Below are 104,705 nucleotides of genomic sequence, written 5' to 3'. Positions count from 1 at the left end.
TTGGGATGAAGGCGTATTTGAACCGGTTGCTTTAAATCCATGGAACCTTGAACCTCTTGACTTGATGGCAACAACTGGAATTGAGAATGTAGTGGGTGAGCCTGGTGTCTCTGCTTTCTGGAATACTTGCTCATTAAACAGGTCTGTCACATTAGACTGTAGAGACGTTTCGCTGCTCCATTTCACCATTTATCTAAACCAGGTCAGTAGAAAACAAGTAAAGACATACTCAATACAAGATTTACAAAAGATTAGCATAATGGTAGGAATCATACTAAAAAAAAGAAAAAAAACTCTTACTTTTATTTTAACATTTAGTTGTAAAAAAAAGACTCATCACACAAGTCAACAAAATCATCTTCTATTAGACCATGACTGGTTTCATTCTTGGTAATCACTGGGTCCAGGGCCATCTTAACAGCATTATAGACCCCCAGGCAAGCACTGCACTGGGACCCCTACCTACACAACGACTCAGCAAGTCACACCATACATAGATTAGCATGGGACCCCTATACACGTGGGGGTATAGGGGCCCAGCGTGCCCATGTGTTAAAATGGCTCTGACTGGGTCATCAGCAAATTTTAAAATGAACTTGTTTTCAGATTTGCTTTGACAACCATTCCCTAACTAGGTATTCAGTGTGGCATAGTGGTTAAGGCTTTGGACTGCAAACCCTGAGGTTGTCGGTTCAAGTCCTGCGCCTCACACTGTGTGACCATGAGTATGTCACTTCACCTGGGGAAAAAAACATAACTGATTCTTTCCAATATTGTAAGTCACCTTGGATAAAGGCATCAGCCAAATAATAATAATTGCTAATAATAAAAATGTATTCTGGTTTTCCTCACAGTTCTAAGCGTTACATTAATTGTCAAGTCCTAACTGTTACACAGTACATGATTCTGGGCAGGCAAGTGTGCCTTGGGGTGAAATGACGTCCTGTCCAAGGGTGGTTGCTTCCTTGATCCCACTGTTGCTGAACTGAACAAAGAAGGCACAGGAATGGATACGGCTATTTCGGAAATACAGTATTAGCATTATACAAATTATATTCAGAACTCAATAAGCCCATTGAGGTAATTTTCATGAGGATGCAAAACGAGAGTATTGAATTCTGTGAATAATCTCAGGGAAAAATATCCCATTCATTTTAACATCCAATAGACAGAATGTAACTTGAAGTCTGGTTAAAAAAAAACAGATGTTTAATAGCTTAACCTGACATTTTGTCACAGTTGAAAATATTTAAGTTGTACAAAACCCCGACCGAGGATCAAATATCAGAAATCATCTAAATCCACTTGATGCATTCATTCCTCAATCGTGACTGATTTATTTTAGCAGATCCTCCAGCCCGCTCTTCTCCAACGCGTGCTTGTTACAGTTCCTCGTGGCACACAGGGAGAAGGAATGGGGGATGGTGTCTCGTGTTCGAAAGTCCTCTGCTTTTTTGTCTTGAAGTCATGTCGTTTGCGATTCGAATCTCATTGGCCGCTAAATGCGATGTAAAAGGGGCATTCTGATACAGTTCCCATTAAAGCCTGCCCTCAGACGCATTCCGGGGCCCGATTGGTCTTTTACACACGTCTTCAACTGCTACAGAAAATTACTCACTTCCGGTGACAGTAACGCCACGCCCAATTTCTTTCACCGGCTTTTTTTTAATCTATGATCAGCTGGCTCACGAGGGATGAGCGCCAAAAAAAGAAGAATCCGACTTCGAGGAAATTAGGAAATTATTTCTTAAGAAAATCTACATAGATAAAAATTGGAACAGACAATATCGTTCGTAGCAGACGATTAGGGCGAAGAGAAAAGCCAGAGCGACCAGAGGCGGGAGTGAGGAAGGCAGCTGGCGAGCCAGGCATCGCAGCGCGTACTGGAGCATCAGCATTGACTCGCGCTCTCCGCTGTCAGCGCGCAATCGGACTGTTTCCACGTCGATTTATTTATATCGTTTTTTATATTTTAACAAGATTGCTTCCTTATTATTTATTTATTTTTGACTTTTACCTTGTGAGGGATTATATTGAATTGACTTCAATGATGCAACACCACAGGCAGTTCATCTCACCTTTACTCAGCGGGGTTTTCTGCCAATGCGATTCTGCCGGAGCGATCCCAAGCGCGGACCCTGGTGGTGGCGGTGGCAGCGGCGGCGGCGGAGGAGGAGGAGGTGTTGGTGGAAACGGCCGATCGACGAGTTCTTCCAACTCTTCTCCACCCGCTACCCCACAGGAGACCTCCTATCTGTCGGAGCCTTGTGGCGGCGTAGTGTGCGGAGGACCCGACCAAGAGCATCGTCTCAAAGTCCTCTTCCAAGTGCTGGATGTGAATAAAGACGGGGGCATTTGCGTGAACGACCTGACCATTGGACTCAAGAAGCTTGGGGTTCATCGTACCGAGCACGAGTTAAGGGTAAGTGTTCAAAACGAGATTCTTGCCTGCTCCACTCGCCCACCTTGTTACTAAACGGTTGGTGGGCAATTTAGTGACACTTTGCTTTAGCCGGTGTGAACTAATGTACCCCCTTGGGCAGCACTAGAAATTGTAGAAGGTATGTGAGAGTGCTCTGTAGGGTATCAAAAACTGGAGTATGTGAAGGTGCCCACTTGTTCAGCACAAGTATCCATAACGAGCTGAGTTGTGTGATGTCTCTTCTCTCACGTGAGAGAGAGAGACCAGTAATTGAAAAAAAAAAATCTGAGGTGACATATCGGAATTGTACCAGATGGGATAAGAATAGAGGACAGTAACTGATAGGTGGGGATACATGACACTTTGGGGGAAGGGATACTCACTTAGGCAACTGAAGCAGCTCGACTGTGATGGAGCGCATTTTGGGGCAAAAATAGAAACTGCAGTGAGAACAATAGAGAATCTGCCTGATGGGCATTATTGAGAGTGCATGAATGTGAACCGTAACAGCATACAGTATACACTAGAGCAGGGGTTCCCAAGCTTTTACACCCCATTTACCCCAGGACAATTTGTTGAAAGAAAATCTACTCCCACCCTGTTGTGTTCAGTAATTTGTGTTTATTCTTCTACCATAATAAAGCGATCTGGAAAGGGGACATTTTAAGATCCTGTTTTTAACATTTTTATCTTAAGTTATAATAATAATAGCACATAATAATGCTATTTGACTTATTTTAAAAAAGCTAATGATGAGAACGAAGCACACTGAGTTGATGAGAACACATCAATCAGTGAGACGCTTGTTTATGCTTTTCACCTACAATTTTGGGTATTCTTGGTGCAGTTGTTGAAAGAGCAGGTCTCATGTCATCTTTGGGAACTAATCAAGACCTTCACGACCTCATCTTTTTTTTAAGAGAATTTACCCGGGGCTGAGAATCCCTGCACTAGAGTTTGAAACACCTTGTGAAACTGTTACTTTATTTGCAGCAATAAAAACAACCCAATATGTGAATTTTTCCAATTGGACAGTGCTAGAAATTGGAGTAAATATAAGGACACATTAAAGTCAATATATGATCACTGGGATGTCACTAGAAAGTCCAAAATGCCTGTTTGGGTAACAAAGTGCAGTAGGTATGACAGGGCGTCCACTTGGACATCAGAAGAAGACTGCATTGAGTGTTTAAGGATGTTCACTTGGCAAGACTAGAGATAGGATTGAGTGTGGGTGGGTGCCTTCTCGGGTAACGCTGCCAGCTAGAAAGAGAACATAACACTCTGCAGTTATCAGAGGCATAGCGCCAGGGGTTAGGAATAGTGCATAACAGCTATCGCTACATCCTGCTGACATGCAAGATGTACTGTTGAGAAAGTAGTCATACATTATGATGTTATTTAGTGTTATAGGGATGTCAGCACACTGGAAAGATCCAGACGATGAATGGAAAACACATTATAGGACACAGTTTCAGTCCATCTTAACCTGGTATACTGCTCATCACAGGAAGTATGATCTTGAAACCATTCACAGATCAATTTATACTACGGCAGATGAGAAATCAGCATGAACCTTTTATAAGTTTCACACATTTCATCTTGAACCACTAACCATGTCTCAAACCTAATGTGTGCACATCTCAATCTCCATTGAACTATCTGTTATAAAATGCTGTTAAATACATCATTATTTAAATTCATGGAGTGACAGGAGGCCGGAACCTATCCAAACAGACCCAGCAACCAACCTTTGGCACTAGTCTATAGGACGCACTCACTCACACATCACCAGTGGATGGTTAATGTTATGAATCGGTTTGATACAGTATACATTATGTCTGAGGATGTGGCAGGAAGTCATAGTTCTAGAAGGAAACCAATGTGAAAACAGAATGGGAAAATTCTTTAGAAACAGTAATTCTGTACAGCACCTTTCACAGCAACATCTCTCACATTATCTTTGCTTGGTAATTAACAAAACAACAATAAATGAAAAGAAGCGCTCTTGAAAATGAAAGTAGGAGCTAATAGAAATTGTCACCTGAGCAGTAGATGAAAATATTGGAGAATAGTAATGAAGGAGAATCACTTAAGGCAAAGTGTGTGAAAGAAAAGCAGCAAATTAAAAAAAAAAACAATAGCAAATCTGTAAAGAGGCACTCTTGAATTGGAAGCTTTGGGGGTCAGGGGTCACTGTTCAGTCTGTCCCTAGCTAAGGATCTGGTTTAAAAACACATGATTGTGTGCTCTTTTCACCCCATGTGACACAACTGAAAGCCATTTCACCTGTTGTGTTCCCTGCTGATTCATCATTTGCATGGTTTGAGTAAACACTGAGATGGAGACGTATAAGACTTGTAGTAGAAACAGATGTACAGCATTGTATATGATATTGTGTTGTGCTTAACACCTTGTATTAGCGCTATATATATATATATATATATATATATATATATATATATATATATATATATGTGTGTATGTATGTGCAGTATGTATGTGTATATAATAAAATGTATGTATGTATATATATGTATGTATGTATATATATGTGTATGTATATATATATGTATGTATATATGTATATGTATATGTATATGTGTGTGTATACATATAGTGTTGAATTTGCCAACATAGAAAATCTAGGGCTAGGTCTACAGCTATAACTCTTTGGATGACAGTGGCAAAATAAACCTTAAGGGAATTAAGTATTTATGCATTATGCCTTACAGTTAAAAGTGTTGGTTTACAATTATGCATAGTAAGCAGGATCATCCAACTCCAGCTGTGAGCTAAAGCAGAGCCTAGAGGTCACACTCTCAGGATAGAGAATGGGACCACACAGTAAGTGTGGGTGGTGAAGAGGGGAAAATCATGGAACAAAAGATTGATTTGGTAGTGTTGATATGCTGCTAATGCCAGGGTCAGTCTGTTGGGTGTGTAAACTATTTCCTATATTCTAATGAAACCATCTGTATTTAGAAATATATATACTATTATATGTCATAGCCTAACTGGAAAATCTGTCTCTTTGCATATGGTTCAGATATTTTACAGTGAGCTTGAGCGACTTGAAAGGAAACTAAAGAGCTTAAGATCTGTAAAAAATATCTGCTTCCTTTCCTATGTATTGTCTCTTACAATTCAAGACCTTGAAGCACTGCAATGAGTAATAAAACAATGGATGTTCAGTTTTTCAAGAGCAGAATGACTGGTTTGTGACTGGTAGAAATTGTGTTTAAAAGGGAACATTTTTAGAACCCTACAATTATAACCTAAGAAGTACAGTCAGGACAAGGTCTGTAGGTCATCTATAGTAATGACAGTAAAGCCTGCTCATAAATGTCAGTCGATCCATCTGTTATTGAACCTATACAATTCAGATCAGGCTTGTGGTGGGTCATAGCCAATCAAGGCTGCTTGGGCACAAGTAGGCAGCTGAAATCTGGTGAGCGTCGAGTGATCAAGTGACGCTCGCAAGGAGGGGGTATGCAAAGACGTAACTGATCTTTTAGAAGATGTCTTCCAAGAAGAACCCTGTTATCTTGTGCAAACACAGAATCATGTGCAAAGCTGCATGGATGGGAAACAGATATTAAGTAATAATGAGTAAACTGTTTGAAGAAGTGCATCGGTGCTATGTTTTAGTGTGGGTTTTAAGTGCAATAAGGTGCAAATAACAATAAGTTATTGACCTTGTCTTAGTTAATTAATTTCATGAATGACAATATAACACCGTAAACAATGCCATAAAACAAAACTGGAATTAGTGAGTTTTTTTTTTTTTTAAAGAAATGGGTAAAAAATGTTATCTACAGTTAGTGCCAATATACCATGACAAGAACAGGATTAAATTAAGCACCCAGTGTAATAGACAAACAGTCCCACAGGCTTCTTTAGGTAGTGTGCTGGTCTTTGGTTGAGCACAAGTGGTCTCTGGAGAGGAAAATGTAGCTAAAGGTAGAGCACAGGCCTCTTGGGGTTGGGGGTGGGGGTCTTGTAACACTTAATTATTAAGCTGGAGTAACACAATGCTGCTAGCTGGTTTGATGTCCTCTGTGGTTTTTTTTTTTTTCTGGTCGATTTGCTTCTGACAAGATGCACAGTTGAATCAGTGAACAGATGTGAGCTACATCCACAGCCAACCCGTGTTTAATTCACAGCTGAAGCATTTTTCCTATAAGTTATATATGCAATTTCCCTGTGTTAGATTGGCTGGGACATTGCCAGTTTCAGAATCTGTTTATAGTGAATACTGTATATAGTGATGGATGCTGCACATGGGCGGGTGTCCCAGCCAGGATGAAGTATGGCTCTTTAACTGGATGGGAGGCCAGCCCTACGATGGCACAAAAAAAACAGAATGAAGATCGTCCTGTCTCACCCAGAAGACAGGCAGAACATGCCAAAGTGACAGTGGGTACACTGGCATCCCAGCCAGGCTGGAAATACCCAGCTGGGAGACCAGTATAATGGAAGGACAGGGTAAGACAATTTGTAGGACTACAGGCTCCCCCAAGACAATAGGGGGCAGCTTCTTTGGGTGATGTTTCTTGAGTGGGTAATCACAAGGCACTGTGCATATTGTAGTTCTGTAGAGCAGCCTTGTCAGGGTCCATGGGGGCCACCAGGGGGTGCTGCAGGGATTCCTCATCCCTACTTTATCGGACTTCCGTTTGACCTGGAGGTACTCTCATCGGGCTATACTCTCAGACTGGAAGTACTCCCAGGTCCCAGATAAAAGAAGTTGCTTGGCCTCATCCATGTGAGTCAGAGTCAGGTGGAAGTGGACAAAGCTCACCTGGAAGGTGTAGAGGAAGAAAGCAAGTGAAGACAAGTGTGTTTATTGCACTACTGGAATCTTTTTGGAAGGTAGCTGTAAAAATAAACTGTGTTTTTAAACGAGACTTGTGTCTGGGGTTTGAGGCTCTCTGGCACGTAGACAGTACATCTACTTAGGGTCAATTTAGAGTTGCCAGACAACCTAACAAATACTGTTTGTTTTTGGGGATGTGCCAGGGAAACCAGAAAATCTCAGGTTGACACCAGAAGAGCATGCAAACTTCACACAGAGAGCAACCAGGCATATGGTTTAAACCCATGAAGCTGAATCCACGAGGCAGCAGTACTAATCACTGTGTCATAGTGCTGCCCCTACATATATTCATATCATTTATTTTTATACTAGTTTGTGAGAGTATAATGTAGTTACTGTATGTACATTAAAAAGCCAATGGAGGTACTGTATGTATACCCAGTGCAGGAGTCCGCTTGTTCTGCTGGGCCACAGTGGCTATAGATTTTTATGCCAGGCAGTTTCTTAACTATGGAGCATATCATTTAGTCAGATGGATTGATTCTGCTTTTTCTGTGCAAGCTCATAATTTTTGACAAGTCTTACAGTATTTAAGTAAAATTAACAAAATGTCCACTGGACCAGAATGTTATATCTCTGAGTCCTGAAATGTATTTTGCCAGTTTCTTTATAAACACTTCGAGTGCGTTTCTTCATGAGAAATTTTACCCTCCAATTTGATGGGTGTTAGCTATCTTTATTTGCATCTTGTCTTTAAATCACGTTTGTTAAGAACAAAATAAGGATAAAGAAATAGTCTAACAGATGAGAAACAGAAAATGAAGACGATTTAGTAGTAGTAAGTCTGAACCTGTTCTACTCTTGCCTGACCATCCTGCTTGGCATTGTGCCCGAACCTCAACCTTCTGAGAATCCCTCGGGTGGAGCTGAAAAAAGTTGGTAGAGACTGAGTGGCCTGCCATGTCCAACTCAGCGGGTTGCCACAGCAACTCTCACCAGGAACAGTGGAGTGAAAATGAATGAATGAATGAAAGTACTGTCCTCAGCATAAGAAAGACGTTTTCAGTAAATATGGCTGCTGACCTTAATATGGGATTCTTATGGCCCAGTCTTCACTGCTGTGAATCCATTTTGCCTCACCACAATGTTCTTTATCATCCCACACGAATCCTGTCTTACCTCCACCTTTAATTGTGGGTTCGTTGAAGCTGGTCCTAAAACCTTCTACTCAATATATGAAATGCATATGAAGGTCATAAATTAATATGAAAACAAATCATCTATCTATCTATCTATCTATCTATCTATCTATCTATCTATCTTATAGTGCCTTTCATATCTATCTATCTATCTATCTATCTATCTATCTATCTATCTATCTTATAGTGCCTTTCATATCTATCTATCTATCTATCTATCTATCTATCTATCTATCTATCTATCTATCTATCTATCTATCTATCTATCTATCTATCTATCTATCTATCTATCTATCTATCATATGCTGTGCCAGTAAAGCATCACAGGTATATTGTGGTTAATAATTGATCACTGCTGTACATACTCTGTCCCCTGCGGCTCTGCCAATGTAGTGGTGAAAGAGGACAAACTTTAAAAATCAATAAACGAACAGGTACCTCTAGCTAAGCAGAGGCAAGATACACTCAAAAACATGGCGATTGGTAGACTGATTCGAACTGAGGCTGGCACGTGAGTGAAGAGGGCCCCGTCTCCCTCCTCTCGGCCCACAGCTGCTCTCTCGAATTTCCGCAAATAAATCGGTACTGTAAGCAAACTATGATACTTAGCACGATGAGAAACGTTGCAAAATCAAATGGAATGTTCAAGCAAATTATAGAAAAAAACCCAATCTAAAATCTCTTAAGTAGTTCTCTCGTTCACTAACTAAGCAGAGGCAAGGTACGAGGCAAGGTGCCCGGCTCCCCACTCCTGACGTCACGCTTCCCCCTCCCCTCGGCCTGCAGCCTCTGTCTCAGATTAGCACGATTAAATCACTCCTGCATGTGAATGTGATACTTAGCGCTCTAACAGTAGTCGCAAAATCAACCGTAATGTTCAAGCAAATTATAGAAAAAAATAATTCTCTAATTCTCTAATTGCTGTAATTCTGTTAAGTAGTTCTCTCGTGAAAAGCAGACAGACAGATAGACGTTGGATTTTATATACATAGAGATATTAATCCAAAATGAATGATTTCACTTTGAAAAATCTTTCAGAAAAAATAACCTGAACTGAAACTTATGAAAATTTGCATGTAATTAACTTTCACAAATTTCGTTATATGTTTATACATTCAGAATGTCACTCAAGTTCCTTTTTTAACATGTTTTCGTAAAGAATACCAAAGAGTATTGAATATTCGCAATACCCTTGGTATAAAAGAATCTAATTGGGGGATGTGGTTACAATTCTAGTCCATTTAAAAGGGAAAGTGTGTTTTGAATTTTGATTTGAATACCACCATAGATGGAGATTTATGGGTAAAACTAGGGAGAAAGTTCTAGACAGCAGGAGCCACAATACTCACAGAGCCATGACCAGGCTTTGCATAATAAGCCTTTGGAAATGTTCAGTGGCTGAGACAATAATAATAATAATAAAAATAAGAGACTATAATATTAATGTGATATGATATTATAAGGCATAGTGGTTTGAATGGTGCTGTGTTCATTCATAGGAAAAATATTAATGATTCTTTCCATTTCTATAGCGCTCTTCTCACTGCTCAAAGCACTTTTCAAAGTGAGTGGGGAGCCATTTCAACCTCCACTAATGTGTACCACCCACCTGGATGATGTGATGGCAGCCATTTTTGCACCAGTATGCTCAGCACACATTACCTGTTAGGTGCTGAAGGGATGATAAGACAGTTTTCCAGTTAATGACAAGGGATGATTATGGGACCAGAATGACTAGGCCATGGTCGGTAATTTGGCCAGGAGATTAAGCGTGGTGTGTGTCAGAGCTCTGGGACTGTGTTTTGAATTTGTAATCTTTTCATAACTAAGGTAAGATGATCATTGACAGTTACTTTCAAGTATCCAGTGAAGAGTTTGGAAACTCGTGACAAAAGGAGGGGACAAGGGTTCTGTAATTAGTGAAAAGACACCTTATTAGAACTTACAGAATGATGAACATGGATAATGGGTAAAATTGTGCAGAAGCTAAAATCTGGTAAGGAAACAAACTTTGTATCTTTTTTGTAAACGTTACCTTAAAGACCTAATGTGGATTTTTTTCTGGTAAATTGCATCCACTAAAGGGATTAGTTGTCATGAACTAACAGTTGTGGTCTGTTAATTGCCACAGTCCTTGATCCTCTTGTTTGTTTATGTGTCTAAAGGCCATCCTTCCCTTAATCTTAAAAAAGAAGAATGACAGGAACTAGCAGGCGTGTTCCAGATTTTAGGAAGTTGTGACTCATGAGGGATCCTCTTAATGCTTTTCCCTATAGATTTTTGTTTCAGTGTATGAAATAATTTCATTAATTTGGCTCAATTTCATACTACATATAGTGGATCAAGTAGTGCAGGATATATCAAGATCCATCCATCCATCCATCCATCCTTTCATAAAATACATTCAATCAATTTGTTTTATTAAAAATCTTAGTGTTCATTTGTCATTCAGTTATTATGTGAGCGAAATTACAGTAAAAAGGCAGTAGTGGTGAATTTTACCTTGGACTTCCTCCAAACTAAGCTGCCAATTAATTTATCCAAAGTTCTTTTTCTTTGACAAGACACATATTGTACACTGCTTAATATCTTTTATAAACACTTTAGACTTCTCTTCACTGTCACTCTCATTTGAGTTTTTTATTAGTTAATTTCTCTGCATCATTATGCATAATTAAAGTGACACAGATGATAGCGTTAATATCTTGCAGTTCCAGAAACTTGTGTTCAGTTCACAATCTGAACAGGTCTGTATGGAATTTGCACATTCTACCCATGTCTGCATAGCTTTTCTTTGGGTACTACTCATTTCTTTTCCCATGCCATGTGTTTTAGGTTATTTGGCGACTCCTTATTGGTGTCACGTAGATGTGTATGCCCCTTGTGATGGCCTGATCATACAAGTCAAGTTGGGGAGCATGCCTGGTACAGCGCATTTCCACACGCACCACACGATGAAACAGCTCAGGATCCCAGTTGGCAACCCCCAGGCAGATACGCGGTCCAGTCCCACCCTCCGGAAATGACCATCTATCTGCTGCAGCCAGGTGTTACATGGGCTACCCATTGGCCTGGTCCAGCCACTCGGGTCCCCAACAATGAATGTCTTGTGAGCTGGATCACCCTCAGGGAAACGCGCCACATGGCAGTGCACAATGCAGGTAATGTGCCTCGTTCGGGTCTCCATGAGCAACCACTCATTCAGCACAAAATCAAGCCAACGGTACCCAAGGATTTTCCGGAGAGACACAGTACCAAACGAGTCTTGTCTTCGTCTCAGGTCACTGGATAGCGTCCATGTCTCACAACCATATAGCAAGACAGGAAGCACCAGGACTCTAAAGAAGAAGTCTGTCTGCAGAGACAGAGTCGACCTTATCGAGAGGTTTACTTACCTTGGCAGTGACATTCATGTCTCTGGTGACTCTTTCTATAAAGTCAGTAGACGGATTGGGAGAGCATGGGGGGTCATGAGGTCAATGGAAAGGGTTGTGTGGTGCTCCCGATATCTATGCAAAAGGACAAAGGTCCCGATTATACACAGCTTAATATTTTTGTTAGTAAAGCCACACTTGTATCCATTTTTTCTTGATTTGTTTTTCTTCGTTTTCGTCACATTAAAAGTGTGGGTTGGGATGGACTGCCACAGTGCAGCTCCAGAGACAAGGGTTCAGGTCCTGGCCTGGTCAGAGTCAGTATGGAGTTTGCATGTTCTACATGTCTGGGTTACTGTCTTAGTCTTAGACACCATAAACACATCTGTTGGGTCAAGTGCCAACTCTGTGTCACACCAGTATGAGTAAGCATTACCTACAATAGACTGGCACCCCATTAGGGACTGAGTTCTGCCTGGTCCCATCTCTTTGAGACTTGGTATTGGAAAAAGTGGGTAAAGGAAATAGATGTGTTTGGTTAATGTCATAGTGTACACAATAACCAGGCTTTTTACATACAAACAAAGGTGCATTTCAAATAATAGAAATAACACAGATGGGCTGGCATCTTGTCTAGGGATTGTTTCTGTCTTGTGCATGGTGATTGCTAGGATAGGCTCCTGCTGTCCCTTGACCATGCCCTGGATAAAATGGATGGATGGATGGATGGAGTGAAAGTCAGTACTGCATAATATTTGAGAAAAAACATGAACAAAAACTGCATATGAAAATGTCACACAGTAGTGATGCTACAATTCTGTATTAATGCATGTTGAAAAAAAAAGCAGATGTCATGTTTGGAAGTGTTTTGTTTTCCTGGATTTCAGTGTGGGATTTTGTGAATTGTACTTATTATTATTAATAAAAGCCAAAAGACACACACAGGCTTTAATTATTGCCGTTTTTATCTGATTATGGAGTTGGTTCAGAATTGGTTTTGTGTGTGCAGTGAGAGTGCAGTGATGTGACCAATCAGATGTGAGATGTATGTTTTTATTGTTGTGTTATGAATTTGAACGAGGGAGCATGAAATGATGCCAAGAATAACCATTGTTTTTTAATAATAATAATAATAATACATTTTATTTATACAACACACTTTTCTAAGCACTCAAGGAATAAATAAAAAAAAAATCATAAACAAAACTTAAAATATCAGAAAATATAAAAAATAAAACCAAACAAAGTCACTGTAATCACAGAGAAAAAGCCATTTTAAACAGATGGGTTTTAAGTTAACATTTGAAGGTTGAAAATGATTCGATATTTCTAAACTCAGTAGGTAGTGAGTTCCAGAGCTTGGGAGTAGAATGGCTGAATGCTCTGCTCCCCATGGTGGTTAGATGAGTGAGAGGGACAGTCAGATGAATGGAGGAAGAGGATCTAAGGTTACGAGAGGGAATGGCAACATGAAGAAGGTCAGACAGATATGGAGGTGCGAGGTGATGAATGGCCTTAAATGTTAATAGCAGAATTTTAAAATCAAATCGAAACTTAATCGGGAGCCAATGAAGCTGCTGCAAGACTGGTGAATAGATGGGGTTCGAGTAATGATGTGAGCAGCAGAATTCTGGACTAGCTGAAGCTTATGAAGAGATTTATTACAGAGTCCACAGAGGAGTGAATTGCAATAGTCCAGATGAGAAGTAACAAGACTGTGAACAAGAATGGCAGTGGTATGGGGAGCGAGGGAGGGGTGGATGCGATTAATATTACGTAGGTGGAAGTAAGCAGAACGGGTGAGGCTATTAATGTGAGATTGGAAAGATAAGAGTGCTGTCAAGGATGACACCCAGACTCTTAAACTGAGGTGAAGGGGAAACAAAAGAGTTATCAATCACAAGTGAAAGATTATTGACTTTGGATAATGCTGATCTTGTACCAATGAGGAGAACCTCAGTTTTGTCACTGTTTAATTCAATACAGTATCTTACACAGTCCCAATAAATGAAGGGAGACTTCACATTCATTCTTTGATTTTGATGAGCTTATCTGCAGATGTATGTCCAAGGATCCATTCATTTTCTAACTGGCTTATACACTTTACAGTCACGGGGGAAATATGGTCATTATGCACATTATGCATATAAGACTCTAGGATGTGGGGGTGAAATTGCACACTGGTAGTGCTAACAACAGTTATGGCAAGTAAAAATTAACGCAAGTTTCAAATGAAGTGTCTATTTGGACTGTCTATACTGTTGATTAAATTAGGAGCTCCATTTGTTAATACCAAAATAAAATTTTGCTAAAAAAAAATCCTAATTCCTTATGTAGACGTAAAAAAATTTCTTCTGCTTATGCTTTTGTTTCTTTTTTCAGCGTGCATCCTGCCTTGAGAGTCCTACATTAACTTTTTCTTAGCCTCTAACACTAAGTAAGATGGCACAATATCACTGCTTATAAAAGCTTGTGCAGCCTCTTTACTGGCACTGTAATGGCAGCTCAGTTTTCCGCAAGCACAGCAGTCAACTCATCATATATTTAACAGCTGGGGTAGCAAAACTAAACTTAAAATGTTAGTGTTGTAAACCATCTTTTTTTAACCAGAAAAGTCTTTTTAAAGTTATTTCTTATTTGTGCTAAAATATTTTGATTAAAATGGATAAAAGGAAGACTGTGATCTGTATATTGTCTGCTTGTCCATGTCAGGGTTCCACCAGAGGATATCCATCCAAATTACAGAGCCTTTCATCTCAGACCTGCTGTGTATTGTCTTAAAGATATTTTTTCTTTTTGTCAAGGAGCTAAACTAGATAGACACCACACTGCTACCTAATCTTCTTGTCGAATTCTTTAAAGTTTTAACATAATTCTTCTTGTACACTTCTTTCTATTAATTACATGAGTAATTAAGTCATACACTTTTTACATTGAATATGTTGTCTGATAAATATTTTGCCTAACTTGTACAGAACTAGTTAGAGTATCCATCTAAACGGTGTTTCTTATTTTTTTTTTCTTGTGACTCAATCTTGCCCATCTTAGCGTCTTTGAGACTGTCCAGTAGAACAGTCAGATTGTTCTGATATTCACAGCAAGGGTAGAGTGTCGCCCTTTGAGAAATTGCTGCAATTATAGTGGAGCAATGTCAACTAGTTAAACTGCCCATAGCGATCCATTGCGACACACTTTGCAAATCGTTCATTAACATTTCACGATGTTCACATGACCCAAAAGGCAGTAGCAACCCTGTCATGCTAAGCCAATGAAATGTTCATTCTCCCCCTTGCATTTGGTTTTCCCAACATAGACACATGAACATTTCAGCAGCTTTTAGTTTGAGTTTGCAAAAGTTATATGAGAGGGACAAGCTGAAAAGCACTTCCACCTTAAAAATCTACTCCTACGTAGTACAGATAAGGCTGTGCAGTGTTTTGCATGCCTGTCATCTCTCAGTCTGTGTGTAGTTTGCATGTTCTCCTAGTGCCTTTTTCTCCCAGCAGTCTTTCTACACCCAGAATAACTTCAAGTTACACAAATTAGTGATTATGAAAGAGTAGGTGAACGCTCTCAATAGTGGACAAGCCCCTGGCCTAGTGATGGTTCCTGCCATAAGCATTAGTGCTCTGTTACCATAAATTGAATTAAGTGTGTTTGAATTTTGGGTCGGGGTGTTACATAACATCACATGACATGACATGGCATACTCAAAATTACTGGAGTCTATCACAGCAGCACTGGGCGCAAGGTGAGAGCCATCCCTGGACAGAACAGTAGACCATCACAGGACACCAGTTCATCACAGGGCCCACTCATTCACATATCCATATTTACTGATTCCGGGCCATTTTGGAATCAATAATGAACCTAACATACATGTCCTTGTTATTGTTGGAATACCAGAAAAAAACCTTTTTTTTACCAGAAAAACTGCAGACACAGGGAGAACGTGCAGACTCCAACACACACAACTACTAGGCTCAGGATTTGAACCTAGGATGATGAATCAGTGAGGCCAAAGCAATAACAGCTTTGCAGTTATGCTACTATAAAATAACATGACCAACAACAACATTCATTTATTTCTGGTATAGCCCAAAATCACACAAGGAATGCCTCAATGGACTTTAACAGATCCTGATTTTTGACAGCCCCCCCAGCCCTCAAGAAGACAAGAAAGAAAAAAGGAAGAAATCCTAGGAAGGACAATTTAGTGGGTGACCCCATTGAATGAGCAGTGATGGTCTCAATTAATTGAGCATGCTGGATGTTTGATAACTCTTCTTGTAAAATCGTTTTGCTGTATTTTATATACTGTAGAAGCTTTGGTGACTTATTGAGTTTAACTTGCATTAGTAATGACAAATATGTTCTGAGATTGTTTTAGCTAAAGGAGACAGATGTTTTGAGGTATGGTAGTTTATTTTCACTAATTACGGCAATGTTATGAATGTCAATTAACGGGTGAAAGAAATAATTACATTGTACTCTGTACATTTGACGGTTTTGACTCTATAAACACATAATTTAATCTAATCTAAGGATAAGAAGGCTTGGAAGATGAATAGACAGATGCATGGATATAATATATACAGCGAGGCACTGTGGTGCAATGTTGGGCAATGACTCACAGCTCCTGGAGGCAGACTTCAAATTCCAGCACAGTCACTCTCATTTGTGCAGTTTTCACAATCTTCCTGTGTCTGATTGGATGGCTTCTCTGTGTACTCCAGTTCCCTCCTATATTTAAAATATAAGTGTTTAGGTTAAAAGACGATGCCAAAGTGAGATTAAGTGCGTGTGCCCTATGATGGACTGTTCCCAGTCGGTTGGTTTCTGTCTTGCGTTCACTGATAAGCTAGAGCTGTTGGATCTCTGTGATCCTAAAATTTGATAAAGTGGGTTCAGTAATTGGATGAATGGATGTGTTATACTTAGATGGAATTTTTGGTGGTTCATGGGGAAGGATCATGAAACCCACCTCATTTTTACATAGGCCTAGCATCTGTAAAAAATGGTTGATGGTTGTGAGGCACAACAGCAGCATCTTCTAATCCTCTTGCCCATACATATTTGTAAGTATTTATGAAAATAGCGTATCATTTTGTGATATTATAACCAGCAATCTATCCTTGCATCCAAAAAGAAGATCCAATTTTCCAAAGAGTCGTTGAAAAGCTTTATCTCAAGATAGCTGCTGGAAAGAAAGCTGTCAGTGACCCACTTCTTCCCATCTAAGTGTCTTTGCCACCCACAGGAGCGACTGTCATCAATAGTCCCTCTTGGTGAATCAAGTGCGATTGTGATAGTGGGAGGCAGCGTTGTGCATGAACTACTGTAGTTGAAAAGAGCACCTTCATTGAACAAGCTCATTTTTCTAAGCATGGTGAACTTCATGTAACGTATTTGCTAGTGAAGAACTTGAACTTGAGCTAGTTCAGCTTTAGGTGATATTCTAGATCTGGTTAAGATACGGATTAAACTTTTCAAGGTTTTCAAAAGCTTGGCACTTGGTATTTTGGCATAGCTACATCTACAGCTGGTAAAACATTACAGGCATTTAACTTTTAAAGAAATTCTTTCTCTCCAGTTTTGCATGCTATTGAATTAATTTGCAATCCAGAAAGACATGGGAAGCCATTCATTTGCATGCCCTAATGTGTGAAACCTGATAAAGGCCACTGTGGCCATTCTGTAATTGTGATTATTAGGAAGTTAGTGTTTTTTTTTATGTCTGGGTAGAAAATATGTACCCCACAAAGTTGCCAGGTCAGTCTCTGTTGCTGAATCAATATATGACCTTAAACCAATGATAAAAAACAACTCCACTCTTATCTCAAAGACCTGCATGTCTGGTACACTGAGAGGACAGTGCAATGGACTTATTGTAGGTCCTGCCTTACATACAGTGCTGCTGGCAAAGTCTTCAGTTTCTTCTGACTAGGTAATGGATTAAAACTGATGGAAACTGTCTATGCATCAGTGGTGAGGCCAGAAATTGCAAAGTGGGTGGCCAAGCAATAAGTCATTTCCTTCAACCTTGAAGCTTAGCACAGTTCGATTCAGTGACCACTGAACTAAGGACCAGGTCATGCAACCTTTCTGCTACTATGTTACATATTGATCAAAGTAAGGTCGCAGGCCCCCTTGAAGTTTTAGTATGCGTGGGGTTTGTCAACTCTTTAAGATTATGGGGCTTTGTTTCAGAGAATTGGTGGGGTGGCCTGCTTCTGAATGGCTTTGCCCCTGCTATGGGTGGCATGCAAGTCCATGGCAGGGCATACTCACTTACACCAAGCTAACTGTCCTCACCTGCATGCTTTCATGATGTAAGAGTAAACACAAGCAACTTTAGATTTGTCACTAATGTACAGACTCCATGCAGACAAAGCACTGACCTAGTTTTAAGTGCAGGTCCTCAGGACTGTGAGGTAGCAGCATTAACCACCGGGCCATTACCCAAAACTCATTTTTGTCTTTAATTGATCTCATATTTCCTTAAATGTGTGATAAATTTGATATGCATTGACCAAGCATCTAACATATTAAAACTGCAGCCATTAAAATGGTGACAGTTGTTAAAGTGTCTACAATATAATTAGTCATGTAATTTTCTAACTTGCTTAATCCAGACCGGGGTGTGCAGGGGTTGGGATTTGGGCTCTGGAGTCTATCCCAGCAAGCACAGTGTGCAAGGTAGGATCAAACCATGCACAGGGTGCAAGTCCATTGCAGAACGAACACTTACACACACACCAAACACACACTAGTGTCAGTTAAACGTTGACAATTCACCAAACCTGCATGTCTTTGGACTGCAAGAGGAAACTGGAGCACCCTGAGAGAAATCCATGCAGACATGGGGAGAACATGCAGCCTGCACACATGGAGGACCTGGAACACAAACCCAGGTCTCCCCACTGTGAGGAAGCAGCGCTACCACTGTTTCACTGTGCCTCACTACAACGTAATTAGTGACTTTTATACTTCAATTGTTGTATTGCACCAGTACCCCCTCATCAGAGATAATGTAAAGTGTCAGCTGAGGACTTACTACACTTTAGCAGGCGTGACTCTATGTAATTTGGTAGGAGAAGGTTAATAATTGTTTTTACTTGGGCACTTGAAAACCTACACAACATTTATACACATACACACTGCAAGGTAGCTTTGAATTCACATGTTAGGAAAAGACTTCAAGGTAGCTGTGGCATAGTAGTTAGTGCAATGGACTCTAAGTAACAAAGTTGCTAGATCAGTTCCAGCACTGAATTCTTATTGTACGATTCGGGGCAAATCAATTAAACAACCCCTTGCACTACCTGAATTTTTACTTTCTCCACATGCATGTGTGTTTTTTTTTGTTTTGTTTTTGGATGCTCTGGTTTTCTTCCACATCCCCAAAAGTCCATTTTTGGTCATTTCAAATTGGTCCTTCAAAGTGTCAGTGCTGGACTGGTGCCCCGTAAAAGACTGAACCTCAGAGAGCCTGAGCTGGATTAAATGAATCTGAGAATGTTACGCTATGGTATATCAGCTGTACTGTAACCTAATCTTGTATGTCACCTTGAGTAAATTCAGCAGCCAAAGTACAGGGTGAGTCAAAATTATGTTAACATTTGAACGGTGGAAACAATTTATTCACAAAACATAGTTCATATGTGCAAGATGATTTACAGGAATGTCTCAACCTGTTCGCCATCATGTTCAACACATGTAACATATGTGGCACGTAAATTGTCCACAAAAATTGTATGTAAGTATATACAGTACGTAGCAGTACCATTAGTGTTAACATAATTTTGACTCGCCCTGTATTTCTCTCTATTATAAAAAAAAAATCTTGGAAGGCTTGGAAAGGGGACGATACGTGATTTTTTTGGAGACACTTTAACGTCCCACGAGACAAGGCAGTGAGACAAACTGTACAGGCTTTTAAATAATTGACACACAGCGCAACAAGCAGAACACGCAGCTCGACAGCAGCAGCAGCAAGCCAGCAGCTGATCCGACAGCATCTCCTTAGCGTGCGTTCAGACCCCCCTTCACAACACGAGCGGCAGAGATGCGAGGTGGCTGGCGTGTAGCGCATCCTTTGGAAGGGGGTGGGCAAGCAAAGCGAGCTGGGGGCAAAGTATAATTAAAAAAAAAATAAAAACCTGATGAGCTCAAATTCTTCAGTCTTAACATGACATGTTAACTCCAAGTCATCCAACATATCAGAGTACTTAAAACAAGCAGAGATTTGAAGTTCCTCACTCTGTTGCTTTCAGCTCTTTTAACGACACTATTAGGCCACCTGTTCTGCATCTCTGTGAATTAAACAAAATAATTTTTCCACCTTGGCTAGAGTTAATGCCAGAGATTATCTCAGCATCAACGAATAAAGAACACAGACCAGGCCACACACACCCATTTTCACTCATTCTAGCCTCATTTACCCTAACATGGATGTCTTTGTGTATGTTGGAAGAAATCCACAAAAGCATGTGAAGCAGTAGTGCTAACCACAGTGTCTTTATTACAATACAATACAATACAATACAGTTTATTTTTGTATAGCCCAAAATCACACAGGAAGTGCCGCAATGGGCTTTAACAGGCCCTGCCTTTTGACAGCCCCCCAGCCTTGACTCTCTGAGAAGACAAGGAAAAACTCCCAATAAAAACCTTGTAGGAAAAATGGAAGAAACCTCGGGAAAGGCAGTTCAAAGAGAGACCCCTTTCCAGGTAGGTTGGGCGTGCAGTGGGTGTCAAAAGTAGGGGTCAATACAATACAATATACAGAACAGAACAATTCCTTAATACAGCATAATAATAAATTTTAGAAGTACGGTGTAACAGTAGATGATATGACATAATTAGGTTTGGATATTTTTAGAGTCCTGGAAACCTCATCCATCTAGCTGCCTCCCCATTTGGCCATGCCACGGCTGAAACGTTGCTCTGATGAAAGGACCCCTCTTTCCCATGATTCCTGTGATCCTCCATCAGGGATGACTTTATTCCACCCTCTAGGATAAAAAATGTCTTTGTACAAAAGGTACAGTTTCCCATCTTCTGTGTGGAAAAGAACTCCTTGTTACTGAGATCCCGATTTAAAAGTAGCAGCCTACATTCATGTTCTTATTTGCATCCTGTTTTTGTTTTCCAATTCTACTTTGTCTAATTTACTGTCAGAATTAGTCAGAGGGCAGAAGACATCCTTAAAAAGAATGCAGTCCATTGCACAACACATTAATGCACACGCCTAGAGTACCTGGATGAGGATCTGCTCAGACAGGGAGAGAACATGGCACTGGAGCAGTTTAGAGCTGCCAATTAATGTAAGGTGCATATATTTAGGGTAGAAATAGGACATGTGAGATACAGTATATGGTATATATGAGTATATAGAATAATACTTTTCAGAATTTGGCTGACCAAATTTTTGGACTTAAAAAAAGCGTGTATATATTATACATATATACTGTACATATATATTATATATGTTTGTATTATATGTATATATATAATATATATGTGTGTGTGCGTATGTATATCTACTATATGTCATGATCTTTACTAATTGATTTTTACTATTTGTATATTTTTATATTATATTTGTATTTACTGTATTGTATAGTGTGCTGACCTCATTATGAGGGTAAACATAATAAGGCTATATTGAAATGAAAAACAGGAAAACTCCCAAAGTGACTTGGGGCGAACGTGCAAGCATTGAATGGAATGGGATTTGAACTGCGTCCCCTGGAGCTGTGAGCCTGCTGCACTAACCACTTTGCTGGCCTTTTGCCCGGTTTGGATACTGAATGTCTAAACTCTCAGAATTGTGGCTAATAGCTAAAATAGCAGAATTCATAAAATTCAGAATCACCTAGACGTTTTTTATGATATTTGGGGAAATCAACATGAACTCAAGAACATACAGACTTGGCAAGGACAAAAAGCAGGCTGCAAGTTAAACCTGCAACATTAACCAATGCATTACTTTTCCTCTTAATCTCTGTTTTCTTAAGATCTAAATATTTCATTCATCTCTCATTTACTTATTTTGCCGACACCTTTATCCAAGGTAACTTGCAACATTTATGATACAATTGGTTCCATTTCTTTTGGTTTTCCAATTGGAAGAAAGGCAGGTCAGGTGACTTTTTCAGGGTCACACAGTGTCAGTACTGGGATTTGAACCCACGACGTCAGGGTTTGAAGTCTAAAGCCTTAGCCATTACACCACACTGCCTGCCACTTGTCATCTGTTGTCCACAATGTCTGATAAATCTTCAATTTTTTAGCATCCTGATTACCTTTCTTGTAATATGGAGACCTGAACTACATCACAGTATCCCTGGTGTAACTTACATGTGCATTAGAGAGCTTAGGCCTAACAGCTCAATATTTTTACTCCACACAGGATGCTGGATAAGTGTTATTTTTTTAAATTGTTTCCTCATGTTGACAGATTGTGGACTCCCAAATGTTTCATCATAGATTGTATTTTGAAGCTCAGTCTTTATCTAATACTTTTTCTTCCTAAAGGAGGCCCACTAGTTTAAGACATTTAATTAAAATGACACAGCTATGGTCCAGGATCAGCGCTTGACGATGTCTGATCTAACCTGTATTGCTACCATGCTATGCTCAAGGCCTGGAGCACACAAACAGTCCTTTCCTTTTGAGCTAAGTGGCGTTCAGTGTGGCTTAAAAGTTGACTCGTTACTGGACAACTAAATCCACAATCCCAGGTTCCCATGCTCCAGGTTTTCTTTATAAACATCAACATTTATTTTTGACACCGCACTTTAGCAAAGGTTCTCCAATTCTGGCTCAGCAGGAGACGTCTTTACAGCTGTGGGAAGTTTACAGCCGACGTGGCAAAAATCATGTTCTGTCAGGATCTGCCGTCTAGACAGAAATGTGAGTGAGGCAAGTGAATCTTTCACTAAGCAGAGGGGCAGAAGAAGGGACAGGCTGGGAAGGAAAGTTATGTCTCAGGTTTACAAGTAGCTCCTGAGTGTAAGGTTACTGCTGGAGCCCGGGAAAAGCAGGGTCGGGGGCTTTATTTATTTATTTATTTTAAATGCACGACATATCTTTGTCCTGATTCATTAAGTACAAATTGTTTCATTCTGTATTGTATGCTTATAACTAATGAAACAATGACTTAATTTACTCATTACTTGATATAATATTCTAACTCATTGATTCAGTTTAGGAGCTCATGGGGGCTTCATGCCCAACCCAGGAACGCTGGCTGCAAGGTGGCAATCCAATCTGGAAAGGACGTCAGTGCAAAATAATTCTCAAATTAACCTGAAACAATACTAGAAAAATCTAGTTTTCAGAAGGGAAAAGAGCAAAGGACACATTTGCTTAAAAATACAAGACAGAAGAAAGAAAAAGGAAACTTTCTTACTTTCATCTTTTTGTTCTTGACAGTGGTGCTGCTCAGTTTAGAAGTTCAGATTTTCTTATGTCATAGCTGAATAAGTGAGTGAGAAAATGGAAGCACGGGGGCGTTTATTTTGCAGGATGCCACAATAACAATAAAACTATTATTGCTCGTCTTCCTGAAGGCAGAGTAGTATAGTGGCTATTGTACTGGGCTATTAAAAACCTAAGGTTGCCAGTTCAATCCCCACCTCTGACTTATTTGGTAACACTGAGCAAAATCGCTTAGCCTGTCTATGTTTTGGTTGTAGAATAAGCAATTGTGGTGCATCTTGGTTGCTATAAAAGGTGCTATATAATAGAATGACCATATAGTTGTTAAAAAAATAAATCTGATGTGCCTAGCATGGCTTTTCCTATATATATATATATATATATATATATATATATATATATATATATATATATATATATATATATCTTTATATATATATATATATATATATATATATATCTTTATATATATATATATATATATATATCTTTATATATATATATATATATATCTTTATATATATATATCTCTATATATATATATCTCTATATATATATATATATATATATCTATATATATATATATAGATATATTGTTTAGAAGTAAAATATCATTAAAAAATGTAAAATGTGCTGCAGCTGAGGCACAAATGTGTGCAATTATGCAAAATCATCATCCTCTCTGTTGAACTCTGCTAGACATAGATATTAAGAATTGTGCCAAGTTTCTTTTGGACTGAGTGGTTACGTTTTTTCAGTTATAGTGTTCAAGGACTTGCATGCTGACTTATACATACTGCCCCAAAAGTGGTTAAACCTTGTTCAGATTTGCCTAAAATGTGTAAATCTGCTGAAAATGGAAAAGCTAAAATGTTGATCTTATCAGAATATGCTTCCATATGTAGGGAAAATTAAAAAGTTAAGTAATGGTGTTTAAGTCATAACAGCCATGTCTGGTTCATACTGGTGATACCTTTGAATAGCACATTCAACATCTCTCATTTATAAAAAAAAAAAAAATCTTGGAAGGCTTGGAAGGAGACAATACGAGATACTTTAACGTCCCGGAAGACAAGGCAGTGAGGCAAAACGACAGCTGCTGCACAGGCTTTTAAATGATCGACGTGCAGCGTGACAAGCAGAACACGGAGCTCGGCAGCAGCAGTAGCAGCACAGTAGCTGATCCAACCGCATCTCCTTAGCGTGCGTTTGGCACCCCCTTCACAACATGAGCGGCAGAGACGCAAAGTGGCTGACGTGCAACGCGCTCCGTGGGGGGAGAGGGTGGGCGAGCGAAGTGCCCCCTAGTTTGTAATAATATGAGGAGGAGATTAATGGTGTCCTTTTCATTGAGTAGTTTGCTCAACTACATTCGGCACATGCTGCACTAATTTAGATTGTGGTCTTCCAGGGCAGTGACAGGCTCAACAGAAAGTGAATTTTGGTATGCCAACCCCGCTGTCCTCTTTTATTTAAAGGTTCAAACAAAAACAAATGCTGGATGGTTTGAAATTGAAACAGAACTACTACTACTTTGTCTATCTTCAGGTGATTGAGGAGCTCCTTTGCTCTGGTCGCTTGGTTAAGAGTGACGCCTGCTTCCAGCAGTTGCGCTTTTATGGTCCAGGCACCAGAAGGGGTGGAGTAAGTTGTCCTCACTGGGCAGTTTTTATGAACTGTGGAGGAAGAAAAAGATTAGACAGTTAGCGGCAGTGCCCCCTTTCAGTCTGGTGTGGTACCGCATACCTGGGAGGAACTTGGAGGGTATCCCTCTGATGGGCATATGTGGCACTATCTATGCAGATTTGATTTTCTTTGGTCGCACTGACATTGCTTGTCATTAGGAGAAGTCCCAAGGCCTGGTTTGCTTTCACAGTTGCATTTTTCTCTGCAATCATTAACACTACATCAGAGAGGAAAGGTGGGCTAAATTTAGTCCAACTTATGCGATTTATTCTTGGCTGTGGACTGATGTCCGCACCGGTAACCTGTAGTGGTTCAAGCATATGCCCATATTGTTGTCCGGCATTAGACAGGAGTCTCTAAGGCTACGGATCTGCACTAGCAATCGGAAGATTGCTGGTTTGAATCCGGTAAACGTCAGAAGTGACTCTTCTCTTGTTGGGCTGTGGAGCTAGGCCATTAGCCTTCAATTGCTTCGTCCTGGGTATGACGTTAATCTGCATCTGCCCCTGCAAGCAGGTCCTCTAATTTACAGGAAAAACTTGGGGATTAGTGGCAGGATTGACACTCCAGCCACCGTAAAAAAAAAACCTCACACTCTTCCAGTGCTGTACACGGGTCTCAATTCAGGTGGTTCCTTGTGTGGTCACACATGCTCATGCTCATGCTCCCAACTTTAAAGGGATTCTAAAAATCAATGACTACAAACACCCAATGGCCTGTGAGAATGAGAATGTTTGAATTTAGAGCACTTTGCCTGTCTCACTGTGCATTCAGGATCTGCCATATTGTTTACAGTTCTTGAGTGTTACATGAAAATGTACTTCTCTGGGTGGAGTGGCTTTGATGAAACAAACTCGTGTTATCACTTGATGACCAATTCACTTGCATGAATGTCACCAGTTATCATGGAATTTTACGTGCCTCTTTTCTTATAAAATCAAATATATTCCTGGATAGTGTGGTAGGCTAGTAGTCCTGAAAATTCATAGATTGTGCTTCCCAAGATATTCAGTCTGCTTTCGTCTTTGTGTAACATCAACCTGGTAATTTTTCACAACATTCCTGGGAAAGCTTGTAAGTGCGAAAGGAAGCCGTCTTAATTTTTTTCTTCCCCTAATGTCACCATAGTGAAGCACCATGTAGTTTTGTAAACCGTAAACTATTTTAGCTGATACCCAAATAAATATGTCACATTTTTCAAGCTGTCTACCGCCAAGCAGTTCTCCTTCCCAGTATGTAAGGAGTGTGAATGGAGCAGAGGAGAGCCAAGCCATCTTTCAGCCTTTCTATTGTTCACATTTTATCTTATCTGTTCTTTAAGATTAGATTTAGGAGATTTTGAATGGCTTACCAAATGCTAAATATTCTGTAAAGGACTTAGCATTTCAGCTTTTTTCATTTTTGTTCTTTGAAGTGCTTTATTTAAATGTTTGGAAGCAGTTATAGACTCTTCTAAGAGACATAAACACCAGTGATGACTGGATGAGGCATCATAACACCCACAAAAGACTTAGTAGCAAAACCCACATGCCAGCTCACTGCCCTGTAAACGTCAGAGGACTCAAACTGGTCACCACAGAATTAAGTACTGACATTGACTAAAAGTGTGTGTGTGTGAGAGAGAGTGGGTGCTGTGAAGGACGTGCACCCTATCCAGGGTTTATTCATGCTTTGAGCCCGATGCTGCCAGATTAGCCTCCAACTTCCTGCGACACTGAATTGGATTCAGCTACTTTGTGAATATTCTTGTAGCTGCATAAAGTGAAAAACATTCCAGAACAATTGCTCCACAGTGTGAAGCAGCGTTAATTCTATTTCTCCTTAATAGAAAAACTCTGTTTGTGAAACAAGGGCATCTGGCAAATAGTTTATCAATTGGAAGAGTGCACCGAAGCACTGCTATTTTTATACCTTCATGGGGGTGATATGGCTCTCCCACATAAAGCCCCCTTCAGTTGGCTTCGGGTACTTTGACAGGATGATGGATGGTTGTGATTTTGTCACTTGGTGCCTCCTCCTCCTCCTCTTGCACAGATGTGACAAAAGAGGAAGACTTGCTGCAATGTAGCTGTTACAGAAACACTTTCTGGAGACCACACTGCATCATAGCCTGCTAACCAGATTGCCTAAATGAGACCAAGGAGGCAACAAAGTTAAGGAACTGAAAGAAAAACAAATGGGGGTGTTGGTTTCTGGTAACACTGGTGAAAAAAATCACCATGCAAAAAAAGTTCATGAAAGCATGTACCGGAGACGTGTGTCCCCACAGCAATCCCACAACAGCCAATTTATTTTAATACATTCTTGTTTATAATGGATCTGGAGAATGGCGACCTGTTGTATGATGGTTGGAGAAGTAAGAATACAATAAAGTATTTCAGTGTACTGTGCACAGGCAAAAATACTACTACTATCATCAGTGCTTCATTTTATGAGGTACAGGGTGTGATTCTGAGTGCTGCAGGTAGCAGTGGGTTGCTGAGGAAGAAGATTCAGGATTAATTTAGAGCCTTTTTAGCTGCTGTATCATTCAGAGTTATTGGTTTTAAGCTACAGCTCCCTATTTTAGGCAGGATGTGCCAACATAAAATGTCAGTAGTGGAACAGACTGCAGTCGCACCCAAAGCTCTACCTTGATTGGCGTAAACCGGCTTGCTGTTGCGAGACAGCGGGGAGTAACGTCATCTACTTTGTAAAGACTCGTAAATGAAGATTTTAAAGTCATGAAAATGACATCAATATGGCAGTTAGTATCCATTGTCATTATGAGAAAGAAAACCAGCCGCTGTTTGTGTGCTGCTTAGGATGTTTACAAATCAAGTACCTTAGGTCTTAGTTGACATTCATGACGCATCACTTTGAAAGGGTAAACTAATGCTCACAACAAACTCAAAAGTGACAAGTGAATTTAAAAAGTGTTTATTTTACTTGCCAGAGTGTGTTTGATAATATGACACAGTATTTGGCTAGTGCTTTATTGAATTTACACAGCAGCGGATTGCCAACCAGAGCCATGCATTTCTGCAGGAGTCATTATTGGACCTGACTTCATATTTTGAAGTACAGGACGTGGTGTTAGTGCTGTTTGCAGGAGCTGCAAGAAGACTTTAGCACAAGGGCAGGGTGGGAATTAAAAAAAAAAAGAGGCTCGAGCCGCCTTTTAGCATGCATTGCCAGTAGAAAGATAAGCTGCACAAATTTGAAACTTCATGGGTATTTAAGTCACTGGAGGCTACACACCCAAAGATTAGAAAAATAGTGGGGGGATCTCATAAACGTATGTTTCAAAAATTTAACAATAACCACAGGAGAGTTCATGTAGCTTTGGAGGGAAAGGGGAATTATGCATCAGTGTGCCTGGAGTGGCTTCAGGCTGTTGCTTGGATGAAATCTACAGGTATGGTGTCTGGGGCACAGTCCTCCAGAATGCAAATAATAATTTAAAACATCAGTTTTGTTAATATTCACTAGAGTCTACTCACATCCTCTAGTGCAGGGGTGGGCAAAGTCATACCTGGAGGGCCGCAGTGGCTGCGGGTTTTTGTTCCAACCCAGTTGCTTAATAAGAAAACAATCCTTGCCAATAATTGCATTTCATGGCTTGTTATTGCTTTAACTCTGCTATGTCAAGTCATTTTCATATCCTAGATTTTTTTCCATTCTAAGGATATCATCCAAATACTTTGAAGTGTAAAACGGAGTATTTAAGTATTTAATTAAACCAAATCGTGCATGATAAATAGACACAGGTGTAAAGAGGGGACAAGCAAAATGAATAACTGCTGGTTTCTTTTGTCATTTGCATCTTATTGCTAATAAGGAGCAATTAAAAAATGAGAATGCAGCTGTTTATAAGACTTAAATAAGCAATAAGGGTTCAAAATCTTAATGAGGGAGATAACTAAAATGAAGCAGAAGTGTTACTAGAGCAATAAGTGCTTCTTATTAAGCAATTGGGTTGGAACGAAAACCTGCAGCCACTGCAGCCCTCCAGGAATGACTTTGCCCACCCCTGCTCTAGTGTGTTTTTCCTGAATTATGTCAAAGTAAACCACAGTAGGGTTTCCTCCGGGTTCTCCGGTTTCCGCTCACAGTCCAAAGACTTGCAGGTTTAGATGCATTGGCGATCCTAAATTGTCACTAGTGTGTGCTTGGTGTGTCTGTGTGTGTGTGCCCTGCGGTGGACTGGCACCCTGCCCGGGATTTGTTCCTACCTTGCGCCCTGTGCTGGCTGGGATTGGCTCCAGCAGGCCCCCGTGACCCTGTAGTTAGTATATAGCGGGTTGGATAATGACTGACTGACTAAACCACAGTAGAAAAATGTACTACTGTATATAATCAGTTTGAATAGGTTAGAAAAGCACTACACGAATGTTGTTATTATTATTATTATTAAAATAGCATCTATTATTCACACAGCCACTAAGATATTAACAATGGACAAAACATGCAATTGAGCTTTATATATTCAGCGAGGAGAGAAGAATAGCAAACTAAGGAGAGAAAAGAACTGCTTATCAAGTCAAGCAAAATGCTGTTTAAATTATACTTTTGCTCAATAAATGTAGACTTGCATTTAGATTATTATAGCACTCTTCAGCCAATTTATAAAGGCTGCTAATACAGGAGATGAGGCCTCTCTTTTTTTATCGCACCAGGGACATTCTACACACATGACATGTAAAATATGACATCATGTGACAAATGAATTAACACCAGGACCATGAATGAACATCAACTTTAAAAATACCAAACTTCTCCTTTAATTTTGGCCAGGTGTACAATAAATATTCTGACCAGTGGGTGTCACTCTTCACCGTAGTATTATTATTATCTTGTCGAAGTCCAGTTTTAAAAATTATAGGAAGACAATGTAAATACAAAGCTCCATACACCCTGCATCCATCTGCTGAACCAGTTTCATACATTTTAGAGCTGAAGGGAGCTGGGACATACCCAAGCGGTATTGCTGCAGGACAGGAACCAAACATGAATGGGCAACCCAGTCTGTAAAATGGCAACATCCATCCATGGCGTAACATGCTTAATTCAATTCAGGGGTGCGCCGCCATACAAGACAACTCATTTATAAAATTTTAAAAAATTCTGCAAACTCCCCATGCTAAATTTATTTAGTATTGCTCATTTGATAATATACAGTACTTGCAGGTTATGATAGTAGAATTAAAATGCTAACAAACGTTCCCGCTTCCAGTGCATGGAATGAGTTGTTTTTGCACTTTAAGTGTGTCAGTTTGCCTTGAACCTTGGCTGCTCCAGCACTGGATGTGAGCTTGGTCTGTTAAGTCCAGTATAGTGGAAAGGCATAGATGCACGTTTACATTTCCTTGTATATGTTTGTTTTGGGGCGGCACGGTGGCGCAGTGGGTAAAGCTGCTGCCTCGCAGTTAGGAGACCTGGGTTCACTTCCCGGGTTCTTCCTGTGTGGAGTTTGCATGTTCTCCCAGTGTCTGCTTGGGTTTCCTCCCACAGTCCAAAGACATGCAGGTTAGGTGCATTGGCGATTATAAACTGTCCCGTGTGTGTGTGCATGCCCTATGGTGGGCTGACGCCCTGCCCGGGGTTTGTTTCTTGCCTTGCGCCCTGTGTTGGCTGGGATTGGCTCCAGCAGACCCCTGTGACCCTGTAGTTAGGATATAGCGGGTTGCAGAATGGATGGATGTTTGTTTTGAACCTTCTTGAAGTGCTAATATGCCTTTTCTGGAGTCCAGTTCCTTGCTCTGTGTTAGTAAGATGTCCCGCACTGGCCTTAAGGCCCCAAGTGGTCACATTGTTTCTGTAGTGCATGAAATGGCCCTGCCTCTTCTTGGAGCCAAACTGTGTACCAGAAGATTTTGGGATCAGCACTATGGCTCCCAGTTGTTTGTTTGACATTGCCTGTTTTATTCTTACCAAAATAACCTTGTCTTAAATAAGCGTTGTGCATTTGTGTGTGTGTGGATGTGTACCCATGTGTATAAAGCAGGTATAAGCAGGTTGTACTTTATATACAGTATTACCTAATATTTTCAAACCTCCTTATTCCAGATCAGGGTTGTCATGCAGTTGGAGCCTGTGATGAGCATAAGATGGCAGCAAAACCTTAAACAAGGTGCCATGTACATTTTTGGGGTGTGGGATAAGGTTATTAGTATGATAACTCACATATTGTATAAGAACTTTGTTAGAAACGGAAAGGAATAAAACAGGCTACAGCAGTCTTAAAGTAAGACATAAAACATCTAATAAAACTTGTCACAATTAGGGATGTTAAAGATATAACAGTCTAAAGAAAATAACCTTATTGGTTATTCACTTAATTTGACCTTGTTCGATCTGATCAAGCACCCCTGAATTTTGGTGGACTTGTCTAACTGTATGTGATATAAACTTACATGCAGAATGTCACATATAGTAATGCTGAAACAGAACTGAGCGTTTGTAAATTAGGTGTCCACTGCAGACTCAAAAACCTACTGTGAAAGGATAACCATCCACTTTGCACGTACAATAGGCAAGCACCTGTACTACCAATCAGTCTGCACTAGTGATCCAAATTTATTGGTATTTTTACTGTTTGATAAATGTTGTGTTTTTATCTGACTTATTTATTATAAAACTAGCCATGCTGCCTATCGAAGACGGTGTAATAGAGTCATCGAAAAATATTTGTTTCCTCAGTATTTCCTCAGCATTCATGGGTGTGTGAACGTTTCTTCACTGGCGCTCCCTCTTGTCCAGCGCGTTCCCGTAAAGCCTGCTTCTCAGACTCTGTCATTATTTTCTGGGAGGCTTTCTCACATCCTGTCCGCTTTTGTACTTGCCGTCTTTGAAGGTGATTCCCTCTGTGTACCCCCCGTGACATTTCTCCTTGTGTGTCTCACACTTGCAGTTCCTCTTTGTCATGTCACTAAAGCCAAACTGACCAATCAGATTGCTCAGAGGGACTGTTCACTCAAACTTTAGTGTTTTATTATATAGTAGATTGTCATTACGCTGTTTGGTAATTTGTGTTTTCTATGTCATTGTACTGTGCCATATATTTTTATCTCAACTTTCTGAGCCCATGGAATTAACAACCAGATCTAACTGTAGTGTCTAATGTTAATAAATATGATTCAGTTGGATAAGGCCTGTCCTGTGACCCCCACTGGGATTAACTAGCCACTCTCAATTCTACTAGAAGTAGAAGTTCTAGCTCAAATCCACAGGTCTAACGGACATTTCCTGCCTTTGATAGACACAGTAATTATCTTTGTATGGATGTGTGACCCGTTGTGCCATGCAGCTGCTGTGACTGAACTCATTCAGGTGATTCCCATGTTTTTTGATTGTTTGTATTACTTTGTCATAGTTTGAACACCTTACAGACACCACGGTTGCATTTTCAAGGAACAAGTCTGTCTCAGTTTTAACCCACTTACTTGCCCACCCATGGCACGTTCAAATTTTGGCAAGACTGACGGAGAAAGCTTCTGCATACGTGTGAAACCAAACGTAGCATTCTGGCAGAGCTGGTGAATATGCATATGCACTAGCAGCTATTGAGAATAAAACCCAACTTCAATACACTCATCGGCTGTCGCAGACTGATGTGAGTTGCTACAGCAACCTTCCCAGACTAATGGCATGACTGCAGTCGAGCATTGACTATTATCGTCAGCAGATTTCATTTTCTGAGATTGAAGGAAGGGAGGAGGAGCAGAAGGAGGAAAAGACCCCTTCTCTGTTTCGTCTTTGGCCAAATCCAGCCAATCTAAGGCCTTCTTTCTTTTTTCATTTAACTGCTGGGGAATTGCAGGGCTTTGGCAGTACCTCTGCTCATGTGAGGCCTTGCCATTGGTCACAGCACAGCTGCAGTGAGGACGCAGCTTTGATGCGCACCTTTTCCGTCTGTTACTGTGGTGCATTCCGCCTCCTGGCTGAGTTGGGCTCGTCTACGACTGACATTGTCAGCTGCACAGGGCATCGTGGTTGCAGGTAAAGTGAAGAAGAGATAAAGTGTAGCAACTTTGGGAATGGTGACCACCCTGGGTCTTGTGATGTGTTTAGTCGTTTAAAAAAAAAATATATATATATATATATATATATATATATATATGCAACACTTCAGTGAACAACTCCCGTCAGCCAGAGTGCTGAAGCATTTGCCTGGCAGATACATCGGCAGAAGGTTATCTTTATTGGATTTCTCCCACACACTATTTAAAAGGCAAGATTGTTCTTTAATTTCATTTCTGCTAAGAGGCCAAATGGAATTGTCTGAAAGCATGTTAAAGCAGACCGGCTGTATAGCAGTGTTGCTAGGCAGGCCAGTGAATGAAAGTCATGTCTAGAGAAGGGTCCTGATAGAGCGAGAGGCTTGTTGGCAGGTCCCTTGTAGTTTGGGAGTCAGAGTGGAGCCTCGGTTGCTCCCTACCCCCACGATACACCCCCTATTGTGTGTTTGTTTCAGTTCAGACAGATTGTGTAGCTGACTGGCGGAGAGATGCTGCTCTCCAAACTGTGGGACTTTGCAGCACGGACATTGGCCAGGAGCGCGGTATGTGAACCCTCAGGTCAGGTGAAACGGGAGGATCAGGATACAGGAAGGAGAGCAACTCCCCAAGAGAACAGAGACATTGTGAAAGACAAGAAGAATCAGCCTCTTATACTCATCATGGTGGCCCCTGAGAATCTTAAACAGGTATGACTGCCCAATATTACTGACTTTTTTTTTGTAGACATTTTTCAATAAATCAGAAAAGTGGGAAGTGTACAGCATGGGGGTATTCTGGATAGCAGCACTTTTGATGTCCAGCTTGGAAAAAAAAATAGAAGGCGAGTGAAATGTTTTTTTTTAACTCTTTTATTTAAGTGGGTTATCAATACATTTGACTTCAGATCGACCTCATATATATGTAAAAAATTTTAATCTAGCACCATTGAGTTGTGTTTGCATAGTGCCTCACAATTCTGTAGTCTGAGAAGAGCACACATTGCTCTTCTGTTCGAATGGGATTTTCCCCTCACATCCCAAAGATATGCAGTTTAGGAGGATAATTGACTCTAAATTCAATTTGATTTGGTTTATCTGTCATTAAATCTTATAGTACAATGCAAAATATGTATTGCTCACTGGTGCAGAATTATTAAGGGACAATTGAGTAGAAGACTGAGCAACACTAAAGACACAAGCTACTAAAATGGCCCAGTGTGCGTCAGTGTGCCCTGTGATGGACTGGTGCCACATTCAGAGTTGGGTCCTGCCTTGTGCTCCGTGCTACCTGAATCTGGTTAAGTACGGTTAGTAAGTGGTTAGAAAAATCATTATTTAATATAAAAACTTTCATAGTTTTTGGTAAAGGAAAATGCAGTATTTCAAATAAGGAAAATATGCACTCTAACCTGTTAATCTAAATACCAAAAAAAAAAATATTCCCGGTCAGTTCTGCACAACACCAGAGCAGCGTTCAGCTAATGGTGGACATAATACAGGGCAAGGTTGTGATTAAAAGAAGTCAAATCAAGCGTTATAATTTAATTATTGAAACGTAAACTTTAGGGTGCCTGGTGGTCTTTAGCATAAAGTTCAAATCCACGTTAATTTCCAGATGTGCAGAATTCTGCGAAATCCTTTCTTAAATATCTAGTAATATTTCCTGATCATACGAGGCTGATTTCTTGGTGCTACAAAATCAACATATTAGCACACCTCTCTAGACACAGTGGTGTTTCCATTTGCTAATGTGTCCTGGGCTATCAATCCTAACTGGAGCCTAGTCAGTCTGTCATTCCAAGATTTTAGTTCTTTTAAAAGAGCTAACTGAGAAATTACCCTTCAGCCTGAAACCACTTAAAAGTCCATTTTAAAAACTATGAAGCCATTTCTGGGCAGTTGCTTTTTTCCTTCCTTTCTCTTAATTTTTTTCATAATTACTCCAACTCTGCTACCCCTTGTACTTTATGATGACTTCTTTTGACAATGTAATTCCCAGAATTTAGCCAGTTTGATTTCAGACAGAGGTTCAGTGAATTACTAGCTGTGGTGTATGGATAACTAAACACTCATTGTGATTATGTACTTTTGTCTTAATAAGTTAGAAGTGTCTGAAACATTTGGTAATGGACATCCATCCATCCATTATCCAACCCACCATATCCTAACAACAGGGTCACGGGGGGTCTGCTGGAGCCAATCCCAGTCAACACAGGGTGCAAGACAGGAAACAAACCCTGGGCATTGTGTATGCACACTCACACACACACGCACACACACACTAGGGACAATTTAGGATCACCAGTGCACCTAACCTGCATATCTTTGTACTATGGGAGGAAACCGGAGTACCCTGAGGAAATCCACGCAGACACGGGGAGAACACGCAAACTCCGCAAATCCGGGTCTTCTAACTGTGAGGCAGCAGCGCTACCACTGCGCCACCGTGCCACCCCGGTAATGGACATATTATCTCATATTATAAAAAAAAATCTTGGAAGGAGACAAGACGTGATTGTCTCAGAGACACTTTCACGTCCTGTGAGACAAGTCTTTGTGCCGAGTGGAAGCCCCGCGAGACAAGAGCTTATGCAAAGAAGAGAGTTGTAGAGAGAAAGAAATGATATTCACTCACAGGCAGTTATACTTTGCGTTGTCACAATGTAATTCCAAACATGGAATCAAAATTCAATGTGATATTGATGAAAAGGTAAAAGGGAAAAGAGATTGAATATATGGACATAGGTGATATGAGAGACGGGCGGCACGGTGGCGCAGTGGTAGCGCTGCTGCCTCGCAGTTAGGAGACCCGGGTTCGCTTCCCGGGTCCTCCCTGCGTGGAGTTTGCATGTTCTCCCGTGTCTGCGTGGGTTTCCTCCGGGCGCTCCGGTTTCCTCCCACGATCCAAAGACGTGCAGGTTGGGTGGATTGGCGATTCTAAATTGGCCCTAGTGTGTGCTTGGTGTGTGGGTGTGTTTGTGTGTGTCCTGCGGTGGGTTGGCACCCTGCCCAGGATTGGTTCCTGCCTTGTGCCCTGTGTTGGCTGGGATTGGCTCCAGCAGACCCCCGTGACCCTGTATTCGGATTCAGCGGGTTAGAAAATGGATGGATGGATATGACAGAAGTGCACTGTGTGAAATGCAGATCATGTGGCACAGCAGCAGCAAGCCAGCAGCTGATTGAGCAAAGAGGAGGTAAAAAAAAAAAACTGTATGTGTCTCCCATTGTATCATCGTTTAAGAGGGGGTGTTGGAGGAGTCCTTGGGGTGATCTTCACAACGCCTGCAGCAGAGACATGAAGTGGTTGGCACGTGGCACAGGTTACTACTTTGGGATTGCCCTGTACTTTAACGCAGAGTCCAGAGCTCAGGACTGCAGATCATTATGGGGAGTGATAGGAGAATTTATATTTTTACAGAAACTGTGGTGCAGTGGTTAGCGCAGCTCCCTCAGGGATCCAGCTTTCTGGGTTTGAATCCTGTGCCTTATGGGATGACCTCTGGGTTGTCCTTCATTGCCCAAAGACATACATGTTAGATTGATTGATGATGGTAAACTGGCCCTGTATGTGTAACTGGACCCAGTGAACTGGCTCCTCATCGAGGGCTGATTCCTTCATTGTAACCAAAGCAGTGAGATAGAATATAGCCATCCAGATTAAATAGGTTTGTTAGTGTGAATGTTTGCAATATTTTTTAAAGTATGTCAAATGGAAGATGGATGTGTTTACGGAACTCTGGGTATTTAGACAGATAGAACTTTATTTAATTTGTCATATCTAAAAAATGTTTTTTAGACTTCTCAAACACGAGTCACTTTTAAGCTATCTGAAATACATTATAAGGTATCTGCATTACTTTTGGAGACCTCTTCAGACAGCAACCAGGTCATTTTGAGATCTCATAAAATAACTACACTCTTAAAAAGATCAGCTCTTTAATGGGATTTTACAGTTCTTACTGGGTTATTTGGTTCTTCATAGAACCACTGCTTGACAAAGAACCATTTCATTCTAGGAAGGATTCTTTGTGCATGAAGTTGGTTCTTTGTGGTTTGAAAAACTTCCTAATATGTATGAAAAAACTGAAATCTTTAATCTATGGCAGGTTTGAAGGTTTTATATGACCCTCTAAGAATATGCCTCCCCGGACCACCACCACAAAACTGGCCAGATTGGATGATGTTGCATTCACCATGGTGTCTCCAGACCCTTGCCCCTGCACGGTGATAGGCTTTGAGCATAGGTCCCACTAAAGGATGTTGGGCCCTCATGCTTTTCTCATTGAGTCCATTTCTGACAGTTTGGTCAGAAACATGCACACCAGTAGCCAGCTGTAGGTCATTTTGTGGGGCTCTGGCAGTGCTCCTCCTTTTCCTCCTCACACAAAGGAGCAGATACCAGTCCTGCCGCTGGGTTGATGCCCTTCTACAGACCTGTCCAGCTCTCCTTGTGTAACAGCCCATCTCCTGGTATCCCCTCCATGCTCCTGAGACTGTGCTCGGAGACACAGCCATCCTTCTTGTGATGGCACATATGGATGTGCCATCCTAGAGGAGCTGGACTATCTGTGCAACCTGAATGGCTGCAGGTACCACCACATGCTACCAGTAGTGACAAAGACACTAGCAAAACAGAAAAGGAAGGATCAGGAGAGAGCAACTGTCTGTGGCCACCAATCCCTTTTTGGGCGGTTGACTTGCTGCTTCCTCTTCAGTGCACCTGTTGTCACTTTCATTTGCACCAAAGCAGGTGAAGATGATTCACAATCGCTTGTGCATCCTAACTGGACAGATTGATATCCCTGAAACTTCACTGACTTAGTGCTAGACTGGAATGATTAAGAGTTCCCTTCATTTCTTTGAGCAATATATATCTGTAAATATTAATTTGGTTTGCCATACAGATCTGTCCACAAGTTTGTTAATTAGCTTTGCTGAATGTTGTAAGCTCTGGGAGATAAAATAATTTAAAGTCATCTCTGTTTCTTCTGATCCCAAAATCCCCATCACAGAACGTTGTACTTGTATGAACTTTGCAAGCACTTGCCAGGAACAGTTACTGTATACTGTCATACAGTATGTGACCTTCACCTGTCAATAATACCCTGTTACGTACTCTCATAGTCTTATTTTCATTGAAATGCCAGTGTGATGAACACTTAAGCTGCTGGGTCAGACAGCAGAGGTCTATGAGGATTTAGAGACTTATGCAGATGAGGTTCTCATATTCTGCTAAGCCCAGGAAGGCTGAAAGACCGACTCCTATGCATCTTTCACCTTCTTGGTTTGCCCGAGGTTGAACAACAAATGCTGTTGTCTTTTAATTCTACTGCCTGTCTAATGTAAATCTTGTGCACTCCAACTGTGTTCTCATGAGTTTGCTGTGTTTTACAGTGCTTGAGCCTGTTCAAGTACATTAAAAGTTGTTAAATAAAAAGGCTTCTTCCATTATTCAGAGCCAGGGTGCACCGGATGGCACCATTCAGCTCTGAGTGCACCAACCTTGTGTTTGTTGTACCCACCTAACAGTTTCACGTGCCACCACACTGTAGTCAACTCTTGCTAGCCATCAGTTTTAACATAAGCCCCAAAGCACATTCACTATCTGGGACACAACAATATGCAACAGGAGACTGGCACATCAGGCTAATGAATTCAGCCCAACAAATGACCTGTGCTGATCTTATCTCTTTAAATGAAACGTTGGCCAGTCTCTTGTCATCTTCTTAGTCAACTTCCTCCATTTAAGAATCTAAAATTAAAGAATCCTGCTCCAGGAAATGTTATAGCCATTTGTCATGAACTGAAACTTGGAACTCCGTGCCATTATTGTATTGTTGCTTTTAATTTAGTTATTTAAATGCAGTCACGCCAGCCAGACAGAAAGGCCTCTTTTTGCCTCAAGGACATTGTTCTATAATGGCAGAATGTCTGTAATCTCAAATGAACCCAGGGTAGCATTTTGTTACCCCATCATGCTCTTCATCCAAACTGATCCTAAATTTGTGCCAATGAAACACTCTAAACTATGCTCCCTCTGCCCTTGGAACCTGATCTGAAAGTTCAACTAGGCTTCTTGTTTTTGCCAGCATGGAATTAAAAACATTGCTGGTTAATAAATTCAAAGGGGAAAAAAGGAAAGAAACACCTCTGAGGCTGTCAATATATTTTTTCCTTTCCGAGTCTGACCTTTAGACACGTCTCTGCGTCTCTGACTTCCATGCTAACAAAACAAGTTAAAATAGTTCAGGGAGACGCACAGGGGATCTTGACCTTTTGCTGCATGTTGTGACCAGGACAATAATAACCCCCTGTTTATGTCAGACTGCTTGTTTTTGTGGTTGGATGCCTGCACGAATTCACTGTAGTGTCACGTACTGTACGTCGGAGCCCTTGTCTGTTTAGCTTCTCACATCGAACTTCAGAGAGAGCTTGCATGGGATGTATCAAATGTAATAAATGCCAAAGGTTGTCCTGACCAGTAGTGTGCGCTGTTTTTGTCTTGCGTAATGTTGAAAGTCTCTTTACATGTATTTATTTGGTACTACTTTATAGAGCACCTTTCACAGTATATACCATCATTAAGTATTGCACAGACATGGTACGGTTTAGTAGATAAACTCATATTGCCTAAACGAGACGGTGGGGGGAAACTGGATCTTATATTACATTTATTTATTTGAAGGGTTTTGTCCAATTGCAGCTTTACAACTGTTTCCAAACTGTCTGGTGAGGTTGCTTGCTAAGGGTCACACAGGGAATCATCTTAATAATAATACATTTTATTTATATAGTGCTTTTCTTGGAGACATTGAAACTACAGCCTGTGATTTAACACCTAAGAGCACACATTTTCTGCAGCCCTTTTATCGTTACAAAGCCAAGGTGTACCACACTTCCCTTAAATCAAGTTTGCCCTGCCTACTGGGAGCTCCAGTCTAGTTAAGTGCTACAACTCATTTAATTTTCCAGATTGTAAGAGCGTGTACCTGTAAAGATGGTGTTCAGGACCTAATGTATGAAATGTATTTTGTGGATTGATATATTGGCCACCAAGGGACGCTCATCTCCCCAAACACCCAAAGCAAACAGGCTGAGACACAAGTGAAAAGGCAAAAGAGTTTTTATTCGTGGGAAAGACTTCTCTGTAAACGTTTCCCATGCCACAAGCACAAGTACAGCAATAAGCAGCACAAAGCAAAGCTTTTCTTCATCTGTATCTTATACTCTCTTCATCTCTCAGTCACTTCCTCCTCACAAGCTTTGTTCACCTTCCTCCCGACACGGGAAGCTCCTCTTATCTACCACCCGGTACCGATTTATTTGCACGAATCCAAGAGTAATGCAGCAGACTGAGGGAAGGGGGACGGGACCCTCCTCACTCACACGGCAGTCTCAGGGCGTATCTTATATCCACTTAGCAAGCGAACAAGAGAACTACTTAAAGGATTTAGATCGGGTTTTTTTTCTAGAATTTGCTCGAACATTCCGGTTGATTTTGCGACTTCTCTCATCCTGCTAAGAATCATAGTTTGCTTGCAGAAGCAATATATTCGTGCTAATCCGAGACAGAGGCTGTGGAACGAGGGGAGGTGGAAGTGTGATGTCAGGAGTTGGAAGCCGGGCCGGGCTCTCCTCACTGCCCTGTTTCACTACTACACACACACACACATACATATATATATATATGTATATATATATATGTATGTATATGTATATATATATGTATATATATATATATATATGTATATGTATATATATATGTATATGTATATATATATATGTGTATATGTGTATATATATATATATGTGTGTGTGTGTATATATATATATATATGTGTGTATATATGTATAATGCCATTGTGTCATTGTTGTACATATCTCCCTGTGCAATGTTTGACTGATTCACATCACCTTGCAGTGTTCACATTGTATAAATATGAAACAGTTTGTTATACTGTACTTATAAAGTATTCTGGGATGGTGTTCATTATGAAAGCTGCTGTTTACATCATTTTACAGTTCATTTGCTAGCCCCAACTTCCTGTGGAGCCCTGGATGAGCCATAAGTCACTTAACTTTGCAGTACTCACACTGTACAAAAAATGACATTGAACTCTCCTTGTAAATTGATTGGTAATTGTGTTCTGTATGAAAAGGCACCAAACAAAATTATAAGGCTTAGCAGCATGTATTGAGTACTTCAGTGGGTTACTTCACCTGCCAGATCTCCCACTGTATAAATGTGAACTGAACTGTATTTTGTGGATTGTGTTCCTTTCAGAAAGGCACTATATATAACTGCAAGTTTAAATCATGGCATCAGCTCTCTCTGAGAATATGAGAGAGGCATTTAACCTGCCAGTGCCCACACTGCACAAATATGGAAATAGTTATATTAAGTTTGACTTGTTAAGTGTTTGATGTGGTGTCCGCTCTTCAAAAACATTTTACAAAATCAGAAGCTTCAATCTCAAGCACAGACTCCCTACGTGACTTAAATCACCTGAAACTTAACCTTCATATTATAAAAAAATATAAATATAAACAAAAATATTGCATTGTACTTATAAAATGCTTTGGGATAAACTTCACTCTCTGAAGGTACTATGTACGGTATATTGATGTGGATTGGTCTTCTTTTATGTCATGTCTCTTAAATAACACAGAATATCAGATGATTGTGTCCTTGTGGGACTTTTGGTTGATACCTGTCAAGCTTGACTGATTTTGTGTATGGTGGCCTGATGCTTTCTGTCATCAAACATCATTTTCTCTGCCTTCCTGGTGCATAAGCTCTTCAACGGCCTCCCATTTGGAGTACTGTAACTGTTTCTGCAATGTTCTCGCCATAACTAGCCTTGACAAATGACAACAGTGACAAAACACTCCTTGGTCTACGATCACATAAAACCTTAACTGACTTCACTGTGTTGGCATTCAGCCATATAACTACATAGCTGAGAAATCAAGGCCTACCACAGCAGTAGTGAGTACCTCCGGTCCTAGAGGAGCACACTTGGAAAGGTTAAAAGGATCTCTTTCAGTATCGGATGATAGAAGCTGCAAACAGACTGAACACATCCCAATGGTTTTAACTCTAGAAGCCCACCCCTTGTCAGTAGGAACCGTGTGATCACCAAACTTCATTGACTTACACTTCCTGACTCCTCTAAAATGTGGAGCATTTGTTTATTTGGACTGGAGCATCACTATCTTGTGTGACACATTATTTTCCTTGACACATTGATTCCTTTTATTTAATTTTTGTGTAACCTCTCCACTTCACCTCAGAGACATAAATACTCTTCAGTGTTTCTCTCTGAGTATTTTGGGTGTTTCTCTGGGTACTCAGGGCATTTTAGCTATAGATTCAGCAGGCTCAGAACAAGGTTTTATATCATAAGATTTTGCGATATGGCTAGTTAACTTTCAGGTGTTGTACTGTATATGGTTATATAAACTGCCCCTGTGCGAGTGAGCTGTGTGATTAGCCAGTTCCCTTTTCTGGGTTGGCTTCTGCCTTGCCCGATGCTCCTGAGCTAACTTTAACGATGGATGGATGGATGGAATTCACTGTCATGTGCATTGTGTTTTGATGGTGGTGGACTCCATTTGGTACATCAGCTGCTGCTGACCTCAAAATGATCGCATCAGTATAGAAATAGCTGCAGGTAGGAAATCCGATAGGAATTGTGCTTTGTTGTCAAGCTTAGTCTTGGAGCCCATGAGCCTATTACGTGTGGTATCCTAGCTTATCAGATGCTCTGCAAACACCACGCTGCTCTTTGGGATGGCCACATCTTGTGACCTGCTATAAATAGTGAGTTCAGTGAAATTGGAGTAGCAGACTGTAAGTGACAGGTCCTGAGACTTGAATGTGAGCACTCTGGCATATGTAACATGACTTCATTAGAGGAACGGGATTTGCTTGTGTGTGTTCCCCTGCTGAGTTTATTTGTGAGCCGGCAGCATATGTGATTGTTAAGACAAAATCACTGTGCCAGTCCTGTAGGCATGGTAGATTGGGCAGCATAGGCCACTGTAACTGGTTGGTCCAATACATTTCAGGGAGATGTGTGATGAGATGGACAATCCTCTGGTGACACCAAACTTTGGGTGATTAAGCAAATCTACTACATTATGCTTAGTTCATATATAACAGTGATGTTAACATATTTATTGTATTTTAAATGCAGTCCATCCTTGCTAGAGTCATCCTCAATAGGATCTGTGATCACTTGCTCACCTAGCAGCAACCGGAGCAGTCTGGTTTTACGCCTAAGAAATCTACCATCAACTGCATCCTGGCACTGAGGGTTCTCATCCAGCGCAAACACAAAAATCGGCAGAAATTCTTTGTAGCCTTTGTTGATTTTCCTAAAGTGTTCGACTCAGTTGATTGAGCTGTCCTGTAAGACATCCTGAGAGTTTGTGGGATCCCCCCGAAATTGCTGGATGTCATGGCTGCCATGTACACTGGTACTGTGAGTGCCGTGCAGAATTCAGGCAGAACCTTTCCATTTTTTCCCAGTTGAGTCTGGGGTTCATCAGGGGTGTGTTCTTCTCCTACTCTGTTCAATGCTTGCATGGACTGGGTGTTGGGCAGGGTCATGGAGTCCAGCGGGCATCTGTTGATGAAGAGAGATTCACTGATCTTGACTTTGCTGACAAAGCTGTGATCTTTAATGAAAGCTCTAATCGGGACTGTCAAGGGACTGAGAGAGGAGTCTGAGTGTCTGGGCTTGCGAGTGTCCTAGATAAAAACCAAGAGCCAGGCCTTTAATGACCTCAGACACGGCCATTAGCAGTGTGTCTGTCTGCAGAGAGAGTGTCGACCTCCTCAAGAGGTTTACTTACCTTGGCAGTGACATTCATGTCTCTGGTGACTCTTCCTATGAAGTCAGTAGACGGATTGAGAGATGGAGGGTCATGAGGTCGCTAGAAAGGGGTGTGCGGCGCTCCCAATATCTGCAAGAGGACAAAGGTTGAAGTCTCTAGTGTCCTGCTGCTTCCTGTCTTGCTATATGGTTGTGAGACAAGGACGCTATCCAGTGACCTGAGATGAAGACTAGACTCCTTTGGTGTCTCTTCAGCGAATCCTTGGGTACCATTGGTTTGACTTTGTGTCGAATGAGCGGTTGCTCATGGAGTCCCGAATGAGGCACATTACCTGCATTGTGAGGGAGCGTCAGTTACGGCACTATGGCCATATGGTGCGTTTCCTTGAGGGTGATCCGGCTCTCAGGATCCTCATTGTTGAGTACCTGAGTGGCTGGACCAGGCCAGGGGGACACCCCCGTAGCACCTGGCTGTGGCAGATAGAGGGTCATTTCCACAGGGTAGGACTGGAGCGCGTGTCTGCCTGGGGGGGGTCCCCGATCCAGGATCCCGAGCTCTTTCATTGTGTGGTGAGTGTGGCAATGTGCTGTACCAGTGCTTGGCCTGACCTCAAATAGCATGCATATTATTTGCCAGACCTTAAGGGAGTCAGTCATCTTGCATTAAAGTCAGTAATTTGTGAAACTAATGCTAGCATTCACTGTAGGTTATGTGGGAGGTTGAGCACCAAAATGAAGTTGCTGCTAATAATCCATAGTTTTGACACTAGCTTAATAAGCTTATTTACCATAGACACAAACATATTGGACAAGCAATAGCTTTGAACAGTTTAACTAGTTTAGAATATAGTGACGGTCAGAGCCACAAATGAAAAACAATGTGTCAAATGACTCATCATAAGATCCAACGACAAAAGACAGCCCTCTCAGATTATATGAGTAATAATCATAATCATAGTAAGGCATTGAAGCTTAGCCCTATTGAATATTGTGTGATTTCTGGTTACTGTCAAGTGACGGTTAGATCAGGCTTTTTTGAGTTCATATTCCAACGTGCAGCAGATAGTGTGCTGACTTATGTTTTATTCTTTTGTTGGCTAAATTGTATTGTGGTTAATCTCTTATAAATCAAATGTAAAGGCAGTCTAGTCTGTTTGTAAAAAAAACATTTTCTTACACAACAGGTTCTCATGTCTGCTGCGTTAGGCATGCTCAGTCAGCTATGTACAGTTATTGTGTTATCATGTCCACTCTGCTATCTAATTGCATTTTTTAGCACCATGCTTTTATCAGATTATTTTGGACAGAAAAGGCCCACAGAAAAAATACACAACTAATCAGAATATTGATATGGCATGCAGTCTCACTGATAGTTTATGGCCGTGTGACGATGCAGGTTCGCTCCATGCTCCCATCTTGCTTCTGGGAGCCCTTGAACCCAACACCGTCGGTAATGTCACTGATGAGCTAGGCAGTGAGGCACAGCGAAGCAAGGGGATGGTGCAAAAAGTGCAAAGTGCTTTTATTTAAAATCAACAAAATCAAAACAAGGTGTTCAAAATAAATAGTGAAGTGCTTCAAAATCGTTAAATAAATAATCCATAAAATAGGTGAAAGGGTGGAGGTTAAAATCCATTAGAAAAAAAAAAAAACCTTTAAAAAAAATAATGAGGTTAAAACAATGGCTGGAAGTAGTTTCTTAAAATCCAAAGCACGGTGCCTTCTTCTTTCTACCTGGCAGCTCCCCTGCTTCTCCCATCGGGCTTTGCAACAGGGGAGTCGCCCTACCTGCAGGTGCAGCTGCCTTCCACACTGGTCTGGTAGCCCTCCAATCTCCAGCTACGTTGGGCTCCATCCGGACCGAGACTTGGGTTCCTTCCCCAGCGGCCAGGGCGCTCACGCTGGGGCTAAACCAGCCCAAAGCCTCCCCGACTGCCGCTGCCTTTCGACGGCCAGTCGTCCTCAATACCAGTCACTACAGCTCAATGATCACTCAGCTGGAACGACTGCTTTCTTCAGCCCCACCGAGTGTCGGCCAAACACTCCTCTGCAGGGGCTCACCTTCCAGCTGCCTGCCTTTGCTCCATCGAGCCTGCTCTCTCTCGCTCGCTCGTTCTCCTGCACCGGCTTTCCTCTACCTGCTTCCAGCCTCCCTCTCCTGCAACCTCCATTCGTTTCTTTTTCTTTCCTCTTTTTTTCTCTCCTAGCCACCTCGCGCTTCTATTTATTATGGGGACATGGATCAGATGTATCAATTTGCAGCTCCCGGGAACAATTACGGATGCAGACAACTCCTCACCTGTGCACTTAAGTGAGAACTGCCCGCATCATGAATTCCCTGGGAACCGCTTGGCAACAGACACCACAACCCCTCACTAAGTTGCGAGTGCGGCGATTATTTATGTCAAAAAGTGGCCTTCTTGACATGAGCTGTGGACCCGCTACATCACAGGCCGCTCTGCTCTTTACTGCAGGTGATGGGGGTGCATTCTGTTACATCCATGAATGAGGAGGCAGCAGGAAGATCTCTTACATCCCACTCTTTAAAACTCATTGGTGTTAAGACACTGTTCCAGATAAGCAGTGTTGTGTGTTCTGCCAACGCACCATCTATTCAGATCTGCTGTCAATGGCAGAGCTCATTTTATAACAGGTTTTACATATAGAGAAATAACATGTATGAATTATAAATTAATGAGTATGCTTGTATAAAGCACAGAAATAAAAGAGTAGGGCCTCGTTCCATACTGGTGCATACAGTGTTATATTTTCATGAAGGGTCCCACTAAATCCTTCTGTTAGACATCACTGTATAGTTTGTATTCTACTTTATTCCACTCCTCTGGTATGTTATTACACAAGTATTAGTTAAGTGACTACCAATCCAAGCTGCCCACTAGTGTTCAGGACTGACTCAGTGCACAGTATGTGTGGTATTACATTTTGAGCAGCTAGGCTGCTTTACACGGTTGATATAAAATATTTAAGAAGCAATGCATTAAACGCGCTCATTCTCTATTGCTTCAGAAGTTTTTTGCTCTGCTTTAATCCTTCTTGTTCTGCCATTTCAAACTGTAACATATTAAAAATGGAAGACCATTAATCTTTAAAATTTCCAATAAAAATGTGCAGCAAGCTGCTTACTGTAGTGGTACTTTTGTGTTTACTTAAAAAATTTGCCTTTCATTTATGTTTGGAAGCCTAATGATAGATTACAACTCCACAGCTCACCTATACTGTAGATGCTGCTGTATAAATGGCTATAGTGCAGAAATGAAGCCACATGCTTGTCTATAAATAAGTGAGGAGCCAGTGAAGCACTGCCAACAAGTCAGGAACCAACTCTAGGTTAAGTTGCACTCAATCACAGCAAACACACGGACCATTACTCATTCACATGGAGCGCTCCTTACATTTTATCTGAAGCTCATCACATGTCTGCATTGATAATGCAAAAGGAAAGACAGACTTTTTGCTGTGTATATCACTAGAAAGCAAAGGATATGGTTAGTTCTGCTTGCCCAGCCTTGTCCAGTTCTCCTCATGTAATCAGAGCAATTTACTGCATTTATGGCTATAAGGGCACCTCTTGAGAATGAGGCTGATTTTTGTTACTCGTAAGCAGTTACATTCCATTAACGCACAACTCATCTGTGTTACCAACATGAGATTAACAGATTTAATGGCACAGTGGCCTGGGTCAACCTGTGACTCATTTATTTTGTGACAAATTAGTTTTGTCATACATGACGGTACTGTACATGGTGGTTGACCTGTTGATAAGGTAACTGACTGAACCGTCAGTGTTTCATATGGCCTGTACACTTCATTGTTACAGTAATTGTGTCATTACATGAGCCAGGTAATAGCGGTTACACACTCAAGACGCTGGAGCCTCGTGTCTTTCCCTGACCTCCAGGACACAGAGAAGAGGTGCTATAATGCCACGCATACTGTTGCACAATCATTGCAGAGTGCAGCCAGACACCCATGAATTCAGGTTGCTTGGTCTTGATGCGTGAGGTGGGAGGCTGCTCTTCCAGCCAGTGAAATTCTGCAGAATCATGATTGCATATCTGCAGTGGGTTGGCGCCCTGCCTGGGGTTTGTTTCCTGCCTTGCACTCTGTGTTGGCTGGGATTGGCTCCAGCAGACCCCTGTGACTCTGTAGTTAGGATATAGCGGGTTGGATAATGGATGGATGGATGATTGCATATTTCTGAGGTTAATTAGCAAAGTCCATGTATGTTTGTTACAGGGGGGCAACCAGGAAGAGTCTGAGGTGTGTTCATGTACGCACATTTAAAAGATGATTGTGATTTATATAGGTGAATTGCATAGAAATGTGTGTATTCCAGACTTTATAAATCCATTTTTTTTTTTGCGGACAGATTTTCCTGTTTTGGCATTAGCATATTTTTAAGCTGTAATCCATGCAATGTTTTATAATTAAGACCCCTAGTGCTGTGAGGTGGCAGCACTAACAACTGTGCCTCAGAGGCTGATGCTTTGTTCTTTTATTTATTTTTTTTTCTTGTTGGCATATTTGTTATGTTCCAAGCTAGTTAGTTAACAGATTATCCCATAATTATTGTCTTTTTTTTTTCTTACCAACTTTCTTACTAAGAAGATTGTAACTTATCTATCTATCTATCTATCTATCTATCTATCTATCTATCTATCTTCACCACATTAATCTTTAACTAAAGTGTATTAAGCTGAGTTTATTAGTCAAAATATTGCTCATGTTTAGTAATGGATGGTATCAAAATATTAGATAAAAGAATGCTGGTGGAGATTTGTGGTCTAGGAGATAAAGACTTTTGGAGGAGGTATTCAGTTGTATTTAAGTACTGTTGGCCTACATACTGTATAGCTCAGTGGTTAAGTCATACCTGTTATTATTACCATCACCTCCATCATCAACTCTCTCTGTAACTAATGGAGCAATTACGTGCACATATGTTTATCCATCTATTCATTTTGTTAACCTGCTTTACCCAAGTTAAAAGCTGGAGTTGCTTTACATGTGTAATTTGCATATTCTCCCCACACCAACGTGCATGTTTCTTCTGGCGCTCCAGTTTTTTTTTCATATCTCTATTATGTGTGTTAGGTTGATTGGTGTCTGTAGTGGACTGTTTCTCAATCCATGTTTGAATTATACCTTGCTCACAATGCTGCCATGATGGACTTTGAGCCCCTGACCTTGAACTGGATTAATGCAATTATGCTCCACTAGACTTACTTTCACCTGGATAAAGCAGGCAGCACCGTGAGGATTATGTTTTTTTTCCCCAGTGCTTTCAATACCATCCAGCCATCCCTGTTAAGGGTAAACTCAGAGATATGCAGGCCGACAAGCCTATATTGTCCTTATAATGGATTATCTGCTTAGAGACTGCAGTTTGTGAGACTGAAGGACTATGTCTCTGATACGGATGTGAGCAACACTACAGCACCACAATAAACAGTCCTGTCTCCTTTTCTCTTCACTCTTCACACCTTGTGATATAAATATAACAGCAGGTTATGTCAATTGCATTAATCTTCTGATGATTCTGCGCTTATGGAATGTATTGATAAGGGTAATGAGACAGAAAAGAGGAGTCAGGTAGAGAACTTTGATTTTTAGTGCAGAAAGAATTGTCTGCAACTTAAAACCAAGGAACTGGTCATTGACTTTGCTGCACCAGAGAGCCCCTATGTCCAGTCACTATTTAGGTAGTGGATACATCAATCACAGGCTAGACTCCTCTTGTAACACAGAGAAACTCTACAAGAAAGGGCAGAGCAGACTCTTATGTTATAGAAGAATGTGTTACTTTAATGTGATGTATATTTGAGAGGGGTTTGTTGTTTGTCATCATATATTTATTAATGGACTATCTATCTATCGGGTGAATGGGTAGATGTTCGTTTAGTCTCTGAAGTCTGAAACACTGTGAAACTTTCCTCACAGAGCATGCCCCACAGTTTTAGAATTACTCTAGGACGTTCTCCTGTTGCTGTTACAGTATTGTAATATGGATTCCAAAACTGCATACCCAGTTTTCAATGATGTCTAATTTATTTTTCACATAGGGTACTAAATAACTATGCCTTCTTGTAACCATTTTAAAGTAGTGTGTACAATGCCTATGGTAAGTGCATTCGGATTTCCAACTCTCCCTCCAACATTCTCACTGAATACTGTTTTTATTCTTAATTATAACTGGTGTAGTGATAAAACTGCATAACCTTGACCTTCTCCGGAGCTGGCATTACTTTGTTGTAACGTGAAGACCATATCTTCAAATGGGTATTCCTGATGTGGCATCACGGGTGCAGGGCACATATTTGGCCGAGAAATAAAAACCGCTACAGTACATGACTCTAAAGCGGAATCTCCATTAGGGGGCCCAGTGTCATTTCTCCGACGTGACGCAAACACTGCTTTGCCATGTATGGAATGCACTTCGTCTGTACGTTTGACGTCAGTGCTGACGCGGTGGGTGCGTTAGACAGCATCCAATGAGGAGGCGGTTTGGGGAGGTGCGCAGGAGGGAGGCGGCCCTTGAAGTCTAAAAGAAGGCATGTGTCACAAGACCGGCCGGCTTTTTTTTTCAGCTGAGCGCGGCGGGCGCGAGAGCTGTAGTATATTCTGTATAGTAATTATTTATTTATTTATTATTTATTTATTGTTTGCGAAAAACTTAAAACAATGCTCTGCCTGTGCCTTTACGTGCCAGTTCCTAACTCTGCTCAGATGGAGTTCGAGTATTTCGAATCTAAAGGTCTGCCATCCGAGCTTAAGTCGCTTTTCCGGCTGAGTTTGTTCATCCCATCTCAGGAATTTACAACGTATCGAAACTGGCGTCAGGTAAGGCGGCGTATCTACGACCTCGGGTCAGGCTTGGCTTTTTACTAATTGTCTAATGTTACTTTTCACTTGTACGCAGTAGACCCTTTCCCGTCAATTATAGAACACAGAAATGTGGCGCAGTAAACTGGAAGTTGTGTCACTTCAGTATTTCCTTGTTAACGTCCTTCCGCCGCTTTTCCCACGCTGTGTGTGCTTAATTGTTTTAGTACATCGGCTAAAAGACTTTTGAATGTGATGCATTGACGTGGATAAGATAAACATTTAATATAAATTTAAGGTGACGTTTTACATATTGGAGTATAACAGTACTATACAATGAAGCATATACGGCTGGAAATTGCGCTTTATGAAAGCGACTTGGGAGTCTTTTTATTGTGATCACCCAGTGGCAGATACAGAGTCGGTTAAAAAAAAGCTAGAAGTATGCAGGTTTATATAGTAAAAGTTGTGGACCCGACAGGCCGCTTTTAACATGTATAACGCTTTTGCGAGGGGTCCTCTAAAATGCTTTGAAATGTGCCTTTGTTACACAAGGCATGAGCTACTAGATAGCTTTCAGAATCGCCGCGTACTAAAAAGAAAGAGGTACTTTTTTAAATATTAGAAGTGTAAGGAAATGTATACAATTCTTAGAGCAGGTTTTCTTGCTGATAGGAGAGCTCAAGGCCATCGGCAGATAGGTAGGTACCTGGTAAGATCTCACCTTGACTGGTGTATCCCAGCTAATGTAAACGACAGCGGTGAATAAAAAGGTAAATAGGATGATAGACAATACTTTATTTGCTCCAAGAAGAAATTAGAATTTGTTGACTTGATGTATCTCCATTATTGAGTAAAATACAGTTTTATAAATATTATGTTTAAGCTACATAAAACATTTGGATGACCACATCTGGATTACTGGATGCAATTTACAAGATGCTTTTAACTTTGCTATTAGACTTATTCCATGTGAGCTGTGGGGAAAGTTGCAGGGTTTCTGGTTGCTAATAAAGGCTTTACCAAGGACATTAACTGTAAATTGCCCCAAAATTATGGAAGATTCATTTAAACAAAGAGTGCCATATACATTAAAAAGTCAATCCATATAATATATGCATTATTAAAAAAATGAATGTAAAGATTAGCAAGGTTCATGGTATGCTGTGCCTTATTCAGTCATTCATTAAGGGTCGTTGGGAAGCTGGAGCCTATCTCAGCAAGCATAGGATGCAAGGCAGGTACAATCCCCGGACAGGAAACCAGTCCATCACAGGATAAACAATCTTACACACACACTAGAGACAATTTAGCATCCACCTCGCCTGCATGTCTTTGGACAACATGCATGGGGGACCCCTAGGACATGAAGTGTAGCCTCCTTTTTGGGCCACTGTGCGTCCATAGTACGCTTTAAAGTCTTATATTGAAAATAAAACAGAAAGGCCTTCCACATTTTTATTGAGTTTATATCTAATTACAGGTTAATTTTGTTCCAAAACATCCATTAGTGGACTGTTCTTATATTAAAATACTTTACACAGTACAAACACTTTCTATTATATATGCTGAAATTTATATAGTGAAGGTTAACATTTCACCATTGTAGGAAGCATGCTTTTTTGTCTGTTTTCAAATGTAATTTCTTTAAGCTTTGTAAAGATGCTGTTAACTCTTAAGTTAAAGTGAAATCATTTACTTCAAATATTCAAATGCAAGCCTTGTGTGTGTGTATATAATATATATATATATATATATATATATATATATATATATATATATATACACACACACACACACACAAAGGTGGGATACAAGCAGTGTTGGAGTATTAGCTGGAAAGGCTTCTAGTATGACTGCATACCAGAATTTCCTTAGGAAATGACTGAATGGAAATCCGCTCAATTCATTGTAGGTTCATAGGAGGTCTGGAGCCTATGCCAGAAGCACTGGGTACAAAGCGAGATGCTATAGTAAAATATGCACAGTGTATGGATATGTAATGTCATTTTGTAACAAAATTTTAATTGGTGAATATCCATTTCTGAACACATTTTGTGCTAGGTTAAATTAGAGAACTGATAAAACAGTTGGTTCTTGCATCTAATATATATCGTGTTGCACTGTGAACTCTGCTGCTCAGAAGTTCTTTCACTGCTATGGAGCAGATATTTAGTTTTTATGTGTGGTCAATAATTTTATACGTTGGAATCAGGGTTAAATTAATAGGAAAAAGATTGTACAGGGTTTTTAAGTTGAGTCTTTATTTAGAACAGTTGACTTTTGCTGCCCTCAAGCGTTGTTAGTAAGGAGGATTCAAGTATTTGCCAGATCATACTGATTATGTAAGTGTAACTAAAATCTAGTTTATTCCCGTCTTCCCTTTGTGGTTTATAGCTTTGTGCATCCCGGTGTCTAGTAGTCTTTCAGGTTTGTGGCCTTAGAGCAAATTTGTAAGGTGTTATTACATTTATCATTTAGTTCTATCTGCAAATTTTGAATGACTCTGCATTAATGGAACACTAGCAGCTTATTTCTTTGTATACTGCTCTGTTACTTTTTTTTGTAAAGAGTTCATATAATTTTGGTGTATTTTCATTTTTATGTAACAAGACTTAGAATATAGAGTTCATGATTCAATCCATATCCTTGTGATGTTAAATTTGTGTGAGTCAAAGGCAACTGCATTAAGTTTGAGTGGATGCACACTCATCTACAAAATGTGTATAGCCATTTTTTGCAGGAGAATCTGAACCAGTTTCAAAATAAATACATACATACTGCAGCTAACCAACCAGGATCTGTTGTGTATAATTTTACTCACAGTGGTGACACCTGTTATTTGCAGAAAGTAAGCAGATTGTAAACGAGTTACTGTTTCATAAGTGGCAGTAATTAAATTAACATTTTCGAATCTGCTTAATCAATTTACTAGGATGAAAAAAAGGAGCCAGCTCTGAATATGATGCCTGTTCATTGCTGGGTCTGGTCATGCACACACTGACACTCCCATGGGGTACATTTAGAGTCATATGGTAACCTAACATGGATGACTTTGGGGATGTGGGATGAAAATAGGAATGTCTGGGCAGACGTAGAGATCACCTGCTAACTCCATAAATGACAACTGAGTGCAGTACTGGGACCCGGGATGCTATCTGCCTCAAAGCCAGTTTTGAAGGTCCTTATTTTAGATGAAAGAATAAATTATTTGTAAAGTAATTCACTATACAGGTAGTAGCATTGTTTAATAATAATAAAATAAACAACAATAATGTGGGTCTTGAATACTGCAGATGTCTATAGTGTTTGTTTGGAAATGTATACTTTCTCATGTACAGTATTGGACTATACTTGCAAAATGGGGTAGACCCTGAGAATTTATATAACTCCTTATTTTTCCTACCTTTGCTTTCAGAAAATTGTTAAGGCTGGTGACAAAGATCTTGATGGCCAACTTGATTTTGAAGAGTTTGTTCATTATCTCAGAGATCATGAGAAGAAATTGCGACTTGTCTTCAAGAGCCTGGACAAGAAAAATGATGGTAGTGTATTTTAGAGTCCTTTCAAATTTGAATGTGTTAGTTCTGTAAAGTGTTTCTTATCATCACATAAAATCCTAATGATATTAATCATTCAATTATAGGTCATATTGACTCACAAGAGATTATGCAGTCACTCCGGGATCTTGGGGTACATATTTCTGAGCAGCAGGCAGAAAAAATCCTGAAAAGGTAAGTTGATTGTTCCTTAGTTCTACATTTGCATGTGTGATGGCTGTTTGCAGTGTTGCAGATTAGATGTGTGTGTCTATATGTAGTGTTGATAGCCCTTTTCACACATACCAACTATTCTAGCAATTTACGGGTACATTAACAGACTGAGTACAAATCTCTTGGTCAGTATTTCTGAAAAGTTAACTAAAAAACTTGGCGAGTCTGTCTATGTGTGAACAAAGCCATAAAACTGAGTCAGTTGTGGAAAATGTCCTGGCAGCCACTTAATACACACTGATGTTGCAGAGCGTGAACAATAGTCAGGTGGTGTTATGATAATGGAAAACTATCTACTAGCTCTTTTCACTGAAGTTTGTTTTGTAATGTTTGCTTTTTTTAATGTCTGAGGAGATTTTGAAATAAGGAAGCGGTTTTCCACGCAAGTTAAGAAGGAAGTAGTTGTCTGGTTACAAGAAGACACAGCCGTATAAGTCTTTTTTTTTTTTTATAAAAACAGTAGAGGGGGCAGTGCACCCTCAGCAATGCAACTATAGGTGTTCCAGTAGTGTGGTGTCACTCTTGCGGCTTCATATTTAACTCTGTTTTTCTGTTTACACATCCTTAATATTTGGAGTCGTAAAGGTGCATTAAAAAGATAAGTACAGTGTACAAAATAATAGGACAATTGCAGCTCTTGAACACTGCATAATTCAACTATACATATGTGATGCTGGTAATCATGGACTTTCTGGCACCTTTTAGGATCCTTGCCTGTTGCATAGAGCTGTTATGTGTGAAAACAACAGATCTAGGAATTAATTAATAAACCATGTTTTCAAAATTGAAGATAACTAAAACCAGCATTGATGCAGTTCTGTTATATGTAAGAGTGTTTGCTGTTAAGTGCCTGTCTGGCATGGTTATCCTTGAAATTCCTTGGCTTCTAAGTAGTAAACTGCTGTCGTACAGCAAGGTATTTGTCTCACTTAAATATTTCAGAATTGGTTTTATTGCAATGTCAACAGGTTTTATACCAACAAACCTCCATGAAAACAATTTGGATATGCAGAATAATAAAAAAAAAATTACATGGTGTATGTGAGACTTGATTATTTCCTTCCTGAGGGTACTCTGTATTCACCAGCTGCCCCTCATCAAATTGTTATTTTTCTGTGTTGTGTGATACTGTGATTGTTTTAAATTGCATTGGCAATTTATTATTTAACATTGATTAGTATTGGTACTTGTTGCAGGATAGGTGGAAGGGGTTTTTCTCTGTCTCTTTCCCTGTCATGCTTGTGTGTTGGCGACAACCCAGCTAGTGGCGCAGTGCTGTGAAATCCAGATTATACTGGCTCTTGCCAGTGCAATGAATACATTTTGAGACTGTGTTCTGTGGACTTTCTAAATTGTTAGTCAGCATTTTAAACAGAGGACTTAGTTAAAATTAATTGAACATTAAAAAAAAAAAAAAAAAAAAGTTTTAAACTCCCAGGTATTTTGCACATCTCTTCACTCTAATGTGATTCTATTTTATATTTAGATGTCCTTTAAACATTACCTCATTGTTTCTAAGCTTTTTTCCGTATTTTATTGGAATTTAATTCAGTGAACCAATTATGAAATATTTGCTTTTCACTAAAGCCAAATTAATATAAATATTCATGTTAATATTGATTAGGTCCAGGTTTAAAAAAAAAGATCCTATGAGAACATTAGCAGTTTAATGTTCATTTCTTAAGTGATTGAATATCCTATTAAGCAGCAAACACCTGAAAATATTTAAGTCCGCGTTGCTTGTGTTTTAGGAGCTTTAATGTAGCTTTTTTTTTTTTTTTACAAATCTAGATGATTAAAATGTTGAGGTGTTAATCTTGTCTGCTTGTTGCTGTCTTGCTCTTTCATACTCTTTTTCTTTTTTCTCTTTTATTTTATTTTTTCTTTTGTCTGTCCCAGAATTAGGAAGGGTCAGTTCTGGGACCCTGTTGCTTAGTAAGTAACATACTTCACTTGCAGTACTTCTCATCACTGGGATAATCTACCCATTCATCCCAGGTATTGCTGGTCATAGAAATATCAAGCCTTTTAAACACATGTTCATTAGGCTTCTATTTTTTTAGCCTGTGCTGCCATTCTAAATCATTCATTAAACAAATTGCTTTATTTTTACTATGCTTCCACTGCAGTTTTCTTCTTATAACTGAGCTAACTTGGCTAAATTGTTTTGAGGTTTCAGACATACCCTAGAATGAGATTCTTTCATCACATACTCTGACAGAGGTAGGTGTCAGATAGTATAAAATCAAATGAAACCTCTTATGTACTGGAGCATTGAAATGAGTAAATGCATTACATAACAAAGAGTATAATTGAAGAACTGTAATAAAAATGTCTCTAAACATACTCAAAATTAAATGGATGGACACTTAAAGTGGTGTCAGATCAACACCTTCAAATTCAAACAGAACTACATTTTTACTTTGGCCAAGCTGCTCAGCTGTGTATTCTTGGGGAGGAAAATAGCAGTGGAATGATAACATAGCGGCATTAAGCATGTAACACCATGTGAATAACATAATGTGAGAATGGCCTAACAATGCATTCTTCTTTCACAGCATGGACAAAAATGGGACAATGACCATTGACTGGAATGAATGGAGAGACTACCATTTACTACACCCGGCAGACAACATTCCTGAAATTATCCTCTACTGGAAGCACTCCACGGTAAGACCGTAGCCTTCAGCCTAAATCGTATTGCTCTTTCTTCCACATAATTATCACCTATTTTATTAGAAGATATTTTGATGGTCCCGACAAGGGTCCGAGTAGCTAAATGTCATATTTGCTTTCAAACTGTTGGTGTGCTCTACATAGCTTTGTTCAGCTGTTTATATTTAACATGAAATCACACAGCAAGCTCATTAAGTTCCATTTGCGCCTGAGTGTTTAAAATGATTGATCGTTTCAGTATGCTTATTGTAAGAACTTTTTACTCCAAGTCAAAGCATAATTGTTTACCCATATTTTGAGACCTACTTGGGGTGACACAGTGACGCATAATCCGGGACTAAACCAGCAATTGTCTGGTTTAGATTCCAGTGTCTTTAGCCACTACATCATACTTGGTGTCTATCTCGTATGATGCATCACTTGCTTGTACTAAAATATATGGTTTGTACAGTAGTATGCTCTTAGATTAAGCTTGTCTTAGAAATGCAAGGTATATAAAGTTCCTTAAAGCTTTAAAGTTCCAGGTTGTATGCACACATGATAAAGTAATCTCCCTTTGGTACATTGTGAACTGAGGCCTGAAATGTGTTTCAGAGTGCAGTTTGGTGATTTATGTGTGTGTTTGAAGAGAGTTTCTGCCAGAAGATCTTTTGAATAGATCATGTACCCAAAGAGCTTAATGTCATGGTACATTGAAGTAATTCTGCCTCATTCTAAATAAAGGCCACCACTGGCTTAGTGCATGTTAAATTTAGAAGAGGACATTTTACAGGTTCATTGGAATTGCTCCATGATGATTATTGCGAAACACATGATACATGAATTACGAAAAAAAATATTCCTTATTGTACCCTACCACGTATAGGAAGATAAGAAAGTGCACAAGTTTGTACTTTTTGTCTCTTCCTGGCAGGTGCAACAGAGCGGCGATCCTGCTGATCTGTATACCTTATCTGGCTTCGGCTGGTTTTATGTGGTGTGTTGTAACTGCAAGTGTTACATCAGTGGCCTGTAGTCCTTAAAGTTTAACTCAATGGAACACAACCTGTTGTCTCTTAAGTCTTAGAATGTCCTTCTAAAAGGATTAATTGAAAGGCGCTGAACCATCCTCTTTTAATTATTTATTTTTGCACACGTTTTAAACTTGGTTAATTCTATTAGTTTTAGCTTCATTTGCTATTGTTGCACTAATAATTTTTTGCTCTAATAGAACCTTGTATTTGGTGTCCTGGTCCTATTTTTCTGGGTAGGGTGGCATGGAAATATGGTTCACTATACTGGAATTTCTAAATGCTGGTATCACGGCTTAGTTCTCATTTAGGAATCTTGCTGTATACAATTTGTTGGATCTTGCTAGTCTTTATTTTAGTGGATGTACAGTTGGCAGTAGATGCCAAGTCAAGGGTTCATAAGGCCAATGATACCGGTCTTTTTTTCTATTTGCCTTAGATGCAGTAAAAAATTGTAAAAGATGACTTCATTTCTTCTGTGCAGTGTCCTTATTTTGAAGTATTTAAAGTAAAAATTAAATGAACACTTTGAACGAGCAAGGGAATTCATTATGAAATGTCCTACAGAAGTAAAATCTGGCAAACACCCAAGACACGGGTCAGTTGCTTTACGTAGTTGGATTAGGTACAGAGTTTTTTTTTTTTTGCAAATGTGTAAAGGTCTTAAAGGAACTAGGTAAAAGGTTACTGGAACTGTTGTTTTAAGTGTGCCAAGCTGTCGATCAGCTAGAGGAAAAATACTTCGTGGTGCTAGAATTTTTTTTTTTTTTTTAATTCTCTCCTCCCTAATGTATTTTGAACAAGTTTGATATATAATTGACACATCAGTAGGGTGGCTTAATGAGCAAAATAATGACTGTTTTAAAATGTGAATTCATTTTTGTTACTGATTCTTGCTTTCTTGGGACATCTTAATTGAATAACAAGTATTGCAATTAACTTAATATTGCCTCACCTTAAAAGATAATGTGTTTAACGGCCATTATTTGGGATTTTTCTCATTGTCTTGTTACTCCTTACATTTTTTTTTTCTTACACTTTCTGCAGTCTTAGGAGTGAGACCCATTCTCGCATTATCCTCTCCACTTGTCCTCTGCATTACATGACTATTTCCAGTCATCCTCACCATGACCATCCTTTCTTTTACTCTTTGCGTGTATTCCTTACTGAAATTGCACATACCCAATTTGTTTATTCTTATCTCAGACATTTAATTTGCACCATGTAGCCATCCTCAATTAAAATTGAAGTGTCATGTTTTTTAACAAAGCTGTTGAACAATCATAGGTTAATAGGTTCATTAATGTTACATTACACTGTACATGTATTTGTCATGTGCAGAGTATTCCATGATTTATAGTTTTAGAAGTATGTCTCTTTGACATTGACTCCACCATCTACTATGGTAGCAGTCTGTCTTTGTGTGTATTGTTTACTTGAATACAGCATATGAAATTTCTCTAGACATTTTGGTGGAGTGAATTTCAGTTTCTGAAGCAGGTGAGCAGACCTCAGACAAGTACAAGTGAACTAGATCGTGGTATTTTCAAAATTAGCACAAAATGAAATGCTGTTTTCCAGCTAAATGTGAAAAGGGGACACATCCTCCTCCTCCTTGCTCACTTTTGAGAAATGGTGATTATAGACTTAGAAATTGTCCTGATATAATCATTTATTAATAAATGGCATTACAATATTAGATTTTCCTAAACATGAAATACTAGGTTGTTGTACCGTGTTAGCCATTATGAATGTAGAGAAAAGCCAAGCAAAATGTAGCCAATAAAAGGTGTCATTTTGCTTGGCTTTTCCCTAAACATGAAAGAAAGATGACTTTAGACTCCTTGAAATCCTGGCTATCTAATCTACTATTGTAGTTACTCTGTATTATCATTCTTTGTGCAGTTTTTGTGCCGACTCCAAGGTAAGATTGAGCAGGAGTGTAAGAAATTCTCATCAAAGTTAAAAACGTATGATGTCAGCTTTATTTAATTTCTATTCTGTTGTTCTTTTTAGATATTTGATGTGGGTGAAAGCTTGACAGTTCCAGATGAGTTCACTGCTGAGGAGAAACAAACTGGAATGTGGTGGCGGCACCTGGTGGCTGGAGGAGTAGCAGGAGCAGTATCCCGGTCGTGCACTGCCCCACTTGACCGCTTGAAGGTGTTAATGCAGGTGAGAAGTGGGGTGGTGGACATCCTACTACACGCTCTATAGAGAGTGCCCTCACAGTACCATGAAGCCAAGGGGGTTGGAAGAAGTCCCATTTCCTCTCTAGGCCTTTCAGATCGGGGAGTCAGTGCTGCATGTGATATGATGTTACAGAGGCTTTTTCTGTATGTTTCGTTGGTTATTCGGTTATCTTCTGGTTCACTTGAATGCCAATATAATCTTACAACACAACTTTTTTGTTTATACCTTTCTTAAATTAGAACTTTGATCAGCAAGTGGAGATTAAGAGAAGACATGATCAGAGTGTTAAAATTATGAAAAAAATAGGGTCCAAGCTATTACTTTAAAATAAATTCTGTAATCAGCAGAAACTTGTTAGTTGCATAATATCTGCAAATGTTGCATGTTTTAATGCAAAGAACTATAGAGACATGGAATAAATTAGTAAATAGTTTGGTGGAGAATAGGATTTTATGGACCTTCACATATCGAAGTAATGTTATTTTGGACAATCTATGATGGACGGGCTTGTTAAGGCTAATGGTCTCTTCTTGTCAAAATTGACTAACACTCGCTTTTAAATAATAATGGCAAATGTCCAGTCCTGCTGTATTACTTGCTCCTGAGCAGAGGGTTGACGGTGCATTTTATTGACCTTCTGCAAGTCATTTTGCTTGATTAGCTGTATCTACTATTACAAATGAGATTTCTCAACAACAGTAAATATGTCAATAGATATCCTTGCCAAGATTCTGAGGTTCATGTGCCCTGTTTGCCAAGCATAGCAGCACAAGTAGCCAATTGACCAATTACAAGGTGAGGGAGGTGACACACCTCTTCAGTGCCCTTTGCTTGTTAATCTGGTAGGCCTAACTGGCAAAGGGGTGTGAGGAATGTTTGTTAACTTGGTAGCAGGCCAGTAGCTTGCTCCAGCTTTTTTTTGTGAGGTCAATGTAATACACTTTTCAAACCCAATTTAAGAGCTGGGATGGGATCTGAACATCACCTGTCGGCACTGGCACAAAAAAAAGGAAAGGGGACAACAAAACCAATCACACCACTTCATTGTTAAAGTATAAATGAAAGTTTTCTGTTTAGGACAGCATGCTCCATATATTAAAGCCTAGCCATTTTTAAGACATTGCTTTGTACAGAGGCTAAATATTTATGCCTGTGACTTTCACTCACTTCTCCATTTCTTGTGTTTTTCCTTCTATAATTAATTCTAAACAAAGTCTTATGTTTATTTTGTTTAGGTTCACGGCTCCAGAAGCAACAAGATGTGTGTTATGGGTGGATTTGCTCAGATGATTCGTGAAGGTGGCATAAGATCTCTCTGGAGAGGGAATGGGATTAATGTTATCAAAATTGCCCCTGAATCTGCCATAAAGTTCATGGCCTACGAGCAGGTACTTAAATTTATCCTTGACTAAAGACGATAATGAAGATTTGATATAATTTTTTTTTTTTTTAATATGGAGAATATAGCAAACTTTGTTGCTTAAGCAGAAAAGCTGTTTGTAAAAGGAGGAACGGGGGCAGTTCAGTGTTAGCAAAGAATCCTGGGGACTGTAAACCATGTTGAGGTTTCAATTTTTGCCACTGACACAACTGTGATCCTGAGCAAGTCATCTAACCTTCCACTGCTCACACTGTAGAAATAAGGAAATAGTTTCCCACTCTGATTTTATTTTTTGAAGTCTCAGTTATAGAAAGTGTGACTCACTGGCTAAATGTGTTGACTCAGGGGGTCCAGTTAAAAGTAGAATTTGGATCAAATGAAAACCTGCAGATACAGCAGTCTTTTGGGAGTAAATTGGGCAACACTGGTGTAAGACATTAAATTTTAAGACACAGGGTTAGTGGTTCTTCAATGGCTTCTTGTATAACCCTGACCCTTCCCCAACTCATTTAACATGGCAATGCTCATATTATTGCAATGCGCTTGTGATCTGTAAGTTGCTTTGGCTAAAATTTAGAAGTACTGTGCATTAAAATATAATGCAAATTAAAAAGTATCAAGCTATAGAAATGTTTTATTTATTCTGTTGCTCTTTTTGTTTTGTGTCTAGATCAAACGTTTAATATGCAGCAATCAAGAGACTCTGGGAATACTGGAAAGATTCATAGCTGGTTCCTTGGCAGGAGCAATTGCACAGAGCAGCATTTACCCAATGGAGGTAAGATTCAATAATTGTGTGTGTGTGTGTGTGTATATGTATGTATGTATTGTAGGTGGGGAAATGCATTTATGAGAAGTGGCCATTCAGTATTGTAATTATCTGTTCGGGTGCATAAGAATTTTTTTGAAGCATAAGACACATTGATGAATTGTAACCTGTTTTTCAGGTGGCCATCTTTGCCTTGTTGCACAAATTAGAAGTAGAACTTCAAAAACATGTGCTTGTTTTCTGCTTTGCATCTGTGGCTGCTTCTCACAATCCTGCACTAGATTAAGTAGGACAGACTGTTATGTAGCATTTGTCTCAATTTGGTGTGAGACAGTAGAAGGGAATGCTTCTGTGCCTTAAAGTCTTTTTAACTAGTATGATTTTTGGAGAGTAAGTGGGCAGTCTCTTGCTCTTAACAAGAAAATGTTTTCCCAGTTCGCTGTGGATTCCCCATTCTTACCTGTGACTTTTAAAAATGGTTAATTCAGAGAGGCAACGATGTGCTTGCAATTTGTTCATTTTTATACTTGCAGTATTTTGCCGTGTTTTACAGATTGTTTTGTAAGATGACATTGTGTTTGCCTGTGAAAAGATTTTGTTGCTTAAAAAAACCAAACCAAACCACTGATGCTGATACATGATTATTTTTGTGCAGGTGCTGAAGACTAGGCTTGCACTGCGAAGGACTGGTCAGTATTCTGGAATTGCAAATTGTGCAAAGCACATTTTCCAGAAAGAAGGCCTTAAGGCTTTTTACAAGGGCTACATTCCAAACATGCTTGGGATCATCCCCTATGCTGGTATTGACCTAGCTGTGTATGAGGTAAGTTGATGTGATTGTGCATGTTAGTGTATACCATACAGTGTAAACACCACTGCAGCCAGTTAAGGATTTACTTTCTGTTATCTACATTATTTGAAACTAATTTTTGGTTTGATATATATTTTTGGCAGACTTTGAAAAACTCTTGGCTACAACGTTATGCCACAGATAGTGCTGATCCTGGAGTTTTTGTCCTCCTTGCCTGTGGCACCATCTCAAGCTCTTGTGGACAGCTTGCCAGCTACCCCTTAGCATTGGTCAGAACACGAATGCAAGCACAAGGTAGGTGGTTCTCAGCTTATACCACTGTTTGAACGTATTGTTGCCTGCTTTTCGCACAACTGCATTTACATTTATGAATTGAGGAAAATAAACTGAAGTTGTCTGTTTTGTTTTGTTTAGCCTCTATAGAAGGAGCCCCTCAGATGTCAATGTCTAGACTTTTTGGACATATTTTAAGGACTGAAGGAGCTTACGGGCTATATCGAGGCCTGGCACCTAACTTTATGAAGGTCATACCAGCTGTCAGCATCAGTTACGTCGTGTATGAGAATCTGAAAATGACCCTAGGAGTCCACTCTCATTGAAAAGAAGAAAGTGGCAGTCAAGGAACTTTACATTAGGACACAATGAATCTTGGGTAACAAGGCCTGGGATTTTGCAGTTGCCTCATTCTGTGAATGGTTGAAACACTAGAAAAGAAGTGAATTAAACTGTCTGAACAAGTATCACTGTGAGACTGAGAGGACAGTGGGGGCTCTGAGTGCCTGCCTGCAACACCAGAAAGGAGTGTATTTGCAGTTAATACACACTTGCTCAGTAATTGCACATGCCGAGACCAGAGATTGATTGTTTGGAGGAGAGGGACCAGTTTCTGTTTTCAGTGGTCACTTCTGTGTCCAGTGCTTTGTGTTTAGCTGCTTTTCAACACCATTGGGCTTCAAGATGCAGAAAAGAGGCACCTTGTCCTAAGGATTAAAAAGAAGCTAACAACCCCCACTTCACTCTTTAAGCAATTATTGCACCTATGGTGGGATGCTGACAGCTGAAACTCCACCTGCACGGTTTAAAAGAGAACCAAATCACACTTGAAAGGGCTTGGTCTTAAGTTAACAATATGTGTTTTGTTGTTTATCATTGCACACTAAAATCCTGTGATCCTAACAAGTTTGAAGTTCTGCCTTTGGCGGGATTGGTTTATTTTATTGTCTATTTATTGTTTACACTGTCTTTTTTTTTTATTTATTTGATTAGAATTAAACTAATCCTTTTTTTTTTTTTTTTGGCAAAAGAACCAAACCTCTGAAGACCAGATAGAAAATCTGACACCCACATTAGCTGTGTGGTGCCTCATTTTATGTTTTTTAGCCGTTTCCTTTTTTTTATCCTTGCAGGTGGGAAATTACTAGTGTCTTAATGTCTGATCCATGCAAAATAGGGATGTTGAAATGTATAATTTATTTTTATATATGCACATATATATATATCTTGCATCGCTAACCAGATTTATTTATTTATAGTATCCAGTTAAGAAAAACTAAAAGTATGTCAGTTGGTCCTGTATGATTGCATACTTGCATGTTGAAATGTATGTTTAATTATCGTCCCTCCCAAATGACTTTTTTTCTGTTTAACATTTCAGATGATGATGATAGTTAGGAACTTCTCCCTGCCCTCTCCCTTTAGTGGGTGTATGTCTCTCTTTTGTTTTTTTTTTTATGTTGTCTTGTTTTGCAAATGCAGTGGTTATAAAATGTGAAGTCTGGTTCCTAGGAGTTTGCACTGTGAATATGACACTTACAGCACAGTCACTTTTACTTATCAAATAGTAGGTTTTGTATCTCTCTTTTTCCCCCCTCTAGTTTTGTTACATAAAACGTCCAGAGTCACAGGCCATCTGTATTTAAAAGTAAATATTGTTGGGGAGGGGATTTTGAATTCCGCATGAGTGTTTTTAAAAAAAAAAAAAAAATGTATTTTTTAGGTTTGAAATGATTAAATAATTGAATTTTTTTTATATATCTATAGATGTTAATGTAAAAAAATTGCATTCAAAAGAGAAATACTGCTTTAATATTAAATATAACCATACTGCCTATTCTTTTAGTCATTATTACATCTTGTCCAGTCCTCACTCTGCCATGCATTTTGATTTTGATTGACACTTATCATTAATACAGTCATGATTTATTACCACATGTAACCTACTGACGGACTTCACAACCTTTATAGGAGAACGTGAGAGGATCTTTCCTCTTCATATTAGAGGAGTGCAGTTATTTGATAAAAGTCAAAACAATGATATCCAGTTATTTCTTTTTTTTTTTTTTGCTCATTTTTAGCCCTGATGGTTTTTTATTTTTAAATTAATCTAACCAGTGACATTTTCAATGCCAATGACCTGATGCTTTAGAATCACATCTGAACTTTTTCCTCCTGAGATAGCTATAGATATAGCTAGATCGATCGATAGATATATATTTAATCTGAGTAAAAGTACAAGCCACTAACAATGACTAAGATATACATTAATACAAATGCATCAAAGCATTTGAAACTGATAAAACCCACATTACTATTGTCCATGTGCACTTACATATTTAGTATTAATAAGATGCTCCTGCATTGAATGTTGAAATGAGTGTGTTGTGCCTAAATTGACCTTAATACAGGAATGCTGCTAATAATCTAAGCCTAGAGAAAACATGTATGTACTGTACTCTGTATGATAGACCTGAATATTCCCACTTTATTTTCAGCATTGAAAATCTTAGCGTTGGTGTTTTGCTGCATTTTTTTGTCCATTTAAGAATGTGAATAAGTGTTAATTATAATGAACGGACCATGATAGTGTCAAATGTATTAAAAGGAAAATTTCTGTGTTGTGTTTTGCCTGTTAGGTTAACCCTATGCATATTTACAAAGATTATTCCAATCAAATTTATTTACTAATATACTGCTGCAAAACAAAAAAGAAAGCAACCATAGTTTTTGTATTTGTAAGGAGGAGTAACATCTTGCTTAGTAGGCAGTGTATATGTTTGCTTGAAGCTTATGGGGGGGTGGGAGGGGGTTGGGCAGCACTGCCATTTTTTTTTTAAATTGATTTGCAAAGTACAAAGGGAGCAACGATCAATGCAACATGTTGTTGTCGAGAATACAGTTGATTTAAGATGGAATATCATGTCGATGAATGTACCTGATGACTTGATTGTTGACATTGGAAACCTGCTCAATAAAAGACTTCTTGTGGATCAATAAAGTCTGTATCTTGAGTTTCAGTCCTTTTTAAGAATCCTTGTATGTCTTCATAGATTACTGCAAAATATGTGGGTGTCTATGTTTGGATAAACTTTATTAATCGCAAGGAGAAATTCAGAATTTTGTTTTACGACCTGTTTAAAGGCCCTTCCTTTCAGGTTCTTTATTGCAACAGATGAGCATGATCACGTATTAATGAGGGCGTCAAACTCGTGGATACAGAAGTGTAAGCTGTGTATTCTTTGAATTACTTGGGCATTATATAATCCATTCCAAGTCTTCCTTTCGTTTTTAAGAATGTGCCTTTTTCATTACAGACAAATTTCATAAAATGAATTGGAAACACTAGGATGCTTTACAGGGAGCTTTATGTTATGAGTAAATTGCATTCAAGCAGTTTATCCATTCATCCACCCATCTGCTACTGTTCAAGGTCATTGAGGCTGGAGCGTGGTTTCGAACCAAATGAGGGTGAACAAGGCACCTACATGCACTTGGACGGAATCCATTTAAACTTAATTAACCTAACAATCTTCCCTTTCTGAGGAGGAAATAAAATCCATGCATACTGTCCCCATGCCAGGATGTAAACCAAGGACTCTATTGTAGGGCTAACCACTGCACCTCACTGCTGCCCCCCAGCAGCTCATGCAAGTGAAATTCAAACTATAGCATACCAATACATGGAATCTTGAAACAGAAAATACAGCCTTATGAAAAGGATAGGAATAATCTGTCCAATCAAATGCAACGAGTGCAAATCAGTACTGTAGTTTAGAAGACATTCTGCCTTGCACACAATTCATTGCAGTAGGGGAGGTTGCTTTTTTGAGTAATTTGTATATAATTAAACCAGGCAGAGATAATGACGAGGACCACCCTTGCATTCTGCCTTGTTGGCAGTTTGAAAAAGCAACAGAATTTAATGTGTCAACTACCTGAATATGCTACCATTTACCTTCCTCTGCATCATACAAAGTGCCTTCTCTAAATCTCGAAACTACAGCCCAAGTGCCACCATATCAGTGCAGTTGGAGGTCTGACAGGCTTATGGACCCACTTTACTTTACACAGTTACTGTAACTAACAGTTTTTCTTGTGGCACATTACTTATCACACAACTAAAAGGTATATTTCCCACTCACGGGTTTTCAATGATGTCATTCAAATGCCTAGTCATACAAGGGCCCTTATTATAGTAAATCTTGGCTGCTAGCCATATAATTCTGATCAAGTTAGTTCTCAAGAATCTTGAGCTATATTTGTTTCATCTGAAAGCTTTTTCAGTCAGACGTGTTTAACTTGCAAATCTGCCGTTCTCATACTTTACCTGAGCAACCAACAGAGTTCAAGGTTACAAAGGGAAGAAAACACCAATTCTGTCGCCGTGCACATACAAGAGTCAACTGAAAAATCCTTGACCTGATGGCATGTGTTTTAGAAAGTGGAACCACAAGTGCTAGGAGGCAACTCCTTTTTAAACATTACTTGTACATTTGACATTTACAGTTTGTTTCTGTTTACTTAAAATTATTATTGGCAAGCATAGACTGACTGACTTTATTTTGAATGTCAGATTGTGGCTTGTATCCCACTACTGGCGTGGTGATCCTAACCAAGCACTCTGTCCTTTTTTAAATAGTAAGAATACATTCATGATATGACCAAAAGTATGTGGATACCCCTCACGATTACTGAGTTCAGGAGTTTCAGTCTCAACCATTGTCCGTAGCTGCATCAAATTAAGCACATAGCCATGTGATCTCTACTGACAAACATGGAACAGTAGAATGGTTCATACTGAAGAGCTCAGTTACCATATATACTCGCGTATACATCGGGTCTTGAAACCCGAAAAATCAATCATAAAATCAGACCCCAACTTATATGCCCATTCAAAAATACAACACAAATAGTTTTTTTTTTTTTTTTCTTCTTGCTTCCTCCAATCTCGCACCAGTTTCTCAGACACATCAAATTTTGTTGCAGCAGCGCAGTTACCAATTTTTCACCACTTCAAAGACCTTTTAAGTTGAAACCAGCTTCATATTTTCTTCTGATCAAGCTCTCCATCGTAGATAAGGGATGCTCTTACCATAAAGGTGTATGAGGGTGTGAGATATAAAAAACAGAAATCAGTGCAAACGTCGCTTCAGAATAGTTTGGGTATTACCGTGTGGTCACGTAGGCACAATACATAGAAAAAAAAAGGCCATGTGCTCCATGGTTACTATCGCAGGTGGACGTGAGCATATCATAATGTCTTGGACCAATAGCGTGAATTTTCCACATTCGACTTATACGACAAACATTATAAAATACCGGAAATTATATAGTGAAATCAAGGCCCGTCTTATACGCCAGAGAACTTAAACACGAGTATATACAGTACTTTAAATGTGACACTTCAAGGATTTTACCTTTGCCACAAGTCGGCATGTGACATTTCTGCTTTGCTAGATCTCACCTGCTCAACTGAAAGTGCTGTTGCAGTGAAGTGGAAGTGTCAAGGAGAAACAATTGCCCAGCCTTGAAGTGGTAGACCACACAGACTTGCAGTGTAGGGGCTGTTGAGTACTGAAATGTGTAACAGTGGCACCTCTCCTCTGTGGCACCACTCACAACAGATTTCCAAAATGCCTCTGGAAGCAACATCAGCACAAGAACGGTGCACCGGGACCTTCGTGAAGTGGGTTTCCAATAACTGGCAGCTGCAAATAAACCTAAGACAACTATGTGAGATGCCAGGCATCAGCTGGAGTGATATATAGCTCACCATTGGACTCTGGAACAGTGAAAATGTGTTCTCTGGAATGATGAATCACACTTCACTATCTAGCAGTCTGATTGGCCACTCTGGGTGTGGCAGATGCCAGGGGAGCATTATCTGCTGGACTGTATAGTGTTAACTGTAAAGTCTGGTGAAGGAGAGATAATGGCAGAGCTTGTACTGGGACCCTTAGTTCCAGTGAAGGTTACTGTTAATGCTAAAGCAGACAAAAGACATTTTAGACAACTGTGCACTTCGAACTTTGTGCCAAAGGTTTGGGGAAGGCCCTTTTCTGTTCCAGCATGACTGTGCCCCTGTGCACAAAGACAGGTTCATAAAGAAATGGAGGAACTCAAGTGGCCAGCACAGAGCCCTGATCTAACCTAACTGAACACCTCTGGAATGAACTGGAATGCTGATTGCGAGTCGGGTCTTCTCATCCAACACCAGTACCTGACCTCACAACTGGGCACAAAGTCTCACAGACACACTCTGGGATCTTATGTACTAGGTTGTTGTACCGTGTTAGCCATTATGAATGTAGAGAAAAGCCAAGCAAAATGACACCTTTTATTGGCTAACTAAAAAGATTACAATATGCAAGCTTTCGAGGCAACTCAGGCCCCTTCTTCAGGCAAGATGTAAACATGTAAACATATCCATTCATCATTTGAAGTACCTTCTTCCGTTGATACAGGTCATGATTAACCATATCTTGCATCAGCAGAGTCAGGTGCCAAGCAGGAAAAACCCTGGTTGAGATGCCAGTCTGCCAAAGAGTGCACTCACACATCCATGCATCCCATCTATACCTCCTATTCATACTCAGACATCATTAGGATGTACTGCACTATTACTAGTTGCATGTCTTTAGGCCGGTGGAGAATGGCAAAGTTCCCAATGGACACCCAGGGGTAATATGTAAAAAATATGGATTTCATACAGATGACACCCTAGTTTGAAATCAAATGGGCCCTCGTCACTTGGTTAAAATCAGTAAATACATTTATTTTAATAAAGTTTAAATTGATTATCATATGTACAGCAGCTAAATGAAATGTTTTCCTACATGCTGCCTCCCATACAAAAGACAAACAATAAAAATGAAACAGTAATGAAACATCAACATCATTACAACATTTAATAGACGTACAATTATAAATGAATGCTTATTATGATTCCATGGTCACCATGACGCAAGAAGGATTCTCACAAGTAACAAACAATGCTCTGGAAAAAATATGTAACGATGCTGGCTTTTTTGGGCTGTACTGACATCTTGTGGACAAAGCTAAATATGAAAATCGTTACAGAATGAACATTACTTTGTCTATGTATATCTAATTTATAAAGCTCAATGTGAGTGTGTGTTTTTTATATAATTCCACATCATTGGTACAATCTCAACAACATTTTGCACACTTTGTCAGAAAGAGACAGTAGACTACTTTGAAACCCAAAAATGTGACCTCAGGAGTACCTTTTTTTGGGTGTTTTTACTTTAGTAACCTTTTCTGGATTTTGACCCCTTAAATTAATTCAACTGTTAAAGAGGTGAAGATGTCTTCATACCAAGAATTCTACTCATTCTCACAGACTTGCCTTTTAATTTTAAACAACTCTCTCTCACAGACATTCCTACAATAGTTATATAAATCATGAGTGAGTGACATCTATGACAAAATAATAATACAAATAAATAATACAAAAATTATTAAGTAAATAATAATGCATGCTCATGACTTTAAACCTACTTTTGCCCACCCCAGTATGTGTGTGTGTATATATACAGATGCCGGTCATAAAATTAGAATATTATGACAAAGTTGATTTATTTCAGTAATTCCATTCAAAAAGTGAAACTTGTATATTAGATTCATTCATTACACGCAGACTGATGTATTTCAAATGTTTATTTATTTTAATTTTGATGATTATAACTGACAACTAATGAAAGTCCCAAATTCAGTATCTCAGAAAATTAGAATATCAATTAAGACCAATGCAAAAAAAGGATTTTTAGAATTGTTGGCCAACTGAAAGGTATGAACATAAATTCAGTATCTCGGAATATTGAAGACACCTGGTGCCACACTCTAATCAGCTAATGAACTCAAACGCCTTTAAATGGTCTCTCAGTCGAGTTCTGTAGGCTACACAATCATGAGGAAGACTGCTGACTTGACAGTTGTCCAAAAGACAACCATTGACACCTTGCACAAGGAGGGCAAGACACAAAAGGTCATTGCTAAAGAGGCTGGCTGTTCACAGAGCTCTGTGTCCAAGCACATTAATAGAGAGGCGAAGGGAAGGACAAGATGTGGTAGAAAAAAGTGTACAAGCAATAGGGATAACCGCTTGCACCCTGGAGAGGGTTGTGAAACAAAACTGTGGGGGAGATTCACAAAGAGTGGACTGCAGCTGGAGTCAGTGCTTCAAGAACCACCACACACAGACGTATGCAAGACATGGGTTTCAGCTGTCACACTCCTTGTGTCAAACCACTCTTGAACAAGAGACAGCGTCAGAAGTGTTTTGCCTGGGCTAAAGACAAAACTGCTGCTGAGTGGTCCAAAGTTATGTTCTCTGATGAAAGTAAATTTTGCATTTCCTTTGGAAATCAAGGTCCCAGAGTCTGGAGGAACAGAGGAGAGGCACAGAATCCAAGTTGCTTGAGGTCCAGTGTAAAGTTTCCACAGTCAGTGATGGTTTGGGGGTGCCATGACATCTGCTGGTGTTGGTCCATTGTGTTTTCTGAGGTCCAAGGTCAACTCAGCCGTATACCAGTAAGTTTTAGAGGACTTCATGCTTCCTGCTGCCAACGAACTTTATGGAGATGCAGATTTCATTTTCCAACAGGACCTGGCACCTGCACACAGTGCCAAAGCTACCAGTACCTGGTTTAAGGACCATGGTATCCCTGTTCTTGATTGGTCAGCAAACTCGTTGACCTTAACACCATAGAAAATCTATGGGGTATCGTGAAGAGGAAGATGCAATACACCAGACCCAACAAATCAGAAGAGCTGAAGGCCACTATCAGAGCAACATGGGCTCTCATAACACCTGAGCAGTGCCACAGACTGATCGACTCCATGCCACGCCGCATTGCTGCAGTAATCCAGGCCAAAGGAGCCCCAACTAAATATTGAGTGCTGTACATGCTCATACTTTTCATGTTCATACCTTTCAGTTGGCCAACAATTCTAAAAATCCTTTTTTTGCATTGGTCTTAATTGATATTCTAATTTTCTGAGATACTGAATTTGGGACTTTCATTAGTTGTCAGTTATAATCATCAAAATTAAAAGAAATAAACATTTGAAATACATCAGTCTGTGTGTAATGAATGAATCGAATATACAAGTTTAACTTTTTTGAATGGAATTACTGAAATAAATCAACTTTGTCATAATATTCTAATTTTATGACCGGCACCTGTATATATTTATATATATATATCTCGCAACTGAAAGAGGGCACCATGGAGGACGTTAGACGACTTGCTGACCAACCACAAGCGTTACCTGGTAGGTAACCACCCATACAATCGGATTGTGATTCAGACTATGAATGCCTTGAATATATATATATATACAGTATATGTATACAGTATATATGTATTTATAGCTGGAAATCCACAAAGGGAGAAAATGAGTCATGTACCTTAAAATAGTTTTCCTAAGCTTTTAACAACCTACCAGGTGTCATCATCAGAGGAAAAATTATTAGATATAAAGTAATCAAAGACAAAATATAGCAAATTCAGAGGGTGTTGTTTGGAGGGTCATAAATACCAAAAGAGCCAGAGAGCTGGCTGAATTGTGGCTGTCAAATAAAAATGACATTAAGACACTTGGACATGAACCCAGTATATGCAGGCTAAAAAAGAAGAACATCCAAACAATAAAAAAGACTTTATGACCAACACTTTCCAAACCCCCATTGGTACATGGTAACTTAGGAATTATAAAACTATTTTAAAATATGTGGCTCATTTTCTCCCTTTGTGGATTTCTAGCTACAAATATCCAAACTGTATCCTAGATCTTCACTTCTATATATACAGTACACAGTATATATAATGTAGGTATGTACTATATGACCAAATAATGAGAATTATGTTGGCATAGTTTCTAGTGAAAATCTTATTAAAACACATTGTAATAACACAGGAAAATCTGTAATGATGTTTTAACTGTGTTTTCTTCAGAAGACATTTTTAAAACATTTGTTAGGCTACACATTGTATATCTTTACATACTGTATTTATACAGACATACAAATACTGTATATATACATGCCTGCAGTAGACCTTGCCCTGGACTATTTTTTGCCTTTTTCCTGTGTCCATTCCTGCCCACATTGCCTTTAACTGGATTTAAGTTTCTTTTAATGATTTGTACTTGTGTATATTGTCAGTTCAATCCCACATTTTCTCATCTCAATATCTTTTGTCAGTTTTTGGTTGTCTGACAGCTGTCAATAAATATAAAAAGGAATGAGTCCGTATAGCAGTAACTTATGTTTACCCATGTTTCAGAAAAATAAATAAGTAATATGAGCTGCCAGTGGTTTGTTTGGGTAGTTCACAGGACAGACTAAAATACAGTCGCGCTAGTCATCTGAATGCAAACATCCTCCGGAAATCAAATGAGTTGACACTGAAGGATACCCATAAAATCCCTAACAGACACAACATTACTTGTCTATTCAATCCAGCAGGGTTTTTTTTTTTGCAAAATTGCCCCAATCACACTAGTACACACAGCCATGTCTACTGTGCCATGACATATGAACTGGGAAGCAACCAATATAAAAGCAGAAAACAGGCAAATAAAAGTATATTTTTTCTCAATAAAAGACCTTGGGATGGTGTATGTCTATGTGTTAATGACACTGTAGGTGTATGAAGGGTCCTCTGTTTACTGTGGTGATGTACTATAAATCACATGGCTGTTTCTTCAATCTACTTGCTACTTATATGACCCAGGGTGACTTACATAAGCTACTAGTGTTTTAATGTTTTTCAAATACAGACAAAATTGTAAGAAGTCATTTTGGTTGAGTATATCATCTAAACAAACAATTAAATAGTTGGCCTAAAGTGTGAGACACAAGAATGAAGAAAACTGAACTATGGAATATGAGTCACAGAAGCCAAATACAGTTGTCACAGAAAAACTATTTCTTTTTATTTGAATGAAATGGCACAGCATTATTTATCTTTTCACTGTATAGATCATTTTTGTGATTTAGTGTTTTGTTTACTGTGCCCCATCCAGTGTCAGTTCCATTTTGCAGTCAGTACAACCAGCATAGACACTGGTTTCCTACAGTACTGAATTGAACATGTAGGTTAGGAAATAAATGAGTAGATTGATGCTGCAGTATACATTCTGTATATTAACATATATGTTACCTAACACATTGCCACACAGTGTTTTACAAATCAAACAAGTACATTTCAAAGTAACTTGATAAAATACACAATCTTTCAATATGTAATAAACTATAAGGAAGCTCACTTTTGTTTTAAATTGATGTCTGTCTGTTTGCTAAGGTCCTGATAAGAAATGAGAAGCAGGAAGAATAATGGGACATGACCCAGATAACACCTGGTGATGCTGTATGCTGGTGATGCTGAGTATATCCTCTTGAAATGTTTTAACTGTATAAATAAAACTGATGTACAACCATCTCATATTTTTTTATATTCATAGATTTAAATTGAACACTTCTAGCTTTTGACCTGAAGATATATTTTACTAACAATGCACATGGTGCAGACCTTAATCAGAATCTGCAAGATAATCTCCTAGTAACGCTGTTGGCACCCAAGAGAAATGTCTTCGTTACAATTAGGAGAACAAGCTTACTTGGTTGTTATGTGATTTCGGATTTTGCTATTTTTCCGTCTTTTTTTAATAAGGGATTTTGCACGCTTCAGATTTTTGCCACTAATGAATCTTAATAATGCATGAAAGCAAGTATGAAAGCAGCTGATGATTTTGTGTTTGTCGCGTGCTTCTCTTCCACGTGTGGCTATCTTCCTTAATTCACTCTAGTTATCCATGTATTATCATCAATGTGCTACTTGCCTTTCTCAGACAATGATGGGCTAGTCCCTTGGAACCCTACTCTCAAATACTTACTACTCAGATACTGTGACTTTGGCAGACTGGGATTTGGAAAGGAAGCCACAAAACTGAGTGTTTCTTCTTTGAAACTTAACGTGCCTAAAATTAAATTACAGAAATAGGTATATCTGTATATTCTACTTCACATGAAAGTGACTTTTCCAATGATGTTCACTGGACAAGTAGTAAAAAATATTCTTTAATAAATTCTAACAAATATGAGGCCTTTTCTATAGTCATACTGCAGGTTGTCAATTAATCCTGCATGTTATCATGCCTTTTGCTCCATGGGTAGATTGTCTAGTTTGGCAGCTAAGGACAGCAGACTTGAAAACACCAGATTCAAATCCCACCATTGACTCGTCATATGATTCTAAGCCTGTTTCCTTCCCTGCTGGGGCTCTTATTGTTACATAAAATGCAGTGGGAATTACTGTAGGAATGAACTACACAGGGCCAAGTAATTAAAGGATTAATTTACTTCATTGCTACTTTATATAACACCTGTCAAACTTATTTAATTATTTGAGAAAGTATCATTATTAAACCGTTTAACTCTTTAGAACTGACAGTTTATTATATTTGTGGTTTATTTAATATAATGAAGGTAACATTAATCCTCTGTGGTGTCGATCAGGGCAACCACAGTTGTTTGTTCACTGTTTATATGTCCACTATTTTAGTCTGTTAACTTTGCTTTTGTAGTAAAATGAGGATTCCTTAAACTAATGGTTTAACTTAATAGTATTTGTATGTGATATTATGTTTTGTTACAAGCAGCTCCAAAGCTATCAAGCTAAATTCCTGTAGTTTAGGTACTGGCAGATACAAATGATTCTGACGGTGGGTACTCCAGTTTTCCTTCCACTTGGCCAAAGGTTATTGACTCTAAACTAGCTTGGCATGTGAGTTAGCACTGTTATGGACTGGCAGTCTGTGCAGGATTGTTTTCTGGTTTGTGCCCAGTGCTGCCCAGATAGAACTCAGGCCCTGTAATGCTGAATCAGGTTAAATGGGTTTAATAATGAATGTACATACTGTATAATGAATTAAATAGTCTTTAAACTCCAGATGGAGTTTTGCAGCCCAATCTATTGTATACTATAGCATATATTTATTAATCTGAAATCCCTTTTATAGACATAGTATTTAAAAGTGATAAATGCATAGTAGACTCATGTTAAAGAATCTATTATTTAATCCTTTGTGTCTTCTAAGTATACCTCAAACAAGCCACTGATGTCACATGTACTTTCAAGTTGTTGTTTGCCTGCCTATGGAAAAGCCATGTCAAACAAAGGATCACTGGAATCATCAAGTAGAAGGGTCAGTTCATGAAACTGGTCATCCCAGCACTAACCCATCTTGTTGGCTGAGGTCTCCAGGACTCAGACTGTGTCTGGCTTGTCTATGGCTCCTTTTCTACAATCTGGCTGTGGTTTTACAAAAAAAACTGATGGACAGATGTTTTTGTTTTTCATTTTTTTTAATTAGTTTCTAAATTGTGTTTGATGTACTTTAAAAAATCTTATATGTGCCAGTTCTCTTTTTAGTGAGTGGTATAATTAATTTGTTCATTTTGGGTTTTTTGGGAACTTTTTCTTATCATCTTAGAGAGACAAGGCTTGGGGGGCTGTCAAAAAAAAAAAAAAAAAAAAACAGGGCCTGTTAAATACCATTGAGGTATTCCTTGTGGGATATTGGGCTATACAAGAAATAAATCGTTGCTGTTGTTATTGTGACGAAGTAATATATTAATAGTGTTCAAGTAACTCAGTTGTTAAAAATCCAAGTATTTTACACTGAGCAAGGACCATGGTAGCTATTGTTATTGTTGTGTGAAATTTTGCATATAAGATGATAAATATTTTGTATGTCTTTATTTGTATGGTTAAGTACATAAACCCCCCCATTAGGACTGGCCAGCATCTGCTCACCAAATGGCTTTGTGGTCAGGTGTGAAGGTATTCTGTGCCCCATTGATCTTAAGTATGGCTGTTTGGAATTGGCTTGTATCAGAAGCCTATAAGTACCATGATGCCCTATTGGCTGTAGGGTTTGGACAGAGAATCGATAAATTTGCTTGCTTTACCCCTTACTAGCTCTCTGTCTTATTGACTGATGAAGGAGCATCTCACAAACCATGAACTGAAAAGGACAATACAATGAAGAGCACAGCTCGGCAGCCATATTGAGACAGGCATGCAGCCTGTTCTGTAGAAAGCTGACCAAAAATGAACTAGAGACATTTTAAGTAACTAACAAGTCTGTGTGCCTCCTGAAACTACACATCAGCATTTATCAGGTTGTATGGTGGCCAGTGTTCACTTGCACTTTGCTTCTTGTTATTATTTATGACTATTACCAATAATACATTATTTAAATTGCAATTTAACTCCTGCTTGTCTTTTACTACACTAAATTGCCGGAGGTTATAAATGTATAAGGGAAGGTGGGGAGAAATTATATGGTACAATACTTAAGGTAAGTCTGTGAGATTTGAGGCATTCTGACAAAGGGTACATATTAATAATACAAAAGGGGAAAGTAGAGTAAAATATTACTCTACCAAGACAAAACAGTGGCCTGTCTTTTTTTTTTACTTAAAAGTGTTTCTTTGTTGAAAGTTACAGAAAATAAAGTAGCTGGGTCAAATAAGTCTCAGTGCTATTGAAAATGCAGAATCAATTTTAAAATGGGAGGAGATAGACATAAAATATATAAAATTAACTTGAAGTAATTATTTATAATGGAGAAAACCAGCTCTCAAACTTTCTCTAAAACATCCCTTTTCAAGGCAGCCAGCCATAAACCCAAAAAAAGCTTTATAGTCAAAACAATGCTTACATATTCTGTTAAGCTGTAAGTATGTGGTTGCAGCCAACATGGTGAGTTACTATGGCCCTCTGCATGCAACAGTAGCGCTATGGATGTGCTCTATTATGAATGTGTTATACTTTCTGTGTACTAAATTACAATAACATTTAGGTAACGATCTTTTGTTTGTCTTATATGGAGGGTACAATATACCTGAATAGCTAGTCTTATGCTATTACAAGTGTGGTTCCAGAGAAATTCAAATCACAAATAAAGCTATAGACAGCTACTTTACCTAATGCAAACAATTAGTCCTTAGAGAATCAATAAGTCAATAGAAGTGCATTTATGCCTCAAGAGAAGCACCCCTTAAGTAAATAATTAAATGGCTGCAATGGGCTTCTCAATATTTACATTCTCTTCACATGTAGAGAAACCCTTGGAATGTAAAACTATAAATTATTTCACAATCAGGTAGGTATTTCAGCAATATATAATAAGAAATGTCCTTTATTGTTACATAATATTGTGAAAACCTGTTTCTAAACATCACTATGTCTATGTTGCTTTAGCAAGTTTTATAATTGTTAACATAAAAAAATAAAATGCATAAAAATGCCCAGGCTCTATAAAATGTCAGTCCATAACAATCTACAAACCTGTGCTGTTATACTGCAAAACACATTGGAGTCCTGCAAATGTCATCCATCCTTCCTTTCACCTATTAGAAAACTGCTAATCAGTATATATAAGAAAACATCTAGGAGATGATGACTTAGAGACAAGTATGGAGGATGAACCACATCTACTGTATGTCTTTCAAGGTGAACCAGAGAAACAAAACCTGAAATGTTTCAGAAACTGACCCCACCAGATGACTTAGAGGTATACTTTACCAAACATCACATTCTTCCATGATTGGGAAACAAATTCAAGTCCAGGGTTTTAGAAGAAGGCCCTCCTAGGATTAAAAAATCCATCTTGGTGGCCAGTCAGTAAAATTTAGGCAACATACGACAGCATTCAGCAAAAATCAGGAACCTGTACAATGCAGGGTATATGTATACACAACAAATGTCTGTTCCCCCAATGCATTTCCTTGGGATTTGTGGAAAGAAAGAATCCTTGGAGTAAATTCACATAGAGACCCTGAAAGAACATGCAAAGTCTGCACAGACAAGGACAAAATTATCTATCAAATTCAGGTCCCCAATCTGTGATGCATTAGTGCTAACTGCTTTGCTGCCCTTTTGTGAATTGAGCAAACTGTATATCAAAAATGATAAATTAATATCCTTCTGGTTGCTAGATAGAAACATAAATATGAAATGAATATCTTCTTAAATTATAGAACTTTGCTGAAAGACAAATATCTGTAAAAATATCTGCAAGACAATATATCTGTAAAAGGTGATCATTCTTATCTCTGCATTTATCAGTGTACCAGACACTTACCACTGTGGATGCCCACAGTTGTGTTGCAAAAGAAGCTAGTGCCACATGATGCTTACTAGCTGGCACTGGGTACACTCACACTGTGTTCCAAGCCTCCCCCTTTCTGGACTTAATTAAGGCCCAAATTTTCCACCTGTCTAATACAATCAATCCAAGACAATAAGAGTTTGGCTCCTTCTGAACTGGGTTAATTACATCTCCAGGTAGTGGATGATGGCAGAGTTAGGTGGATTACCACTTTTAACACTTGGAGTGAGCTAATTGTTAAGTGAGAGACTCCCAAGTGACCAGATTACTTAGGTTTAAAAAACCAGAAGAGGCTAGCAGCAAGTATCTTTTTTTACTTTACAGCCGAAATGCAATGGAACAACCATCAGCAGTAACACTGGGACCCAGAGGAACAGAAGACAGCTACAACTCCAACAAAGAAATTTTGTCCTGCACTCCCAAATGAGTGTGATGTGACGGAGGACACCTCCCAGGAAAACCCATTGGCCCTTTTTCCATGTTGATTTGGAAATGCTGGTAAAGCGCAGACAGACTGTATCGCCCCTGAGCCAGCTGTGTCGGAACATTGCTCTCCACACCTCAGCACATGGTATCCCCAATGTGCTTAGGGCCCGCCACTGGTTGCGACGACTTCTGTGGGCCACTTTTGTGTGCTTTGCACTGTGCTGTGCACTCTGGCAATGCATTGAGGTGCTACGTTACTTTTATAACTATCCGTCCCATGAGAAGATCACATTAGTGTCCAGCTCACGCCTCAACTTCCCTGCGGTTACCTTGTGCAATCTGAATAGCGTGAGGCACTCAGCACTCAATAAGAGCTTCTTCATGACCAGCTCCTTACAGGTGTGTGACCTTGTTCAAATAAAATGCTTCAGTTTGTGTTTACCAAAGGTTTGGTGTTCTTGGAACATGTGCGGACTCTTATGTTCTACTTTTGATGAAAATGGAGTTTATATAAAATGTATATTTAAAAATATATAGTATTTTTATTAATTGAAATTATTTCATAATATACTATAGCTCAGATATATGGAAATAAATATTTCTTTGTAGTATTCTAATTTTCTCCCATACCATAGAGAGATGCATGTCAAGTTAACTGACGCATTGGTGTGTTTGTTTGGTGATGGACTGACATCCTGTCAAGGGCTTATTACAACTTTATGTCCAATGCTTCCACTGATAGCCACTGGTTCACCACAATCCAGTAACAGGATAAAAAATGAATGGGTGGATATTTTCAGTATGCAAGCTAATAGATGTTCATATACTGTTCAAGCATTACTATTCTTGCTTAATTGTACATCACTGCTTAATTTGCTTTTGTCTGTTTTTGTGTAAGTTACGGGTGGCACAGAGGCTAGACAGATCTGGGTTTGATTAATTAATGTCACTAGGTCTGTATAGAATTTTAAAGTTATTGTGGTTTCCTCATACACCCCAAAGATGATCATGATAGACAAACTAGTAATCCTAAATTGTTCCTTTATGAGCTCTGTGATGAACAGGCATCCCATTCAGGATTGATTCACATCTTGCTCCATCAGGCCCCTTAACACATGTATTTTGTGAAGAATATTTTGACATGATATTGACTGCCAGTTTAAGATATTATTGAATATACAGTATTCATGAGCTGTACACCTCTTTATTTTTGGACACTGCATTTAAAATGTGTGTATACTTCTGATCAAGTGTGAACCCAGTGTTCCAAGACAAATAGAAGGCATGTTGTTACTGTAACTACATACTGTATAAATTGATGTTGGCTCACAGTGATTTATTGAAATCTACTGTGATGTCCCTAATTTACACAAATGCTAGACGCATTGTTTTTGATAGTGTCTGTTTAAACTAGTGCTTTACCATGGTAATAATGGGGCTCGCTGTGTGTCTTGGTCTCTTCTGGTGAAGAATGTGCATACACTATCAATTTTTTGAATACTGGCTTGTGTAATGGCTTTGGAAAGTGCATGAACATTAGGGGGAAAAGTAGGAATATGATGTTTCGAGACAAGATCTGTTGTTACAGTAATAGATACAATGTTTATTACAAGTTTTATACTCTTACAGCTCAAGTGTGATCAGTGTATTTCAAAGGATCTGGTGTTCCAATACAGCTACGAATGTTCAAATATTGCAGTGCAAATGTAACTGTTGCTTCAGGAGGGATACAATGCTCACTTTGATTATACTAAGGAAAATGGACACCCTGGTGGTTAATTTTTGCTGGTAGCCATTGTTTTCGTCTTCAAGGACCAGATCTTTTACTAGTTGGATCTTCACATTTAAAGATGTCTAACACATTTCAGCTAAGGTTTATGAATATTTACATTATTATTTCTTTAATTATATTTCAGTCCTTGTATAGTACATAGTTCAGCAATTCTCTGTTAATTGTTAGCATTTGTACATTTATGCAATCATTCTAAAACGTTTTTCAACAGCACTGTACAAGAATAAACTGAATTTAATGTGTGTAAAAACAACATCAAAAATGACCTATTATGCAGGCTCATGAAGCCATCATCTGTTCATCAAAAACAGTACAATATTGCTACTCATGTGCCTATAGTTCTTTTACAAGGTAGTGTGCTTACTTTATCAGAAGGAAACAACTCAATCTTGCATGGCACATCTTTTTAGTATATTAGTATTACACAATGGACACATGCATGTAGTTTTTTTTCACATTAAAGATAACAATTGTACATTACTGTCTTTCAAATGCTCATTTTTGTTTCTAGCAGGACTCTGGTTTGGAGCAGTCTCATCGCAGAAATGCCACAGTTTCTAATGCTTCACAAGAGATTATGAATTATGCTTATGCCTTTAATAAGTTTGCCTCGGAGTTCAATCAATTGTCAGACAAGGAAAAAATTGAAATTGGACACCAGCTAGATGATATGTTAATATTTTGCAATTTTCATGGTCAAGAGTGTAATACAAGGTATGTAGTCTGTTTGGGTGTCTTATAGAATTATAACTTTATCTAGGACAAGATGAAATCTGAGTAATCAACGTAGACCTCAGAGTTAACATTTGCAGTGCACCATGCTATGTATATGTCTCTGTTATATAGCATTTAGTACAGGATTTATAAAAGCAGTGTTAATGTTTGTGATGTAACATCTGTTGGAATGACAAATGCAATGGATTGTATTACTAAAAATGTGCCACCTTTTTGGAAAGACAGAGACATAGCAACAAGACCGACACACAGACAGAAAAACAGATACTTATCCTTTTATTAAGATGGATAATAAGTATTGTATAATAGAGGAATATTTTAGTACAGTGCAGCAAAGAATATTATTACAGTAGTGACCCCCATCAGCTAAGGTGGTGAGTTATAAAGTACAATGCTGTAGATGCACTTTATGACTCTGTGAGGGCTAGAAATAGGAAAACAACTATAACTATAACTATAAATGGGATAGTGTCCAGTTTCAAAACATTAAACATAAAGCAATTCCAAAGGTAATTATTGTGCTACTTCTACTTATTCATGTGGTGATGATAGATGGACACATCAAAACAACGTTGGATGAAAAAGCATAAAGCACATTTGTTGGATGTCTATAGCCGTATCTCAGGGCTGTTTTTATGCAGAATACTGATGCTCTGTCCATGTGTCTTGACTTTTTCCTTGCTTTTCAAGTTACTTTTCTGGTTTCTTCAACTACAAATTTGGAAATTGCTACACATTTAACTCCCAGAAGTCAACAGATATCAAAGGAAATCCCATCAGCAGTGAAGTCTTGAACACCAGCAAGGCAGGCTTCATGTATGGTAAGTCTCATTGGATCCATATTCAGATCTGAAAGTATTGTCAGAGACACAGAACAGACAAAGATGTCTAAGGTGCAAAGAGGATTAGGGTCTATATTTGGGGAAGACAATTGCAAAGGGAAAAATAGTTTTACGTAGTACTAACTGAATCCTAAGGCAAGTAGGCTGCAGCAGATAAGCGCCTTGATCATGGTAAAGGTGCTGTATAAATAAAATGTGTTATTATTTTTATTAGAAGCTGTACAGTAATGTGAATAGCTCTTTTTACGTTGTTGGAGACGTTATGAAAATAATAATAAACTAATAGGTCCAGTCAGAGTTCATACCAGAAGCCTTGACCTTAGTCTTATTAGTGCATAGCACAGACACAAAACTGGGATACACTGTTATCCTCTCTTTAATAAATGTATGCTGTATTTTCACTGAAAGTTAATCTAACCATGAAGAAGAGTTCAATAAAAATACAGAGTTTTTTACAGGATTTGCAAAGCTGCTTTTGTTTTTCAACCGCAATAAAATGGGAATATATTTTCTGTAGGACTTCACTTGGAACTCTTCATCCAGCAGATTGAATATGTAAAGGACATTACACACTCTGCAGGCATTAGGCTGCTCATTCATGATCATGCTGCCACACCTTTCCCAGAAGATGAAGGTGTCAACATACCCCCGGGAGCAGAGACTGATATTGGTATTATGAAGGTAAGCATCTCATGAGCAGACAAGGCAGATTAACTCTCTTCTTATAAGTGTCTTTAGCTGTGTTGCACCTTGAATACAGAAGATGAATAAATATGGTCATCCTACCCTTCAGGTTCAGATTAAAAGACTGAAATCTCCATATGGAAGCCACTGCACAAATGGGGAGGGAATCCGAAACTTTTACCATGATGCTTATGGATCCAGGTACACACGTGAGGTGAGGGGCTTTACTATTTTACACAAAGATTTGGTATAAAACACATAGATTAGGAAGCAGCTCTTCACGGAGATGGCATGATGGACCTTCCTTATAAAAGTGAATTAAGGGGCATCCTTTAAAAAGTGAAACCCAACCAACATAAAGGCAAAAGTGGTAAGCAGCACACTACTCCAATGCATTATGCCTGCAATAATGTTAAAGACATATTATATTCTATATTAATGTTTTTTTATGTGTATTTGTATTTTAGTCCTGCAAGCGCACATGCGCACAACAACATATCATGGAAAATTGTGGTTGCATTCACTGGGAATTTGCTCCTCCTAAGGGACTGCCATATCCCAAGTGTAACCTGAGTGCTGTAGGAATCAGTAAGTATTGATACAGTATATCTGAGTAAATAAAAGGAAGGATAGCAAGGCCTGAAAATGTAACCAAAAGGTTTCTAGAAATCCCCTTGATATTCATGAGATTCATAAGGATTTAAAGAATTTGTTAGAATCATCAAATCATTGATTTTAGACCTGTTCAATCCAGCTAAAAGTCATGAGGGGGTCGAAGTTTGTGGCAGGAATCAGCCCTGGATGAGATGCCAGTACACGGTAGGATGCACACATTGACACTCACTTGTAGAGAATTAACTTAAAACACAAGCTTAAGGAAGAAAACAACAGCGTCCTAACACACAAGTAAGAAGGTGCATACTCCACATTCACTGACTAGGTTAAGACTGACTAGGTGGTCAAAACCACTGACATGGAACTATTATGTGGCAGTGCTAAGCATTGTGCTGTGAAGTCACCTAAGACAAGAATCAAATTGATATGCGTATTACTTTGCATCCATTTTTATCTTGTTAATTTTCTTATGTGCTTTTGACTATGAATACTGAGAAGTCAACTGGGGCAGATTGTATTGATCTACTAGCTGTGCTACCTGCCCAGGAAATTTTCTAAATGAATGGGCCTCAGTTAGAGTGCCATTGGTTAATCAGATGTATCAGAAGTACTATTTCACTAAGTAGTTAGTTTTCTGTATACAATATTTGCACTTTTTTACCAGGGGTTAATATTTTTGCTGCTAACTAACTACAGTCTTTAGTGGTGTTGGTGAGAAAAACTTTGCATTAAAACTCTGTATTAAAGCCATATTCAGAAATGTTACAAAAGTGATTGAAAGTTGATTCATTCAAAGCTAAAAACTGCTAAAAACCTCATCTCTCATAAGCATTAAAAACTTAAAATGAATACAGCCTCAAAACACAATGGATTTAAATGAATGTCTACAAAAAAAGTTACTAAATATTTTTACTCACTCAAAAGCACCACTCTGTTCTCTTCCTATCACATTCTGAAAAATAGCATCTCCATCAACTATAGAAAAAAAATGTGTTTTATTCTGTTCAGTCATAGCTTGGTTCCGTCAGCTAATTTGCACTGTTTTTTTTTTCTTTTTCATTTCCTCTTTGTTTTTTTTTTTACTTAAAAAAGCACTTAACACTGAATGTTGATTATAATTGTGAATTTAATGATGATATGCAGGTGGACAACAGGCTATGCAGTGATAAAAAATGTAGTGTAATCAGTTTATCTCAGATTTATTGTCAAATGTGGTACACCCCAGGCCACCAAAGCAACAATGCTGCCTGATATTTTTCTACTCTTGTTTCACCAATGGGACCCTCCTTCTCTTCTAATCACACTTGACTGATGAAGGGGAAAAACCCCACTCTCTTCAAATACTGTCTGTGGATCATCAAGAAACTTAAAAAGATAAAGTATGGCTCCCAAGTTCACAAAGGTTGAGAAATCTACCCTACATGTCTTTTTAACAGCCTCAATGTCTGGACAGGCCACATCATCAGTGACAGAAGAAAATGTTAGCACAGTGGTGTAAATCATCATAATGGATAACTGAAATGTGATGTTGAATAATACAACATACACTACAGGGAATAGTTATGGGTCAGATCAATCTGGGCTTCATGAATAATTAAACTCGAAAAAAACCTGGACAAGATGGGTGTACAGCATTTTGACTTCTAAAATGAGCCATCACCACATCAAATGTTGCAAAGAGAATCACTATGAGCCAGAATCCTAACAACAATGAAAATAATGACAGCAAGAAGGATCTCTAACACCCAGTACCAATGAGATCATTTATACAATTTTTTATGATGTCGAAAGTGTAGTCCATATTGATTACATGCTTCAAAAGGCCCACATGACCAGTTATACCGATTTACTCTGATGTTTACTGCAGTCAGGAAACAGTTGTGAGGAAAGTTGTTGATGATTCCCTTCCTGCTTCATGACAATGTCCCCACTGACAGTGTATGGGTTATGAAAGATGCTCTGCAAAACTTTTGGTTTCAAGAGATGCCATGCCAACCCTTTTCTTCAGATCTGACTCCATGGGTCAACTAACTTTTATCCAATCTGAAGTGCCATACTAACAATGAAGACAAGTCAGATAACAAGAGCATTAGAACAATCTAGATGAGAACGGGCCATTCAGCCCAACAATGCTCTCCAGACCTATCCACTTAATTCTTCTAAAATAACATCAAGTCAAGTTTTGAAAGTCTCTAAAGTCCTACTGTCTACCATACTTCTCGGTCACTTATTCCATGTGTCTATGGTTCTCTGTGCAAAGAAAAACCTTCGACTGTTTCTGCAAAATTTACCCTTAAGAAGTTTCCAACTGTGTCCCCATGTTCTTGATGAACTCTTTCTTAACACCAGCAAAACCAAGGAGCTGGTGGTGGATTTTAGGAGGCCCAGGCCCCTCATGGACCCTGTGATCATCAGAGGTGATTGTGTGCGAGAGGGTGCAGACCTATAAATATCTGGGAGTGCAGCTGGATGACAAATTGGACTGGACTGCCAATACCGATGCTCTATGTAAGAAAGGTCAGAGCAGACTATACTTTCTGAGAAGGTTGGCATCCTTCAACATCTGCAGTAAGATGCTGCAGATGTTCTACCAGACGGTTGTGGCGAGTGCCCATTTCTACGTGGTGGTGTGCTGGGGTGGCAGCATAAAGATGAAAGACGCCTCACACCTGGACAAACTTGTTAAGAAGGCAGGCTCCATTGTAGGGTTAAAGTTGGACAGTTTAACATCTGTGGCAGAGCGACGGGCGCTAAGCAAACTCCTGTCAATCATGAAGAATCCACTGCATCCACTGAACAGTGTCATCTCCAGGCAGAGGAGTAGCTTCAGTGACAGACTTTTGTCACCGTCCTGCTCCACTGACAGACTGACGAGATCGTTCCTTCCCCACACTATGCGACTCTTCAATTCCACCCGGGGGAGTAAATGCTAACATTACTCAGTTATTGTCTGCTTTTTTATTTTTATTTTTTTCATTTTTTCATTTTTATTACTATTTAATTTAATATTGTTTCTTTGTATCAGTATACTGCTGCTGGATTATGTGAATTTCCCCTTGGGATTAATAAAGTATCTATCTATCTATCTATCTATCTAAAGCAACTGCTGGGATCTACTAGACTAATTCCCTTCATAATTTTAAACACTTCAGTCATGTCTCCCCTTAATCTTCTTTTACTTAAACTGAAAAGACTCAGCTCTTTTAATTTTACCTTATAACCCATCCACTATAGCCCTGGAATCAGTCTAGTTGGTCTTCTCTGGAATTTTTCCAGCACTGCTGTCCTTTTGGTATCTTGGAGACCATCTCCTAAATTCTTCTTATAAGGCGTACTTTCGATTTTCAGACCTCCCATTGCATATTCAAACCTAACATTTTTACCTCCTATGTGTAATACTTTACATTTACATAGATAAATTAAATTTAATCCACAAATCTGCCCAAACCGATTTACTGTCCAAGTACCTCTGTAAACATTCGACAGATTCTAGATTATCTGCCAATCCACCTAGCTTGGTATGATCTGCAAACTTAACCAGCTTGTTATTTATATACCTATACAAATCATTTATATATATTTAAAACAGCAGCGAATAACACTGAAACTGAGGGACACCACTCTTAATATCACCAATTTCTGATAAGGTTCCTCATACCACAACCCTCTGCTTCCTGTGTCTGAGCCAATTTTGCACCCATCTCCACAAAACACCCCGAACTCCTACTTCTTTTAGTTTGTTGTCCAACCTCTCATTTGGCACCTTATAAAATGATTTCTGAAAGTCAAGATATAGTTGCACAAAAAAGACAAAACATTTTTACCTGAATGTCCTAGAAATGTTTTGTGAATGTTATAACAATTGAACTATTATTCAAGTGGATTGTGTTAATAAGTAAAACATTTTTGCCTTCTGTGATGGACTGGTGCCCTGTTTAGGGTTTGTTCCTGCCTTGTGCCCAGTGCTAGCTGGGATAGGCTCCAGCACCCCCCAATGACCCTGCTCAGGACTAAGCAGGTTATAAAATGACTGATTTTATTTGCTTTTACTGTTATTCCCTAAAAAGGCCAGGCTCACAGCATTTAAATTATCTCTCACAGAGTATAATAAAATGTAGCTAAAATACAAGAGCTGATGCGAAAAATATGTAAAAACTGATATTGAAATGCCATTATACTCCATTAATGGATGATACGTCAAGAAAAACAACAAACTCAGTTCTTAGTATTTAAAGCAGGAAGACTTAATAGTGGTTAAAACTACTGTAAAACTCCCGTATACCATTGTGTACACTCGCAAATGGAGACCTTTATTTTCTGAATATCACTAGTCCATTCATTTGGGGGATTTTCACTATTGCCTTTTCTTCTGATCCTTAGGTGAGTGTCTGGAGCTCTATGAATACAAGTTTGCTCATGACATGCTGCCTTGCAACTGTCCGCTGCAGTGCCAGTAAGTGATTGTCAGTGTTCAGGTTGCCTTACAATAATTTATTTTGCTTTTTATATCTTAATGTAATTATAATATTTATAACTAAATAATTCATTTAAATGTATAAAATGGGGTAAAGAAAAACAGAACTGAAAATAAAAAAAGAAATGTAGAAATAGATATTTCAGTCACAGTACCATTCTGTTTTCTCCAAGCCTAACATATCTAATTGTTTCAGTTTTGAGTAGGATAAGAAGGCTCAAAAACAGGGCATTTTATTCTTGTTCTACCTGAATCACTGTACTCCACAAACTTACATGCTTGGCGCTGCTCTGAGAGCATTCTTTATGCAAATGAAGAATGCAGCATAAGTGCTTGACAGGCCACGCAAATACCACCAGTAAAATTCTTTTCACGTTTGAAACAGAAATTGCGTATGTCCACGTGAAACGGAAATTACGTATGACCACAGAACATATTATAATAAAGGAACTAATCACTTCGTTTGTGGACGCCATTTTTATATCGTCTTTATGAATTGTTATTATTTGTGCGAGACTTATTTTACTGATTTTGAAAAGAAGTAAACAGAACCACGCCGATCTATCCCATAGAAGTGCGCCCCGTGTCACCATCTCCCAGCCCTCCTCTGTGGACTCCAGTGCTGAGCTGTCCACCGCCAGGCGCGTTCTGACAGAGAAGTTTTATTTATTCGTCCAAGTGACTGTCGCGGAAACTGCCACATTCTAACTTTTATTTAATTGGCAGTACTTGATAGTACAAGAGATGAAGAAAACGGCTTTGCGTCTTTCTACTTAACTGCGCCGAGGTGTAGAAGACCACCTTCAGCGGTGAGGGGTCGTAACAACAAAGTGGATGCTGGAAGGCACAGAATGTTGGGCTGCTCTGCCGGATTGACAGCTTCGCAGTTTTGGGCAGCATCCTCTCTTTTCACACCGTTTGTGACACTTCAAGTGCCCCGTCGGCTCATTGGACAGTGGAAATCTTTGCAAATTAGTGTAATCAGCGCCATTGAAGCGTGACTCTCTTGGTAAACTGCGGAGCACGGCTACTTACTGTCCCTTAGGTGAGTTCAGGTCACTTAAATCCCGCAACATTCAAGGTTGCTTTTGTGATGAATTCTTTTAAGAAGATGGAGGGTTTAAATCTAAGAATATGTACCGATCTCTTCATGTAAAGTATTGGAATTGGAAATTGTTTGGACCTTCTGTCCATTAAGCATGGAAGCGCAGCGTCCACATTTCTCAGAATTATTTTTCTCTTAAAACACAGGCACGTAGTGCAAGGTTGTCAAGCAGGTAGTTTACCCGAAACCACTGCAGTAGTACTCAATGTATCTTTACTTCTTATATGTTAATGTTTTACTGTTTAATAATTTATACACTTCTTCTATATCATTCAAATTCTCTTATGGAAATGTTTTACTGTTAATAATTTATACGCTTCTTATATGTTCTTCAAATTCTTTTATCAAAATGTTTTACTGCTTAATAACTTATTTTATTAATACTGCATTTTATTTTTTCCTTTGCACTCAGTGAGCGAAGCCACTGGGTAATCAGCTAGATCACTATAAACATTTGCTTTTCCCTGACTTTGAATAAGAAGAAGGACTAGACACCAAGGACAGAAAGCAATACTTTACAAATGTGTTGTTATTCCCACGTCTAGTTGTAGGTAGTTTTGTTAAAAGTGAGCAGCAACAGAAGATAGTTTTTTTGTGCCTCAACATGATTTAAAATGTGGCTCATCCAGGAAGACCTTCAACAACATGCATTACTCGACACACTAAATACGTTCCATAACTTAACAATATTTCAATTTCTTTAAATATGTTGGTGAATGAGGATATGTACAGCTCAGACCTCTACATACATTTTGACATTATGACACTGGACTACTTTTCTATTGTCCCAATAACAATAAATGTGATTTTTTCACTACTCAAACAGACCGGGGGAACCACTTCATCCACCATCAATGTGTAACATTCACCTGGACGATGCAACAGCAGATATTTTGTGCCAGTACGCTCATGACACATTAGCTATTATATAGTATAAGGGCTGAGAGAGGAAGTTAGCCAATAAAGGACAGGGGATGATTTGGAGACCAGAACGATTAGGCTGTGGTGGGCACTTTAATCCACCCTACTCTTTTTGAAGGATGCCCCAATCAGAACATTGGTTTTACATTTTATATGAAGGATGGCACCATTTTTTCTGCAGAGTGTCCTTGTCACTGCACAGGCGCAGTGGGATCCAAACACAGACCACAGAGTAGGCATCCCATGATGGCCTCAGCATCATCTCTTCCAGCAGAAATCCAAGCTTTTCCTAGATGGTCTCCTATCCAATACTGGCTGAGCACAAACATGCTTAGTTTCAGGTGGATTACCCAAACCCAAAATGTCAAAAAGGCCAGCACTACAGTATAATATTTCTTTCAAAAATGTTTTACATTAAATTTTTAAAAAGTGTTTTAAAAAGTCACTCTCAAGATACTAATAAAACAGAGAAGCAAATTCAATTTCCAGCTAGTAAAGAAATAGAGACCTAAGTCAAATGTATGTATTTACCAGTTAAATGATGTGAAATGAGTAGAGTATCTTTCAGAGTCTTTGCTGTAAATGGATGACATCTTAACTTTACATATTATCATTTCAGAGAGGAGTTATACCAGTTGACAGTGTCTGGGTCACAGTGGCCATCGACAGCCTTTATTGTGAGTACATACATCAGAACGTGATCATGTTTTCACTTTTTTCAGTCTTCCATTACCAAATGGAGCTTACTTTAAAGTCATGTGCATTGTACTTTCAAAATGTTAAAGATCAGATTAGATTCAACATACTTTAGTATATTTGGTAAGAGAAACATTCAAAGGGGGGACTGGAGCCAAGAAAGGCTGATTTTAAAGTAACTTCTGCACCCAGGAAATAAATCCAACCCCAATGTAAATGCTTCACACACGGGGGAGGCAGGGCAGTCACTCTTCTTTGCATTAAGGTCCAATGACAAGTAGATGAAGCACATCCTAGAGTGACAAAGTTCTTTCAGTGGGTTTTGAAACTATTCCCTTAGTCTTATGAAGTACAATTTTTAGTACCAAAGAAAAGTAAGAGTATAAAATCTTTTCACTCTCTTGTGCTAGTAACGCAGAGGTTTTGTTTTTTTTTGGTCACTAAACTAATTACTAGTTTACTAGGTGATGAAAATGAAAATGTGACTAATTTCTTAAGGTTAATCGTGAATATTACATTTGAGAGTATTCTGAACAGTCTATGAAACATGCTGGCCAATTTCTCTGCCACGTACTCTTTCCTATACAGTATTTATCTTTTTACTAGGAAAAATTTTCTGAAGATTTGAAAGAGATGGGTGGTCAGATAGGAGTCATTGCAGATAGTCCTCAGCAGATACGGTGAGCCACTGCATATGCATGACCATGAAAGAAAATCAGGCTTTAGTCATTTAACTAACAGCTGGTTTCCGATGTGCTTAAACCCTAAATTATTTATAATAAGTATAAATGTAAGTTAAAATATTATTGTTTAATAACTATGTTATATTGTTATATTACAGTCTAAATACGTGTATATTTCATGTTTTATTGTTGCTAGTGTTACTTTTTAACTATTTTTCACATTTTGTGTAATCTCTATTGTGTTTATCATTATGTATTGCTTCTTTAAATATCCTAATGTTCCATGTACTTTGTGGGTGATTCCCCAAGAGGCAGGGCCACCCTGGCATAGCTGATCCTTAGCCTCTCCCTGGCTATTTAAAGCAGAAAAGGAAGGAGCTCAAGCAGTATTTTAATTTAAGCTATTTGAGGTGTTTTTTTCTTTGCTTTAAGCCAGTTGTTTTATAATGTTTGCAACTGTTTTTGGATTTCGAATTTCTGGATTGTGTACTGGGACTCGTTTGCCTTAGGATTGCCTTTCTGGGACCTCCTTTTCTGCTCTTTTCAGCACCTTTGTTATTTCATTTTCTTTAAGTAAATAGCTTCCATGTATAAAGAACTTTTGTTGCCTTTTGCTCACAAGCCAGGTTTTTATGCTTCTCACCATTGTGAGTCATTTTTGAAACATTAAGCACATTTTTCACTTTAGTTTAGTTTTTCATAATATACTGACATAATTGCATGAAGCACGATATATGTTTTTAGTAGTACTTGATATTTTAAAGAAGTAAACTTCAAATATAACATCTTAAGCCTTTCTTACTCTGGTGTTTTACCACTTTAGGAAAAAAACATTTATTTTGGCATACTCTTAAATATGAAGGTCTCATTCACAAAACCCTTTGTAAATGTATGATTATGCAGTACAACCCCAATTCCAATGAAGTTGGCACATTGTAAAACGTAAATAAAAACAGAATACAATGATTTGCAAATCCTTTTCAACCTACATTCAATTGAATACACTACAAAGACAAGATATCAAATGTTCAAACTGATAAACTTTATTGTTGTTTTGCAAATCTTCGGTCATTTTGAATTTGATGCCTGCAACACGTACCAAAATAGCTGGGACAGGGCCATGTTTACCACTGTGTTATATCATCTTTCCTTTTAGCAACACTCAATAAGCATTTGGGAACTGAGGACACTAATTGTTGAAGGTGTAGGTGGAATTCTTTCCCATTCTTGCTTGATGCACAACTTCAGTTGCTCAACAGTCCTGGGTCTACGTTGTCGTATTTCGCGCTTCATAATGCGCCACACAATTTCAATGGGAGACAGGTCTGGACTGCAGGCAGGCCAGTCTAGTACCCGCACTCTTTTACTACGAAGCCACGCTGTTGTAACACATGCAGAATGTGGCTTCGCATTGTCCTGCTGAAATAAGCAGGGATGTCCCTGAAAAAGACGTCGCTTGGATGGCAGCATATGTTGCTCCAAAACCTGTATGTACCTTTCAGCATTAATGGTGCCTTCACAGATGTGCAAGTTACCCATGCCATGGGCACTAACACACCCCCATACCATCACAGATGCTGGCTTTTAAACTTTGAGCTGATAACTTTCCGGATAGTCCTTTTCCTCTTTGGCCCGGAGGACACAATGTCCATGATTTAAAAAAACAATTTGAAATGTGGACTTGTCAGACCACAGCACACTTTTCCACTTTGCGTCAGTCCATCTCAGATGTGCTCGGGCCCAGAGAAGCCGGCAGCGTTTCTGGGTGTTGTTGATATATGGCTTTCGCTTTGCATGGTAGAGTTTTAACTTGCACTTGTAGATATAGCGGAGAACTGTGTTAACTGACAATGATTTTCTGAAGTATTCCTGAGCCCACGTGGTAATATCCTTTATAGAATGATGTCGGTTTTTAATGCAATGCCGCCTGAGGGATCGAAGGTCACGGGCATCCAGTGTTGGTATTCGGCCTTGCCGCTTACGTGCAGAGATTTCTCCAGATTCTCTGAATCTTTTGATGATATTATGGACAGTAGATGATGAAATCCCTAGATTTCTTGCAATTGTACATTGAGAAACGTTGTTCTTAAACTGCTGGATGATGTTGTCCGTGTGCCCACAGAGTTGGTCACAAAGTGGTGAACGTTGCCCTATCCTTGCATGTGAACGACTGAGCTTTTTAGGGATGCTCCTTTTATACCCAATCATGACAAACACCTGTTTCCAATTAACCTGTTCACATGTGGAATGTTCAAAAAAGGTGTTTTTTGAAAATTCCTCAACTTTCCCAGTCTTTTACTGCCCCGTCCCAGCTTTTTTTGGAACGTGTTGCAGGCATCAAATTCAAAATGAGTGAAGATTTGCTAAACAACAATAAAGTTTATCAGTTTGAACATTAGATATCTTGTGTTAGTAGTGTATTCAATTGAATATAGGTTGAAAAGGATTTGCAAATCATTGTACAGTATTCTGTTTTTATTTATGTTTTACACAACATCCCAACTTCATTGGAATTGGGGTTGTACATGAGTGTAAGAGATAGTCCTACTAAAACCTCACACCTATTTCTCAAATGCTGCATTGAACCCAAATCTGATCGGAAGCTACCGACGTAGGTTGATGAATTTCACTTAATTGTAAATAGTGTGTTTAACATACTATTCAGCCAGCATTAATCCTTCCACTTTACTCCTATATAAGTGTCATGAACTTGAGAGTACATGAGCATAAAGTCCTGAAAACAGTAACCAAAAGCCCCACAAGCAGATGAATTAGTCAACCTGAAGACAAAGAATCTTTATAAAATAGAACAAAAGCCCTGAAGAGCACAAAAATAATAGCCCTTTGAAAAACAGGTAAGACATGGGCAAAGAAATCCCAATATAAAAATCCAGAGAATGGTCAGAAAACAGACAATTCATCAAACACTATAATAACAATCACAAAAGCTCACCAATGCCAGTGAATACAATTTACCACATGGGACTGGGGGTTTTCTTCAGCCTTTATAGGGCTGAGAGCAGTCCGTCGATGGTGATGGGCAGGTGGCCCTGCCTGTTAAGAAACCACCCACAAAATACAGCAGTAGAAGATACATAGACACATAGAAAGTAAATGATCAACAATGTTAATATAACAAATAGAATCAAAAATGACGAAAGGAACCATAAAAGAGGAATATGAACCCCTGTCTGGGAATCTCTGGGTGAAAATGACAATAAGGAGATGGCAATTAATGCATACGGTCTGGAAAAATGTCAGTAGCAGAATAAATAAAAAAACAGTTGGAATAAGTTGTCTATCGTACAAAACTGTTTAATAAGTCAAATGCAAGTGATTAGATTGGATGCCCCCCCAAAAAAAACAAATAAAAAGCATAACTGAGCTTAAAATTATCCTATGGTAAGCTTTCATCTTTTTTTTTAAAGGGATAATTTAGTAAAAGTGGTGGTGTACTATCAACAACTAAATTATGAACAGATTGAAGAGGAGCCCTCTCTCACTGTAAGTACAGAATTACAAAAGTATCATATAAAGAGAAAATGATTTTCCTATAAATCTCTGCAGGATAAAAACAAGAAATGCTTTAAAGATTCAGACACGCTGCAAGAGAATAAGTCTTTCCACCATTTAATAATAGCAAATAAAGTAACAGTGAAAAGAAATGAGAAAAGTGTAATAGTGTAATAGTAAAATAAATTCTGAAGGTCAAATACATAAACAAACTTTTTCCTCTTTTTCTAGGAGATTGATGTTATTTCCAATATGGGAGGACTGATTGGTCTCTGGGTGGGATTTTCTGTCTGCACACTGGCAGAGTTCTTCGAGCTCTTTGTCGATGTGCTGTTTTTCATGGTCAGACAATGTCTCAGTAAAGCCAGAAAAAGTGCTTCAGCAAGTGGCTATACCAATCCATATTCAGGCAAGGGGAGCCCCATCTTTATTGGGCAGACGACTTCCAAACTCTAATTATTTTACTGAGCTAAATGTATTTACTTTGAAGGAGATCTGAGCATGGGGAGTTAACTGAAGATTAGACAGGGTGATGGTAATATAATCTGCTTGCATACCACAACTGCCAGCAAAATGTCCCATTATTCATAGAACTGAACATTGTTAGTTCTGTGCTAAATTCTACTATCTTAATATTTTCTGTCTGTGTTAAAAAAGAAGGAACATAAAAGCCTGCTGCATACATTTTGTATTTTTTTTATTTCACTGTGTTTCTTCTGTCTCTGCCATGAACATAAGCTAATCATTATTTTGAAATACCGAAATGTACTTCCTTTCAAAATTATTTAAAAAGTGGAGTAAGAGGCCCACCAGAATGGTGGTCATTTCAAACAAACATGCCCTTGGCTCTGAAACCAGGATAAAAATTCCAAACAACATAACCTTAAAGCCTTAAATACCCTGTAAATTGTACTGACACTAAACAGAAAAACTGTATGAACAGATGAGAACGTTTACTTTTTGTTTATTAAAGGAGGAAAACAGAGTTTCAGTTTGTGAATTATTTTATTTATATAGGACTACAGTATATGTGCATGACAGCATATGATTTTTGCAGTAAAAATTTTTTTAAATAAAAACACTGATTTATAAATAACAATTAAACCACTTATTTTAAGGACCACTCATGTTCCATAGGAAGCATGTCTATAGACACATTTGGAGAGTATTATTTCTGAAAGCAATGGAGCACAAAAAGATGAACTATTGGTCCATTAATCCGTGTAGTTAGGAGTAATTCATTATGCATTTGCCTTTAAGAAAACTGTCCTTTTAATAGTCAAACTGGCTTAAATTCATTTCAGGATTTATTGGGGCAAAGCCTATACTGGCAGCATCAGGTGTCACCTGCTATGTTCATCTAAAAAGGCACACTGCACATATTTTTGAAGCACAGTTGTACAACAAATAGTGATTCAATGATACAGCATTTGGTTCCTAATCTCACTCCTAACTGGTATACCTTCTGTGTGGAACTTACTTGTTTTAGTGCATTCACATGGGCTTCTTATTAGAAAGAGGGGCTAACCCTAAACTGGCCAAGTGTTACTGAGGGTTGATTCCTAATACCAGCTGCTGCCAGTATAAACTCAATTTGCATGTGAACCTGTACAGAAAAAAGTTCAGTTTAAAAAAATGGTCAGATGGATAATCTCGGAATGGGACCTTTGCACAGTATTTTAGCAGTACTTCCTCATAGCTTTAGCACAGTGGCTTCATATATTGGCCCAGTCGTTGTCTGAGTTTTCTTTCACACTAAAAAAGCTTGCTTACATGATTCTAAACTGGCCCTTCTGAATAAGGGTGTGGATGAATGTGATCTGCAGTGGATTGTCCTGCTCAGGTGGTTCATGACTAAGGCCTGATGCTGTCAGGGTAAGAACGCAGTTCCCTGTACTTTGATTAAGCAGGACTGGATATACAGGTGGATAGGTAAGTTAAATGAAATCAAAAAAGGGAAAGAATTGTATCACAGGTGGGCACAGATTATAAATGTTGGGAAGGCCCCTGAATAATATCTGCCCATTCTTTTCTTCAGTAAAATTAAACAGACTGAGAGGCTGTATCCTGTGTTTTAATACATATATGTACATTTAAAATGCATATGAAAAGTAATAAGTTTATTCATTTAAAGCAGGGCTTGGTATTGTTGGGATCTCAATGAAAAGATTTAATTTTCATTTTTTATTGTCAGGAAAGTACTTTTGATATTGGTGAATGAATGCCCTGCAGGGGTCAGGCAGTCAAGTCATTTGGCGTAGATGTTCAGAACTGTGCCTTTCAATCAATCAATCAATCAACATTTATTTATATAGCACATATTCATACAAAAAAATGTAGCTCAAAGTGTTTTACAAAATGAATAGAAAAATAGAAGACACAATAAAAGATAAAAATAAGTCAACATTAATTAACATAGAATAAGTGTAAGGACCGATGACTGTAGACCCCACTACCCCTATCAAAGTTTGTTTCTTAGAGTAATGCTGATAAATTGGGGTGTATGTTGTCTTCTTCTCATCTGTTAACCAGGAATATCTCAATTATTATCTTATTGGAACTTTATATTAACATTATTTATGTCAATTAATAAGGTTGACTACAATTTGAATTTGTGTGTGTTTATCTTATTATTACTTAATAATCTACTATTATATTATATTTGTAAACATTTCTAAGTTCTCTGAGTCTGTACTCAGTGAATACTGCTACACACGAATAAAATAAATTGAATTTAACTTTACAAAAACGTATGACTTCTAATCAAAAATGATGTGAATCATTCATTTATTATTCATATTTACTTACTCTGATTCAAGGGTTTCAATGAACTGGAGTCAATGTCCGCACCATAACTTGCAAGGCAGGAAGCCAGTTCATCACAAAGTAGGGAACAATTAAGTTTTCATTCACTGCCCATTTTTGGAAATTTTATATAATGAAGTGTTGTAGGCAGCTGGGTGGAAACACGGTGCCATCTCAATGCACACTTACATACACCCCCATACTAGGCCAGTTTAGAGCTGCCTGTTAGTGCAACATGTTAAAGGTGGGTAATGACACCCAGCTCACCCAGATAAAAACCTACAGAAAGAAAATCAACACGCCACAAACATACTAACTGGGCATGGGATTTAAACAGAGCACACTATATCAGTCGCATATGAGAGCTAACAATTGTAACACCAGGGGCCTCATGTATAACGCCGTGCGTAGAACTTGCACTATAACATGGCGTAAGCACAAAAGCCGAAATGTGCTTACGCACAGAAAAATCCAGATGCAGGAATCTGTGCGTACTCCAACTTCCACGTTCTTCTGCTACATAAATCCCAATCTGCGTGAAAACTAACGCTCGTGTACGCGCATTATGTAAAGCCCCAACTCCTCCCAGAATTACGCCTCTTTGAATATGCAAATGAATATAAATCGCCCTTAAACTCAGCCTTCTGTGAAAAGACAATGGGAAAAGCACGGGGGAAAATATAAGAATTTCAGCGAATACCAAGTGGAGGCAAATGAAAAACATACTATTTGCTTAATTAAACCGTGGTATAATCAACAAAAGGAAGTTGATCGAGTGACATAGCGTGTTGGAGAAACTTGAAAGCTCACATTCACAAATCGCACAGTGCCGGAAATAAAAGAGAAGTCACATATCAAAGTCGCTGTGAAAAGCCGAGTTGTAAGCCCACTGTCTAAGTGTCATATGAAAGCTTATTAGGGTACAGAGAAAAAAGGCACACAGTGAGGAAAAAGCACGAAATGTCAACTTCAATCTCGACATTTCCACTTTAATCACGTAGTTTATTTTGTCATTAAAGTAGAACATCATAAACTTCTTCTTAAAATCTTTTAATTAACCAGTTTCTCAAATCACATCGTAATTAAAGTAGCACGTTAAATGCTTTGTTTTGTATTTGATCTTCTATGTGCTCTATGTGTGTGAATCACTACTTGCTTCTTAAACCGGCTCTCTTCCTCCAACTGGACACAGAGTCCATTACATTCGTGATATTACAGCTCTCTGAATAACTAAAATACTGAGATGTATACGTGATGTCATTTTCATGATGATAGGAGTTAAAGCACGTTATTAAACATGGGTTTCACTTCGATGAAATAATTTATTGCAGCAGTACTCAGGGGTGGCTCTAGGTTTGTGGTGGCACTGGGCAGAGGAAGAATCGGTGGCTCCTTCGCCCGCCCGTCAGTAAGGTAGCTTATGCACAGTGGATGGCTACGTCCGTTGCGGACACTGCATAGCCGCCTCGTGCTCATGACACAAGCATTTAACTTTTGCCGAAATTTGTCGCTGTGTTTTTAGCTGTGTTGTTATTTTCTCTTTCTGTTTTATATTCAGTATATATTGGCGTAGCCGTCACTGCAGTCAGTGCTTTTCTTTCCCCAAGTAACCGATCGCCATACAATCAGTTCTGTAATAGACGTTAAGCCATCTGTAAGCTTAGCGCTGATTCTTCAAAACGTTTAAAGAACATTGAAATATCTTCGTAGTACATGTTTAATTATTCTATCCTTAACGACACTCCCAGTGAAGAATATAGATTATTTAAATGAAGTTAAAGTTTTATCTGTATAATTTAATAAACATATTTTGCTGAATTTCACCTTATAAATGATTAACATACTATTATATATACTAAATGATAAATGATCGTTTCTGTTTCTGAACCGCGAGGTCCATACAGGAAAGGCTTTAAAACATTTTGCAGTGGCTGAGACAGCGTGTCCTTGAAGCTGTATACCGATTACTGTATTCCCTTTCCGATCAGCTGCTGCTGTTATTCACACTCAAGATACAGTGATATAAATACTCTGAGTGGTGCAGTGAGAGAAATATTGAAAAAGATGATCCGCTGTGGCAACTCCTAACAAGAGGAGCTGAAAGAAGAAGAAGAAGAAGGTGCAGTGAGAGTAACAACGCTAAAGCAGTTATGGTATTTGGAATACTATGGCTGTTCCCTCTACCATTATATTGTTACAAGTTATTTACAATCAGATGCATTACACTAATAAACAATATGCGGTTAGTTTCGGTGTATTTATAAAGCCGCGTCAGTAAAATAAGGTGTAACCACACAGGAACAGTAGCACTGCTTTGACGCTGGGTGCCGCCAGTCTGCAAAACCGAGCGGAGAACTTGCGTACGACAAGGTATGAGGTACCGTGGAAAAGTGCGTGGATTTACGGCAAGTGTAGGTTTTATACATCGCGATTTGAATGTGGAAAAGTTCCTACGCAACGTTTCTGTGCGTACGCACCGTTTATAAATGAGGCCCCAGGTGATTTCATTTTTGAGAACACCCTGCATGCTTTTACCATTCACCAACAAACCAAGCTCACCATGCTGTATGAAGTTTATGTTCCATATATCATATCATATCATATGATATCATATCATATATAGGCATGGGAGAAGCTTTGGCAAAAACCATCAAATGAACTCTGGATGAATGGAGCAAACACAGTAAGAGCTGTAGATATATGTCAGAAAGCACAGAGGAGAGGAGATTATTATAATTGACAATTTAGATATATAAAAGATATATGTTACATTGATTTCTTTTTTCCATCCTTTTAGTGTACGTCATGAAAAATGTGTGCATTTTTAAAGGGAAACAAAATAACCTCTCTGTATGAATGAGTTAATCTTAATAGGATCTTTCAAAATTCACATAGGTGTTTGGTTACACAGATTAAGAACAAATTGTTAATTTTGAGTAAGTTATATGAATAATGGAAGATTTTAATTTTGTACTTAATAAAAGGACAAGTGCTTGTGTGTCTGTCTGTGTGTCCATCCAGTTGTCATGTCTCTTCTATCCAAAAGATGTCACAATACAAACATTAGCATTGCTTTTATGAATCCTAAACCAAATGGTATGTAACAGGGGCATAGAATTCAGATGGAAACACTGCACTGCAAACATTAACACTGAGGTCTACACTGATTATTTAGAGTTCAACCTGTCTTTGATGGGTAGCACACCTAGTCCTCTATAGAGCGGCATGGTCATATGTATAAGGCAGAAATGTAGGTATTACTGAAATAATTTAAGGCACTTTATAAAGGAAAGAAAAAAAAATATTTTTTAAATGAATTTATGTTACCCTCAGACATATTGGAATATCTACCACTTTTGCAAATCTCATTTTAATCCTGAGTCATAAAAGAGAGAAATGTGCATATGTATATAGAAATGTATGTAAACAGAAACATGGAGCCTAGTTGTTTTTTGTTAATTTGATATTTGTTTCCAGAACCAAATATGAATTTACTGGTCATCTTAGCTTGTGTGCACTGGCATTAAGAATTTATTTTCAAAGAACAGTAAATATAGCAAAGATATTATTGACTGAGGCAGTGGAACACAATCACACCATAGCAGCACAACAAGGTGAGGCTACACAGATTGTAACAGTTTCAGTAAACACCGCAGACAGACAGACAGATAGATATGAAAGGCACTATATGATAGATAGATAGATAGATAGATAGATAGATAGAACTGTATTTATCCACTGGGAGAAACTTGGCTTTTAACAGAAGCTCTTTAAATATATAAATACAAAAACAGATCAGTAAATACACACACACACATAATATATTCTGAACATACGCCAGAATGACTAAAAAAATGAAAATTTAAAAAGAAAGCTCAGGACGGCACTGTTTTGCTTTAATTGTCTCCTTTGCTATGACCTCCAGGGTATCCAGAGTGAGTCCCACAAATAAGTCTGCCCTTTTAATTAGCTTGTTGAACCAGTGGGCCTCTGTTGAAGTGATGTAAGTACAGGTTCTTAGCTAATACAACAATTAGCTTAAATGCAAAAACCCAGCCTTGGCCATCTGAAAATGCTCCAACTTGAAATGCAGAACTATCAGGAGACAATCAGGCAGGGCGTTTGCACTGGCATTCCTGTTCAGTTCTGCCTGTTCAGTGTGACTGTGTATCCTAAACACTTCTGGCTTTGAATACTGTGTGTGCTCCTGCCTCATAAGCATTTGTTGAATTCATATTCTTAGCTTGTGGATGGTTGTCGTCTAGATTGTGAAACAGAATGACTTCTTGGAAGCACAGAATTTTCTTGAGAATTATCAGAAAGATGTATCACTAAATCACACCAAAAATCAGGCTGTGTTTTGCATCAATGCTATGGGGGACTTTAGTAAATTGGGCAATGGAAAAAGAGGTATTTGATTGTTGCTTATTCCATTTAAAATTGGATTGTTAATTTGCATGCAAAAGTGCAATTAATTACCACAGGTTGGGAAGCATGAGCTGATGCCACATTGTCACACCCACCACACGACGAACCACCTGGATTGTGACCCACGTGTAGCAGGTGCCACCTTAGCACCACACTGGAACAGTGTGATATTGACTGGAGTGCCAATCCTGCCACCAACAAACCAAGTTTTCCCTGTAAGTTGGAGGACCTGCTTGAAGGGCTGGATGCAGCTTAATATCAGACCCAGGATGAAGCAATTGGAGGTTGCTGGCGCAGATCCCTAGCATCAGAGTTGCAATTCTACCCTTGTTACCATAAATGATCACAAAGTAAAAGAATTAAAAAAAAATGTTCATATTCAGTTTCTTGTTTTATTTCTGTTTGGTTTTAACAGGCCATACCTAAAGGCTTCTACTCACATTAAACAAATATTACTTCCAAATCTATTAAGTCTACAGTTCTCTCATTGTGACACAAAATTAACCTCCATATCTATACCATAATTACTAAAATCTAAAACTGATAATATATATAAAAATAAACATAAAATGCTTTGTGATATAAAAACTAAACTAAAATTAAAAATATGAAGGTTAACTACAACTCAATTAAAACTAAAAGCTAGATCAGAAGTAATATAAAAATAAAAACTAGCATAAAAAGGCAAAATTATAAGAACTTTGGTAACGAGCGTGTATTTTGTTTTGAGCACTTGTTCAGATTGATGTTTACTCGATTACTTTGACCTCTTTTGTAAGTCACTTTCGATAAAAGTTTCTGCGATGCAAATAAATGTAAATGTAAAACCGGAATACCTGGCAACTAAATGAAGTAAAACTACCTCAAAGTAAGACCATGGAGATTTATGGCGTAAATTGTATACTGTCATTGTTGAAGTCGGGATTTCAACCCACTTCCCTTGAACTGGAAGGGTACAATGGTAACCAGTGTGTCACCATAATATAGTTTGAGTAAAGCAATAATTATTAAAAAATAAACTGAGATTTACTGTAAACTTCAAACACTAAAAACACTTTCGACACAAGGTACGATTTAAGTCGTAACTCATTGGGCCTATCAAGGCACGACGTTGACCTGAGGATATAACTCAGAACAAATATACAGCCACTGTAAATGTGGCCAGCTTGCCATGTATCAGTCAGTCATTTTCCCACCTGCTATATCCTAACACAGAGTCCCGGGGGTCTGCTGGAACCAATCCCAGGGGGCAAGGCAGGAACAAATCCCGGGCAGGGCACC

The 104,705-nt window shown here is 38.8% G+C and overlaps 1 protein-coding gene and 1 long non-coding RNA gene across 8 annotated transcripts; both read left to right on the top strand.

The window, feature by feature from the left end:
* The first annotated feature begins 1,669 nt into the window (after window positions 1–1,669).
* On the top strand, window positions 1,670–66,497 carry LOC120536032 (calcium-binding mitochondrial carrier protein SCaMC-2-B). Of its 7 annotated transcripts, XM_039764339.1 has the most exons (12): window positions 32,654–32,928; window positions 33,404–33,634; window positions 54,029–54,155; window positions 54,257–54,344; window positions 56,283–56,318; window positions 56,942–57,053; window positions 60,086–60,244; window positions 61,498–61,650; window positions 62,314–62,421; window positions 63,068–63,235; window positions 63,367–63,517; window positions 63,638–66,497. In XM_039764339.1, the coding sequence occupies exons 2-12, from the start codon at window positions 33,437–33,439 to the stop codon at window positions 63,820–63,822; spliced, it is 1,485 nt and encodes a 494-aa protein (XP_039620273.1). In that variant the 5' UTR covers window positions 32,654–32,928; window positions 33,404–33,436; the 3' UTR covers window positions 63,823–66,497. The 7 variants fall into 7 exon arrangements, with proteins under 7 accessions (XP_039620271.1, XP_039620272.1, XP_039620273.1 ...); XM_039764337.1 differs by lacking the exons at window positions 32,654–32,928; window positions 33,404–33,634 and adding an exon at window positions 1,670–2,422; XM_039764340.1 differs by lacking the exon at window positions 32,654–32,928 and having other exon boundaries at window positions 32,948–33,634.
* Window positions 66,498–89,811: 23,314 nt separating this feature from the next.
* On the top strand, window positions 89,812–97,177 carry LOC120536037. Its single transcript, XR_005635001.1, has 5 exons — window positions 89,812–90,318; window positions 91,919–91,976; window positions 92,602–92,675; window positions 96,107–96,182; window positions 96,423–97,177. It is a non-coding gene; the product is annotated as an uncharacterized LOC120536037 (long non-coding RNA).
* Window positions 97,178–104,705: the final 7,528 nt, after the last annotated feature.

The sequence above is a fragment of the Polypterus senegalus genome, chromosome 9 (genome assembly GCF_016835505.1).
Source record: "Polypterus senegalus isolate Bchr_013 chromosome 9, ASM1683550v1, whole genome shotgun sequence".
Lineage (NCBI taxonomy): Eukaryota > Metazoa > Chordata > Cladistia > Polypteriformes > Polypteridae > Polypterus > Polypterus senegalus.
The sequence above is the reverse complement of the archived record's forward strand: the minus strand, read 5'-3'. Positions and strand labels throughout refer to the sequence as shown.

Excerpts from the sequence above, each read along its gene's own strand:
- LOC120536032 (XM_039764337.1), top strand. The coding sequence starts at position 2,048 with ATGATGCAACACCACAGGCAGTTCATCTCACCTTTACTCAGCGGGGTT. Across the intron at positions 2,423-54,028 it reads GTACCGAGCACGAGTTAAGG|AAAATTGTTAAGGCTGGTGA; the intron begins GTAAGTGTTCAA and ends CTTTGCTTTCAG. Across the intron at positions 54,156-54,256 it reads CCTGGACAAGAAAAATGATG|GTCATATTGACTCACAAGAG; the intron begins GTAGTGTATTTT and ends ATTCAATTATAG.